This window comes from Narcine bancroftii, chromosome 10 (assembly GCF_036971445.1).
Source record: "Narcine bancroftii isolate sNarBan1 chromosome 10, sNarBan1.hap1, whole genome shotgun sequence".
In the NCBI taxonomy this organism is placed as follows: domain Eukaryota; kingdom Metazoa; phylum Chordata; class Chondrichthyes; order Torpediniformes; family Narcinidae; genus Narcine; species Narcine bancroftii.
The window spans coordinates 54,789,751-54,910,957 of record NC_091478.1 but is presented as its reverse complement, the minus strand read 5'-3'; the positions used below and the strand labels follow the sequence as shown (position 1 = coordinate 54,910,957).

The 121,207-nt window shown below is 46.3% G+C and overlaps 1 protein-coding gene across 2 annotated transcripts; it reads right to left on the bottom strand.

The window, feature by feature from the left end:
- Window positions 1–34,932: 34,932 nt before the first annotated feature.
- calb2a (calbindin 2a) lies at window positions 34,933–99,845 on the bottom strand. Of its 2 annotated transcripts, XM_069900943.1 has the most exons (12): window positions 99,698–99,845; window positions 99,170–99,246; window positions 73,470–73,538; window positions 72,151–72,231; window positions 66,841–66,897; window positions 64,888–64,965; window positions 64,163–64,218; window positions 62,804–62,843; window positions 55,549–55,566; window positions 42,825–42,878; window positions 41,942–42,013; window positions 34,933–40,263 (listed from the first exon to the last, which is right to left on the bottom strand). In XM_069900943.1, the coding sequence occupies exons 1-12, from the start codon at window positions 99,786–99,788 to the stop codon at window positions 40,150–40,152; spliced, it is 807 nt and encodes a 268-aa protein (XP_069757044.1). In that variant the 5' UTR covers window positions 99,789–99,845; the 3' UTR covers window positions 34,933–40,149. The 2 variants fall into 2 exon arrangements, with proteins under 2 accessions (XP_069757044.1, XP_069757045.1); XM_069900944.1 differs by lacking the exon at window positions 55,549–55,566.
- Window positions 99,846–121,207: the final 21,362 nt, after the last annotated feature.

The window sequence follows — 121,207 nt, the reverse complement described above, 5'->3', positions numbered from 1 at the left end:
TTTTAAATGAATTCAGTCATATGCATGGATGTACGTAAATTGCATAGGTTGCAAGTTGGCGAGTTCCTGTATATACAACATTTCTTATTATGGTTTGATCACTGACACTTTACTTATAAACTGTAATTTGCATCTACAAGTTGTAATTATGAATCTACAATTTGTAATTATGATTGTAGAAATTGTAACTTCAGTTCCCTGTATGTGCTTAGAGACATTATGTAGAATAGATACCACAGCTCAGAGTGCCATTAAAAAAAGTCCATCACAAAGGCTGTACTTGGAAGGTTTATAACAAAGGATGTGCCCATGATAACGCTTCGATGGCAACAGCTGTTCTCTTGCTGAGAATTATTTGCATGATAAGTGTCTTGCTGGTTACTGTAAAGATGCTGAAAAAAATCATAAGTGACAGGGCCAGATTAACGTAGTAGTGATGAAATATCTCTAGGCCTCTACCTAGAGACAAGCTACGGAGCGTATGGAAAATGGAAACATCTTTCAGACAGCAGCCCTAAAAGGCTGCTCCAGCATTGCCTTCATATCCAGAGGTGCCTTGTAGCACCACTTGTAATAAATATGTGGCAGAGCAATGGCCATCTTCCTGACCCATAATCCCCCACACAGCTGAAACCACTCTATGGTTCCCAGAACAATTCAAGCTGCATGAGGGTTATGGGTAGGGAAGGCGGCCATTGCTCTGCTACGTTTTGAGCCGCAGAGAGTGGCCCCGAAGGCCGAAGTGGCCCAGTGTGATGCTCCAGCCCACACCAGCTGCCCCCTGATGGCTCCTGCTGCCCTGCCGACCCCGCCGCCCCAGTCCTGGAGGGAGAGGGGTGAGCGGGGAGATGGGTCTCGGGCTAACGGCGTTATCAGCCTGCCCCTAAACAGCTGCTTAGTGCGGCTGTACATTGAGATTGATCGGCGGAGGGCAGTGCTGCAGAATGATCCCTCTCAGAGAGGGGTTGGAATATACGGCTTGGAGACAGCCTCAGCACATTCCGGAAGGTAGGTGATTATGCATTTTGGTGGAGTTTCTCTGCCTTTACATCTCAACTTTTGGGCTATTTGAAATGGCTTTCTGAGGTGAGATTTTTAATTTAATGAATTCTATTCACCAAAAAGTGTAAGAGGAAGAAAAATATACTGTACAGATATCCTAGAATAAAAATCATCATTGCAATAATAATTAACACACAGACAGAATTTAATATATCTTGTTCCCGCAGAAAAAAAAACAGAAAAAAGACTGTAACTAACGAATCCTAAATCTTTAACCCCTAAACAACAGAGAAAAAGCTGCTGGGTCGCCTTAAACCACCAAAAGGGTAACAGTAACGGTATGTTGGTGAATTGGCTTATATGTAAATAAGTAAATTCAGGAAGAGATTATAAACATTTTGTATTTATATGCAAAATAGTAAACCACTGTTGTAGTGCTGGACACAGCCAAGAAAGTCATTAATGACTTTTTATTCAAATTCAGCGTGTGCCCCTTTAAGGGCAGCATGAGCTCAGTCACCTCGTGCATTGTGACATCATAATTGCTGCCCCAGGCGCGTGCTGGGCAGGAGACTTGAGGCAGGGAGAAACCCTGACAGCGCCATCTTCCCATGGCTGCACCACCACGTGGTGTTACATGCGAGGCCAGTTTGCCATGAGAGAGTGCTCCGCTACACAACCCGACCCCCCAGAACCGGCTATGCATCCCACCGCTTGGGTGGGCGGCCCCGCCATTAGGGCATGGCCATCTACACCGCCCTTGATAGGTCTAAGTGCGCTGCCTTCAAACAGTCCACAGTGAAAAGTTGATCCTTACCCCCCATATTCCAAGTGAAATTCCTCCCAGACCACTGGAGGACATTGTATGGACCTTCATTCGGGCATTGTAAAGGTGCTGTATGTGGGCCGCGCTGAACAAATACGAATTCTGCTGAGTCCAGCTCTTTGGGACGATGTGTCAGCCGGATGCCATGATGCGAGGGAGGCGGCGGGGGGTGGGGAGGCGTCTAATGAGGATAGTTTCTTACGGAGATCTGCCAAAAGATTCGCATGCTCAGATGTAGCATTGGGCTCTGGGCCAAAGAACTCACTGGGAAGCAAGAGCAGCACGCCATAGACCAGTTCCACAGAAGACCTCCTTGGGTGCTGTTCTGATGCCGAGGAGGACTCAGGGCAGTTCGTCTGCCCAGCCTGGGCTGGTGAGGTGAGCCATGAGGGCGGATTTCATATGACGATGAAACCTCTCCACCAAACCATTTGCTTGTGGGTGTTAGGCTGTGGTGTGGTGGAGTTTACTCCCAGGAGGTTCGCCAGCTGAGTGCAGAGCATGGAGGTGAACTGGATGCCCCGTCACTGGTGATGTGTGCTGGGACTCCGAACCTAGCGATTCAATGAGTGGCACACGTCTCTGCAGAAGCCTCTTTGATGGGAATGGCCTCCAGCCATCTCATGGACTGATCGACTATTGTGAGAAGGTAGCGTGCTTCCCTGGACACTGGCAGGGGATCTACAACATCAATGTGGATATGCTGAAATCTCCGCACTGCCTGGTCGAATTGCTGGATTGGGGCCTGCGTATGCCGGTGGACCTTAGAGGCCTGGCACCTGCAGCAGTTCCTCCCCATCTCGGCCACCTCCTTTTTGAGCCCGTGCCACACAAACCACTCTGCCACCATTCGCACCAAAGTCTTCACCGAGGGATGGGCTAGGTTGTAGACTAAGCTGAAAACCCTTGACCTCCACTGCAGTGGGACGACCGGGCATGGCAAGTGGGTGGAGACGTCACAGACCATTGTGTCTGGGCTGTTGTGCAACTGAAAGTCCTGGATCTTGAGACCAGAGATGGCGGTCCGGAGAGCCTGCATCTCTATGTTCAGCTTCTGGGCCTGTGTCAAATGTGTGTAGTCAAGGCTGGGGGTGAGAGTGTTGATTGCCGGATGAGTAAGCGCATTCGCCATGACGTTGTCTTTGCCTGCCCTGTGCCGGATGTCGATGGTGAAATCTGACATGTAGGAGAGGTGGCATTGCTGGCGAGCCGACCACGGATCTTTGGCCATTGTGAGTGTCTGTGTGAGGGGCTTGTGGTCCGTGAACACCATGAAGGGCCGGATGGCCAGGTACAGCGCCAGGAGCTTCCGGTCAAAAGCGCTGAGCTCCGTCAGGTGCAGCTGTTTGCTAAAGAAGGCCAGCGGGCACTACTGTCCATTGAGCCACTGCTCAAGTACACCCCCTACCGCCGTGGCTGAGGCATCCACCAAGAGCGCCGTGTGTGCCTCCGGGTGTGGGTGCATCAATAGAGTTGTGTTGGCGACGGCCTCCTTTTTTGTGGCAAAAGCAGTCTCTGCCTCCTCTGACCAGGTCAGGACTTTCTCCTTAGTGGTGATCAATGCGAACAGCGGTCTCATGGTGTGGGCGGCACTGGGGATGAACCGATGATAAAAATTCACCATCCCCACAAACTCCTGCAGGCCCTTGAGGGTGGTTGGCTTGGGGAACCGCTGGACGGCCGCGACCTTCTCTGGCGCCGGAGCAGCACCAGCTTCTGCTTGCCGAACTGGCACTTGGCCAGCACCAGCTTCTGCTTGCCGAATTGGCACTTGGCCATGTTGACCATGAGGCCAAACTCTGCCATTTGGGCAAACAGGGTACGGAGGTGGGCCTTGTGCTCTTCGTGGTTGCGGCTGGCGATAAGGATATCATCCAGGTAGATAAACACAAAGTCCAAGTCCCTACCCACTGCATCCTTGAGGCACTGAAAAGTCTGGGTCGTATTCTTTAGGCTGAAAGACATACACAGGAATTCTAAGAGGTCAAAGGGGGTGATGATCACTGTCTTGCTTATGTTCTCAGGGTGGACCGGTATCTAATGATACCCCTGTACCAGATCGACCTTGGAAAAGACTTGCGCACTGTGGAGATTGGCGGAGAAGTCTTGAATGTGTGGAACTGGGTACCTGTCCGGTGTGGTTGCGTCATTCAAATGCCGGTAATCGCCGCAGAGTATCCAGTCCCCGGAGGATTTGGGGACCATGTGGAGAGGGGATGCCCAGGCGCTGTCTAAGCGATGGACAATCCCCAACTCCTGCAGCCAGGAAAACTACTCCTTTGTCAGCTGCAGCTTCTCAGGTGGAAGTCGACTGGGCTTGGCGTGGAGATATGGTGGTATACCCTGTGCTGAGGTAAGGTGGCGCTGAATTGTGGTTGAAGGATGATGGGGAGCTCATGGAGTATGTTCGAATACTCATCCCTGGAAGTGGTGATGGTGGTGATCTCGGCCTGCAGGTGTTCATGGTGTCCAGGTGCACCAAGTGGAAGGTCCGAGCGTTGAGCAGCCTCTTGCCCTTCATGTTGACCAACAGCCCGTGTGCCCTCAGGAAGTCGGCCCCTAACAATGCAGTACCCACTGAGGCTAACATGAACTTCCAGCGGAATTTCTCTTGCCCGATCTGGATCTGCACCCTGCGGATATCAAAGGTCTTGATGGTGGAACCGTTGGCTGCCCACAGGGTGGGACCATGAGATCAGGTGTGTGTCTCAAGGGCAATGGGGAGCAGGATAATCAGTTCCGCACCTGTGTCCACCAGGAAGCATCGGCAGGTGGACTTGTCACTAATGTGAAGGAGATTGTCCGCATGGCCAGCCATTGCAGCCATCAGTGATGGCTTGCACTCCCCAGTGCTGATGGTAAAAGCAGCTTGTACTTGGGGGAGTGTTGCGGCCAGCTGGCTCTTGATCACTCAACCTGACTGAGGGCTGCTTCATTCCCCCTCTTGGTGTGCCAGAGGGTGTCCGCTTGGGCTGCGACTCGGCATGGATCTGTGAAGTCCTCATCCGCTAGGAGTAGTTGGATGTCCCCAGGCATCTGCTCGAGGAAGATCTGATGGAATAGGAAACAAGGTTTGTGATCCTCCACCAGGGCCAACATTTCATCCCCCAAGCCCGTCGAGATGCAGGAGCCTGGAGGCACGCTGCTGAGGGGAGAGCCCGAAAGTGCCAAGGAGCAAGTTCTTGAGGGCAGGATATTTACCCTCGGCTGATGGGTTGTGTATTAGATCATCCACCCTGGCTGCCGTTTGTTCGTCCAGCATGCTCAATATGTGGAAGAACATCGTGGCGTCTGCTGAAATGTTCCTCAGTTGAAACTGCGCCTCCACCTGCCCAAACCACATATGTTGGCGATGGGTTCAGAAGGGGGGAAGTTTGATGGCAACGTCATTGATCTCTGTCGGATCCATGTTCTTGAGACCAGAGAGGCAACCTCATCCCATGACAGTTTTATTTATTGCCAAGGAGGCGGGGGGAGGGGGGGGTTGCTAGCAAGGATAGTTTCTTACGGAGATCTGCCAAAAGGTTTGCGAAACATGGCATTATACGTGGGGCCATTTCACCATGAGAGAGTGTGCCGCCACACTATTATTTATTAAACATTAAAATATTCCATAAAAGTATGCCACATTTTATCAAATTAAACTTCAGTTTTTCAAGACATTACAGCTAATTTCCTCAAGGTTCAAGCATGATAAGGTTTGGGTCATCCATTGGGAGGGATAAATCCTTTTTATCTGAGCAAAATACATTTTCTAGTCATTAAAGTCATTAAACATCGACATAGCCGCTCTCAGCGAAGTCCACCTTGCAGATGTAGGCAGCCTCCAAGAACACGGCGCGGGCTACACACTCTACTGGTCTGGCAAGCCTCAGGCTGAACGACGCCTATCTGGTGTTGGCTTCATGGTCAAGAACTCCATTGCCTCCAAACTCGAAAACCTCCCGACAGGCCACTGACCGGATCATGTCCATATGACTCCCCCTTCAAAACAAGCGATGCATCACTCTCATCAGTGTCTATGCTCCAACCCTTCAGGCGGAACCAGCAGAAAAGGACAAGTTCTACACTGATCTGTGCAACCTCATCCAACGCACCCCTACAGCCGACAAGGTTGTCATCCTTGGCAACTTCAACGCTCGCGTCGGCAAATACTCAGAAACTTGGCCAGGAATCCTTGGCAAGCATGGTTCGGCAAGTGCAATGACAACGGGCACCTCTTGTTGGAACTCTGCGCAGAACAGCGGCTTGTCATTACTAACACCCTTTTCCAGCAGAGAGACAGCCTGAAGACTACCTGGATGCATCCCCGATCCAAACACTGGCACCTCCTGGACTACATTCTGGTGGGAGGAAGAGACAAATGAGATGTGCTCCACACCAGGGTCATGCCCAGCGTGGAATGCCACACTGACCACCGGCTTGTTCGCTGCAAGCTCAACCTTCACTTCAAGCCAAAGTTCAAGAACAGTGGAGCCCCCAGAAAGAGGTTTCAATGTTGGAAACTTGCAGTCGGACGTAGTGAGAGGAAACTTCCAGGCAAACCTCCAAGCAAAGCTTGAGGATGCAAACTGCCTCATGGACACGTCTCCTGAAACCCTCTGAAATCAGCTGAAAATGGCCATACTGCAATCCACTGAAGAGGTACTGGGCTTCTCCTCCAGGAAAAACAAGGACTGGTTTGACGAAAACAACCAGGAAATCCAGGAGCTGCTGGCAAAGAAGTGATCTGCCCACCAGGCTCACCTTGCAAAGCCTTCCTGGCCAGATAAAAAAACGAGTCTTCCGTCTCGCATGCAGCCATCTTCAGCGCAAACTCTGGGAGATCCAAAATGAGTGGTGGACTAGCCTCGCCAAACCAACCCAGCTTAGCGCTGACATTGGCGACTTCAGGGGTTTTTATGAGACACTAAAGGCGGTGTACAGCCCCTCACCCAAGTCCAAAGCCCTCTGCGCAGCTCAGATGGCGAAGTCCTCCTCAGCGACAAGATCTCCATCCTCAATCGATGGTCAGAACACTTCCAATCCCTTTTCAGTGCCAATCGCTCAGTCCAAGAATCCGCCCTGCTCCAGCTCCCTCAACAACCCTTGAGTCTAGAGCTGGATGAGGTCCTTACCCGGGAAGAGACATATAAGGCAATTGAACAACTGAAAAATGGCAAAGCAGCAGATATGGATGGAATCCCCTCAGAGGTCTGGAAGGCTGGCGGCAAAGCTCTCCATACCAAACTGCATGAGTTTTTCATGCTTTGCTGGGACCAAGGAATGATGATGCCACCCTGTACAAAAACAAAGGCGAGAAATCAGACTGCTCAAACTACAAGGGAATCACGCTGCTCTCCATTGCAGGCAAAATCTTTGCTAGGATTCTCCTTAATAGACTAATACCTAGTGTTGCCGAAAATGTCCTCCCAGAATCACAGTGTGGCTTTCGCGCAAACAGAGGAACTACTGACATGGTCTTTGCCCTCAGACAGCTCCAAGAAAAGTGCAGAGAACAAAACAAAGGACTCTACATCACCTTTGTTGACCTCACCAAAGCCTTTGACACCGTGAGCAGGAAAGGGCTTTGGCAAATACTAGAGCAACTCAGATGCCCCCCCAAGTTCCTCAACATGGTTATCCAACTGTACGAAAACCAACAAGGTCGGGTCAGATACAGCAATGAGCTCTCCGAACCCATCTCCATTGACAACGGCGTGAAGCAAGGCTGCGGCCTCGCACCAACCCTCTTTACTATCTTCTTCAGCATGATGCTGAAACAAGCCAATAAAGACCTCAACAATGAAGACGGTGTTTACATCCGGTACCACACGGATGGCACACTCTTCAATCTGAGGCACCTGCAAGCTCACACCAAGACACAAGAGCAACTTTCATTTCTTTGGCTTGGCTTCGTGGACGAAGATTTATGGAGGAGTATGTCCATGTCTGCTGCAGGCTGGTTGGTGACTGACAAGTCCGATGCGGGATAGGCAGGCACAGTTGCAGTGATTGCAAGGGAAAATTGGTTGGTTGGGGTTGGGTGTTGGGTTTTTCCTCCTTTGTCTTTTGTCAGTGAGGTGGGCTCTGTGGACTTCTTCAAAGGAGGTTGCTGCCCGCCGAACTGTGAGGCGGCAAGATGCACGGTTTGAGGCGATATCAGCCCACTGGCGGTGGTCAATATGGCAGGCACCAAGAGATTTCTTCAAGTCCTTGTACCTCTTCTTTGGTGCATCTCTGTCTCGGTGGCCAGTGGAGAGCTCGCCATATAACACGATCTTGGGAAGGCGATGGTCCTCCATTCTGGAGACGTGACCCACCCAGCGCAGTTGGGTCTTCAGCAGCATGGATTCGATGCTTGCAGACTCAACAAGGCTACCATACCAGACAGATATCCTGTGCCCCATATCCAAAACTTCATCCCTAACCTGCAAGCGGCACAGATATTCTCAAAGGTGGACCTCATCAGGGGCTATCACCTGATCCCGGTACATCCCAAAGATGTCCCAAAAACCGCCAACATAACCCCCTTTGGACTGTTTGAATTTCTCTGCATGCCCTTCGGGTTAAAAAAACACAGCTCAGATTTTCCAGAGCCTGATGGATGCAGTGGGCTAGTGTAGCGCATCAAAGACGCTGACTCAAACCAAGGCTTTTATTACCAAAAGACTGGAGCGTAGTACATCGAGGTTGACCAGTCCAGACTGACCTGGATCTGGTTAGGTGCAGCCCTTTATGACCTGGCCAGTAGGTGTGGCTAGGGCTCTCAGCCAATCATTATCACTATATGAAAATATATACAAATATATACAGTGGTGATATAGGATCCCATGCTATCACAACCGGGATCTGCATTTTGTCTTCATCTACCTCGACGACATTTTAATCACCAGCCACACCCGCATCGAGCACGCCACCCACAATTATTCTCCAGGCTGAGCGATTTTGACCTAACCATCAACCCGGCCAGTTTGGCCAAGAGGCTATTGGTTTCCTGGGCCATCATATTGACCAACATGGAGCCAGACCATTACCTCCTAAGGTGGATGCTATTCGCTCTTTCCCCAAGCCATTGACGGTGAAGGGACTACAAGAGTTTGCAAGTCTGGTCAACTTTTATCAACATTACCTTCCTGCAGTGGCCCGTATCATGAGCCCACTCTTTCCCCTCATGACAGGGCCCAGTAAAAACCTACAATGGAGGACACCAGAAACACCCTAGCCGATGTCACCCTCCTCGTGCACCCGTGGATAGAAGCCCTGACTTCCCTCATGACAGATGCCGCCAGCACAGTGGTTGGGATTGTACTGGTAAATGGACGATGGCAACCGTTGGCCTTTTTCAGAAAACACCTCAGGCCATTAGAGCTCTTTGATAGAGAACTGTTACCTTTATACCTGGCAATTCGGCACAATTCGGGCAGGAAGTTCAAGATTTACACGGACCACAACCCCTTACCTTTGCCTTCAGTAAGGTGTCAGATCCGTGGTCAGCCAGGCAACAGCGGTACCTGTCCTACATTTCTGAATTTACAATGGAGATTGAACACGTAGCCGGCAAATCCAACATGGTGGCCGACACCCTGTCCTGTCCGGCAATCTTGGCGGTGTACAACCCTACCCCTGGCATTGACAACGTGCCCATGTCTGATGCACAGCAAGCAGACCCAGACATTCCGATATACCAGACAGCAGTCACCAGCTTACAACTGGAGGACATCCAGATCACCCCTGGCAATCGCACACTGCTCTGATGACACCCTGCCACCAGGACTACAGTCAGAATGGTGGTGAACAGGTGTGTCTGGCACGGCCTCCAGGGCTTGTACTCAGTGCCAGTCATCCAAAATTCAGATTCATATCAAAGCTCCACCACAGACATTTGAGCCAGCAGGTCGCCGCTTCAGCCACATGCAGATTGACATTGTGGGACCCCTACCCGTACCCAGAGTTGCATGTTACCTTCTCACAATGGTTGACCAGATGACCACAGGTGGTGCCACTATCAGAGGCTTCCACAGAAGCATGCATTCTCAACACTTGGGTAGCGCGCTTCAGTGTCCCCAAACATGGGTGTCCCCAGACATGGGAGCCCAATTCACTTCCAGTCTGTGGACCGCCTTAGCCCACAGGGTAAGTGTAATTCCAGGGGTAAGTGTAATTTTCAGTGTAACTAAGTGCTAAATCTGTAAATAAGTTTTAATGGGGGTGGCGAGGGTGCAATTTCAGTGCTTGCCATAGGCGCTATGTTCCCTAGATGCACTACTGAATATATAGTGATCTGAGAAAGCTAGTGTCATTCTGTTGAGAATAATTTAGACTATTTCAAACTTAACAAAACAGACATGCAGGGTCAGCTTCAGAAACACTGTCAGGGGAGTTGCAGTCATTGTGCATGTGCCAGCTGGCATTATTTCGGGCCACTTTAAAATACAGGGCCTGTAATACCTTAATCTGGCACTGATAAGCGACTCTGAGGAAAGTGTTGGCTGATGTCCCGGTATCGAATGGGTTGTATCAAGTGGTGACTCCAGGCAGTGATCTTGTCCTGAAGCCTTGCGAGGCTCTGCATTCTTGGATCTTCCACCAGAGGCTCCACTCAGCAACTGCCTCACTGGCTGAGATCTGTAATTTAAATGGAGCACCTGCCTGACTGGGAGCGAGTGGCAGTGCTTGTTCTACATCTGTCAAAAGCAATTTGTTGTTCAGGTCCCCATAATGGGAGGCCCTATAGGGTGATCTAAGGAGTAAGTGGTATATGCTGCTGCCAATAACCTAGGAGGCCCAGAAGCTCTGGGTAATGGTTTTATTTCAGGGGGTGACAAAATTCAAAATTTTATTCTTGGGATACCCGGGAATATTTCTTTGGCCTGAGTGCCATTGTAATCTGAGGAACTGGGCATTCTGGCTGGGGCCCTGCACTTTATCAATATTAATGGTGCAGCTCCATTAGTGTATGAAGGGCCTCTGAGACAATGGTCTCAGATGGGTCTTGTAGGAGTGCGACATCAATATAATGTGCAATTGACACCTCTGGACAAAGTTGTACGTATTGTAAATTGTGGGAGATTAAACCATGGCAGATAATGGGGCTATGTACGGCGGTAGACTTGTTGAGATGCCTACACTGTCATGCACCCGCCCCATTCTTTCTGTAGAAGGGCCAGATGGGACTGTTGAATGGAGAGGCTGCGGGTCTAATTAAACTTTTCTGCATTAGGGTTTGAACGGCCTTAGTGATATCTTGGTGTCCCCTCACCCACCCCCAGCACTCTGTTCTGTCGGCTACAGATGACCTAGGTGGGAGGGGGTAACTTGTTAGTTGTAAATAATTTTCTGTTTGCTAGTGGGCTATGCCTGCTAGAGATAGAAAGAGTTGATGGTATGTGTGTTCATGTTCCCTGTTGGGAGTTGAAAATATTTAGCAGTGATTTATTAACATCCAGTGAGTAGTTATTTGTGTATTATTGCTGTGTATGTTTTAATTAGTCATGACCATTGCTGAACTCCAGGCTCCAGACAGCTCTGGAGGCAGATTCTTGGACCATGAGCAGCAGTGAAAGTGGAGATCAGGTTCATGTGTATGTATTCATTAGTTACACGGTGCTGAACATGTTAAACTCTCACTTCTGGGTATACCGTGCCTGTGGGTGGTGTATGTTGGTCTGTGTGAGTGTGTGGCCATTTGTGAATTCCCTGTGGATAAATAAAGACCACTGTTTGTTGATAACATGTGGCCAACCTTGATTCTCTGCTTGCCTACACATCGAACCTATTCTATAACACAACATTTGGCGCTGCGAACAGGGTTCGAGAAGTTTCCCAGTCTACAATCGAGTTCTGGAAGCGTTCCAGAAAAAAGTATCCCGAACTGAAAAAAATCAGTATGTGACTCATCTCAGTTTTCAGCATGACATACTGCTGTGGATCATGGTACTCAGTCATGAAGTTTGTGAAGGCAAAGCATTGAGCAATCCTCACAAATCAACACCTGACAGAGCGAATTCGTACAGCCTTGACAACGTATCAGCCAGATTTTCACAATAATCAGTCAGGATTTTACAAATATTTGGTATGTATATGTGTACTCTTTGATTCTTGAAACTAATACAAATTAGCAATTTAAAAACTACATACATGTGTGGCCACTGGAATCCCAGTGACACAACAAAATAACCATACAAGGTGTTTTTAGAGTGAATCAAACGGATTTACTCTGCATCACCTGTGCAATATTTTAAAAGCCACAATCGCGCTCAACATGCACTGACGTCATCATGCACTGATGTCATATGGCTGGTTCGATGCCTTCTGGGAGTTGTGGTGCTGCCATAGCACCACTACACAGGAGTAAATATTATTACATACATGTATTTCTGAATATTTATGTAAATATTTTGTAATAAAATGTGTTCATAAGAGTAAAAATGTCATGTAATATTTTGGATGTCTTGTGGCTTTCTGAAGTTTATTGTATGCGGCTTTCACGTTAAGCAGTTTTGGCCACCCCTGCTCTATCAGGTTACCCCTCAGTCTCCTACATGCAGCAAGAACATAATGATCTGAGACCTGGGTGTATTTAAGGGAGGGATTGATCGATCCTTGATTAGCCAGGGCATCAAAGGTTATGGGGAGAAGGGTGGGCAGTGGGGCTAAGTGGGAAAATTGATCAGCTCATGATGGACTAGCAGGGCAAACTTGATGGGCTGAATATCCAATTTCTGCTCCTGTGTCATATGGTCTTATAAATCTACTTGTCATCATGTGCCAAGAACCACCCATGACTGGATGCTGTCAGTGTCACGTTCCAAGGTTCAGGCTGATGTACTGAGGAGTGCACTGAAGAAGGGTACAGCTTTCACAAAGGCCCATTGGGAAAGGAGAGTCCCCATCATTGCTGCCTGATTGACTGGAACCGGTTTATTTTTAGAAAATGCCACCAGTCAATTTGTTCAAGAGTACAGTTAGGGCTTTGCTATTACAGTGCCAGTGACCCCATAACTGTGTGCACTTTTCCTAGGTGCTCCAGTTTTCTCCCACGTTCCAAAGACATGACAGTGGGTGTATTTGGGCAGTGTGAGCCAAAAGGGCTTGTTACCCTGCAGTATCTCTAAATTAAAAAATAACAAAATTAAATGGAATGACAAGGCTTGCAATCAGATTATGTGGTGGTCCTGGAATCGTTTATGATTAGCATAGTTCAGAAAAATTCAAGAGCTTGATAGCTGTTGGGGAAAAAAAGTAACACTGGACTTCAGGCAGCGGGCAGCAGCAAGAGAAGAGTCAGCAGGTGATACGGGTTATTTCAAGGCCAGAAGCAACAAGCTGCTGGTGTTACACAAGTCAGGCTTGCATGTGGAAAGTGACATTCATCCCATATTTTGACATGTCCCAAAAATCAGTATTGGTGGGGGGGGGTGTGGTGGAATTACCATTGCCTGAAAAGTTTACTGTAAAAACAATGCTGGAGCAATTCAGCAGGTCAAATTGTGTGCTTTATGGAGCAAAGATAAAGATACAGAACTGACATTTTGGGCTTGAGCCCTTCATCAAGGCTGGACGCAAATATCTTTCCACTGCAAGTTCTGGGTGAGGAGAATGATAGAACATTCTCCATTTGCCTGGATGATCCCAGCCTAAGAAGCTTTACCCCAAAAGACAATGAATGTGAAAAGACCTTGCACTGTTTAAAAATAAAAAGGGACACAGTTGAGTGCTTGATAGGCCCGCCATCTACTGGCCCCAATGAGTAGTGCTGTGCAGTATTGAACAGGGGACCAACATGACCTTAAGACCAAGTTTATTGACAATTGACTGTACATATATAACCAGACAAAACAGCATTTCTCTGGACCATGTGCCCAGAAATACATACACAATACATTTATCACCCAGCACATAATAATCACATACATACACAAAAATCTAATATAAAGATGTATAAATATTCTGAAATAATATACTCCATTTCATTAAAAGAGACCCACAGTTACAGCCTGTGGGAAGAAGCTATTTCCCAGCCTCGCAGTCCACCCTCTGATTGACCTGTATTTCCTTCCTGATGGTAGTTGGTCAAAGATACTGTGCGCTGGATGGGAGGGGTCCTCAATAATTCTTTGGACTGTATTAAAGCATTCCCAGCGAATGTCGTCAATAGAGGAAAGGGACACCCCAGTGATCATTGCCGTTTTGATGATCCTCTCATTGACTTCTGGTCCGATGCTTTACAGCTATCATTCCACACAATGATGCAGCCGGACAGGACTCTCTCAATTGTGCAAAGTTGGGGGCTGGTAGTCTTGTCCTCTTCAACATCCTGAGGAAACTTTTTTTTATCATTCCTGATGAATGAAGAGGAAATTTTGGGTCCAGGTTGTTACATGCACACCAATGAATATTGTGCTCTCCACTCTCTCCATGACAGAGCCATTGCTCCTCCAGTGTCATCCATGGCTCATAACCTGGAGTGGATGGCTGCAAGGGGAGGAGAGAGTGAGCTAGCCCATGAGATTAGTTTTAAACTCAGCCAGACAAGGGTCAGCCCAGGTAGGCCTATGCGACCTTAGGTTATAAGCAGGACGTTTGGAAGGTCTCCTTACCTGTGGGTAGGTCTGACCTTGATTGATATGGTGAAATGACTTTCAACCTTCCTCCTGTGTGGGTGGTCAGATGACCCTCCAAGTGAAAGCACATGGAAACTCCTTTGTTCTGGAGGAGTCACGTGATGGAGTAGTGGCTGGTCGGGGAACTCCAGCCCTCTCCGGAAAAGTTTAAAAAAAACACAGAAAACACAAAGGCACAAACACAAAAATTAAAATAAAGTGAAAGTAAAGGTGGGAAGAAAATGGCAGCGAAGAAAGAAAAGTCGAAAGCAACGGGAAGAAGAGAAGAAGAAAAGACCGAAAGAAGAAGGTGAAGGCCTTACCTGTCCGAGGAGGCCCGCTGTGGAGAGAGAAGCCTGCTCCCTCAGGTCAGTCGAAGTCCCGAGCTCGGGACTACAAAAATGGCTCACGGAGCCGAGCAAAAGTGCGCAAGAGCGCATGCGCGATGAGTCGCACAAGCATGATGCGCAAGACAAAAAAACACTGATGGGAGAGGGGACCAGCTGAGGAGTCGATCTCCACAGCTGAGAATGACAGCTACAGCACAACAACAAGAAGAGAACATAGAAAACAACGAGAACAAGAAAGAAGAGTAAAAGGAAATCAAGGAAACAACAGATGACCAACCCAGAGGAAGAAGAAGAAGAAGAACATAGAGAAATGGAAGAAGAAGGGAAAGGCAGGACAATGGATATATTTTTTTTGAAGAATATATGGAATCAGTAAAAGAATGGCAATCACAAGCATTTAGTGAAATAAAAAAAAAATTAAAAGTACAGAAGAAAAAATGAATAGATTAGAGATGGTCATGTCAGATATAGGAAAAAGAGTGGACAAGGTGGAAGAACGAGAAACAGCCGTAGAAATGGAAGTAGAGGACTTAAAAAAGAAATTATAAGAATCTAATAAAAAAGTTAAAGAGACACAAGAACTGTTAACTCAGAAGATAGATATAATGGAAAATTATAATAGAAGAAATAATATAAATATAGTGGGCCTTAAGGAAGATGAAGAAGGCAAGAATATGAGAGAATTTATAAAAGATTGGATCCCCAGGGTCCTAGGAAGACCAGAATTACAGGAAGAAATAGAAATAGAAAAGACACATAGAACATTAGCCCCTAAACCACAGCCACAACAAAAACCAAGATCCATTTTAGTAAAATTCCTAAGATGTACAACAAGAGAAAATATATTGGAGAAAGCAATGAAGAAAATAAGAGAAGACAAAAAGCCACTGGAATACAAAGGTCAAAAATTTTTTTTCTATCCAGACATAAGTTTTGAACTGAAGAAGAGAAAGGAGTTTAATACAGCAAAAGCGATCCTATGGAAAAAAGGATATAAATTTATGCTAAAGTACCCAGCGGTACTTAAAATAGTTATTCCAGGGCAGCAAAACAGACTATTCTCGGATCTGGAGGAAGCACGAAAATTTGCAGAACAACTACAAAACAGACAGAGAGATGAAGACATGTAACGAGAGCAAAAATGACCACGAATACGTGTGTATATGGGTATATATATATATATATATATATATATATACTTGTCAGCCACAAACGAGCCTGCAGCTGACGTGGACTTTTTACCCCCTCCATAAATCTTCGTCCGCGAAGCCAAGCCAAAGAAAGAAGAAGAATATATATATATATATATATATATATATATATGTGTGTGTGTGTGTGTATCTATATATGTGTGCACATGAGTGTATGCGTATTTAAAAGAAAATATATAGAGTATAGATAAGAATTAAGAAGGGAAAGAAAGGGAAGAGAGGAAGTAGGGAGGGAATTAAGAGAGTGACCTTTGTTGTATATGAAAATTAAAATCTTTTCTGGGGGTGGCTGGGTGGGGAGAAGTTACGGTCACTGCGAAATCAGTTGACGCTTGCGAGTGAATTCACGAATCTAAATGGAGAGGGGAGATGTGGTTGCCCAACAAGGGATAAAGGGCAACTCAGGAAGGGGAGGGGATAGTGGAGTTAAAGAAATTTTAGATAGGAGAATAGGGAAATGTTTGATGTTTTAGAAATGTTGTCTTATAATGTGTTCAAAAAAAGAAAGCAGAAATGGATAAGAAGGAAAGGTGATGATGAGGAAATGGAAAGGAAAGATAAACAAAGTATGAAATGGCTATGTTGAACTATATGACTTTAAATATTAATGGAATACATAACCAAATCAAAAGGAAGAAACTGCTAAATTTACTGAAAAAAGAAAAAATTGATATAGCATTCGTGCAAGAAACACACTTAACTGAAATGGAGCACAAGAAATTAAAGAGAGATTGGATAGGACATGTAACAGCAGTGTCATATAATTCAAAAGCTAGAGGAGTAACTATATTAATCAGTAAAAATGTACCAATTAAAATAGAAGAGGAAATAATAGATCCAGAAGGGAGATATGTAATGATAAAATGTCAGATATATTCGGAGTTTTGGAATTTACTCAATGTATATTCACTTAACGAAGAAGATCAAAAATTTATGCAAGATATCTTTTTGAAGATAGCAGACACTCAAGGGAACATACTAATAGGAGGGGATTTCAACCTTAATTTGAATTCAAACATGGATAAAACTGAGAAAAAAATTAACAGAAAGAACAAAGTAACCAAATTTATAATTAAATCGATGCAAGAAATGCAACTTTTGGATATATGGAGGAAACAACACCCAAAGGAAAAAGAATATTCATATTATTCGGGTAGACATAAAACATACTCAAGAATAGACCTATTCCTGTTATCAGCTCGCATGCAAGACAGAGTAAGAAAAACAGAATATAAAGCTAGAATATTATCGGACCACTCGCCCCTTATATTGACAATAGAGTTAGAGGACATCCCTCCAATAATGTATAGATGGAGATTAAACTCCATGCTACTTAAAAGGCAGGATTTTAGAGAATTAATTGAAAGACAAATTAAAATGTATTTTGAAATAAATACGGAATCAGTGAAAGATAAGTTTATACTATGGGACGCAATGAAAGCGTTCATCAGAGGGCAAATAATAAGTTATGTAACCAAGATGAAGAAGGACTACAATCAGGAAAGAGAGCAGTTGGAAAGGGAAATAGCAAATATAGAAAAAGAATTAGCAATGAAGGAAGACACAACTAAAAGAAGTGAATTGGCAAATAAAAAAATAAAACATGAAACACTGCAAACATATAAGGTGGAGAAGAACATAATGAAGACAAAACAGAAATATTATGAACTAGGAGAAAAAAATGCATAAAATTCTAGCATGGCAGTTTAAGACAGAACAAACTAAGAGAATGGTATTGGCATCAAGGAAAAAAGACAAACAAATCACATATAATCCAACGGAGATTAATGAAAACTTCATAGAATTCTACGAACAATTATACCAAACTGAAAACGAAGGGAAAGAAGACAAAATAGATGAATTTTTAATTAAAATTGAACTACCGAAATTACAAATAGAGGAACAAAATAAATTAACAGAACCATTTGAAATAGTAGAAATACAAGAGATAATAAAAAAACCTACCGAATAATAAAACACCAGGAGAGGATGGATTCCCAATAGAATTCTATAAAACATTTAAAGATTTATTAATTCCTCCCCTTCTGGAAGTAATCAACCAGATTGATAAAACACAAAGCTTACCAGATTCATGCAAAACAGCAATAATTACAGTAATACCAAAGATAGGGAAAGATCCACTCGCACCAGCGTCATATAGACCAATATCTTTACTTAACACAGATTATAAGATAATAGCTAAACTATTAGCAAACAGATTAGCCGACTATGTACCAAAAATAGTAAATCTAGACCAAACTGGATTTATTAAAAAAAGACGAACAACAGACAATATTTGTAAATTTATTAACTTAATTCATGCAGTAGAAGGAAATAGAGCTCCAACAGTAGCAGTTGCTTTAGATGCAGAGAAGGCCTTTGACAAAGAAGAATGGAATTATTTATTCAAAGTACTACAAAAATTCAGTTTACCAGAGAAATATATTAATTGGATTAAAGCATTTTATAAAGGGCCATTGGCAAAAGTGACAGTAAATGGATATATATCAAAACAATTTAACTTAAGCAGATCAACAAGGCAGGGATGCCCACTATCGCCCTTATTGTTCGCGTTAGCCATAGAACCACTAGCAGAACTGATAAGAACTAAAAATAAAATAAAAGGGATAAAAATAAAAGACAAAGAATATAAAATCAGTTTATTTGTAGATGACGTTATAGTATACTTAACAGAACCAGAAATATCAATAAAAGAATTACATAAGAAATTGAAGGAATATGGAGAAGTGTCGGGATACAAGATTAACGCAAATAAAAGTGAAGCAATGCCAATGAATAATGCGGATTTCTCAAAATTTAAGAAAGAATCACCATTCAGATGTCAAACGCAAGCAATGCGGTACCTAGGTATACAAATAAATAAAAACCTCGGCCATCTATATAAACTCAATTATTATCCACTAATGAAAAAATTACAGGACGACTTAGAGCATTGGAAAGACTTACCACTAACACTAATAGGAAGGATAAACTGTATTAAAATGAACATTTCCCCAAGGATACAATACCTATTTCAGGCATTGCCAATACACTTGATGGAGAAATTCTTCAAGGAGTTAAAGAAAATAATAAAGAAATTTTTATGGAAAGGGGGGAAACCGAGGATAGCACTAGATAAATTAACAGAATGGTATAAACAAGGAGGCTTACAAGTGCCAAACTTTAAAAATTATTATAGAGCCGCACAATTAAGATACCTATCAGATTTTTATCAAACAAGGGAAAAGCCAGATTGGACTAGATTAGAACTAGATAAAATAGGGGAGAAGATACCCGAACATATAAATGGGATGAAAAATTGGTACAACATAGGAATTCTCCAGTATTACATCATCTGCTCAATATTTGGAGGAAGATTCATGTAGAAAGGAATAAAACAAATTACCAACTACCAAAACTAATACTGACGCAAAATCAGCTAATCCCTTTTACAATAGATAACCTTTCCTTTAGAGAATGGGAGAAAAAAGGGATCAATAGAATAGAAAATTGCTTTTCAGGAAATAAATTATTATCCTTTGAACAAATGAAGGATAAATATAATATAACTCATGATACAGTGTTGGCATACTACCAACTGAAATCCTACTTGAAGGACAAATTGGGAAGCAGTCTGAGGTTACCAGAGGGAAGTAATTTTGAATATGTGATTACAGACACAATGATAATCAAAAAATTTATAACAAACATGTATATTAAACTACAAGAAAAGGAGAATGAGGAAACAAATGGTAGAACTAAACAAAAATGGGAACAAGATCTAAACATAAAGATAAAGAAGGAAACATGGGAGAAGTTATGCTCAGGAACTATGAGAAATACAATAAATACGAGGTTACGTATGATACAATATAACTGGATACACAGGCTATATATTACACCTCAAAAGTTAAATAAATGGGACCCAACAGTATCTGACAGATGTTTTCGCTGTAAAAAGGAAACGGGAACAACAATTCATGCAATCTGGACATGTGAGAAAGTGAAAAAATTTTGGGAAGATCTAAACCAGATATTAAATAAAATCACAAAAAGCAATATACCAAAAAAGCCAGAGATCTTCCTCCTAAGTAACATAAAAAACAAAGAATTTGGACTTGATTTGGATGGTGCACAAAAAAGATTTGTTAGGATAGCCCTAGCTGTAGCAAAAAAATGTATTATGTCAGCCTGGAAATTAGAAGATAACTTTAGTATACAAAAATGGTATATAGAAATGAATAAATATATTCCATTAGAAAATATAACATATAATTTAAGAAATAATATTACAATATTTGAACAAATATGAGAGCCATACATGAAACATAATAGAGAAAACCTACCGTGTACATCTACCACCTAAAATGACAGAAGGAGAAGAGAATGAAAAGAACTGACTCAGTGGAATTTCTTGTTTGTTTTTATTGAGTGACAACATTGTTTGACGGGTTTAATGTATCTTAGATTCTGAACTTTAAATGAATGGGAGGGGAGGTAGGGAGTGTGGGATGGGAAGAGGGAGGGGTGGAGAAAACGACACTGTATATATTTGAAAAGGAAAACGTATGTATCTTGATCAATGTGGTTTATAGTGTGAAAATAAAAAAATTAAAAAAAAAAGAAACTCCTTTGTTCCGATCAGCTTTCTGTCTGACTGTTGGATAATCCTCTGCGTTATATGGTCAGCCAAGTGAGTGATACCTTCTGATTCTTCTGAAATAAAGGTGTAGCACTCTTTACCGACAATGACACAGGTACCACTTTCAATTGCAAGCAGGTAGTCCAAGGCCATTCAATTTTGCAAGACCACCATCTGATCGGCAGTATTGCAAGCCAGTGCATCCTCTGAATATTGATGAATATAAGATACAACTGTTTCATTAGGCAGCATCTCCATCATGGTGGTCATATGTTACCTCTCAGGATAATTGCACAGTGCCACATGGGGAAGGTCACCATCCAGAACATCTGTACCTCAGTCATCGCCCTTTTGCCTTGATACTCACTGTATGCTGGGTGCTCTCGCAGGGCAGTGAGGTGTTTTATATATATATAGAACTACATATCCCAGATAGCAGCAGGTGTACCATCCCGAGGGGAGCTATGGATAGGCCCGATGGCCACATATCCAGAGATACAGTCAGTGTCCAGGGAGCAGCCACCTTTGCTGGATTTTTGGCTGTGGGCCCCATTGTTCCTGGATATATTTCCTGCTCATACTTGCTGTGCCCCATCAATTGGTTGGACCATTGAAAATTTTACTGTCTGCATAAATATTTCTTGACCCTATTGGTATGAAATCACTGAGAGTCGGAAGTTTGGTGTTGATGAATCATATGCAGGGAAATAGCAGCCCTTGAAGTCCCCACCCCATGGAGTGGCAAAGTTAATTGGGGCCCACTACTTCCCAGCTTCCTCAGATCAGGATACCAAAACCTGGGGAGCTGGTCAATCTTTCTTGAGTGTTGAAAAGGATCAGGGTATGGGGCAGCCTGGCAGGAGTCCTCATATAAATTATAGGGATTGTTAAACCTCGCCACAGAATAAACAATGCTGTTAAGTTACTTTTATTGGTATTTAATACATAAACAATTGAACAATACAATATACAATACATATAAAAATACAGGAAAAAGATTTCAAATTTGAACATAATACAAAGGACCAACACTCATTGGTAATAGTGTAATAAAATATAACATCAAACAAAAAAAACTCAAAAGAAGGAGAAATGAAGGAAAGAAAGGAAAAAATAAAGTAAAAAGTTCTTTTTGAATGAATTATAATTAAAAAATAAAGGAAAAAGTATACAATAATCTTTCCATCTCTTTCTGTAAGAAATTTATCAAAAGTTGTATTATTCATGGTTGAGCAGCCTTTATCTGTTATATTATTCAATTAAAAAAAACTAACTAGAAAAAGTTTGAAAAAAACACCCCCCCCCCCCCCCCCCACCGGATAGCTCAAAACCCTACCACTGTTATGCTGTAAAGTTAAACGAGCCATGTTGTACCTTTGGTTATTAGGCCTGACTCTATTACAGAACTAACTGCTGAAACCCCACCCCTCATTTCCCATTGGGTACATCCCACACGTGACAGTGACCTATGCTCCCTGCAAGGTCGTCTGGATCCCCGAATGTCACCTCTGGTGAGTTACCAGCAGCGACAGGCCCTAAATAAAATCCGCATAGCCATGTGACAGCTCCCCCCCTCAGCCTTTGAGTCATGTGAGGGGGTGACTGTCTGTCTTTGTCCTGCCACATATTGGTCTGGCAGGTTGATTGTTCGACCTGGTCTCGTTTGGTACTGAAGTGTGGGTGGTTGCTGACAGGAATGGCTGGGCTCTTGCAACTTCGCCATTTCGGTGATCGGCTGGTTCTTGATGTGTGCTGGTTTTAACTGGCTGACAAATATGGTATCAGTCTTTCCAATATGATGGTTTCTGAACCTTTTGGATTGGCATTGGATGACTTGGTAAGGGCCATCATATGAACATAGAACATAGAACAATACAGCACAGTACAGGCCCTTTGACAATCGATGTTGTCCAAACCCATATATCGCTTCCTTTAAAAAAGTACTACACCTTTCCTACCCCATAACCTTCTATTTTTCTTTCATCCATGAGTCTGTTTAAAAGTCTGTTAAATGCCCCCATAATGTTTCAGATTCCACTACCATCCCCAGCAAGTCATTCCAGGCTCCTACAACTCTGTGTAAAAACACATCCCTAAACTTTCCTCCTTTAAATTTGTACATGTGTCATCTTGCATTTGCTATTCTTGCCCTAGGAAACAGATGCTGGCTGATAACCCTGTCTACGCCTCTCGTAATCTTGTATATCAAGTCTCCTCTCATCCTTCTTTGCTCCAAATTGAAAATTCCCAGTTCTGTTAACCTTGCTTCATAAGACTTGTTTCCCAATTCAGGCAGCATCCTTGTAAATGTCCTCTGCACCCTCTCCATAGCTTCCACATCCTTTCTATAATGAGGTGACCAGAACGGAGCACGATATTCTAAGCGTGGTCTGACCAGATATTTGTAGAGTTGTAACATGACCTCTCTGCTCCTGAATTCAATCCCCTATTAATGAATCCCAGTATCCCATAGATCTTCTTAACTATCCTATCAACCTGTGTGGCAACCTTGAGGGATGTATGGATCCCTCTTTTCATCCACACTCTTAAGTAACCAACCATTAACCCTGTACTCAGCCTCTGGTTAGTCTTTCCAAAATGCATCACCTCACACATCCAAATTGAACTCCATCTGTTTCTTTTCTGCCCAACTCTGCTTCCTGTCTATATCCTCCGCTAACATATAACAACTTTCAGCTCCATCCACAACTCCTCCACCCTTCGTGTCATCCGCAAACTTACCGACCCATCCTGCCACCTCTTCATTCAGTTCATGTATAAAAATCACAAAGAGCATGGGTCCTAGAAAAGATCCCTACGACCTCCAGGCAGAAAACTTTCCTTCCACTACTACTCTCTGCTTTTTTCCTGCAAGCCAATTTTTTATCCACATAGCTAATTTTCCACTGATCCCAAGCCTCATGACTTTCTGGATGAGTCTCTTGTGGGGGACCTTGTCAAATGCCTTGCTAAAATCCATGTAGACCACATCTACTGCCCTACTCTCATCAATTTCTTTTGTTAACTCCTCAAAAAACTCAATTAGGCTCATGAGGCATGACCTTCCCTTCACAAGCCATGCTGACTATACTTTTTAATATTTTATTTACAAATTTTAAACCACAATAATAATTACATTACATTCAATTCAAAAGTTATTTCAATAAGTTATACATATCGTATATAAACCCTCCTTCCCCTCCCCCACCCCCTTCCACCCAAATCCCTAGAAAGCAAAAAGAAAAGAAAGTAAAAAAGAAGATTAAAAAAAAGAACTGAGAAGGCCAAGGGAATAGAGCGTTTTTATCATAAACTAATATTGGAGTTTACCAAGAAGTGAGGTCTTCAGAGAGTCTATTAATCTGTTTTGCATTTCTGGAGTCAAATATAACTAATGCAAAAAATTATATTGAACTAACCTACATCTCAAATTTATGATTTTGTCCTATTACTCTTACATAATTCCATCCAATCATTTTTGTTTATTTGTCTGGTTAGATCCACTTCCCATCTTAAACTCGATTTATACACCCCTATTTTGGGGGCTTTCATTTGAAGTAAATTAGCCATTACAGAAATAAGTTTACTTACATTACTGTCCTGAATCAATAATTCCAATTCACTCCAGCTTGGTGACATCAAACTCAGACCTAGTTTAACAATCAAAAATACCTTTAGTTAAGGGTGACTATTTTCATTCAAATATTATAAATCTTCCAGCCTCAAAGCAATCCTCATCCTCACAGTACCCACGTCCAAGTCCTCAAAAATTGATTATATGCTTTGACAAAGGGGCATTTTTCAAGAAACTAAACCATTCAAACCTATTTCATTATCAATCTTATTCCATAATTCAATCGTGTTTCATAATAGGTGTTTCCCTACTTCCTACCAACAATTTATAGATAAAATCCTGTAAATTTGTTTCTCCTATTTTACTAAGTTCTATATTAACCCAAGCAGGAATTTTATCTAAATTAACAGTACATTAATAATTCTCAATTGAGCAGCTTTATAATAATTTTTAAAATGGGAAGTTGTAAGCCCCCCAATTCAAACTTCCAAGTCAATTTTTCCAAAGAAACCCTCTCCATGTTCCCTTTCCATAAAAACCTCCTAACAATCATATTTAAATCCTTAAAATATTTTGAGGAATTGAGATGGGGATCGACTGAAAAAGATATTGAACTCTCGGGAAAATATTCATCTTAACACAATCTACCCTACCTTCTAAAGTAATAGGTAGGGCATTCCACTTACTCAAATCCTCAGTAATTTTATTAAATAAAAGTAAATAATTTAATTTATATAATTTTAAAAATAACTATTAACAACCCGAATACCTAAATATTCCATTCTTACATTTGGCCAATTAAATTTAGTGGCCATTTTACATTGAGTATAGTCACCCTTAACTAAAGGTATTATTTTACTTTTCTCCTAATTAACTTTATATCCAGATATTTCCCCATATTTTTTTCAATCTTGTGTGTAATTGAGACAAAAGGTTTATAGGATCAGTCAAATAAACCAAAACATCATCAGCAAATAAATTAATTTTATATTTCTCTTGATTAACCTTTATAACTTTAATATTAAAATCTTGTTTTATAAGCTCTGCTAATGGTTCTATTACCAAATTCAACAAGGCTGGTGACAAAGGACAACCTGTCAACTTGATCTAGTAAATTGAAAAGAAGTAGCAACGTGTCCATTAGTCTCCACCCTTTTTATATAAGGCTTTAACCCAACTTATAAATGTCAACCCAAAACCAAATGCTTTAAACAAAAATTCCCATTCTAATCTATTGAAACCATTTTCTCCATCCAAGGCTTTCTTTGGCTTGGCTTCGCGGACGAAGATTTATGGAGGGGGTAAAAGTCCACGTCAGCTGCAGGCTCGTTTGTGGCTGACAAGTCCGATGCGGGACAGGCAGACACGGTTGCAGCGGCTGCAGGGGAAAATTGGTTGGTTGGGGTTGGGTGTTGGGTTTTTCCTCCTTTGCCTTTTGTCAGTGAGGTGGGCTCTGCGGTCTTCATCAAAGGAGGTTGCTGCCTGCCAAACTGTGAGGCGCCAAGATGCACGGTTTGAGGCAATATCAGCCCACTGGCGGTGGTCAATGTGGCAGGCACCAAGAGATTTCTTTAGGCAGTCCTTGTACCTTTTCTTTGGTGCACCTCTGTCACGGTGGCCAGTGGAGAGCTCGCCATATAACACGATCTTGGGAAGGCGATGGTCCTCCATTCTGGAGACGTGACCCATCCAGCGCAGCTGGATCTTCAGCAGCGTGGACTCGATGCTGTCGACCTCTGTCATCTCGAGTACTTCGACGTTAGGGATGAAAGCACTCCAATGGATGTTGAGGATGGAGCAGAGACAACGCTGGTGGAAGCGTTCTAGGAGCCGTAGGTGATGCCGGTAGAGGACCCATGATTCGGAGCCGAACAGGAGTGTGGGTATGACAACGGCTCTGTATACGCTTATCTTTGTGAGGTTTTTCAGTTGGTTGTTTTTCCAGACTCTTTTGTGTAGTCTTCCAAAGGCGCTATTTGCCTTGGCGAGTCTGTTGTCTATCTCATTGTTGATCCTTGCATCTGATGAAATGGTGCAGCCGAGATAGGTAAACTGGTTGACCGTTTTGAGTTTTGTGTGCCCGATGGAGATGTGGGGGGGCTGGTAGTCATGGTGGGGAGCTGGCTGATGGAGGACCTCAGTTTTCTTCAGGCTGACTTCCAGGCCAAACATTTTGGCAGTTTCCGCAAAGCAGGACGTCAAGCACTGAAGAGCTGGCTCTGAATGGGCAACTTAAGCGGCATCGTCTGCAAAGAGTAGTTCACGGACAAGTTTCTCTTGTGTCTTGGTGTGAGCTTGCAGGCGCCTCAGATTGAAGAGACTGCCATCCGTGCGGTACCGGATGTAAACAGCGTCTTCATTGTTCAGCATCATGCTGAAGAAGATCCAAGGCTACTGACACACTTAAATCACCACTTTTCAGTGCTAAATGAATAAGGCTAAACAATTTATCAACATTATCAGTAATGGGCAAAATGATGGAATCCATTATTAGGGATGTAATAGTGGACCTGGAGATCTACGACCGCTGTCCACAGTTATGGAGTGGTGCACCCTGGAATTGGCCTGCGTGCATTTACTCCTGGTGCGGCCGAGTAAAGGGGATGAGGTTGAGGATCAGAAAGAAAAGTTCTAGTAGAAATTTTTTTAAGACTGGAGAGGACTCTGCAATAGAGTTCACATTTGTTAGTGTTTAGACTAGAGTGGAAAGAGACTGGTCGTGTTATGTAGCCATAGTATTGTGCTTGTTCTCATTGATGGCTCCCGGCCCGGGGCTCGGCTGCCAACAGTCGGGCTGTGTGGGCTGCCGGGGTTTGCCTGGCCTCCGGCGGCGGCAGCAACAGGACCTCGGGCCTCCGGTGACGGCAGCAACAGGACCTTGGGCCTCTGGCGGTGGCAGCAACAGGAACTCAGGCCTCCGGCGGCGGCAGCAACAGGACCTTGGGCCTCCGGCGGCGGCAGCAACAGATCCTCGGGCCTCCGGCGGCGGCAGCAACAGGACCTCAGACCTCTGAGAGTAGGAAAGGGCTTTAGCAAATACTAGAGCGCCTCGGATGCCCCCCCCCCCCCCAAGTTCCTCAACATGGTTATTCAACTGCACGAAAACCAACAAGGTCGGGTCGGATACAGCAATGAGCTCTCCGAACACTTCTCCATTGACAATGGTGTGAAGCAAGGCTGCGTCCTCGCACCAACCCTCTTTACTATCTTCTTCAGCATGATGCTGAAACAACCCAATAAAGACCTCAACAATGAAGACGGTGTTTACATCTGGTACCGCACGGATGGCACACTCTTCAATCTGAGGCGCCTGCAAGCTCACACCAAGACACAAGAGCAACTTGTCCGTGAACTACTCTTTGCAGATGATGCCGCTTTAGTTGCCCATTCAGAGCCAGCTTTCCAGCGCATGACGTCCTGTTTTGCGGAAACTGCCAAAATGTTTGGCCTGGAAGTCAGCCTGAAGAAAACTGAGGTCCTCCATCAGCCAGCTCCCCACCATGACTACCAGGCCCCCCCCCCCCCCCCCACATCTCCATCGGGCACACAGAACTCAAAACAGTCAACCAGTTTACCTACCTCAGCTGCACCATTTCATCTGATGCAAGGATCGACAAAGAGATAGACAACAGACTCACCAAGGCAAATAGCGCCTTTGGAAGACTACACAAAAGAATCTGGAAAAACAACCACCTGAAGAAACACACAAAGATCAGCGTGTACAAAGCCATTGTCATACCCATGCTCCTGTTCGGCTCCGAATCATGGGTCCTCTACCGGCATCACCTACAGCTCCTAGAATGCTTCCATCAGTGCTGTCTCCGCTTCATCCTCAACATTCATTGGAATGACTTCATCACCAACATCGAAGTACTCGAGCTGGCTGAGTCTGCAAGCATCGAATCCATGCTGCTGAAGACCCAACTGCGCTGGGTGGGTCACGTCTCCAGAATGAAGGACAATCGCCTTCCCAAGATCGTGTTCTATGGTGAGCTCTCCACTGGCCACCGAGACAGAGGTGGACCAAATAAGCGGTACAAGGACTGCTTAAAGAAATCTCTTGGTGCCTGCCTCAATGACCACCGCCAGTGGGCTGATATCGCCTCCAACCGTGCATCTTGGTGCCTCACAGTTCGGCGGGCAGCAACCTCCTTTGAAGAAGACCACAGAGCCCACCTCACTGACAAAAGACAAAGGAGGACAAACCCAACACTCAACCCCAACCAACCAATTTTCCCTTGCAACCGCTGCAACTGTGCCTGCCTGTCCCGCATCGGACTTGTCAGTCACCAACGAGCCTGCAGCAGACGTGGACATACCCCTCCATAAATCTTCATCCGCGAAGCCAAGCCAAAGAATAGCGGATCATATGACTAGCAGAGAAGGGATCAGACAGAGTCAACATGGATTTACAAATCTATTGGAATTCTTTGAGATGGTGACAGATAAAATAGATGGGGGAGAGCCAGTGAATGTGGTGTACCTGGATTTCCAAAAGGCCTTCGATAAGGTTCCACATAAATGACTGGCATGCAAAATCAAGGCTCATGGGATTGGGGGGAAAGGTATTGATGTGGATTGAGAACTGGCTGGCAGATATAAGACTGAGAGTTGGGATAATGGCAGGTGGTGACCAGTGGGGTACCACAGGGATCTGTACTGGGACCCCAGCTGTTCACAAGTTCCATTAATGATCTAGATGAGGGGATTGGATGTATTATCTCCAAATTTGCAGGTGACACTAAGCTAGGAGGGGTTGTGTGCACTGAAGAGGGGGGTCAGGAATCTCCAGTGTGATTTGGATAAATTGGGGAACTGGGCAGATACATGGCAAATGCACTACAATGTGGATAAACGTGAGGTTATCCACTTTGGTAATACAAACCAGAGGGCAGATTACTATTTAAATGGCAATAGATTGGGAGATGGGGAAGTGCAGAGAGACCTAAGGGTTCTTGTGCACCAGTCACTGAAGGCGAGCATGCAGGTACACCAGACGGTTAAAAAGGCAAATGGTATGTTGGCCTTCATATCAAGAGGATTTGAGTCTAGGAATAAGGATACCTTATTGCAGTTGTACAGAGCCTTGGTGAGACCACACCTGGAGTATTGTGTGCAATTTTGGTCGCCTTATCTGAGGAAGGATGTTCTTGCAATGGAGGGAGTGCAGAGGCGATTCACCAGGCTGATACCTGGAATGGCAGGAATAACTTATGAGGAAAGATTGCGCAAATTGGGATTGTACTCGCTGGAGTTTAGAAGATTGAGAGGGGATCTCATAGAGACATATAAAATTCTGGCAGGACTGGACAGAATGGATGCGGAAGGGATGTTTCCAATGGTGGGGGAGTCCAGAACCTGGGGCCATGTTTCGAGGATAATAGGCAAACCATTTAGGACCGAGACGAGGAGGAATTTCTTTACCCAGAGGGTGGTGAATCTGTGGAGTTCATTGCCACAGTAGAGGCAGGTTCATTGAATATATTTAAGAGGGAATTAGATATATTTCTTCAGTATAAGGGAATTAGAGGTTACGGAGGGAAGGCGGGGACAGGGTACTGAACTTTAAGATCAGCCATGATCTCATTGAATGGCGGTGCAGGCTCGAAGGGCCGAATGACCTATTCCTGCTCCTATCTTCTATGTTTCTATCAGCAAATTTTCACTTTTTGACAAATCCTGTTTGGTCCATATGAATTATATTTGGTAAATATTTAGCTAATCTATTTGCTAACATTTTTGCAACAATTTTATAATCTGCATTCAATAATGATATTGGTCAATAATATGCTGGATTTAATGGATCCTTATCTTTCTTTGGTATAACTATAATTATTGCAGTTGAGAAAAATTCCATTAAGGAATAAAATTGATTTAACATCTCCATGGAAGGAGGCATTGAAAAGCCCTTAAAAACTTCAAGCAGAAAACCATCCTCCCCAGGTGACTTACCAATTTGTAATAAACTAAGTGCATCACTAGCTTAGGGTGCATCTAAATCTCTTTGATTTTGATATACCAAACTTAGTAAACTTATCTGAGATCAAAAAAAATAATTTTAACCATCTCTACTACACTCAGATTTATAGAAATTAGAATAAAAATCCAATGTCCTGGTAAATCTCTGCACCCTCTCTATAGCTTCCACATCCTTCCTTTTATGAGATGACTAGAACTGAACACAATACTCTATTTATGGTCTTACCAAAGATTTATAGAGTTGTAATATGACCTCTCTGCTCCTGAATTCAATCTCCCTATTCATGAATCCCAGTATCCCATAGGCCTTCTAAACTATCCTATCAACCTGTGCAGCAACCTTGAGGGATGTATGAATTTAGACCCCAGGGTTCAACTGTTCATCCACACTCTTAAGTAACCAACCATTAACCCTCTACTCAGCCTTCTGGTTAGTCCTTCCAAAATGCATCACCTCACACTTATCCGGATTTAACTCCATCTGTCTCTTTTCTGCCCAACTCTGCATCCTATCTATATCATTTTGTAATCTTCAACAACCTTCAGCTCCATTCACAACTCCTCCAATCTTCGTGGCATCCACAAACTAACAGACCCATCCAGGTCATTTATAAAAAAAATTACAAAGAGCAGGGGTCCCAGAACAGATCCCTGAGGCACTCCACTAGTCACCAACCCCAGGCAGAATACGTGCACTCCACTACCACTCTCTGCTTTCTTCCTGAAAGCCCATTTTTTATCCATACTGCCAAGTTCCACTGAACCTGTGCCTTATGATTTCCTGGATGAGTCTCACATGGGGAACCTTGTCAAATGCCTTGCTAAAATCCATGTAGACCACATTTACCACCCTACCCTCATCAATTTATTTTATTTCCTCCTCAAAAAACTCAATTAGATTCATGAGGCATGACCTTCCCTTCACAAAGCCATGTTAACTATCCTTGAGTAGATCATACTTCTCTAAATGCTCATAGATCCTATCCTTAAGAATCCTCTCCATTAGTTTACACAACCCTGATGTAAGAAATCCTCTCCATTGATCTACACACCACTGACGTATGCTTGCTGAAGAGATTGGCATATGGTGTTGTGTCAAACCAAGACATGTGTATAGTGTTTGGTAGGAAATGGTGGTAGAAATTTAATATCCTCAAAAATCATCATAATTGGGCAAACAATATTGGCACGGGTAGTTTCGAATTTCCTGATCCTTTGAATTCTGGCAAGATGGTGGTCTCCATCACTGAATGTCCCAAAAAAGTGAACTTGTTAGCACCAACAATGCATTTGCTTGGGTTAATCCATATTTTTCGAGCCACTGGAACATTAACATGAGATGGTTCCTGTGCTCTGCTTCATTGGCTCTTGCTACCAGAACATCATCGATGTTTGCATAGATGAAATCAAGGCCAGAGAAAACATGCTCCATGAATCGTTGGAATGAGTAGACTGCATTCCGCAAACCAAATGGAATAATCACAGCATAGTCGACCTTTGTGAACATACTGTGACAGAGTATATAGATATATATACACATATGTTTTTGGGAGATAAATTGGGAAAGGTTTGTTAGAGTAGGTAATATACAAACACTTTAAAACAGATCTTATTTAAAATCATGAGCTCTGCCCCATGGTAGACGTATCAGCTCCAGTGCTTTTGCAAGAGCTTTAAAGAGTGCTCAAGAGACTTTACTAATGGATTGCTGTTTGCAAAAGTCAACAGATGAAAGAACATGCCAGAGCCGCTGCTTTCTGAAGGAGAACTTGCTGTTGTAAGAGGGTCATGTGGTTTTGCAAGCAGAGATAGTTAAACGGGCTTTTCTCTCAGAGGGAGAGACAGAGATCACTTGCGCAGTATTACAGCCAGCAGAAGTAGCTGGGACAGCTTATGGAAAGCCCGTTTGGAAGACAGCCTGGTCAAAGCCCTTGTGGTTCATGCAAGAGGAGAGGACTGGCTCTCTAATGTTTCACTTGGAATAAGGGAAACAAAAATTAACTTTGTGGTGACCTGAAAGAAAGAGGTTATCATCTGGAGAACCCTGAAGGGGAAAGTTTTGTTAGCAAGACACTGAAGTGGCTGATTAAAAAGGAACAACAAATCTCTCTCTGAAAACTGACAAGAACTTTCCTGAATGGTAACCATTTACCTGTCAATCACCAAAGCCTGGTGAACTTTATAAATGTTAAATTCTGTGCACAGTATAAGAATTGCCTGCAACCAGTGAACTTGAAGGAATAAGAAGTGAGATTTGACTGTGAACCAAATAACTTTTCTAAACCTACACACATTACATACACATGCGCTTAGAATTAGAAGGAGGTTAAGTCAATAGAGATAAGTTAAAGGTTGATTCTCTTTTCATGTTTAAAGATAATTAAAAGCAACATTTGTTTAAGTAACCATTTGTCATGGTGAATATCTATTGCTGCTGGGTTTTGGGATTCTCTGAGCGCAACAACACACATGCCATGTCGGTTTGCTGAGAAGTCCTGCAAGTATGGGATGCTGTATCAATCTGGGGTGGTGGTATTATTCAGGGTAATCTCCCTTCCCAGAGACTTCTTCAGGACCATATGTAGCAACAATGCCCAGCAGCTGAGAGATTGTTGGACTTCTCCAAATGATTGAACTCAGCTTTTGTAATCTTCAGGTGATCTGAAGGTAGCCTGCATGTTTGTGCTTGATCAGGGGGACCATGGGCCTGGATGTGTTGGGTCACTGTATGTTTGATGTAATTGTGTCTGTACGAAGGAGTTACCAGGAGAGGGAATTGTCTGAGTATCTCGCAGTATGAGCAGGTGCTGGACTGGAGGCTGGTTAGGTGAGAGATGGTTGTTGTGGGGCGACGAATACAAGAGCAATTCATATTGAAGTAGCATCATTGCTTGAAACAGACTCTTTATTCAATGCTCTTCGATGTTTTATCACCACATGTGGTCAATGAAAGAATTACGTTCTGATAATGGATCTAACTTTACAGGAGCTCAACTAGAGTTCCAAAAAGCAATTCAAAATTTGAATCAACATCAAATGCATGATGCATTTCTTCAAAAGGAAATTAATTTGATGTTTAACCCACACACAGGATCACATAATAGTGTGTGGGAAAGAATGATTAGATCTATCAAGAAATTTTTAAATTCCATTTTGAATAGTCAAATACTGAATGACGACAATCTTGTGTGAGATTGAAGGTATTTTAAATAGTCGTCCAATAATGAAAATTTCTGTTGATTCAAATGACATCAAAGCACTTACATTGAATCATCTCTTACTTCTTAAATCAAAACCTTTAATGCCCCTGGGTCAATTTCAGAAAGAAGATATTTATGCAAGATGCAGTTTATTGCAGATTTATTTTGGAAAAGATGAATTAAAGAATATATTTCATTATTACAAGAACAAAAAGAATGGTCTAAAGCTAAATGCAGTTTTGTATGTGGAGACATTGTAATTATCATAGATGATTCTGCACCAAGAAATTCTTAGTTGCTGGGGAAAATTGTGGATACAGTTCTGGACAAGAAAGTTTCATTCAATAAGTGTGGATTAAAACCAAAACTGGTTACTTAAATCAATCTATTACTAAAATCTGTCTTTTACAAGAAGCAGGAAGTTTTGATTTCTAATTTTATATTTACCATATTTACCTTTGTATCAGTAATAGTAATTATTATGTATTAGTCATTAATGTCTATAATAATAATATGGGGCCAGAATGTAAAGATTAAAACCTTGTGTTTTACTAATTTTCTTCACTAATTTTATGACTATCCCTTTAAGTAAGATTGTTGTTTATAGTGTTACCATATGATGTTATATGTTTTAACAACATATGGTAACACTATAAACAACAATATAATTATCATTATTCAGTATGCTTTATTTACTCAAGTTATGAAATCTGGATGGGAAGTTATGCAAAATGTTTTATCAACCAATTAAAGCTACTTACAGCTGCAAATACAGTTTGATTTACTGGATTTTGAAGATGGTAATTTAGAATATTGCCGCTTACGTTTCTGTGAAGATGACACTTTGAAATTGGGAAATTCAAGCGATTGGAAAGTATCATGTACAAGTGAGGATGTAATGATAGAGTGCTAGTGATCCTCCTGACCACTAGAGGGAGTCAGAGACCACTTTATTGCAGCTTTGGTAGGATTCAAGATGAATGCCTCCACAGTCAACTATAATATACTCTTCACAGTCTTAGAAACAAATTAAGAAATGTAAACAAACTGACTGCAATATGGAGAAAAAAATCAATAAAGTGCACAAGAATCCTTAAATGAGTCCCTGATTGAGTCTGTTGTTGAGGAGTCTGACAGTGGAGGGGTAGTACCTGTTCCTGAGCCTAGTGGTGTGAGTCTTGTGGCACCTATACCTCTTTTCTGATGGCAGCAGTGAGAACAGAGCACGTGCTGGGTGGTGTGGATCCTTGATGATTGCTGCTGCTCTCTGACAGCAGTGTTCCCTGTAGATGTTCTCGATGGTGGGGAGGGTTTTACCTGTGATGTCCTGGACTGTGTCCACTACATTTTACAAGGGCTTTATTCTCAGGGGTATTGGTATTCCCATTCCAGACTGTGATACAGCCGGTCAGCACACTTTTCATCACGTGGAAAGTAAATGTGTACCAAAAAGTAAACATACCAAATAAATGTGGGTTTATTTGGAACTTTCGAACAGCAAACATTTTGAATTTAATTTCAATGTATGTAGAAGTAAACTCAGATACAGAACATGTTGTCCAATGAAAACATTTTTATTGATTTGGAGCAACTTAGCTTTATAGGCATGGAATTGAAAGGAAGGTTGGACCTCATTGGAAAAAGAGCATTGCAATAAATCATTGAAACAGGAGGCTTGGGCTTACACAGATGAACAATATATAAAATAGGAAAAGACTCTGTAAAAATAGAAACCAATTCACAGACAATGCCAATCAAACATTTTAATGGTCAGCAGAAGGTTAGTTGTCAGGCAGCTGTGTTGTGAAGAGACTGGAGGGATGCGGCAGGTTTGGCAGCAGCCGTGAAGGGAAGTGCTCAGTCAACGTTTTGGCTCAGGATCCTTTATTTAGTCATGACAAGCAGTCTGATCCAAAAGGTTGACTGACCATTTTTCCACATGATGCTGCCTGTTTGTGGAGTTCACTCAAGATTGCACCATCTGCCATTGTTGTGCTTCTTCAGCTAGACTATCATCTGGATTATTCATTTTTATTCTTATTATGTCTCCTCTTCACATAAAAGCACTGGCTATATAACCATACAATTACAGCACAGAAACAGGCCAGTTCAGCCCTTCTAGTCCCACCTCGTTCCATTGACCCACACTCAGCCCATACCCTTCTTGACAATATACCTATCCAATTTTTCCTTAAATATTAAAATTGACACCCACTTTGGCCAGAAGCTTATTCCACACTTCCACCACCCTCTGAAAATCCTCCTCATGTTTCCCCTAAACTTTTCCCCTTTTACTCTCAATTCCTCTTGTTGGAATCTCCCCCACTCTCAGTGGGAAAAGCCCATCCACATTGACTGTCTTTCCCCCTCATCATTTTAAATACCTCTATCAAATCACCCCTCAATCTTTTACAGTCCAGGGAATAACCTTTCCCTGTAACTCAAACCCTGAAACCCAGGCAACGTTCTTGTAAATCTCCTCCTCAGTCTCTCCATTTTGTTGATATCCTTCCCATAATTCAGCAACCAAAACTGCACACAATATTCCAAATGCTGATGTGTGTTTGTGGCCTGGCTCCTCATGTAAAAGTTGTGTCTGGACTATGAGTGTTGGTGGAACATTCATTCCATGACAAGCACAATGCTACTCTTGGTGGACCTCAAATACACATGCTTTCTCTTTTTTTTTTGAGCAATCAAAAGCAGGAGCCTGGCCTTGTTTCCTGAAACCTTGGAAAGTCACTGTGTAAACCAAGGTCTTTGATGGTCTAGCCTCAGGCCAGAATGGTACATTTTCCATCCTGCTGGATTTATTTCCATCAGCACCCACATACTTCTTGTTCGTTTGTTGCACAGAATTCTAACAATTTTTTACAGTGGATCTGATGATTTTCAAATGAGCACTGGAAACAAGGCTCTGATTGCAAATCTGGTCCACTCTCTGGATGCAAATTTACCCTAGGTGTTGCTGACTCCAGACACACATCCATCCCACACTCTGAAACCTACCAAACACTTCTTGCCTCCTAGTATTTCCAATCCTGGCTCCAACCAAACACAGTGGCCTTCCTAAGAGTACAGAGAGTTGGTCTGTAGTGAACAAGAATGCTAAATCCTGGGGTTTAGATCACAATTGGATCACGGATTATCAGAGTTTTACTGTGCAATCCTAGAGATGGTCATTGGGTAATAAAACAAACTGCTGGAAGAACTCAGTGGGTCAGGTTGGGGGGGGGGGGGGGGTGGGGGTGGGTGGTGGGAGCGGGGGAGATGGTTTCAGTTTGAGTCCTGCACTCCTCATTTGATAGTGGTGACCATAATGTAATCAGCACTGACTACAGGTCTCAATATTCCACCAGTTCCAGTCATCCATTTACACAATGTTCATTTTCCATCCCTAATCTCATGTCAGAAAGCCCAGATCAGCAGTCCTGGCAAATTCAGTGCAAGTTAAAAAAGTTATCATCCATGTCCAGACACCAACCATGAGCCACATGTCTAGTTCGAGTGACTAAGGAACCCCCAAGGTGACTTGTAAAAAAATTCTAATGATGTGGGCAACTGTGTGTTCAGCCTAGAAAGGATTGTGGGAGGTGAAAGTAGAGGTAGAATCCACAGAAGCATGCATGGATGCAGGCCATTCAGCCTATTGAGTACAGTCTGGCTCAATGTAGGGACAATCTCATTGGCCCTATTCTTCACCTTCCCCCTCCCTCTGGAAGATGACTTCCCCAGACCCATCCTCTCACTGCTTAAAGCAAGTTTTCCTCATGTCAACAATCTTAGGGCATATTGAGGTGATTTAATTTATACTTTTGTTTTGGTGTATCTGGTGAACTTGGTGACTGCAGTAAGTCAGAATGTTGGTGCATCTGTACATTGTACTAATGTGTACGATAATAAACTCTCTTACTACATTCTACATTCCCTTTATGCCTCTACCAGTAGGAAGTTCCTATCTCCTTAACCATAACCATATAACAATTACAGTACGGAAACAGGCCATATTGGCCCTCTAGTCCACTGATTTATGGGAGCAGTAGGCCATTCAGCCCATCAAGTCTTCACCATTCTATCATGAGCTGATCCATTCTCCCACACCCCTGCTTTCTCCTCAGAACATTTGATGCCCTGACTATTCAGATAGCTATCAATCTCTGCCTTAAAGACAACCAATGACCTGGTCTCCGCAGCCATTTGCGGTAGCAAAGTCCTAAGAAATTTCTCCCCATCTCGGTTTTAAATGTGTACCCTTCAATTCTGAATTGTGGCCTCTGGTCCTCGACTCCCCCACCATGTGAAACAACTTTGCCACCTCTACTCTGTCCAGGCCTTTCAACATTCAAAATGCTTCTATGAGGTCGCCCCTCATTCTTCTGAACTCCATGGAATCCAGTCCAAGAGCCATCCAACATTCCTAACCCTTCATTTCAAGAATCATTCTTGTGAATCTTCTCTGAACTCTCATCAATGCCAGTACATCCTTTCTTAAATAAGGAGCCCATAATTGTATCCCACACTTTTAAGATATTCACCAAAGATCTCACAACTTTATCTGTTTCAAAGAGAACAATCTCACCTTCTCCAGTTCATCCATAAAACCATTCTCACATTCCTGGAATAACATCAGGAAATCTCTTCTGTATCCTCTCCAGTCTTCACATCAGCCCTTGAGTGTAGCGCTGAAAACTCGACTCAGGCCTCCAGGTCTCACTTAACCAGTGTTTTATTAAGTTTTTTTTCATGATTTTCTTGCCTACTCTTTGCTAAATAAAGGCCGGGAACTTGTAAGCTTCTTTCAGCAACTCTCAACCTGCTTTGCTGCTTTCATACCACTTACAGAATTGTACTCCCCAGTTTATACTGCCAAACACAACCTATCCAACCATGTGCCCACTTTCTCAGCCTGCCCTATCCTCATCCCCTATCTCCTCGATGGCCATCACTATCTTCAACATTCACTACGTCCCCAATTTGGTGTCGAGATTTGGAAGCTAGGCACAGTTCATAGAAGTCCAAATCATTGTTATCTATTAAAAGGTTCCTTCATATCCCAATGTTATATGCCACCTGACACAAATGGATTGAAATATGGTTGAGCTTCAAAAAGGGAGGCTTCAAGGAATGCAAATTAGTAAAATTTCAGATCGAGAGCAGCAGATTACGTATACTTGCAACTTAGAACTAAGATCAGGGGTAGATTTTGGATGGAGATGTGGAGGATCTGCTTTGCCCAGCAATGAATCTCTTGATTTCTCTGCCAAAGGAAGCTGTAGAGGCAGTTTTCTTGATTTATACATAGTAAGAAGATTAAATGTTATGGGAAACTGGTAGGTACGTAGAGCCAAGTCCACTGCCAGAATGGCTCAAGGGCTGAGTGGCTGACTCCTCATCTTTTCTCAGGCCAAGCAGGATCCGTGCTGAGAGATAACCTGATGACAATTCAGATCAAAGACCATTGTGTGAGTTCCGGCACAAGTGTTGACTCTGGCACTCTCTCCATAGATGCTGAATGACCTTTTTTCCCCCTGCATTTCCTTTTGCATAGCAGATTTCTAGTATCTGCACTATTTGGTGTCTTTGATCACATTGCACTGCTGGAATATTTCCTTAACATTCCTAACTCAACTACTCCTCACTTTTGAACCTTACTATTTAATTTAATCTCAACATTTCACTTGAACAGCCCAAATAATTGAGGGTGGATTCCACCTTGACTGTTTCCCGTATAGAGACCTAGCAATTGGCGCAATGCCTTTACAGCATCAGTGATCAGGACCAGGGTTCAAATCCCGCACTGTCCGTAAAGAGTTTGTTTGTTTTCCGTGTGTCTGTGTGGGTTTTCCACGGGGGCCCAGGTTTTCTCCCACCATTCAAAACATATTAGAGGTGTAGCTTAATTGGGTGGCATGGATTTATGGGCCAAAATGGCCTGTTACCACAATGTATGTCCACATTAAAAAAAATAAATTTAGTATTGGGGTGGGGAAGGCAGTAGTTGAAGGGGCAGAGTCACAGCATTGTGCACCACGAAACAAGCCCTTCGTTCCAACTCGTTTATGCCTACCAAGTGCAGTTCCATTTGCCCACATGCAAGTCCAGGTCCTTCTAAGTCCTTCCTTCCATTAATCTATCCAAATGTCAGAATTGTGCCCACTTCTAGTTTCTTCTGGCAGCTTATTCCAGATGGAGACCACCCTTTGAGTGAAAACATTGTTGTAATCCCCCTGCCCCCTCCCCCCCCCCCATAAACCTCCCCACTCTCAGCTGCAAGAGACCAGGTTCTTCCTCATTGGAATGGAAACTATGGGAGTCCAGCCACCAACTTTCCCAGGTTTGCACCAACATACCATCATTGATGGGACCTTGGCTGGGGCCTTATGATCCACATCACCATTTATTCTGTGGATAACTTAAATTCCAGAGTCAATGCAAGGTCATGAAAACAGGAAACCAACGTATCAAAATTGAGAAAAATGAATCGCCTCTTGGAAAACTGACTTTCTGCTTTAAATCTCAGGTATATTTTTGGCAAACAAAAGCATTTACCAAAACACACTGTGTGTGTATGTATATACAGTTGTTTTAAAATGGTGGCGAAAAGGGAATACATAGAAAATCATAACTGCTGTTGGGGGCCTCACACTGGGGACCCATCCTTGCGGGCACATTATACTCTGTAATGCAAGCACTAGTGTGGTTTTCAGAATGCACTGCACGTTTTTGGGTGGGGGCTCTGTGGAGTGGCTTATGGCGTGGATGATCTGTTGGCAAATCATCCCTACACCAGTTCCGTGCACAGGATCATCTCCAGCTCTCGCCGATAGAGTTTGCCTCCACACGAAAGGGACAAGATATTTTTCTTGTACGCACTCAGCTTCTTAATATCCATCTCCTGGGGAGGGGGAAAGAATTGATAGGTTATTGATTATTGAGAAGGCAGAAGAATGAAAGGAAAAATTTATCAGCCAAGATTCAAATGGCGGAGCAGGCTCGATGGGCAGAATGGCTGCTTCTACGGTCTAAAAAATATTAAATAACCTCCTTTGATCACTTTGTTTTCTCTATTTCATGAAATAAGCAGTTTTCAGAGGCTGCATTCGAAGATGTTGCAGGTGAGGGAGAGGAACTACTTGTCAGCCAACGCCACACAAGACGGCGGCGCCGCTGTACCAGCAGCGTTGGTGTGAACCCACGGAGAGCTGAAACACAGTACTCCTCCGCAGAGGTTCATTGCCCGGCCCAACTACCGACAGGATTTAAACAGTTTGTTCAAGGCGTCAACTGCGCTTTATTTCTGCAAACATGGCGTCTGGGTCCAAGGTGGTGGCGCCTGTGTTTGGCAGGGACTCCGTGGAAATAATAGGACTGGTGAAGGGAGACCTCTCCCCCACCCCCGTGTGAGGAGAAGCAGAGGAGATGGCCCCACGGTGACTGACCAGTCAGGGGCTCTGTGGCTGAAGAACAGAGGCGGCAAGCTGTTGGCGAGGAAGACACACAGGTTGCAGGCAACTTGCGGTCAAAGGATGCACACCAGGCTGCAAGCAAACCAGCTCGAGACTGGCTGAATGGGCAGTAGGTGTCAGATACGAGAGGGGACCAAGGATACTGGAGGCTTCCTGATCACATTGGATGTTTGGATCTGGAGCTCAGGTTGATAATGGTTTGGACTGAAGTCTATGTGATTCCAGAGGCTGTGGAAGGGCTGGAGGCGAATCCATGGATACTCAGCGACTCTGAAGGGACCATCTTTCTCGGACTGTGAGGGCGCTAGGAATTTCTGCTGATGGTGAATGCAATTCTGTGTGATATGACATCCGTTTGTTACATGACAATAAAAGAACCTTGAGATGTGGCTTGTGTCATCGCTCTACTTCCTCACCAGTCATCCTGCAGCCTCCTCATGGCCTGTCCAGGCAGGGAGACCTTTCAGTAGGTGACCCAAGCAACTCCTACAGCATGAGATCTCTCAATCAGATCTCCATAGGGCACAGAAGCACAAGGATAACCACTGTTCTTTGGCATGCCCGACTGATATCCAAATCTCACTTGGATGCACCCTGGGAGTGTTTGTGTGACGCAGACAGTCCTATCTCTGTACCAAAGAGCTGCATTTCTCCTCGGAGTGCTTGAAGAGACTCTGTTGGATGATTTTATGCTGAATCTAACCTGGGATAGGGTGGTGAGGCCTTTGCTTCTAACTCATGAAATACCTGTTCTGTGAGACCTTAATGGGTGAATGTTGAGGGAGACCGTCTGCATATCTGCTATGTGTGGAGAGTGTCTGCTGAGCACAGAGGCAGGTAACTTGCTCTGTCCCTTCCCTGGGGTTGTTTCGTTAGACAGTAGAGGGAGAGCTTCAAACAAAGTATATCCATGGTTTACTCAGCATGGTACAGGCTGTCAGGATGTGGTGGGGGGCGGGGTCTTTCCTCTGCATCTAAGCCGTACTATGGCCACAGTGGGAATGTTGGTAGGGACACGAGAAAACTAATTGAAATGCTGGGACTGACCAAGGTAAAACGAGGACCCACACTCTTGGAACATTATTGCTACGTTCTCCGAAGACCCACCTTTTTATTTTTCTCACACAAATCTTTAAGTAATGCATCCAGCTCATGACTGTCGATGTAACCATTCCCATCCTGAGGAAACACAGAAACCATGATGTATAATTAGAAACTAACCAAAAGTTGGAGTACAACTAGCTCTGGCGACCCGGCGGTTGGGGCTCTGCCTTAGCGACCCGATGTCCCTCCCCTTTTCAGTGTGAGCAGGCCAAGGATCTATTTGATCCCACTCCTGGAGAGTCTTGTACCTTGTCCACTTTCCATCTTAACCCCCACCTTTTTTAACCTCCTTCCATTACTGACTGAACAGTTCTTGGGGGAGATTCATATCAGTTCCAATCTTCTCATAAGCTATTTCTCTTCAGTCCACTTTTTATAAAACTAAGTTCCTGCTTCTCACCCGCCTAATTTAGGAACAATCCTCCCAGGGTGCACCAGAGAGAGACACACAAGGTGGTCAGATTCTGGAATCATGATAAGCGAGTAAGGCAGCATCCATGTGGAAATATGGCCATTCAATATTTCGAGACAGGATCCTTTTCAAAACAAACGTGCCCCATGAAACACAGACTTTTCATCGGTCTCTGTGGATGCTGCCCGGCCTGCTGAGGCCCCCCTGCTTCTCTCTGACTGGGCCCACACTGTGTCCCGTCAATCCTCCTCAGGGACTTCTGGGATCACCTTGCATTCTTCTAAAGTCCAGTGTGTCGAGCCCTACCAATGATCACGGTCAGATGAGGGAGTCCTGAACCCAATGGACACAAAACTGAAAGTCTCGTCCTCGTCCACCTTGGCAGGTGAGACAGGGAAAGTGAAGAAAGTCAAATTCCCCCACGAAGATGAAAAACCTGCGACACAGGAACTCCAAGACGGAGGCGATAGTTACCCTGTCATAAAATGTGAATATTGCGTTGAACTCCTCTGCATTCAGCTTCATCCCCTGTGAGTGCAAGAAACAAAGTTAGAGAAAAGGTCAGTTTGTTCATATTAGGTTCAGTCTCCAGACCACAGTCTCCACGTACTCTCTCCTATTTCATCCAGACTGACAAATCCTCCTTTCACCGCTCAACGCTGCCAATTCTCCCATGGTGCACAGCTGGGCATGGCTGGAGCTAAGGGAATGGTCACTACTCCCAGGATGTGGATGAGGACGGTCCTGGGTGGAAGCAGCTGACAGGGAGGTGGGGCAACAACCACCTCTTCACCAAGTCTGACCTCCATGTGCATGGGGGAAGGTGAGGGAGAGAGGGATTGGGGGAGGGAGAGGGGGAGCGGGGGGAAGGGGGAGCAGAGGGGAAGGGGGACTGAAATAAAGGACAGGGTTCAGAAAGAACAATGGGACAGAGGGAAGGAAGACACTGATAGAGAATATATCAGAGAGCGAGATTAAAGGGAAACTGGACCACAGACCCAGCTTGTCCACACAGACAACACACCCTCCTCTCACGTGCCCACATTCTGCCTGAGTGCAGCCCACTTTGAAACACACCTACCTCCGTCCATATCGGCACCCACACACAATTCACACATGCAGTACGGTAACAGGTCTCCCAGCCCCCGTGCTGCCCAATTACCCTACAACCCTTGGATGTTTTGCAGGGTGGGAGTAAACCTGTGCAGGCACTGGGAGAACGTCCAAACTCCTGAGAGGAGGCGTGGGATTCGAACCCCGGTTGCTGGTGCTCTAAACCGCATTGAGCTAATGGTACAGCCCAATTGTCATGAAGCTCCCAATCCTGCAGCCCAATCTGTGCACCCAGAAATGAATAAGAGGGCCCTTGAATCTGTTCTGCCATTTCCTGTCCTGAGAATCTACTCTATTGCCCTGGGCTTTTGGTGATCGAGCTCTGGCTGGCTCTGCGCGAGACCTGGAGATCTCGGTCTCTTCAGGCAATGTCTCTCTGCCCTAAATAGAGGATCAAAAACCTGCAAAGAGAGAAACACACCATGTAGAGCCACAGCTCTAAATAAACTGTACAAAGGGCAGTAATTGTTTCATGTCACCTGGACACCATTGTATTGCGGTCTGGTTACAGCAGCGTTAACATGCTATGGTTTGATGTGGAGTTATGGGTTAGTTAGAGGTCAAGTTAGAAAGGTTGTGATATTTATTAAAACCACATAATACCATATCCCAGAAGGGAGGCAGGAAAGTGAGGTGAGGGGAATGTTGAAAACGTTCTTTGACTGAAGAGCTTCAAAGCCATCTTTTCAGCAGAGTGATGATCTGGGGTGGGTGTGTCCAGAAACATCACTCAGAGATGGAGCAGCCATACCATGCTGGCTGCAATGAACGCAAGGGGAAGTGAGAGCCTGGTGGAAGAGTTGGGTCAATGAATCAGAGAAGGCTTACCTGGAGTAGTCATCTGATCAAGCCATACCAAGGGCACCCGAGTAGGGTCGGAGAGAAGGAAGAGTCACAACTAGATTTCCTAATCAAGGAAGGGTTGGTTAGAGATCCATTTGCTTCCCAGTGATTGGTTCATGGGGTTAGGCGATGAAGTTAGTGATGGATATGGAGCAGTTATGAAGGATAAAAGTGGATGCTTCCAACTGAGATCCAGAAGGTGCAGATGGATGGGATCCACAGTGAACTGACAGCTTGGATTCAGAATTGGTTGACCCCTCAAGGTTGTGGAAAGATGACATTCTATCTGAAGGTCTGGGACCAGTTGCATTCCAGTTGGACCCAGTTGTTCATAATAAATTTAAATGACTTAGAAGAAAAGTAGATGGGTTGGTTGGCAAGTTTGCAGAATGATGTTTGGTATTCAATATCCTGTCCTGCTTTGCTGTGAGTTGAATGCCTCTCTCTATCAGTTCCACTTACCAACACACTTTCAACCTGAGATTTATCCAACACACAAGTCAATACAAATGTTGGCGATGATGTGGGTAGCAAGGAAGGTTCCCCAAGACCCCAAAAGAGTCTTGATCAGATGAAAAGTTAGGCTGACTGTTGGCAGATGAACTGTAATCCACACATGGACATCCAGGGTAGTGATCTCAAAATTGCTTCCCATGCCATGTGCTGGAGAGTTTAGGAGGATAAAGCAGCTTAACACATGGCTGGAGACATGGTGTAGGAGGGAGGGCTTCAAGTTTCTAGATCACTGGGCTCTGTTCCAGGGAAGACGGGATCTGTATGGACAGGACAGATTGCATCTGAGCTGGAAGGGGATTAATATCCTTGCGGGTAGGTTTGTTAGTCATGGGGAGGGAAGCAGTATGTTGGAGCAGTTAGTGAGGAGGAGGAGGGTAAAGGTCATAGGTCATGTGAGGACTGTGTGTACAGACAGAAATCAAAGGTTTGTTATGTGATAAAATTTTTCTCAGGTGTATTTATTGCAATGCAAGCAGCACTGTTAGAAAGGCTGACAAGCTTAGGGCACGGATTAACACCTGGGATTGTGATATTATTGCTATTAGTGAGACTTGGTGGCAGGAGGTGCAGGTATTAATGTTCCATACGTGATAGAGGGAGAGGGATGAAAGGGGGAGGAGTGGCATTGCTAGTCAGGGAAAATATCTCAGCTGTGCAGTCAGGACAGCTAGGGGGACTTGTCTACAGAAGTTATATGGGTGGAATTGAGGAACGGGAAAGGCCCCACACTGATAGGGTTGTATAATAGTCAGGGAGGAGCAAATCTGCAGAGAGATTGCAGTCCGATGCAAGCAGCAGAACATTGTGACAGTAGATTTTAACTTCCCAAATATTGACTGGGACTCCCATACAGTAAACAGGATGGATGGCTTGGAGTTTATCAAATGTGTTCAGGAAAGTTTGCTAAATCAATATACAGAGGTACCAACAAGAGAGGATGCAATACTTGATCTCCAACTATGGAACAAGGCAGGACAGGTCAGAGATGTATGTGTGGGTAAGTGACCATAATGTCATTAGCTTGAAGTTAATTATGGAAAAGGATAGGTCTGGTCCTCATGTTGAGATTCTAAATTGGAGTAAAGCAAATTTTGTGGAAATGAGAAAGGATCTAGGAAGAGTGGACTGGAATATTCTGGCAAGGGTGTGTTAAGTAAGTGGACAACGGCTTCAAGGGCAAGATCTTGAGAGTGTCGAGTCTGCATATTCCTGTCAGGATTAAAGTTACCAGGCAAAGGGAACCCTGGTTTTCAAGGGATATTGGTGATCTGGTTAAGAAGAAGGGGGAGAGGTACAGCAAATACAGGCAACAAGGAGCTAATGAGGTACTTGAAGAGTACAGAAAATGCAAGAAAATACTCAAGAAATCAGGAAGGTAAAAAGATACGAGGTTGCTCTGTTAGATAGTGTGAAGGTAAACATGAAGGGTATCTACAAGTATATTAAGAATAAAAGGATAGTAAGGGACGAAATTGGTCCCGAGAGAATCAGAGTGGTCAACTATGTCAGGAATCTGACATAGTGCACAAAGAAGGAAGGGAAACAAACAGAAGGGTCATGGAACATAAGGAGATAAAAGAGGAGGAGGTAATGAATAAAGATAGATAAATCCCTCATGCCAGATATGATATTCTCTCCAACCTTGAGAAGACTAATGCAGAAATTTCAGGGTCCCTGGCTGATGTACTCAAAATGTCCTTAGTCACGGGTGAGGTGCCAGAGGATTGGAGGGTAGCTCATGTTGTCCCGTTGTTTAAAGGTGGCTCCAAAAATAAACCAGGTGAGCCTGACCTCAGGCTCCTAAATTATTAGGAGTTCTGAGAGACAGGATATATAGGTATTTGGACAGTGATGGGCTGATTAAAGTCAGTCAGCATGGCTTTGTGCGTGGTAGGATGTGTTTAATGAAGGAGGTTATCAAGAAGGTAGATGAAGGAAAGGCTGTGGACTTTATTAAGGCATTCAACTAAGTCCCACACGGGAGGTTAGTTCAGAAGGTTCAGACACTGGGTATCTATGGAGAGAGTGTAAACTGGATTCATAATTGGTTGTGTGGGAGAAAACAGAGAGTGTTAGTGGATGGTTGCTTCTCAGACTGGAGACCTGTGATAGTGGTGTACCTCAGGGATTAGTGCTGTCTTGTTTGTTGTCTATATCAATGATTTGGATGATAATGTGGGAAATTGGATCAGCAGGTTTGCAGATGACACTAAGATTGGAGACAATGTGGAGAGAGAGGAAGATTTTCAAAGGTTACAGAGGGATCTGGACAAACTGGCCGAATGGGGCAAAAAATGGCAGCTGGAGTTTAATGCAGGTAAGTGTGAGGTGTTGCATTTTGGAAAGATAAACCAAGGTAGGATGTAGACAGTAAATGGTGGGGCACTGAGGAGTGTGGAAGAGTAGAGGCAGATACATTGTTCCCTGAAGGTGGCGTCGCATGTGGACAGGGTGGTGAAGAAAAAGTTTAGGTATCTTAGCCTTTATAAATCAACGTATTGACTACAGGAGTTGGGATGTTAAAAGTTGGACAAGATGTTGGTGAGACCAAATTTGGAGTATTATGTGTGGATTTTGGTTGCCAAACTACAAGAGGGATATCAGTAAGATTGAAAGAGTGCAGAGAAGGTTTACTAGGATGTTGCCAGGTCTTCAGGAGTTGAGTTACAGGGAAAGATTAAAAAGGTTAGGACTTTATTCCTTGGAGGGTATAAACAGAGAAAATGTGAGTAGGCTTTTTCCACTTAGATTGGGGGAGATAAATTCGAGAGTTCATAGTTTTAAGCTGAAATGGGAAAGGTTTAGGGGGAACCTTAGGGGAAAGTTTTTCACTCAAAGAGTGGTGGGCGTGTGAAATGAGCTGCTATCTGATGTGGTGAATGTGAGCTCAATCGTGTGCTTTAAGAGTAAGTTGGATAGATACCTGAATGTGAGAGGACTGGAGGGGTATAGAATGGGAGCAAGTCAGTGGCACTAGGAAGATGATGGGGCCAAATGGCCTGTTTTCCGTGATGTTGCGTTCTATGGTTCTAAGTGGGAGGTGGTGCATTTGGAAGTAAAATAGGAAGGACAAATAAAGTAAATGGCAAAGCGCTGAGGATTGACTGACAAAGAGCTTGGTGTCCAAGTCCATACTCCCCTGAAACTGACAACACAGAAGGGATGAGATAGGTTTGGAGGGTTTGGGGCCAAATGCAGGCAGGTGGGACATTTTGGGAAGGATATAGATCACTATTATATATGGGCCAAGTCATTGAAAATGGAGTTTTATCTGGAAAATGAGAGGATAAATGTAAGGGGAACATGTACAGTAAATGACAGAGGGTACTGGAGGCTCAGGTCCACAGTTCCTTGAAAGTGGTGGTCATGTAAGTAGATAGGATGGTGCAGGTGGCAGATTTACCTTCTTGGTGGGGACACTGAATATGGGAGGAAGGAAGTCATGTTGCAACTCCAGTATATAAAAAACCTTGGTTACGCCACAGTTGGAGTGTTCACACCCCATGACAAGAGGAGGTAAATGTTCCATTATTGTCACAGAATACTCTCTTGGCTTGGCTTCGTGGACGAAGATTTATGGAGGGGTAAATGTCCACGTCAGCTGCAGGCTCGTTTGTGGCTGACAAGTCCGATGCGGGACAGGAAGATACGGTTGCAGCGGAAAATTGGTTGGTTGGGGTTGGGTGTTGGCTTTTTCCTCCTTTGCCTTTTGTCAGTGAGGTGGGCTCTGCGGTCTTCTTCAAAGGAGGTTGCTGCCCGCCGAACTGTGAGGTGCCAAGATGCACGGTTTGAGGCGATATCAGCCAACTGGCGGTGGTCAATGTGGCAGGCATCAAGAGATTTCTTTAGACAGTCCTTGTACCTCTCCTTTGGTGCACCTCTGGCACGATGGCCAGTGGAGAGCATGCCATATAACACGATCTTGGGAAGGCGATAGTCCTCCATTCTGGAGACGTGACCTACCCAGCGCAGTTGGATCTTCAACAGCGTGGATTCGATGCTGTCGGCTTCTGCCATCTCGAGTACTTCGACGTTAGGGATGAAGTCGCTCCAATGAATGTTGAGGATGGAGCGGAGACAACGCTGGTGGAAACATTTTAGGAGCCATAGGAGATGCCGGTAGAGGACCCATGATTCGGAGCCGAACAGGAGTGTGGGTATGACAATGGCTCTGTATACGCTTATCTTTGTGAGGTTTTTCAGTTGGTTGTTTTTCCAGACTCTTTTGTGTAGTCTTCCAAAGGCGCTATTTGCCTTGGTGAGTCTGTTGTCTATCTCGTTGTCGATCCTTGCATCTGATGAAATGGTGCAGCCGAGATAGGTAAACTGGTTGACCGTTTTGAGTTTTGTGTGCCCGATGGAGATGTGGTGGGGGGGGGCTGGTAGTCATGGTGGGGAGCTGGCTGAGGGAGGACCTCAGTTTTCTTCAGGCTGACTTCCAGGCCAAACATTTTGGCAGTTTCCGCAAAACAGGATGTCAAGCACTGAAGAGCTGGCTCTGAATGGGCAACTAAAGTGGCATTGTCTGCAAAGAGTAGTTCACAGACAAGTTGCTCTTGTGTCTTGGTGTGAGCTTGCAGGCGCCTCAGATTGAAGAGACTGCCATCCGTGCGGTACCGGATGTAAACAGCGTCTTCATCGTTGAGGTCTTTCATGGCTTGGTTCAGCATCATGCTGAAGAAGATTGAAAAGAGGGTTGGTACGAGAATGCAGCCTTGCTTCACGCCATTGTTAATGGAGAAGGGTTCAGAGAGTTCATTGCTGTATCTGACCTGACCTTGTTGGTTTTCGTGCAGTTGGATAACCATGTTGAGGAACTTTGGGGGACATCCGAGGCGCTCTAGTATTTGCCAAAGCCCTTTCCTGCTCACGGTGTCAAAGGCTTTGGTGAGGTCAACAAAGGTAATGTAGAGTCCTTTGTTTTGTTCTCTGCACTTTTCTTGGAGCTGTCTGAGGGCAAAGACCATGTCAGTAGTTCCTCTGTTTACGCGAAAGCCACACTGTGATTCTGGGAGAACATTCTCGGCGACACTAGGTATTATTCTATTTAGGAGAATCCTAGCGAAGATTTTGCTTGCAGTGGAGAGCAGCGTGATTCCCCTGTAGTTTGAGCAGTCTGATTTCTCGCCTTTGTTTTTGTACAGGGTGATGATGATGGCATCACGAAGGTCCTGAGGCAGTTTTCCTTGGTCCCAGCAAAGCTTGAAAAACTCATGCAGTTTGGCATGCAATGCTTTGCTGCCAGCCTCCCAGACCTCTGGGGGGATTCCATCCATACCTGCTGCTTTGCCACTTTTCAGTTGTTCAATTGCCTTATATGTCTCTTCCCGGGTGAGCCTTAGGGGCCGTTGAGGGAGCTGGAGCAGGGCGGAATCTTGGACTGAGCGGTTGGCACTGAAAAGAGATTGGAAGTGTTCTGACCATCGGTTGAGGATGGAGATCTTGTCGCTGAGGAGGACTTTGCCGTCTGAGCTGGGAGCGGGGTGAGGGGCCGTACACAGCCTTTAGAGCCTTGTAAAAACCTCTGAAGTCGCCAATGTCCGCGCTGAGCTGGGTTCGTTTGGCAAGGCTAGTCCACCACTCATTTTGGATCTCCCGGAGTTTGCACTGAAGATGGCTGCATACGCGACGGAAGGCTTGTTTCTTCTCTAGCCAGGATGGCTTTGTAAGGTGAGCCTGGTGGGCAGCTTGCTTCTTTGCCAGCAGCTCCTGGATTTCCTGGTTGTTTTCGTCGAACCAGTCCTTGTTTTTCCTGGAGGAGAAGCCCAGTACCTCTTCAGTGGATTGCAGTATGGCAGTCTTCAGCTGATCCCAGAGGGTTTCAGGGGACGAGTCCGTGAGGCGGATTCCATCCTCGAGCTTTGCTTTGAGGTTTACCTGGAAGTTTCCTCTCACTTCGTCTGACTGCAGGTTTCCAACATTGAACCTTTTTCTGGGGGCTTTACTTTTCCTGGACTTTGGCTTGAAGTGAAGGTTGAGCTTGCAGCGAACCAGCCGGTGTTCAGTGTGGCATTCCGCGCTGGGCATGACCCTGGTGTGGATCACATCTCGTTTGTCTCTTTCTCGCACCAGGACGTAGTCCAGGAGGTGCCAGTGTTTCGATCGGGGATGCATCCAGGTAGTCTTCAGGCTGTCCCTCTGCTGAAAAAGGGTGTTTGTAATGACAAGCCGCTGTTCTGCGCAGAGCTCCAACAGGAGGCGCCCATTGTCGTTGCACTTGCCGACACCATGCTTGCCCAGGATTCCTTGCCAGGTTTCTGAGTCTTTGCCGACGCGAGCGTTGAAGTCGCCAAGGATGACAACCTTGTCGGCTGGAGGGGTGCGTTGAATGAGGTTGCGCAGATCAGTGTAGAACTTGTCCTTTTCTGCTTGTTCCGCCTGGAGGGTTGGGGCAAAGACATTGATGAGGGTGATGCGACGCTTGTTTTGATGGGGGAGTCGCATGGACATGATCCGGTCCGAGTGGCTTGTCAGGAGGTTTTCGAGTTTGGAGGCAATGGAGTTCTTGACCATGAAGCCTACACCAGATAGGCATTGTTCATCCATAGGCTTGCCAGACCAGTAGAGTGTGTAGCCCGCGCCGCATTCTTGGAGGCTGCCTACATCTGCAAGGCGGACTTCACTGAGAGCGGCTATGTCGATGTCAAGTCTGAGGAGTTCATGTGCGATGAGGGCAGACCGACGTTCAGGTCGGTGTCTGTCGGCCTTGTCTCGCATGGTTCTGATGTTCCAGCATGCTAGCTTGAGTTTGTGAGCATCTTTAGAGGGGGAGGACGTGGAAGGGGAGTACGTGGACATGTCCTCGGGCCTGCGCAAAGGAGCTTTTAGGTGGAGTGCAGTGTGCGCAGTACTGGCCCCACCCTTTACACCCATGGTTCGTGTGCTGTGGCCAAGCAAGCTGGGACGTGGCAGTGAGTGGCCTTCTCCTATGCAGGTTTCTTACCCGGGCTGGAGGGGCCTGCCTCCCCTCCTAGGTCGGACCATATTGCTTTCCCTGTGCCCGGACCGGGGCCGCCGCCTGCCTCACTCGACCGAGGCCGGGGCCACCGCCTCCCCTTCAGTCTTGCCTGGACCGGGGCCTCCGCCTGCCTCACTCGACCGAGGCCGCCACCTCCCCTTCGCTCTTGCCCAGATCGGGGCCGCCGCCTGCCTCACTCGACCGAGGCAGGGGCCACCGCCTCCCCTTCGCTCTTGCCCGGACCGGGGCCTCCACCTGCCTCACTCGACCGAGGCCGGGGCCGCTGCCTCCCCTTCGCATTTAGAATGTAACAAACATTAAATCCTTTATCTATCTTTTGTCTACAGAAAGTCACCACTTTGTCCAGCCTACAGTTTCTGGTGTTACTAGGCCATCTCCCCTCCAAGTACTGTCCAGGCCTGAGCCTGGTTAGCTTCCAAGATCAGACAATCCCAGGCGTATTCAGGCTATTAGGGAATGTGGAGGCTTCAGAAAGGGTTTGGGAGATAGTTACTTGAATGCTGGTTGAAGTAGAGTTTACGAGCGATAAGGAGAGGTTCGATAAACATTGGCCATTTTCTCTGCCATGTCAAAGGCTGAAGGGACACTTGATAGGCTTATAAAATTATGTGAGGCATTGATCAGGTAGATGGCCCAGGGTAATGAAGAAAGCATTTGGTATGTTTTCTTTCATAAATCAGAGTATTGTGCCAGCCCGCAATTGCGGAGATTGGGTCGGCACATCACGCGGCAGCAGACGCGGACAGAGATTGCTAAAATGACTCCCAGGACAACAAACCGGCGGGTTAGAAGCTGGGGCAGCATCAGACCAACAGCCCTAATATGGCATTGGTCAAACTGTTCAGGTAACTTGGCAGAAACAGGCGGGGGGGGGGGGGGGGGGGGGGGAAGAAAGGCATTCACATCCATGGATGTTCCCACCCACTATTGTTATTCATGTGTGGCTGACTCAAAAAAAAGGCAGGAAAAGCAGCCTTTCCAGCCCTAATAAAGGAGTGAGCTTAACCTGCCACAGTGTTTCTTTGTAGTGGTCAGATACAGTATCAAATACAGGAGTTGAGATGTCATGTTGAAATTGTATAATGCATCGGTGAGGCCAATATTGTGTGCAGTTTTGGTAGCCGAATTACAAGAAAGATATAAACAGTATAGAGAGTGGAGAGGAGGTTTACGAGAATGTTGCCAGGGCTTCAGGGTTTGAGTTACAGGGAATGGTAGACTGGGACTTTATTGGTTGAGGGATGATTTGATATTCAAAATTATAAGGGGGACAGATAGAGTAAATGTGGATGGGCTTTTTCCATTGAGACTGGGGGAGATTCAAACAAGAGGGCACGAATTGAGAGCAAAAGGTGGGGGGGGGGGGGAAGTTTAATGGAAACAAGAGTGAATTTCTTCATGCAGAGGATGAGGATGGGCGCATGGAATGAACTTCCAGAAGTGGTGGTAGAAGTGAGATCGATGTTAATATTTAGGAAAAGTTTGGATAGGTATGTGGACGGGAGAGTTATGGACCAAAAGTGGATTAGTTTGATTAGGTGAGAGGTGTTCTGCCTGGACTAGAAGGGCTGAACTGGCCTGTTTCTGTGCTGTAATTGTCATATGGTTATATCACATAATGGAGGGCGTGTACTTATGGTGTGGAGCATTGTGGCACAGAGCATGGTGGGTGTCTGGAACAGGCTGCTGGGAGTAGTGGTGGAGGCAGATATTATGGTAGTATTGAAGAGGCCTTGACATGGACACATGAATCTACAGGAATGGAGGGATATTAGACCAAGTACAAGCAGCAGAGTTTTAGTTTACTTTGGACATCATATCTGGCTCGTGGGACGAGGGGCTTGCCCCTGTGCTGTACATTCTCCGCAACACTACCACTCATCTTTATAATGTTCATAAACCTGGCCACAAAGCTATCAATTTGGTCCTTTCATTCATTTATACGCACCATGAGAAGTAGTGGGTCCAAAAACAACCCCTGCAGGGGACCACGTGTTGTGGCAGCCTTCCCGAAAAGGCCTCCTTTCTTACCAAACTTCACCTTCTAGTCACCCCCTCCTGAGTTCATGGGGTGACCTTTTCTGTAATACCACAGGTTCCCACTTTGTTTCACAGCCCCATGGTCAAAGGCCTTCTGAAAATCTCCTTTGTCAGCTGTGTCCTTTACACAGGTATACCCTGCTTTACGAAACCAGAGCATTCCTGCGGAACCTTTCATAAGCAGAAATGGTTTAAAGTGAAGAAGTGATGACCATTGGTTTCTAAGGGAAAAATTTTTGAGCATTCCCAGACCCAAAAAATAATCTACCAAATCACAAAACCGAACACTAACATTTATTAAAAGCAGGAATGATATGATAAATACACAGCCTGTAAAGTAGAAATTAATATTTTGAACCTTCTCATATGTTCCTGTCAGAGCCGCACCCCCCCCCCCCCCACACACATACATACATGTAACACACCTGTTTCTTCAGTGCTCAGTCACTCCATCCACTGCAGGGATGGTGGGAGGTACAGAGACCGGGATGTAGGGGAATAAGGAAGAGGATCATCTACTGACATCTCATGGTGGTTCCCGGGGAAGGAGCTGCTCGGGATGAGGGTGCAGCCTCTACAACGGCTTGCTGCTTTCGCAAAAGTGAAAATCCTTTTGTTAAAGCCAACACTGGTTTCTTTGCAAAGTGAATTTGTGTAAAGCAAGTATTGGTAAAGCGGGGTATACTGTAATAACGTTCTCTATCCCCCGACTCTCAAATTTCTGCCACATGGTGAAGACAGATGCAAAAAACCCTATCCAGTTCATCCACCATTTCTTTGTTCCTTGCAACTACTTCTCCAGTGCCACTTTCCGCCCTCACAACCACTTCTCTAGCGTCACTTTCTGCTGTTAAGTATCCACTCTTTCCTCTCTTTTATTTAATTTCTCACATTTAAAAACTATCTTCACAGCTAAGCACCCAGTTGAGTTCACGTTATCTAATAGTGTCAAAATGGAAGGAAGAGAGAAATGGCCGTGTGAAGAATTGAAAGGATGAGATAGATTAAAAAGATCAAACTTCATCAAGTTTGCCTCGGAGGCTAAGAAGGCAACTGGAGAGCGAGCGAGCACTGGAGACCAAGTGAGACCCTGTATCACTGGTCTAAGGCATTGAGGGTGAGCGAGGTGGTGGGGAAGGAGCCCTGAGAGAATGGAAAATAGGCCAGAGCCCTGAGAGAATGGAAAATAGGCCAAAGCTTCAAAGAGCAAGGAAACTTGCTCTTTGAGGATGGATTAAAGGCTATGAATGACTAGAAACTAGGTTAAAGTGTAAAGAAATACCTGGAAATCTTGGGGTGAAGTGCGACCGCTAGAGAAGGGGTTAGATTACAGAACCTGGAGTTCCCCAAGCATGGGGAGTGGCAGAAATTGGCTAGCAGTGTGAAGGGAATGGGATATGAGGAATGAAGGTAGGGAATGGGGAATGAAGAGAAAAGGGGCAGGGACTGAGAATGATGGGAAATGGGGCAGGAGGCGGGGGAGTGATGGGAGGCGGGGCCAAGGGAGAAAACCAGTCAGGCAGGGTTGGATGTGTAAGTTAGTAAATTATCAACAACTTTTCTTGGGTGCATGAACACATGAATACACACTACAACGGAGACATTCACAAAGCAATAGCTTCAACACAAACACAGCAACACAGTCATTATCTGAGTTAATATGGAATATTGTTAGGTGAAATTAAGATCTTAAGCTCTGCAACTTACCTTTGATCCTCTGTCATCCTGGGAGTAAAATAGAACTTTATCAATGTTTCATGCATCTAATTAAGTTTTACCTGTAAACAACTGTTTTCTGATGGAAACAAGTTCCTTATTTATTTTAAATATGGATGTTTATTCTGAAGGTTCTGGAAGTCAGCGCTGAGAAATGAACCACTTGTCATTTGGCTACCTCATGTGAACAGTGATACTGGGTCTGTTACAGAGAGCGGACGCAGAGAAACGCTCCCCCCAGCGCTGCCCTGCTTGGTGAACTTCAGCTCACTGCCCACTTGTCCCATCCTGCAACCTTCCCCATTCCCTCAGCAGCCACTCAGTGGTGTTCCTGAGACCACTTCGGCATGGCTTTTGCGGAGCCAGCAGTCGGAGGACTCGGCCATTCTCTGATGCCAGGAATTCTCGCCTCACGTCTATGTCCTACCCCACAGTCACCAGGCTTGAAGCTGGAGGCCACACAGCATCGATGGAGGGAAATGGGCAAGATCCTTCATCAAAATGTTGACTTTAGTGTTGCAAGCGTGCTTGTATCCAGCACTCCCGCAGGCATGTCGTTTCACATCCTGATTACTCAGGCAAAATTATCCTTCCGCTGATTACCTCCAAGCCTCACCCTACACCTCTGCTGTGTAATTTTATCCTATTCCCCCCCCCCCCCCCCCAACAATTCCACGCACCTCCACCTGGCTGCCCATCAGCCTTCTCCACTCTAAGGAGGCCAGACCCAGCCTCTCATCTGAATCTCTCCATCCCAGCTAACATCCTGGTGAATTTTCCTTCCTTTAGTGTGGTGACCAGAACCATGTACAGTGCTCCAGCTCTGTCCTTCCCAATGTTTGTGAGGTTGTCCATTACCTTCCCCCCTTGTGTTCAGTGCCCTGGTTAATGAGGCATGTTTCGTGTTTGCCTTCTTCATCTATCTAAATTACCAATATAAAGAAAAGCAATTTTCCCAGTACTTATCCAAGGTCACAGGATTCCAGTGACATAAACCATCCCCCTCTGCCTCCCATTATCGTTAACTCTGGATTCAATTCAAACAGGCCTTGAATCTCATGAACTCTGATCTTGTGGACCAACCTTCCAATCTGCCAACTTTGTTACAGCTCAGTTCAGGCCCTTCGGCTCTCAATGTTTTAAAAAAAAGTACAAAACCCTCCCCACGCCTTAACCCTCTATTTTTCTTTCATCCATATGTCGAAGAGTCTATTAAATGTCCCCAATATTTCAGCCTCTGACACCATCCCTGACAAGGCATTCCAGGCCTCAACTCTATGTGTAAAAAAACGTACTCCCTAAACCTCCCTCTCTTCACTTTGTACACATATCCTCTGGTGTTTATCAATCCTGCCCTGGGAAACAGGTGCTGGCTGTCCACTGGCTATCTATGCCTCTCAATCTTGGAGACCTCTATCAAGTCTCCTCTCATCCTTCTCTACTCCAAAGAGAAAAGTCCCAGCTCTGCTAACTTTGCCTCATAAAACCAAGCAACATCCTGGTGAATCTCCTCTACACTCTCTCCATAGCTTCCACATCCTTCCTATAATGAAATGACCATAACTGAACACAATACTCTAAGTGTGGTCTGACCAGAGATTTGTAATGTGACCTCTCTTCTCTTGAACTCAATCCCTCCTTAATGAATCCCAGCATTCCATAGGCCTTCTTATCTATCCTATCAACCTGTGCGGTGACCTTGAGGGATGTATGGATTTGGACCCCAAGGTCCCTGTCATACACTTAACCCTGTTCTCAGCCTTCTGGTTTGTCCTTCCAAAAAGCATCACCTCACACTTATCCAGATTGAACTCCATTTGCCTATTTTCTGCCCAACTCTGCAACTTGTCTATATCCTCTCGTAACCTTCGACAATCTTCAGCTCCATCCACAACTCCTCCAACCTTTGTGTCATCCGCAAAATTATTGACCCATCCTTCTGCCTCTTCATTCAGTTCATTTATAAAAATCACAAACAGCAGGGGTCCCTGAAGAGATCCCTGCGGCCCTCCACTAGTCATCAACCTCCAGGAAGAATACTTTCCTTCCACTACTACTCTGCTTTCTTCCTGCAAGCCACATAGCCAAGGTTCCACTGATCCCATGATTCTTGTGAGAGACCTTGTCAAAGCCTTGCTAAAATCCATGTAGACCACATCTACTGCCCTACCCTCATCAGTTAACTCCTCAAAAAAACTCAATTAGGCGTGTGAGGCATGACCTCCTCTTCACAAAGCCAATCCTGTCCTTGAGTAGATTGGACTGCTCCAAATGCTCATAGATCCTATCCTCTCCAATAGTTTACACACCACTGATGCAAGACTCACCAGTCTGTAATTCCCAGGATTCTCCCTGCTACCTTATTTTAAACAAGGGGACTACATTTGCCATTCTCCAATCCTCCAGCACCTCCCCTGCAGCCAAAGATGATTCAAAGATCATAAACTGTCCCAGCTCTCTCTTCCCTCACTTTCTACAGTAACCTGGGAATATCACATCCAGCCCCGGGGACTTATCAATCTTGATGTTTTTAAGAAGATCCAACACTTTCTCTTCCTTAATCTCCACACTGTCCATCCAGCATACAGGCCTGTTCAATTTCAACCTCACCTTGATCAAGGTCCTTTTCTCTTGTGAATACTGACGCAAAGTATTCATTCAGGACCTCCCCAACCTCCTCCGCCTCAAGGCATGTTGCCTCCTTTATCCTTTAGCAGCCCCTCCTTCATTCTCATCATTCTTCTGTTCTTTACATACGCATAGAACGCTGTGGGGTTCTCCTTAATCCTTCCTACATATCAAGGCCTTCTCATGTCTCCTTCAAGCTCTCCTAAGCCCTTTCCTAAGCTCCTTCCTGGCAACCATATATTTCTCATGGTTATTATAAATAATGAATATACAAAATATATATTACCTCTTCAAACATCTCAATCAAATTGGCCAGGCAGGATCTCCCAGCGACAACAGCACATAGATAAGTCCCCATCTCTCCAAGTCCACCCACGTCCTGCCCCAATGACTTCCCTCCCACTAAGCTCAGACTCAGTGTGGTCCTGGGGGGATGATGTACAAAGTACACAACCTGGATTGAGCACAGTTCAGCTTAGTGATCTATGCACATGGACTCCACAGCCTTCAGCCTGCACCATTTCCTTATTTTGACCATTTACAAAGTAGCCAAGCTAGGAAAATCACTTGAATAGAGCTACAATGACTGGCAAAGCAAGATCGGAAGGGTGAATGGTCCCAATCCCACACAGATGGCTTCAATTTGAGAAACTATGCTCTGTAGCTACTGATGGCCATACAATTTTTTTGCTCACCCCTAAACATATTTCATCTAGACAAAGGCTCCTTCATGGCCGATTTTCGTGGGAGCAGACATGAAGAAATGAAAATGTGATGGTGATTCATTTAAGTCACAGAGAGCACAAGGAAGTTCACCTGAGTAGTTAAACTGCCCACCAGTGCCTGAACAATCTGCCATCTCCTTAAGTTAATTAACATTCACAAGCATCCCCTATTAGCCATTCCTTCAATAACAATGGGTTTGTTTAGTCAGCACATCCCCTCCTCTACACGCCCCCACACCCTCTGATCAGTTGATCATGCTCACACTTCCTTATGGAGCAGCTCCAGTCATTTCCCCATAACGGGTGCCTGACAAACGAAAACACATGAGGCTGCAGGAGGTTGGAACCTGGAGCAAAAAGGAAAACTGCAGGAGGAACTTGGCAGGTTGGGCAGATTACGTGGAAGGAAAGGAATGGTTGACGTTGTGGGTCCATCAGGACCTGAATCGTTGACAACTCCTTTCACCTCCACAGATGCTACTCGACTCACTGTGCTCCTGGCAGCTTGGGCTTTTGTGCCAGACTAACGGTCTATAATTTCCTGGATCACATCTCCCATCTTTCTTGGTTTTCCAGTCTGATTTAGGGATGGGTTCTCAGGGGAATGTTGGCGGAGGATGGAAATCATAGAATGGAAGGTCTTTGAGCCTCCACTACCATTCCATATGACGATGGTTGATCCTATGACCTCAGTGTCTAATTTCTGCCCTCCCTCTCTCCACATCCCTTGATAATTGAGCCAAGACCCATTTCCAACTCCCTTTTGAACATATCTACTAAACAAGGTTCATCAATTTTCTGTGACAGAGAGTTCCACAAGTTCATAACTCCCTGAGCATCCATCCTAAATGGCTTTCCCTTTCTCTTGAGACTGTTCTGGACTTGCCCAATGTCGCAAACATCCAACCTGCTTAACACTGTAAGCCTTGATGAAATGTGGGCTGTGGGAGGTGGTGGAGGCAGGTAATATTGCAACGTTCAGCAAATGTTTGGCCAGAGACATGGGCGGGATGGGTTTGGAGGGATATTATCCAAACACAGGCAGGAGAGACTAGTGTGGATTAGGGAAGATTTTCTCATCTCAGTCCTAAATGGCTTCCCCTTTCTCCTTAGACAGGTGAGCCTATCGCTGACATAAACTTTAGCCAGGCTGATGTGAGGAAAGCCCTTGTCCAGACGAAATACTTTTGCTACACTGCCACTTGTCCAACAGAAATCTCCAGTCGTTGCCATGGGAGAACCTGATTGCCCTGGTCAATTCGAGTTGGAGAGAGCCGTGAGCAAGGCCAGCTTGGGGACAGGCCCTTCAGCTGTCTGGGTCTGCGCGGACCACTAGCCATTCCTTTTCACACTAATTTATTTCATTCTACCGGTGTTCCCATCAACTCCTCCCCGCTCCCCCCACCCCACCCCAAACCCATCTACATTCGAGAGACAAATTTACAATGGGTTAACCCACAAACCTTTGGGGCAAGGGAGGAAACCAGGTGAGCTGGCGAGAAACCCACACAGTCGTGGGGATCACGTGCAAACTCCACGCAGACAGGTTCAGGTCGAGCCGGGGTCTCCACTGGTAGGAGTCACTAATATAGCTAGTTGGCCCACGGCACTGCCCACTCCATAACCTGCAGAGGGCAGGGCTTTGAGGCACATGGACATTGGGGGCAAACTGAAACCTACACATGTCACCTGCTCAACGGTGGGAAGGGGTTCATTTTCCAGTGCAGACATCCAGACAGATGGAAAACTAACACAACTTGTTCAAATCACAGAAACGGAGTGCATTTGAGACATTGAACAGACAGAAGACAACATACACAGTTAAACCCCCCTGTATCTTCTCAATGACACCGACTAAAGCTTGACTTGAAAAACATCACAAAATTGAACTGAGTGACTAGAGGTTATGGAGCCAGCAGAAGTGAGATGAGAGTTTGTGGTCATAGACCCAAATACAATATACAGATGCAAAGAACTTGCTTTGAATGTAAAATACACCAACAACCAATAAGCATAAATTAAATCAATAGAATGCAGAAAAAAGATGGACAGATATTCGTGGTTGCAGCTGTGTAAAGGAAGGTTTTCAATAGAGAGGTTCAGTGGCAATGATAGTGGAGACAGTTGTGTGAGGCGTGACAGAGAGTGCAGCGATGGTAAATGGAGCTGGAGAAGGGTGCATAGGTTTAGATGCGCAGTCCACCAGGATCAGCTGTGTCTCAGAACAATGCTGGGAATATTGCATGAACGGCCCATGGAAATGAGCCGAGACGGAGAGATGCCGGCTGCGCCTTTTCCAGGGGCTGGCGGCTGCGCCTTTTCCAGGGGCTGGCGGCTGCGCCTTTTCCAGGGGCTGGCGGCTGCGCCTTTTCCAGGGGCTGGCGGCTGCGCCTTTTCCAGGGGCTGGCGGCTGCGCCTTTTCCAGGGGCTGGCGGCTGCGCCTTTTCCAGGGGCTGGCGGCTGCGCCTTTTCCAGGGGCTGGCGGCTGCGCCTTTTCCAGGGGCTGGCGGCTACATGGAGAGACAGTTGGGAAATGAGAGGAGGCGAAGAAAATTGACCAGTATGGAGGACAGGGTAGAAAGTGGTGAAGGTGGTGTGGCCCATGTTGTAGAAATAATAATTGGAGATGGCATCTGAGCCCAGGATTAAACAGGGAGCACCTCTGCCCACTGATGGCGTTGTCTCCAAGACGCAGATCGCCCAATATCCTGGTCAATATTTCATCTGAAAAAACTCTAGTAGATCCAATCTTGAACAGGAACCCTGACAACAGTGGTGGACCAACTGAATGGGCCAAGCAGCATCAGTGGGAGAGAGAAAATGGATCATCAAGACTGGGAGCACTGAGAGGGTGTTGTGACGGTAGAGTGGGAGGAGTCAGGCATGGGCAGGTGGGGGATTGGTGAACCAGGGAGGGTTGAAGGATGAGCAGGTGCCAGACAAATGGAGATAGAGGTAGGAGAAACAAAAGGCTCAAAACCTGACTGGAGCAGAAGGTGACAACAGTGGTGTAATGAGCAATGTGAGGGGAGAGGTGGAGGACAGATGGGGCCAGATGGAACCAAAGGGGAGGAGGGAGGGAAGAATTGAGTGGGGGAAATGTGGGTGGAAGAGGACAAAAAGGGTCTCAGAAGAGAGAGAGAATCTTTGCACTGTATTGGAATCAAGAGAGCTCCACACGGCCTCTTGCTTAGTGTTGGTAAGAGGGAATAAATGGGACAGTGGCCAACCCAAAAGGAGAACCTGTTGGAGAAGACATCCCAACTGTTGTTTGGACATTGAATGTGAAGGGCTGGTGGTGTAGGTAGAAGGTTGATGCATCAAAACCCATGAAGAGCTCCACTTTGCAGTGAAAGGAGGGAGTTTCAGTCAGAGTGGAGGGAGCAGTTGTCTGTACTGCAGAGAGGATGGTAGCAGAAATGTGTTCATTACCATACAAATTGTTGTGGAGTTCATTACCATAGTCCTTTAAAACCTGGTCAGAAATTTCCCGGGGGGGATGATGCACAAAGTACACAACACCATGGCCATTGCTTCTGCCTGTGCAAAACATGGGACAGTTCTTGGTCCCTGACAATCCACTGAGTACATGGGACACAGAGTTTATCTAAATTGTACCAAGGCCCCAAACCAAATCCCCAACTTGGGTTCAGCTGGGAGACCTCAGCAAGGTGCTGCCAACACTGGGCTACAGAGGAGGGTTTGTTTCCAGCCACTTTCCACTGTTGGAGGATGGACACGGGAAAGGAGCAGGCAAGTGCTGGCTTCGAGGCCCTGCATTGGGCAGGCACGTGAACTCATATGGGAGCGACTGTACATTCAGCCAGACCCTGCTTCAGGACAAGGGAGGGGCCTTGGAATAAAGTCAGGGGAAAAGAGCTCAGCACACTCACCTGGAACTTCAGTAAAAAGTTTTCCTGAACAGGTAATAAACTAAAGGAAGTAAAAAGAAAGAATTCGTCTTAAAGACAAATAATAGTGATTTACACATCATCTACATTTATTTAGATTAGAAATGGGAGCAGGAGCGGGCCATCTGGCCCGTCAAGCCTGCTCTGCTAGTCAACAACATCACAGCTGATCTGGCTGTGGACTAAGCTCCACTTACCTACCTGTCCCCCATAACCGTTAATTTGCCTGTTCTCAAAAATCTATCTGTGTCTTAAATGCATTCAATGAGGCAGCCTCTACCATTTCCTTGGGCAGAAGGAAGACCAGCACTTCTAGGTCCAAGACCAGTTTCTTTCCAAAGGCGATCAGGACCTTGTTCCACCAATCAGGGACTGCTCCAACACCACTAAAGGACTGTCTGCACTATGGCCAACTCCATTTTTTTGCACGAAGAATAACAAAATAGATTTATTATCTTTTGTTTGTACTTGTTATCTCATTTTAATTAAGTACACTATTGTGGTTGTTTATTTTAAAAGTACCTGTTGAGTTGCAGCAAGTAAGAATTTTAGTGCACAGGTACGTTGGACCAGGTGTGGAGGACGGACCAGGTGTGGAGGACCATGTATTTTCATGCCCCCTGGTTCAATAAAATATGCTTTAGAATTAAAGAAAAGCCCTACATTAATATTAACAAGTCCTTGGCCACATTGTTTAAAAAAGGCTCCAAAAGTAAACCAGGAAATTACAGGCCAGTGAGCCTGACGTCGATGGTGGGTAAATTATTGGAGGGTGTTCTGAGAGACCGGACATATAGGTATTTAGATGGACAGTGAAGGGCTGATTAAGGACAGTCAGTGTGGCTTTGTGGTAGGAGGGTCACGTTTAACAAATCTTGTAGAGTTTTTTGAGGAGGTTACCAAGAAAGTAGATGAAGGAAAGGCTGTGGGTGTTGTCTGCATGGACTCACACACCATCTTAAGCAACCCCTTACTAATCACAGAGCACTTATGGAATGTGAGTTTTAAATAAAAGGTTGCCTACCCCTGCCTTAAACTTGTTATCGATTCCCTTAAAAGACTGTGCTCACCCCATCTATTACATGTGTGATTTTTGTACACCTCTGGGATCAGCCCCAGGTTAAATCTCATTAGCTACACGTCTGTCCGCCTGTGCTACATCCTTTTATACAACGGGTCTCTGCACCTACCACATCTCCCATCTCCTCAAGGTCATGTCAAAAAAGTAACCAAGAGGGTGGGCCAGCCCTTCAAACATCACCTTCAGCTTGAAGGCTACGACACTAATCTGGATGCTGCTTCCACTCCCACCGCCAGTGCACTCAACACTCCCCAACTCACCGCGCCATTTCTGAGAGGCCCAGTTTCCCGTCACCATTCGCATCAAACATCTTCAGCTGCAAGGAAAAGAGTGGAAGGCCAGGTGATCGATCCCTTCACTCCCTCACGGTGGCGGTAACTGGAGACGTGCACTGCCTTCTCAGCAGGGAGTGAGGGTCTTCAATCGGGGTGGGAGGGGGAGAAGGAGCAAGGGGCTCTGGCTGGGGGTGAGGGAGGGAGCGAAGGGTTCTGTCTTGAGGGAGGGAATGAGGATCTCTGGCTAGGGGGTGAGGGAGGAAGTGAGGGGCTCTGGCTGGGGATGAGGGAGGAAGTGAGGGGCTCTGGCTGGGGATGAGGGAGGAAGTGAGGGGCTCTGGCTGGGGATGAGGGAGGAAGTGAGGGGCTCTGGCTGGGGATGAAGGAGGAAGTGAGGGGTTCTGGCTGGGGGTGAAGGTGGGAAAAAGGGCTCCGGCTTGGCTGAGTGAGGGAAGGATGGGTTGGGAGGGGCAGGAGGCAGGATTGGGATTGTTACTGGGGTTTGGAAGAGAGGTTGGGCCATAGCGGGCTGGTTTTGAGAGAGGAGGCAGAGGGTGGGCTGTGTTGGGAGGCAGGGGGGGAAAAAGTCCAGGTGGCATGGGATTAGGTTCTTGAGCAACTGCCTCCGTATGAGGGGCCCTTGCCTCTCCAGCGGACCGAGGCAGTATGGGGAGGAGGAGGGGTGGGCCCACACAAGCCCCATCACTCACAATTGTTTGCGTGTACTCCTGCAGCTTCTTATCATCATAGTGTCTATTTGCTTTCTTCAGCAGGTCCATCAGGAAGCTCTGCGGGGAGACACGGGGCCATGTCAGTGACCACTCGAGAGGAAGGAGGTTGCCCCAGTTCTTCCAACCCTGTATTTTCCTCTCAACATCGGTCCATCCAAAGCCCTCAGTACACTGTTGTGGAAATTTCACAAGCTATTGCATTTGCTTTGGAGGTGCTGGGAGATAGATAGCAGGTAGCTTTAAATCCCTAAACATCTCTAACAACCTGTTTGGCTCCAGTCGTGGAGATGTAACAAAGGGCACAGGCCCATCTACTTGTCCAGAAGGAATTCGGCACATCACCTGCAACCCTCAACGACTTGTACCGAGGCTCCACTGAAAGCATCGTGTCAGGGTACATCCCTGCTTGGGATGGGAACTGATCTGCCGAAGCCTGCGACAAACTGCAGAGGTTTGTGAATGAGGCTCGCGCATGCACCACCTCACCTTCCCACCCCATCTATCGATTCTATCCACATCTCCCACTGCTTTGGAAAAGCAGCCAACTTTCCAAAGGACTCATCCTACCCTAGCCAGACTCTCCTCACCTCCTTCCCATCGAGAAGGAGATTCAAGAGTGTGAAATCACACCACCAGATTAAAGTAGGATACCCTGCTATTATCAGACTCCTAAATGAACCCCATTTCACTCTGTAACTCTGGTGAGCAGTCTAAAATAAAGAAGTTCAATGAACTTTCCCAGCCTCAGTAAATGTGACAATAAGAGTGGGTCCCAGCTCCATGACAGGATATTGATTTGGACTGTTGTGGGAAGCCAGCAGCCTGAGGTCCAAGCTGAGCTGCCAAGTGGACACAAAGTGTTGCCACCAAATAGATCCCAATGAGCAGAGTAAAATGTCCCTTCCCCAATCCATCCCCGAACCAACTGCGCAGAACCTGTCCATTGTGTAATACATGAGACCTCGTCCACGCAGAACCTGTCCGTTGGGTTATTACGAGTCCTCGCCTGCACAGAACCTGCCCGTCGTGTAATTATATGAGTCCTTGCCTGCGCAGAACCTGCCAGTGTTGTAATTATACGAGTCCTCGCCTGCGCAGAACCTGCCAGTGTTGTAATTATACGAGTCCTCGCCTGCGCAGAACCTGCCTGTCGTGTAATTATATGAGTCCTTGCCTGCACAGAACCTGCCCGTCGTGTAATTATATGAGTCCTTGCCTGTGCAGAACCTGCCCATTGTTTGATTATACAAGACCTCACCCATGGAGGACCTATCTGTCGTGTAATTATGAGACCTTGCCTGTGCAGAACCTGCCCGTCGTATGATTACACAAGATCTCATCTGTGCAGAACCTGCCCTTGATGTGATTACGTGAGAACTTGCCTGTGCAAAACCTGCCTGACATGTAATTACACGAGTCTTTGTCTGTGCAGAACCTGCCCGTTATGTAATAATGAGATCTCACCTGCACAGAACCCGCCCATCGAATGATTACACAAGACCTCACCTGTGCAGACCTTGCCCATGATGTGATTACACGAGTCCTCGCTTGTGTAGCACCTGTCCATTGTGACTACACAAGACTTTGCCCGTGCAGAACCTGCTCATTGAGTGATTGCGCAAGACCTTGCCCACACAGGACGTGCACTTCAGGGGTGCATTCTTGATTTTGTAGTTTCCCAGCTGCCCACCTGCTGCATCTGTGCCAGGTGAGTTGGTTATGTGGGTGCATTTGGACACCATGGGCTGGTAGGGTCTATTACCAGACTGTATCTCTAAATTAAATAGATCAAGTCCACTCGCAAGCCAGATCAGCACTGTCCCTGCCTGGTCCCTGCCTGGGACCAACTCAAGAGAAATCCAATCCGAGTCAGCCTCAGCTGTTATCGGTACACAGCTCATTATGAATGGAATGAAATGAATGTACAGGCACCTTCAGCTCATTTGCTTCGATGTACCCGCTGCAGTCTGCATCGTACTTCCTCCAGGTCTGTAAAACAAGACGACACGAGTTGAGATCAAGGGGCACTGAGCTGCTGCGAGCATGCAGTGGTGGAATGTTCTGGAAATAACTTTATTGTCATACACACTGCACAGTGTAGATGCACCAAAAAACCCACTTCCTGTAGCTGAACAGGTATTTTCTTTAAAAATAATACTAGATTGGATTCAATTAAAAAGAGATCATAAATGTTCCCAAAGTGGGAGAGAAAACCCAATGCAGGCCTTGGGTGGTGTCAGAGGAATCCCAGATTAGTTCAAGAGCGTGACACAAGCAGGGAACTTTCACCCTTCAGTCCAGGAGTTGAGATTCCCCTCCTCCCCACCCCAATATCCATTTTAATCCCACTCACCTTTAGCAATGAGCTTTTGGGAGCAAAGTGCCAACTCTGGTTCATTCCAAGCCGCTGGTTTCCTTAAAGGGAGGTTGCCGTCATAAATGAGAATTAAAGCCTGGACCAGATAAAGGCCTTGTCCGTGTGGAGGACAAGGCCAAAGGCAAAAAAAAAATCACCAGAAGAAGTTACAGCAACAACGCTTTTGGAGAGAAACAGTCAAATATAAAGACTGCAGCAGAGATGATGAGCAACTTGGAAGACAAATTCACTTTGTTGGAGGAGCACATAATGGAAATGGGCAGAGAGCAGGCTCTTTCTGAACTCGTTTAACCTCACAAGAAAGGGATCCCACTGTGATAATGAGTGGCACATTTGGGTAGCAGTTAGTACCACCCCTTTACAGCGCTACAGCGCTAGTGATCAGGACCAGGGTTCAAATCCCACACTGCCCGTAAGGAGTTTGTACATTCTCCCCATGTCATGGGTTTTCCCCGGGGGTGGAGAATTCAGGTTTCTTCCCACCAATTGGTGTAGGTTAATGGGGTATAAATTGGGCAGCGCAGACTTGAGGGCCGAAATGGCCTGTTACTGTACTGTAGGTCTACATTTAAGATGACAAAAAATGTTAAGAAGTGAGCAGAATATGATGCATGGTAAAGGGGGCAGGGAACATTCACTTGGGGCGGAGCCTTCTGGTGGTGAGGAGAGAACGAAAAAGCTGGGTCTGGTCTCCCCAGGACAGAGGAGGAACATGATTGTGTAAGATGATGAGGGTACAGATAGACTGCAGGAAACTTTCCCCCTTATAAAGCCATTGTTGAGAACTGACAGGTTTAATAAAAGTCAGAATAATTACTATTAGCAATTAAAGTAGCAGGATAACATTGGGATTAAAATTCAACCAATCCTTGAATAAATTAACTTGGAAATATGAGTTAGGGGGATTACGTTTACCACATTTTCAAAATTATTATGAAGCAGCCCAACTTAAATTTATTAGTTCATTGATGGATTTGGTACGGCCTCCTAGTTGGGCCAAAATTGAGATGGCAAATATTTCTGAATTTGAAATACATCAATTTTTGTTTAGATGGAATATAAATTTGTTACAACAATATAATGTGCCTATACTAAAACATTTAATGAAGTTATGGATAAAGAAAAATAAAATGACAGGCTCTAGGGGTAAATTATCGGCTTTGACTCCGTTGTATAATAATCAACTTATTCCTTTTTCAATACATAATCGAAGTTTATTGCATTGGAGATTTAAAGGTGTGAAAAATTTGGGAGATTGTTTTAAAGAGGGTAAATTTTTATCTTTTAATCAGACGAGGGAAGGTTTTGGTATTGATAAGAAATCTTTGTTTCTTTATTATGAAATTCGATCTTTGGTAAGATGTATGTTTGGTAGAGATATGATTTTACCTGAAATGACTAAATTTGAGATTTTTCTTATGAAGGTACCAGAGAAGGGTTATATTTCATCTATGTATCAAATATTACAGGATGGTATGGATAAAAAGGGTTGGGATAGATCTAGAAGTAAATGGGAAGCGGATACTGGTTTTATTTTTTTTGAAGATGATTGGTTAGATATTTGTTATGATAGTATAACTAGATTGATAAATGCTCATTATGCAATGATTAACTACAATTTTTTACATCAATTATACTTAACACATGAAAAATTAAGAAAGTATGGTTTTCATGAATCAGAGTTGTGTTTTAGATGTCGTGATACGGTTGGAACTTTTTTTCATGCCGTTTGGTCATGTATACAATCTTTTTGGAAGAAAATTCAATCGTTTTTAGAATATCTCTATAAAATTAAAATAGTTTTAGATCCAACAGTATTTTTATTGGGTAGTTTGCAACTTTTGAAAGGCTTGGGATTAGATAAGTTTCAGCTTGCTTTTGTATATTTAGCTTTATCCGTAGCGAAAAAATGTATTTCTAGTACATGGAAAGATACAAAAATGATAGATGGCATAATGAGATGAAATATTGTTTAATAATGGAAAAAATTACGTATGTTTCGCATGATAATTATAATTTTTTTATTAATGTGGTTGTTATATTCAGAATATTTACATTTCAATTTACATTGATTAGATATTAATATGTATATTTAATTTTTCTTTAATTTTTTTTTCTTTCTTTATGGCTCTCCTTAGGAGAGTTGGCTGTGGGGGGGGGGCCATTTTTTTCTTTTATTATATATAAAAAATAACATTCATGTTTATGGTTAATTGTTGTATATGTCATATATTATTTGTTTTTTTGAACGAATAAATAAAGTTTAAAAAAAAATTCAACCAATCCCATGGATTGGTTCAGCTAAAACATAGGACATTGGCTTATGATTCAAGATTATTTTATTGTCATGTAATAAAGCAGAAAATGTAATTCTCAAAATTTCCTATAGTCTAAGATTCATTGAAGATTCACCATTAGCAGAAATTGCCCAGCATTCCTTTCAGCCAGAAGAAGAGAAACCCCCCCCCCTCCCATCTCTGAATGTCCATGGCAGCTGAGTAGCCTTCAGTCCAACACATTGGCGACCCAAGTTCCACGTGCAAACCTCTGACGTGATCAGGAAGCCTTCAGCATCCTCATGCATTCCGGTTCCGATACCTGGTACCCCTTCAGCCAGCCTTGAGCCAGTCTCCAGCAGTCCACAGCCTGGTATGAGACCTCTGACCTGCAGCCTGCATGGGTTCCTCTCCTCGAGTCACCAACAGCCCGCCGACCACAGAGCCCCTCATTGGTCCACCACCGTGGTTACCAGCTCTGGCAGAGCCGCCATTTAAGGTGAGCGGAGGATGGTTGAGGGGAGATGTCAGAGGCAGGATTCTTTTACTCAGAGAGTGGAGGGTGCATTGCTGGGGGTAGCAATGGAGGGTGGTACAACAGGAACATTCAAAAGACAGATGCAAGAAAAATTGAGGGTTATGTGCGTGAGGGAGGGAAGGATTAGATTGTTGTGGAGTCAGCACAACATTGTGGGCCGAAGGGCTTGAACTGTGCTGTCATGTTCTCTGTTCATTCAGAAGAGATATCTGCAGAAAGATTAGTGACATGAAGGACAATTATCCAGAGTTCAAACTGGAACCCTCCAAATATTACAATGCTATTTGTGGAAACAAGGGAGGTAACAAGGGACCACTTGCTTAACCGGACACCACAGAGTAGTGTTGGAATAAAGAAAATCATCGTTGCTGGGCAATGAAAGGAGAGCTGCATTTGACAAATCAAATGGAGCCTTTTGGTAATGTGATCATCAGGGGAGTCAAGTGTGACGATTGCTGTAATACATCTCGTTCAAAAAACCTTTAACGTACCACACACAAGTTTGATCCAGGAAACAAGGGCACTCGGGCCAAATATATTGACAAGGGCGGGCAACAGATTATTTGGCAGAAAATGGAAATAAATTATTGAGTTTTTAGCAGAAGGCGCATCACAATGACCAGCAAACAATGTGCTGGAGGATGTTTTGGGCTGGAACTCTTCATCATGTCTCGATGGAGGGTTCCGATCAGAAACGTTGACTGTTCTTTCTCTCCCACTGACGGCTCCAAACTCCAAACTCCAGGCTCTGCTGTTACAAGGGTCAGAACTGACAATCTATATTGACAAATACAGGGTAAAACAGGATAAGGTAGTGAGCAGCGTGATGGAAATCAGGGCCTGCCTAGGAGATACATTGAATAAAGAAGGTAGATGGGGATAGAGTCTAACACAGGAGGGCAAAGGATGAAGATAACAAGGGGGAAGATGGGAAGATTTAAAAAGGATGGGGGGGATGATTTAAAAAGGATGGGGGGGATGATTTAAAAGGGATGGGGGGGTGGGCGTCAGGAGGATTCCTTCTTTACACATACATGGATTGGGCTCCCAGAGATAGAGGTGGGTACAATTCTGTCCTTTAAAAGGTATTTGGACAGTCATGTGGATTGGAAAGGCTGAGAGGGATATGGGCTGCAGCAGGTAGATCAGACTAGATAGAATCAAAGAAACAGGTTCTGTGGTCTAGCTTGGCCACACCGACCAAACTGTCCCACCCATGCTCATTACCACCTGCCTGTGTTTGCCCACATCTCTCCATGCTTCTCTCCAAATTCTTTCTTTAATATTTCAATAGTGCCAGCCTCAACGACCTCCTCTCGCAGCCCATCCCCTACACCTACTACCCTGGGTGTAAACAAGTTACCCCATCAGGTTCCTGTTAAATCTACCCCACCACCCCCCCCAACCTGTGTCCTCTGGTTATCAATTCCCTTCCTCTGGGCAAAGATTCTCTGCGTTCGCCTGATCTCTTCCTCTCGTGATTCTGTCCACATCTCAGAGATCACCCCCATCCTCCTGCGCTCCAAGGGGTAAGGTAGGCAACTGGTGGGCATGGACAAGATGGGCCCCTGATGTCAAACTCTGAGTGTGAGTGCGTGTGCGTGCGTGTGTATTAAGATGGGATTATTGAGTTTGATGGGAAAAAACACGCATAGTTTAGATACAGCACAGTATCAGGCCCGAGCCTGCGCTGCCCAATCACACCCATGTAATCAAGAAACCTACTAACTCCATACGTCTCTGGAACTTGAAGCATCCTGAGGACACCCACGCAGACATGGGGAAAATGTACAAACCCCTTAGTGGTGGATTTGAACCCAGGTTTGCGTTGCCATAAGAGCACTGCACCAACCATTCTTTTTAAACTGGTGAAAAATGACTAAGTGTTTAGAGCGGCTCGTGCCTGCAGTATTTAACTGACTCTGCAACACTGCGCCCTGCACTACCTGCTGTACTCCAGTATGGGTTGACTTGCCTGGATAGCATGTAAAAGAAAGCTTTCCACTGTATACCAGGACACGAGCAGAAAAACCATTCAACTCTGTTCCTACCTCCATAAACTCTCCGCTGGACCGCACACACTGACGGAAGCAGAGTAGGAAGTTCTCTTCTGTTGGGAGTATCTGGGCGAGCTGGAAAGGAATGCAGAGATATCGCTGTTCCCATCAGACACACTGAACTGTCCCCACCCCCACATCAGTACTCCTCATCCCCACCCGTGACTGTCGGACATATGGAGCTGTTCACACCCCACTTCCCCCACCTCCACCCCCCACCCCATGACCATCGGGCACATGGAGCCAATCCCTTCACATTCCCACCCAGTGATCGTCAGACCCACCCACAGCCCCATCCTGTGAACAGAGCCACTCCCTTCCCACCCAGCGCCTATCACCAAATGTCCTGCCACGGTGCCATTGGTCGGGTGGTGAGGGAAGGACTCTGGCTACGATGCTGGGTGGAAGAAGGCAGCTGTGCCTGGGTGGCACATTCAGGACCAAGTGAATTGCAACCTTGGGGCTGGAGGGGCCCTTTTAGTGGGGCACTGTACCAGGGTGGGAAGGGTCCGAGGGGGGGGAATAGGAAGAGGGGTGAATGAGAGGGGGTTTGCACAATGAGAGGGGACCAAGGGGGGGGGGGGGCGAGGTGCACTTTCAGGGGCCAAGGTAGGGCACTGAAATGGGGTTGTGGAGAGACGGGGAGGGGGGTGCGGGAAGATGGGTCAAGGGGGTTGCATGATGAGAAGGGACAAAAAGTGGGGTGCTGAATGGGGGGGAAGGGGGAGAGGTTGGGGTGTCAAGAAAAGAAGGGACAAGGGGAGGAGGGGTTGCATGATGAGAAGGGACTGGGGGAAGGCACTGAATAGAGGGGGAGAGGTCTTGGGGGGGCATGCTGCACTGAGGGGATGAGGGTGTAGGGTGGGGTTGTGCCAAGGTGGGTGGGGGGGGGAGGAGAGAAGGCAGAGGGTGGGGGCAAGGTGTGCTGTTGGATTGGGTGAGGGCAGCTCCTTAAGAGGGGTGGAGGGCCGTAGCATTCTCTGACTGGGGCGGGGGGAGATGGGTTAAAGATGGCTGTCTTGTTTAATTCTGATATTCAGGTTCTGTTGACAGCAGTGAAATGCCCCTACAGGTTCACCCTGCTGCCCACTCGGGTACCAAGGCCAGCAGCTGAATTATTCTGCAGCCCCTGGCTAAGGATTGGGATGGGGACGGTGTGTCTTCCAGCTGATCTGTTTTAGCATTCTCTGACCCGCGCGAGTTAACGCAAGGTAAGGGGGTACCTTAGCCCACTCCCCAGTTACACATGGCCTCAAAGGAAGAGCAAGCTGTCGGGCCACAGGGATCCCTGATACAGGAACAGGAACACTAACCTCAGCAATCTCAATCCGCCCATCTGCATTCTGGTCATATTTTTCCATAAACTCCTTCATCTGGATTGCCTACACAGAAGAAATGATCCAGTGAGGCCTTTACCTTATCAATTCTGCATCTCTGTGAGGGGGGGGGGATGAGAGAGAGGGAGGAGGGGAGAGGGGAAGGGGGAAAGGCCTGCTAGAGACTGGCTGAAGGGGTACCAGGAAACAGACATAGGACGTGAGATAGTGATGAGGGCAGAAAGGAGTCCCGAGGGGATTCAGGCACTGAGACTTCCTGATGGTGTCAGAGACTGGAATCTGGACCCTGGGCTGCTGATGGTTCAGACTGGACTGTGTGTGGCTGTAGGGGCTGAGGAAGTGTTGGAGGGAAATCTGCGGACACTCAGTGGCTCTGGGTGGGTGGCGGGGGGGGGGGGGGGGGGAAACGACTCGATTTTACTTCTCTTTCTCTGACTGTAAGAGTCACTTCCTGTAGACAAATGGTTCCCAAACGTTTTTTGGGTTGCCGCCCCCTTGGTCCAAGGCCAAATCTCTAGCGTCCCCCAACCCCCCCTCACCCACTCACACATACAACGAACACACATCTCTTCCTTGGTATTAGGTCCACCACAAATTTCAAATAGCAACTAATCTAACACTAAATATAGGCATATGTATTTCACAAATACAATTTTTGTCAACTAGTTTATTTAGCAATATGAAAGGGTACATTTCCATCTCAACTGTAACTACATTGTCTTTGGGCTGAAAGGAGCTCAATGGGCAGCAGGCCAGAGGGAGGATCAGCTGTCAGATGTTGGATGGGCAGGTGATCGGGACGAGGATCAGCCGTCTGGGGCTAGCAGGGCAGGCGGCTGGGGGTGAGGATCTGTGATCGGGGCCAAAAATACAGGGGGGGGGGCAGTGTATTTACACGTAATTTACATGTACATTACACCCTGAAGATAATGGAAATTCTTACAAACCTGGAGTCTTGACCCCTGCAGACATGAATGTGGTGTGTGTCCAGTCCAGAGCATGTCATTATGAAACAAACATTAATTGCCCTCTTTTTCCTCACCACCTCTGACCTCCCCCTTTCTCTTCACCACTGCCTGGGATCTTTCCACCGCCCCCAGGAGGGTGCAGTGCCCACTTTGGGAATCACTACTGTAGACTAAAGGAAACAGTGTTATATTACATGACGATGAAAGAATCTTGAATCTCTTGTAGAAGTCCTTCCAAAATGCATCACCTCACACTTAGCTGGCAGATGGAATTCAATCCGGATAAGTGTGAGGTGATGCTTTTTGGAAGGACTAACCAGAAGGCTGAGTACAGGGTTTATGCATGGATGAACAGAGGGATCTTGGGGTTTAAATCCATTCATCCCTTAAGGGGTCCACCCAGGTTGATAGGATAGTTAAGAAAGCCTATGGGATGCTGGAATTAATTAATGGGGGATTGAGTTCAGAAGTAGAGAGGTCACGTTATAACTCTTCAAATCTCTGGTAAGACCACACTTGGGGTATTGTGTTCAGTTCTGGTCACCTCATTATAGGAAGGATGTGGAAGCTATGGAGAGAGTGCAGAGGAGATTCACCAGGATGTTGCTTGGTTTTATGGGGAAAGGTTGGTGGAGCTGGGACTTTTCTCTTTGGAATGTAGAAGGATGAGACGAGACTTGATAGAGGTCTACAAGATTATGAGAGGCATAGATAGCCAGTGGACAGCCAGCACCTGTTTCCCAGGGCAGGAATAGCAAACAGCAGGTGAAGGGAGGGAAGTTTAGGGGAGACATCAGGGTTAAGTTTTTTCCTGTCTCTCTCTTTCTTATTTATTTTTTCACCCAGTGTTGTGGGTGCCTGGAATGCCTTGCCAGGGATGGTGGTGGAGGCTGAAAAAGTGGGGGCATTTAAGAGAATCTAGACAGATATGTGGATGAAGGAAAATGGAGTAGGGAGGATTTAATACTTTTTTTTTGGAAGGTAAAGGTAAAGGTCAGCCCAACATTGAGGGCCGAAGGGCCTGTACTGTACTGTATTGTTCTATATTCTCGATTAAGTGAAGATCACAAAGCCCATGATGGTGCTGGCTGAGTTCACAACTCCCTGGAGGTTTTCCTGTCCTGTACATTGGCACTTCCACTCTAACCAGTCCGAATTCTCTCCACAGTCCACCTGCACGCATTTCTGTTGTCTCGGTGATCCAGGACTGAGTGGAGACCCAATGAGATTGGATCTGCTGGGGAGCAATTGTGGCAGTAGGTGAATTACAGTGGGTCCAGATCTTTACTTGGGTGTGTTAATTCTGGCCATGACCAACCTCTCAATCTATTTCATCACAGTAGAAGTTAGTGCTACTGGGCGGTCGTCATTGAGGCAGCTCCCACAGCTCTTCTTGGGTACCGGGATGATTGATGCCCTTTTGAAGCAGATGGGAACTTCTGCCGAGGCAATGAGAATTTGAAAATATCCATGAACACTCCAGCTCGTTGGTTGTCCTGCCAGGTACCATGAGGGCCTGATGCCTTCCGAGGGTTAACCCTCTTGAACAATGTTCTGATGTTGACCTCAGGGGACAGGTATCAGAGGGTCGTCAGCTTCTGCAGGGATTCTCATTGGTATCATTGAATTCTCCTCTTCAGAAGCTGAAGCATCACAGCTATTTATTGAATTTGGCTTTTCCTGGTAGGATGCAATGGCCTGCACTCCTGCCACACCTGGTGAGTATCTGACTCTATCTCTAGCTTCCCTTGGAATTGCCTCTGCTGCTGAGATGGCCTTTCGTGGGTCGTACCTGGACTTTCTGCAGAGATCTGGATCACAGGTCTGAAACACTATCGACTTTGCGCTCAGCGGGTTGAAAATCTTTTGATTCATCCACAGCTTCTGGTTGGCATAATCACAGTACGTGTGCCTGGGAACACACTCATCCACACAGGTCTTGATGAAATAGGTGACAGCCATGGTATAGTCAATCAAGTTTGAGTACAAGTCCTTGAATATGCTTCAGTCCACTGATTCAAAGCAGCCCTGCAGATGCTTCTTCACCTCCCTCGACCACACCTTCGCCGTCTTCACCTCTGCTGCTGTGGTCTTCAGTGTCTGTTTGTACACCGGGAGTAGGAGTACAGTCAGACGATCAGACTTGCCAAAGTGTGGTTGTGGTATGCCTCAGTAGGCGTGGTTGAGGGGGTTGGCTTCATGGGACATGTTGCTGGCCTGGTTGAAGACCCTCACAATGATCAGGAAGGCATCAGGATGTCCTGTCTCATGGCTGTTGATCGCAGCCCCTCCAGTGCCAGCCTGACATTAGCCTGGGGCGGAATGTACACTGTGACCAGGATGATGGCCGTGAACTCTCTCGGCAGGTAGAATGGGTGGCATTTGATCGCCAGATGTTCCCAATGTACCATGATGAATTGATGATGACACAAATGCCCCTCCCCTGGTTTTTTCTGAAATCTGGTCCGGTGCAGGTGGTGGAGGGTGAAAGTCCACAAGCTGTAGCGCTGTGTTCAGCATGCTCTCATTGAGCGATGCCACAGTGAGCACAGCAATCCCTGATGTCCCTCTGTTGCTGTAATCTGGTTCTGAGTTAATCCAGCCAGGAGGATGATTGGAAGCAGAGGCCTCAGGGCCCAGTGTTTTAGTTTGACCTGTGCTCCACCCCGGCACGTCAGTTGCTTGAATCGTCCACGGTCCATCGGAGTTTGCTGTTCCCAACAATCGTTAGATCCACTAACGTCCTTAGTACACTGTTACATCCTGATAAGTTGGTTAATGTGACTGTAGGATTGTGTTGTAATAATTCTGAATGGGAAACTGTATATGATGATTCCTGTCAGCCAATGAAGAAGCCCAGATGTCCCACCCGGACGGAGCCATGATTGTTGCTGGCGACTTCAATCATGCCAACCGGAAAACTATTTTACCATGGTTTCAATAGCATGTGAAATTCACCACCAGAGGAGAGAACACCCAGGAACAGGTGTGCACCAACATCCCTGATGTGTACAAGGCTGCACCTCAACCCCAGCTTGGTTACTCGGATCACATATCCATCCAGTTAACTCCAACATACAGACCACTGGAAAAACAAACCAGGTCAGTTTGGAGGTAAATCAGGACATGGCAGGTGGGGGTGGGTGTCACAGCAGTGTTGCAAGACTACTTTGAGACCACGGACTGGAGTTATTTCAGGGAGGCAGCCATCTACAACAGTCATGTAAACATCGAGGAGTACATGAGCTCAAAGACTGGCATTGAGGATTTCACCAAGATTAAATGCTTCACTACCAGGACTAACCAGAAACCCTGGTCCGGGCCCTTCTCAGAGCTCGTGATGCTGTTCTCAAGACAGGGGATAGGATGGCACGAAGATCAGCCAGGACTGAACTCTCCCATGCAATCCGGAAGGCAAACCGAGGGTATGCATAGTGGATCCACAGACAACTGTATGACCCCGGCAACACAAGGCGCATGTGGCAAGGGATCAAGAATATAACAGATCACAAGTCAACCTTGCGAATTAAGGACAATGTCACCTCCTTTCCGGACAGACTGAACATCATCTATTCACGGTTTGATGAGAAGAACAGGATGATGCCAAAGAAAGCTCCATGTCCCCCTGATAAAGGGATCCCCAGCATAGCCATGCCAAGGTGAGGAGAACCCTATCCAAGGTGAACCCACACAAGGTGGTGGGACCAGAACATACCGGGCCAGATATGGAAGGACGGCACAGACCAATAGATGGAAGTCTTCACCGACATCTTCAACACCTCGCTGCAGCAGTCCATCACTCCCACATGGTTCAAGACATCCATCATCATCCTGGCACCCAAGAGGGTGACAATAACAGGCCTCAATGACTCTTGCCCTGTGGCACTGACCTCCACCGTTATGGAATGCTTCAAGCATCTGGTGATGGAACATATGAAAGGACACCTCCCAGAGACACTGGACCCTTTTCAATGTACCTAACAAAGAAACAATTCCACAACTGATGCTGTAGCCTTGTCCATTCACTCCATCCTGAGCCACCTAGAGAGAACGATGCCTCATACTCCAGCCTGCTCTGTTTATTGACTTCAGCTTGGTGTTTAATATGATAATTCCCCAGAGACTATCCTCACTGGGCCTCAACAGCCCTCTCTGTAACTGGATCCTGGCCGTGTTGGTAGCAGAACATCGAGCACCATCACACTGAGCACTGGCACACCTCAGGGCTGTGTGCTCAGTCCAAGCCTGTTCATGCTACTGACCCATGACTGCATCACCAGATCCAGCTCCAACAGGGTCATCAAGTTTGCAGATGACACAACAGTCGTTGGCCTCATCAGTAACAATGAGTCGCACTACAGAGAAGATGGAAAATCTTGTGAAATGGTGCGAGAATAACCACCTGAGTCTTAATGTGGACAAGACGAAGGAGATGATCATGGACTTCAGGAGAACCAGGGATGACCACCCTCCACTACACATCAGTAACTCTGTAGTGGAGAGCACCAAGTTCCTTGGAGTTCACTTAACTAGTGACCTATTGTGGACATTCAACATCTCCTCACTTGTCAGGAAGGCGCAACAGTGACAGCAGTTCCTCAGAAGACTGAAGCGGACAAAGCTACAGCCACCATTATGTCAACCTTCTACAGGAGCTCTATCAAAAGTGTCCTAGCCGGCTGCATCACAGTGTGGTACAATTACTGCAAAGAAATGGATCAGAGGACAATCCACAGGACCATGAGTGGCAGAGAAGATCACTGGAGTCTCCCTCTCCCCCCAATGATGCGATCTAACAGAATTGTTGTCTAAGAGCATGTGCAAAATCATTGAGGACCCCCTTCCACCCTGTACACAGCACCTTTCAGTTACTCCTGTTGGGGAAGAGATACAGGAGTATCAGAGCCAGAACCACCAGGCTGAGAAACAGCTTCCTCCCACAGGCAGTGAGAATGGTGAATGATCAAAGACACACTAACCATCCAAGACTCTCATATGCACAAAACATTATTTATTTATTTGTATTAATGAAATACTTAACTCACATACAGACAGACGAAACATATGTAGGACATGTCTGGTTGTGTGCCTGCATGATTTTGAATCGAGGACTGGAGAACGTTTCGTTGGGTTGTACTTGTACAATCAGAAAACAATCTTGATTTGAGCTGCATGTAAAGAATCGCCATTGGAAGGCACCATCTTTTTAAAAACAAAATCATATTTACTTGTCAGCCCCTAACTGCTGCATTAGCAACCCATCCCCTCAGCTGCCCTGGTCTCACTCTAGCAGAGATCTTTCCTTTGTTCTCCCCATTCTACCCCCCCCCCCCACCCCACCCTCACCACCCTCTTTCTCTGTCCACAGTTGCCGCCTGATCTGTTGACTTGATGGTCTGTTCCATTTTTATTTCAGATTGTCAGCGTCTGCAGTTTTTCCAAATACATTTGGACCATTCACTAAGTAACTGTCCACACACAAACTACACACAAACAGACAGCTCAGACATATACTCCATACACACATTGTCCAGCATCTCATCTGCAAAAGCCTCACACCTATGCTGTGTATTGGATACACCAATCAGAAACACAAATGCATGGCGACCAGATACATCCAACACACTCACACCATGCACAGCCAGGCCTCTCTCCTCACACAAATGTGTACACCCACACACAACACAAACACATACATGTAGACATGTGCACACAAACATGGACGTGCAAACACATTAAATCATTTCCTTGAGCAATGGACAGTGTCAGAAGCATTCTAATGTGGAAGAATGATGAGCATTTGTATGGATAATTGACACACGATAGAGGAAAAGACATCTCTTTGCAGATATGGTTTAAAACTGACTAAATCCCACACAATTTATGGTCACTTTAATGGATAAATAGTTTGCTGAAACACTACTTTGAAAGAGTAATTAGATCTGGTGTGCAGAATCTACAGGAAATGAAAGGAAACCAACATTTCAGGCCTGGGCCCTTCGACGTACAGCTGACAAAGGGCCCAGGACCAAATCATTGAGTACCCTTCACTTCCCATGGATGCTGCATGACCTGCTGAGTTTCTCCAGCACGTTTGGGTATTGTACTCGACCCCAGCATCTGCAGACATTCTTGTTTAATATTGTGTTATTGAATTTTCAGAAGGCTTTTGATAAGATTAATCATCGGATTAGGATGCATGGAATTGGGAACAATGCATTAGCATGGATAGAGTTGGTCAACTGACAGCAAACAGGGATGAACGGAGCATCACAGGGGTTGGTGCTGGGCCCACAACTGTTAATGATCTGGAAGAGGAGACCAAGTGTAGCACATCGCAGTTTGCTGATGTCAAATTGAGTGAAAAAGCAAATTGTGCAAAGGATGCAGAGTGTCTGCAGAGAGCTAATAACAGGTTAAGTGTGTGGACTTGGCAGATAGAGTACAATGTGAGGTCATCCACTTTGGAAGGAAATCGCAGATCAGATTCGTTATCTAAATGGGAAAGGTTGTAGCACCATGTTGTTGTGCAGAAAGACTTGGGAGTGCTTGTGCATAAGGTTGGTTTGCAGGTGATCAGGAAGGCAAATGGAATGTGGCCTGCATTGCTGGAGGGATTGAAGCAGGGAGGTTCTGCTGACACTGCACCTGGAGAACTACATGCAGTTCCAGTCTCCTTACTTAAGGAAGGATACAGTGGCTTTGAAGGTGATGCGGAGGAGGTTCACCAGGTTGATTCAGGAGATGAGGGAGGGGGTTAGCCTGGGAGGAGTGATTGGGTTGCCAGGTGGAGTGATTGGGGGAGGGGGGGTGGTAAGCTGCTGTGACCTGAATGGTGTCAAGTTTCTTGAGTGTTGTTGAGGCTGCACTCATCGAGGCAAGTGGGGAGTGTCCCATCACACTCCCGATGATCTTTGTAGATGGTGGACAGACTGTTGGAAGTTGGGAGTGAGTTCCTAACTGCAGGATCTCTAACATCTAACTTGTTCCCGTAGTCACGTGGTGTATTTGTCTTCCCCAGCTTCTGGTCAATGGTAACCCCAGGACATTGACAGGGAGGGATTCCATGAGAATGTCATTGATCGTCAGGGGATGCGGCTGGGTTTTCTTTTACTGGAGTTGGTCTTTACCCAGCACTTGTGTGGCGTGAATTTGATGTCACCATCAGGCCAGGCTTGGATAGGTCAGAGTCTTGCTGTATTTGGACATGGATGGCCTCATTAGCTGAGGAGTCAAGCATGGTGCTGGGCTTTGTGTAATCCTCAGTGAACATCTTCACTTCCGCAGGAAGTCCTTTGACAAAGGTGGTTGGGTATTGGAATTTACCCTGCAGAACAATTCCTATCCCATCCCATTAACCAGATCTACTACTCAGCTCAGGGATGTGATGATCTCCTGGGTCAAGGTGTTCCCCACCCCACCACCCTTCTTGATATGAGCCACCCCCGATTCCAGCTGGAAAGCTCCAAGATGAGCATCCTACAGACGCAGCTTCACTGCTGGAAACACCCAAACACTGTCGTCACACAAATCAGCTGCTCGGCCAAACCTCGATCGCCTCGACCCACTGCATCTCAGGTAACAATCAAATTGCAGAGATGGCAGCAAACTAAGTTCTGGGTAAATGAAGCTCACTTAACAAATAATAAAAACATGATTAAATTGGTTTTCAACTTCCCAGCTCTACTTAAACCACATGCTTGTAGGAACTTGTTTATGATACCCCTCCCCCTAACTCCATCTACACTTCCTGCTGCCTCTGAAGGGAGGCCAACATACAAGAAGCTCATTCCACTCTTCACCAGGAAGATCAATGAGTGTGAGGTCACATGCCACCAGATTCAAGGGCAGTTTCTTTCGTACTGTTATCAGACTCTTAAATGAACCCCTTTGCTCTGTTACAACTGATCTCTGTGAAAATCTGCACTGTGCCTGCTTGCTGTACTGAGTATGGATTGACTAGATGCATTGCTCCCAAAAACATTTTCACTGTGCTTCACGTGAATCTGAACTTGTGTCCAGCCTCAGGGAGATCATTCCCTCCCAAAAAGACATGGTCATAGTTATACAACACAGTAACAGCTCATTCAACCCAGCTCATCCATACTGGTCAATTGGAGCTGTTTGCCTTGGTGTTCATTTGGTCCATATTCCTCCAACCTACATTCCTTCAAATATCTTTTGAAGGTGGTAACTGTTTCTGCCTCTACCAGTTTCCTCTGGCAGATGGTTCCACACCCATCACCGTGTGGGTGAAGAAGAAGCCCCTCAGATCCAATCGGGAGAATGCTGGTGTGGTGTGGAATGGCCTTGCTTGTACCATTTTCATGAGTGCCGAGTTGGTCTCACTGATGTGCAGGTGGGAGGTTGTGACAGGGTTGGCACCAAGCGAGGGCATCCACAGGCATTGCCCGTTATGAACCCCACGTAATGAGCAGCAATAGGCAATGAACCAGAAAATGTAATTTTAAAACACTAATTTAATTTCTAACTTTTAAACTATACTTAACACTAAATCTATCCTGGGGAGGGTGTGTCTGTCTGTCTGTGTGTGTCTGTATCTGATACCCAGACCATTACCGTCCACTTTCTAGAAAGTTCTTTTAAATTCAGTGTTGAAGCGTAGGCCTTTGAAAATCGATGTCCGGATTTAATGTTGAACTGATGGGAAGATGGGAGTCGTGGCTGCTACAGACTCACTAATTCTCCTTGCGTTGCCTTTGAAGAAATGTCCATCCACACGAGTTCCTGGTCCTTCTGTAGGCAAGACTCAAACTGGGCAGCCTCCACGAAGCTTCCAAGACCTTGGCATTGGTCTCTCCAAGTAACTTCACTGTTAGTACCAATCAAAATTAAGCACTTTGCTTCCCAAAAAGACCTTCTTGGCTCAGGTCAATCCACCAAAAAGGTCCAGTCATTCAAAGAACATGCTTTGCTCTGAATTCCACAAAAACATCTGGCTACACGAGCTGCTTCAAACAGATGTTTTCTCTCCAACAGTCAGCATCAAAGATGCAAAATCACAGCATCTGTTATGTATTGAATCTGGGACAGATTGTGCAAACCTTCCCTCAGTTCTTCCAATGTATCAAATTATCGCTGGGCTGGGACTTGTGTGAAATGTTAACTGTGACCATTCAGTCCCTCCTGTCTGTATCAAGTGATTACGGTGATAATCCCATTTTACCAAAATGAGAATTCTTTGCTCCCCCATACAATCACTCACCGTTAGACCTGCCCCCTCCCCCTTGGGCATCACTAGCATCTCGTTTGACTCACACTAGTGAATCTCCTCCAGCCCCTGGCTGTGTCACTAATGTGCGTCAAGCATCAGTAGCAATAAAAGTAGCACCATCATCATCTGCATCGGAGGTGTTAACAGCATTTCTCTCCCCACCCCCAACACTGAGCGTGTTTATGAGCATTGCACTGTGCCCTCTCCCCCCCCCCCACATGCTAATACCCCCCCCCCCTAACATTTGTTTGGGCACCAACCCTGGGTTGGCAAGTGATGGATGGTTGGCAAGTGATGGATGGTTGGCAAGTGATGGACGGTTGGCAAGTGATGGATGGTTGGCAGAGCAAGTGTCCCTCTCCTGCACCCTTTGGTGCTGTTCATAGGCAGGGAAAAACAAAAAATGGCAAAGAAATGGGCCAATCCAACCAAGACAATACACAATCTCCAGAAACAACTCTATCTTGTCTGGGCATGCTGCAGCCCCCAATATTTACTCTACTTCTGTTCATTTTGCTGCCACTCCTCTCATCCTTCATCTCCCTCTGAATATTCCATTCCAGAATACATCACAGCAGCGATACACTGATCATCTATGCCCTATCACCTATCGGGCTGATGCTGCTCAGAGGGCAACAGAGTCGGTGTTTCCCAAGGCGACCATTGGAGGAGGGGTGAGGAGAGACTGCTAGAGCAGTAAGTATTTAAATTCTTGATTTAGCTTCTCGGGCCTAGTTGGATTGGGCTGTGTAGAGCTCGTCGAAAGAACCAAAGACTTGTTGATCCAAACCAAGGCTTTTATTAGCAAAAGACAGGAGCTCTTCACAGGTGGCCGACCAGTCCGGAATGATCCGACCTGGCTAGGGACACAACCCTTTAAGGCCCAGACAATAGGTGTGGCTTAGCTCTCAGCCAATCGCTGTAAGCACAGTCTAGATACAGTAACTATATACACTATGTACATTGGTGATAGATCTGTACTATCACATTCACCCCTTCTTGGAGAACTGACCCTGGAAAAAAAAACTAAAACGAGGGAGAGAATGAAAGGAAGAGGTAGGTCAAGGACTGTAGCGGTCAGGGGGTCTGACCAACCGGTGTGATCGCCGTGGTGCCGGGATTGGGGTCGCTGGAGCGGGCTAGTCGGGTGCGACTGCTCCGTCACTCAATTCCCCAGTCGTGTTGTCGGCAGGGTGGCCCGGGTCGTTGGGGTGTTGTTGGTCCTTCTGTTGCGGCACGGGGCCTGGGGAATAAAGAGTTGGGGAAGGTTGGGTTGGGGGGTTTGCTGGGTCTACCGCGTCCTGAGCTAGGTCCCGCACTGAAACAGTGTCCTCCCGCCCGTCTGGGAACTCAACGTAGGCGTAATGTGGGTTCGCGTGGAGTAGAGTCACTCAGTCGACCAAGGGGTCGTTCTTTGAGTGCCGGACATGGCGTCACAAAAGGACGGGGCCAGGGACGGTGAGCTATGCCGGTACAGTGGTTCCTGATTCGGATTTCCTCGGGAAAAGGAACATCCTTTCGTGGGGGGTGGCATTTGTTGCAGTACATAGGAGGGAGCGGATGGAGTGTAAGGCACTAGTGAGAACCTCCTGCCAGTGAGAGGTGGGGAGACCTTTAGACCGGAGAGCCAGTGTAACCGCTCTCCATATGGTGGCATTCTCCCTCTCGACCTGGCCGTTACCGCTTTGGTTATAGCTCGTGGTCCAGCTTGAAGCAATACCACACTCCAGAAGGTACTGTCGCAGCTCTGCGCTCATGAATGAGGACCCCCTATCACTGTGGATGGAATTGGGGTACCCGAAGATGGCGAAAATACTGTGAAGGGCTTGTATCACTGAGGTGGCAGTGGTGTCTGGGCAGGCCACAGCGAATGGGAAGCGGGAGTACTCGTCGATGGCTGTAAAAATGTAGGTATTACGGTTGGTCGACTGTAGGGGCCCCCTAAAGTCTTCGCTAAGACGCTCGAAGGGGCGGGTGGCTTTGATAACGTGGGAGTTATCCGGACGGAAGAAGTGGGGCTTGCATTCAGCGCACACCGAACAGGCTCGGGTCATGGAGCGGATCTCCTCGACTGTGTAGGGTAGGTTGCGCGCCTTGACAAAGTGAGCAAACCTAGTGACCCCTGGATGACAGAGCGCCTCATGGAGTTTCCGTAGTCTGTCCATCTGTATGCTGGCGCACGTCCCCCTGGAGAGCTTACCAGGCCGGTACAGGATGTCATAGTTAAAGGTGGAGAGTTCGATTCTCCATCTGGCGATTTTGTCGTTTTTTATCTTACCACGCTGAGTGTTGCTGAACATGAAGGAGACCGCGTGTTGATCAGTCAACAGTGTAAGCGCCTCCCAGCGAGGTAATGTCTCCAACGACGCACCACTTCAACTATGGCCTGGGCCTCCTTCTCGATCGAGGAGTGTCTACTCTCTGGACCCTGGAGGGTTCTGGAGAAGAAGGCTACAGGCCGACCGGCCTGGTTCAAGGTGGCTGCCAGGGCGAAGTCGGATGCATCGCTCTCGACTTGAAACGGGACAGACTCATCGATCGCGTGCAGCGTCGCAGCAGTGATGTCGGATTTGATTCGATCGAAAGCCGCTGTGGCTTCGGTCGAGATGGGAAAGGAGGTGGTCTTGATAAGAGGACGCGCCTTGTCGGCGTAGTGTGGAACCCATTGGGCGTAATACGAGAAAAGGCCCAGGCAGCGTTTGAGAGCTTTCTGGGTATGGGGGGGCGGGGGGGGTAAGTCCATTAGGGGACGCATGCGGTCAGGATCTGGCATGACTATCCCGTTCTCCACCACGCAACCTAGAATAGCGAGTCGTGTGGTCCGGAAGACACACTTGTCCAAATTGTAAGTCAGGTTCAGCCGACGGGCAGTTTGAAGAAATTTGTCTAGGTTGGCGTCGTGGTCCTGCATGTTGTGGCCGCAGATGGTCATATTGTCCAGATACGGGAAGGTAGCGGTTAGCCCGTTCTGGTCCACCATCCTGTCCCATTTCCCGCTGGAAGACCGCGACACCATTCGTGACCCCGAATGGTACCCTGAGAAATTGATATAGCCGCCCATTTGCTTCAAAGGCCGTGAATGGTCAGTCCTCGCAACGGATCGGGAGCTGGTGGTAGGCCGAACGTAGGTCAATAGTGGAGAAAATGCGGTATTGGGCGATCTGGTTCACCACATCCGTGATGCGTGGCAGGGGGTACGCATCCAGGAGCGTGAAGCGGTTAATGGTCTGGCTATAGTCGACCACCATCCGTAGTTTTTCCCCGTTCTTGACAACCACCACCTGGGCTCTCCAGGGGCTTGAACTGGGTTCGATGATGCCCTCATCCAGCAATCTACGCACCTCACTCCTAATGAATTGCCTGTTTTCGTAACTATATTGCCGACTTTTGGTGGCCACAGGCTTCCAGCCAGGGGTGAGGTTTGCGAAGAGTGCTGGCGGGGCAATCCGGAGTGTGGAAAGGCCGCAGGATTGGCCCTGGGGCACGGGGGCGGGTTGCTCGGGTGCTTCGGGGGTGGGGCGATGGCAGACCAAGAGGGGGGCGAGGGGTCCCCCAAAGTGTAGGGACACCGTTTGGAATTGACACTGGAAGTCTAATCCCAGCGACACTGGGGCGCACAATTGGGGAAGGACGAATAATTTGAAGTGGGTGACCGTTACGCCTTGTACTTCCAGCGTGGCGATGCAATACCCCTTTATCCCAGTCGAGTGCGACCTCGTTGCTAATGAGATCCTCTGGGTAGTGGGGATAATGTCAAGTCCCCAACGGAGAGCCAGATCTGGCTGGATAAAACTGTCAGTTGACCCAGAGTCAAATAAGCAATTGGTGTGGTGTCCATGCACTTTAATCAGTTCCATTGCTCTGGTGAGGGGATGAGAGCATTGCTGGTTTAGTGTTATTGAAGCAGTTGACAGGGGAGTTTTGCGCGATGACGTCACGCAACGGGATGACGTCGTCAACGCTCGACGAGCAGGTTGGAGGACCTCCCGGAAGTGGTGTTGTGGCGGCGTAGGCGGGTGAATGGTAAGTAGTTGCTCGCGATTGGCGGTGGGTAGGTCGTTGGTCGCGGCGGTCAGGCCCTGGCGGTCGTTGGTGATGGATGCTAGGGTGAGTACCTGGTTGGCCGCGGGGGTGGCTGTGGCGGCGGTAGCAGCAGCGGTAGCGTCGGCCCCAGGGGTGTCTGTGGCGGCAGCAGCAGCAGCGGTAGCGTCGGCCCCGGGGGTGTCGGTGGCGGCGACCCTGGGGGTGTCTGTGGCGGCAGCAGCAGCGGCGGTAGCGTCGGCCCCGGGGGTGTCTGTGGCGGCGGCAGCAGCGGCGGTAGCGTCGGCCCCAGGGGTGTCTGTGGCGGCAGCAGCAGCAGCGGTAGCGTCGGCCCCGGGGGTGTCTGTGGCGGCGGCAGCAGCGGCGGTAGCGTCGGCCCCAGGGGTGTCTGTGGCGGCAGCAGCAGCAGCGGTAGCGTCGGCCCTGGGGGTGTCGGTGGCGGCGGCCCCGGGGGTGTCTGTGGCGGCGGCAGCAGCGGCGATAGCGTCGGCCCCGGGGGTGTCTGTGGCGGCGGTAGCAGCAGCGGTAGCGTCGGCCCCAGGGGTGTCCGTGACGGCGGCAGCAGCAGCGGTAGCGTCGAGTGTTCCGCACGGGGGCGAGAGGCGGGCCAACACCGTGGTTGCGAGGGTAGGCTGCCCCTTCCGGGTTCGGCGTCTCCGTGACGTCAGGCCCTCGCTCTCATTGGACGAGAGCTCTGGGGAAGAAGAGTTTGAATGGGATAGTGGCGGTTGGGCTTCACACGAGGCACTGTGTTTGCTGGCGGCCATTTTAGACCTACAGACTGCAGCAAAGTGGTCCTTTTTAAGGCACTTCTGGCACCTGGCTTTTCTTGCTGGGCGCTGGGACCTGCTGTGTTTGTCCCTACCGCAGAAATAACATTTTGGGTTCGCAGGGGGCAGGGTAGCAGCAGCCGACAGGCCGTCAGGCGTCGGGTAGAAGGGCACTCTACTCACATCAGAACGTGGGGTCCAGTCCCTAGAGAACTCGGTGGACTTTAAGGCTGCATCCTCCATTGTGATTGCAATCCGGGCCATGTCCTCTAGTTTTTCTACCCCTTGCTCTAGCAAGCGCAGCCTCACTTCGTTCGATCAGAGCCCGGCCACATAGGCATCCCGGATGAGATCATTTGTGATCTCGGCAGCAGTTTTGTCCACACAGTTATAGTCCTTGCCCAATGCCTTTAATACTTGTAAATATGCCCTGCTGGACTCGCCGGGCTGTTGCTTCCTCGAAGCAAGCAGGAGCCGGGCATGAACTCTGTTCAGCGGTTGATTATACAGTTCTTTCAGTACCTTTATGGCTGCGGTGTAAGTGGTCTCATCCTGGATGTTTTTGTAGACTCTCAAGGACACCATAGACAGCAATGCTGTTAGACGCTGGTTATCCTCCTCCACCTCAATGAATCTCAGGAAGTTTTCAAAGTTCAGCAGCCAGAACTTAAAGGTTTTGAAGGCTGTAGCTGACTGTGGGTCGATATCAAGTTTTTCTGGCCGAGTTAAACGCTCCATCCCTTTCAAAAAAAATTCTTTTTTGCTAATAAAATTGTAGAGCTCGTCGAAAGAACCAAAGACTTGTTGATCCAAACCAAGGCTTTTATTTGCAAAAGACAGGAGCTCTTCACAGGTAGCCGACCAGTCCGGAATGATCCGACCTGGCTAGGGACACAACTCTTTTAAGGCCCAGACAATAGGTGTGGCTTAGCTCTCAGCCAATCGCTGTAAGCACAGTCTAGATACAGTAACTATATACACTATGTACATTGGTGATAGATCTGTACTATCACAGGCAGAGTTGGTGTTTCCCAAGGCGACCGATGGAGGAGGGGCGAGGAGAAACTGCTAGAGCAGTAAGTAAATTGCCTGAGGGCCAATAAAATAAAAGGAGTGAAAGGTGAGGGAGCAGCTCAGTGAGTGAGTGGAGCAGTGAAGGAGTGGAGATTTGAGACTGGCTCGAGAGACTTAGGCGCAGAGAGGCTGAGGCACAGGTAAAGGGGTAAGTCTCTTTTTTTCTTTTTTCATTTAACTCACTCGTAGGCAGTCATTTTAGACATGGCAGGTGAGCTCACTCCCGTGCCATGCTCCTCTTGTATTATGTGGGAACTCAGGGTGACTGACAGTGTCCCTGGGAACTATGTGTGCAGGAAGTGTGTTCAGCTACAGCTCCTGATTGACCGCATGACGGCACTGACGCTGCACATGGACTTGCTCTGGAGCATCCAGGATGCTGAGGATTTGGTGGATAGCACCTTTAGCGAGTTGGTCACACCACAGCTTCATAGAGTTGAGGGAGACAGGGACTGGGTGACCAAGGGTAAGAGTAAGAACAGGAAGGTAGTGCAGGAGTCTCCTGTGGTCATCTCCCTGAAAAACAGATATTCCGCTTTGGATGTTGTTGGGGGGCGGGGGGGGGGGGGAGAAGGCAGCAGTAACCAGGGTCAGGGCACCGTGAGTGCAATCTGGATGGGGAGGGTGAACAGCCAACTGTCGTGGTCCATGTTGGTACCAACGACATAGGAAAAAAGCGGGATGAGGTCCTACAAGCAGAATTCAAGGAGCTTGGAAGGAAGTTAAGGAGTAGGACCTCTAGGGTAATAATCTCTGTATTATTGCCAGTGCCACAAGCTAGTTAGAGTATGAATTGCAGGATAGATAGAATGAATATGTGGCTTGAACAGTGGTGTAGGAGGGAAGGGTTCAGATTCTTGGGGCATTGGAATCAGTTCTGGGGCAGATGGGATCAGTTCAAATAGGACGGTCTCCATCTGGGCAGAGCTGGGATCAATGCCCCCGGGAGAGTGTTTGGTAGTGCTGCTGGGGAAGGTTTAAACTAATGTGGCAGGGGGATGGGATCAGGAGTAGAGAGACGGAGGGGTCTAGCATGAGGGAAGAAGTCAGAGATAGGAGGGTGAAAAGCAAAAGAGGCAGGCAGGTAAGCTCAGGGCAAAAATGTTAAAGGGCCACTTTATAGCATAATGGTGATAAGAGTTAAGGCTCATGCACATGGTTAATGGCAAGATTCTTAGTAGTGTGGAAGAAAGCAGGACCTTGGGGTCCAAATCCACACATCTCTCAAGGTTGCTCTGTAGGTCACTAGGATAGATAAAAAGGCTTGTGGTATGTTGGCCTTCGTTAGTCGGGGATTGAGTTCATGTGCAGCCCTATAAAACTCTGGTTTTTAGATCACATTGTGTTCAGTTCTGGTTGCCTAATTACAGGAAGGATGTTGAAGCATTGGAAAGGGTGCAGAGAACATTTACCAAGATGCTACCTACATTAGAGGATGTGATGACAGAGGCAAGGTTGGCTCAGCTAGGGGTTTTCTCTTAATAGAGGACTACAAGAATAGTCGGGGCTTTGGTAGGGTGGACAGCCAGTGCCTTCTTCCCGGTGCAAAACTAGCAAACAGAAGAGGACATCTGTACAAGATGAGGGGAGGAAAGTTTATGGGTAATGTTGGGGTGCTTGGAATGCACTGCCAGGGTGGTGGTGGAGGCTAGTACAATAGAGACATTTAAAAGACTTTTAGACACACACATGGATGGAAGCAAAACAGGTTATAGGTAGGGAAGGTTTTGTTATAGGTTTACCTGGGTCAGCTCAGTATCATGGGTCAAAGGGTCTGTGGTGTGGTGTAAAGTTCAATGTTCTTAGAGCAAGCGCTATTACCAAGGATAGTATTACTTGGAAAAAACAGTACATTAGAGCACTGATGTGGGGTTCATTCAAGAGCCTGATGGCTGCAGGGAAGAAACTCTTTAAATTTAATGGTGAGCATCTTCACACTTTGAGCCCTCTCCCCCATGGGAAGGGGGGAAGAAGAGTGTTTCCTGGATGTGATGGATCCATCATTCTGCGGCCCACCTTTCCTAGCCAGTGGGAGGTGTGGATGGGAGTCCGTGGTGGGGAGGAAAGGTTGTGTGAGCTACATTCACCGCCCTCTGCAGCTTCTTGAGCAGAGCAGCTCCTGTCCCACGCGGTAATACTTTCAATGGTGCACATGAATGCTCTGTCCTTGCTGCTGCCATCAGGAAATAGGTATTGGTGCCACAAGACTTGGACCACCAGGTTCAGGAACAGCTGCTCCCCCTCCACCATCAGACTCCTCAACAACAAACTCAATCAGGGGCTCATTTAGTTTTCCATTTTATTGATTTTTTTCTTTCCTCTCTTTTCCTCAGTTTGTTTACAGTTTTTGTTTACATGTGTACAGTTTTTAAGTGACCAATAAGGCCCACAGCAAAAGGAATCTCAGGGTTGTATGTGATGTCACGTATGTGCCCTGACAATAAATTGGAATCTGAGAACTTGTCGAGGAACAAGGGGGAATATGTCAAGCTTCCTTTATCTCCGAGAATAGTGAGGAGGGGGTTGATATTGGGAGGGCAGTGATAGAAAACATAGAAAATAGGTGTAGGAGTAGGCTATTTGGCCCTTCAAGCCTACACCGCCATTCATTTTGATCATGGCTAATCATCCACTCAGTACCCTGTTCCAGCTCTCTCTCCATACCCCCTGATCCCCCTAGTCACAAGTGCTAAATCTAACTCTCTTAAATATAGCTATGGAACCGGTCTACCTTTGGGGACTTTGTCAAATGCCACACTAAAATCCATATACATTTACTTCTCTACCTTCATAAATTCCTTTTGTTACTTCCCCAAAAAAAAGGCTCATGATGTACAGCATTCCCTTCACAAACTCAATTAGGCTCATGATATACAACCTGCTCCTTACAAAACCTTGTTGACTATTCCTGATAAGACTATTCACCTTGAAATCTTGTAAACTTTGTCCCTAAGAATCTTCTCCAATAGCTTGCCCTCTACTGACATAAGACTCACTGGTCTACAATTTCCAGGATTCTTCCCATTACCTTTTATCAACAAGGGTATCTGCCATTTTACAATCTTCCAGCACCTCCCATGTGGCAAGGGATTCTGCAAAGATCTTTGCTAATGCCCCAGCAATCTCTTCCCTCATTTCCTGTCATTACCTGGGGTATATCTCATCTGGTTCCAGGAACTTAACAATACAAACATTTTTAAGAAGATCCACCACTTCTTCCTTAACCTCAACATGCTCCAACACAAAAGCTTGTTCTATAATGTGCTCACATTGACCATGGTCCCTTTATCTGGAGAACAACAAAGCAAAATTTTCATTGAGGACCTTCCCTACCTCCACATACATGTTCCCTCCTTTATCCTAAAGTGCCCATACCTTGATTCTCACAAATACATAGAAGTCATGTCAGAAATCATACTCTTCTGTAAAGATCTGGAATTTTCTATAACATGGTCCATTGTCACTGTAGATAATTTGAGGAATTCCACTTCTTGCAAAGATTGATTTTACATATTTGATCACACAGGCAGCAGACATGCTAGGAAGCAGCGCAATCTCCGGATAGTTTCATAGATGAAAATCAATAACAGGCAAGTAATTTTTTTCATCCATGTAGAACAGATCAGTCCCAACTCTCTGCCATGATCCTGCTAGTAAATCAGTTATGATCATGGGTTCCTTAGTCTGCTTTGTGTGATGTTTCAAACAGGTCTCACAGGCTGTCAGTGTCAGCATTTATCCCTGGGCAATAAACAGCCATTCTGCCCCTCCTTCTGCATTTTTCCCATTCCCATGTGCCCCTCATGCACCTTTTTCAGCATCTCTTGTCTCAGTGATTGAGGAATGATAATTCTGCTCTGTCTGAGTTGAAGCCCATTAACAACACTCAGCTCAGCTCTGATGTTGTAGTATGGCTGACATTCACCTCTAAACCATCTTTCATTCAGATTCTTGATGACCTGTAGAACTGTGTCCTTTTCTGTTTCAGTTGCCATCTGCTTGGATTTCATGTCAGATACAGGAAGAAACTTAGTGACCAGATTCAAGTGGAGATTCACATCTGTCCCTGTGAAACTCTCATTGCTTCACTCTGCGTCATTACCCTGGATAACGCATTAGCTAACACAGTAAATTTCCCTTTTGTGTTCACCAATTCAAAGTCATAATTTTGTCATCAATCTTTGGATTCTCGACGACATTTCACTGAGATTTTTCTTGATCATCACTATTAATGGTTTGTGGTCTGTCTCTGCCATGAATGTTGGTGGATCATACACATAACTGTGGAATTTCTTGAGTCTGTAGGCCAGACCCAGACACTCTTTCTCGATCTGTGCATATCGACGTTCAGATGTTGTCATTGTCCTTGATGTGTATGCTACTGGCCTCCAATCTACTCCCACGGCCTGAAGTAGTACGGCACCTATTCCATCTTTGAAGCATCCATAGATATTTTTGTCCTTCTCGATGAGTCAAAGAACATCAAAAGCACTGGTTCTGTAGTTAGAATGATCTTCAGTTGTCCCCATTCTTCCTCGTGGTTGTCTGTCCACTTGAACTTACATTAGTCCTGTAACAACTTCCTCAGGTACATTGTTTTGGAAGACAGGTTTGGTATGAATTTACCAATGAAATTTTGATCATTCCCAGCCCTCTCAACGTGCCTCTTGTATCAGTGGGTCAGGCATCTCTAAAATAACTTTCACCTTGCTCTTGTCTGGCTCCACACCAGCCTCTGACAGTTTATCTCCCAGAAAGGTGATTTCCTTCTCATCAAACTGACATTTTTCTGTTTAACTTTAATCTGTACATCTGGTTCAAACCTGGCACAAACCAGGCCTTGTCCCATTGACCTGCACGCAGACCAAAGATAGCCCTCCACACCCCTCCTACCATTGAGAGATATGTGGATCTATGAAGGGGTTGAAGCTGTGCAGATATTATGGGGGAAACTGGCCTCAGCTCCCAAAACATATCCACATTTTTATGGAACATTCCAGCACAGTACAGACCCTTCAGCCCACAATGTTGTGCCAACCTATACAAACCTACTCAAAAATCAAAACCTTCCCTACCTCATAACCCTGGTATGTTATTTCATCCCTGTGCCCAAGAGACTTTTAAATGTTGCTATTGTTCCAGCCACCAGCCCCAACAATGTATTCTGTGTGTAAAAAATGTACCCGACATCTCCCCTAAACTTTCCTCCTCTCACTTTGTTCAATAATCTCTGGTGTTTGCTACACTCTTGCCCGGAAGAAAGGTACTGGCTGTCCACCCTATCCAAGCTTCTCATGATCTTGTAGACCTCGATTAAGTCATCTCACATCCTTTTTCACTCCCAAGAGAAAAGCCACAGCTTTGCTATCCTTGCCTCAATGTCGGAATTGGGCAGCACTGTTGGCACCACGCCTTTACAGCACCAGTGATTGGGACTGGGGTTCAAATTCCACACTCTACGTTCGCCCCGCGTCTGCATGGGTTTTCCCCAGAGGCTCCGGTTTCTTCCCACCATTTGAAATGTACCAGGGATTGTAGATTAATTGGGTGTAAATTGGGCAGCATGGACTCGTGGGCCAAAATGGCCTATTACCGTGCTGTAGGTCTCCACCTCAGCTGGCTCTGCACTCTCAACACTCTCACAATGTTCCCTTCTTGCATTTCACCTGTCACCCAGTCCTCTTGTTCTTGTCTCACTCAACCTCAGTGGGAAAAACGTGCTTGCATTTACTTACAAATTCCCCTCATAATTTTGTACACCCTTCTCATGTTACCAGGTGACAATGAATTTGAACTTGCCCCAAATCTACTACTCATCCAAGCACTAGAGCCAATTAGGGTCCACACGTGCTTGGAGCATTTGAATGAAACTCATGTGGTCACAGTAAGAATGAGCCAGCTCCACACAGACAGCGGCAAAGATCAGGATTGAACCTGGATCTCTGGCTCTGTGAGGCAACATCGCTGAGTTAGTGTGAACTGTCAGATGGATGACAAGGAGAATTTGACAAGGTCCGTTCACTGATTGGATAGAGTTGTGGCTCGTCTGTAACTCGTTGTCTGACAGATTAACAAAGGTGCCACGAGAGGGTTGTGGGAATGACCTGGGTGTTGTCTGACTATGGGGGATACCGGGCCTGAGGAAGGCAAGGGTGGTGGGAGTCAGAGTTGACCATTGGCATAGCAGAGAGCTGTAGCAAGAGAGGAGTGGAGTGCAGCCAGGGGAACGACATTGCAGGGAGGCAGACCGTGAAGACATGAACTGCCCAAACCTCACTTCCCTGCATTAACCCCACTCCACCTTTCCCTTCACACCTTAAGCCTCTGCGATCTCTGCTCCAATACACACTGAGTGCCCAGAAGCCAGAGAGCCCACATTCTCACCTCCCCTGCTGAAGACATTTCTCCTTGTCAGACAGTCATTATGAGGCAATCGATCTTGTTGAGTGACGTGGTGACATTATGAATATGACCCACATTAGCATGCAGGAAATCGAAAGGAACACTGGTTTTTAAAATTAATTCCCCACCCCTTGCTGCTGACTACAGAAAAGATTTTTTCTCTCCCCTGCAAGCTGCGGAGATATTCTGGTGATTGCACCATTCCAAGGTCACTGCACCCCTGCAGATTTCAGCCACAATCAAGGCTCAGTAAAAGTACAATGCTCTCCTCTGATTGGTAGACCCCCCCACCTAGCACTGTGTAGACACAAAGCATGACACCGACCCCCTCCCCAGGTCAGTGAGGAGCTGCGAGATGGTGGAATACAGTGAGGGGTGGTAGAGTGGGGAGGTGTGAGGTGGTGATGTAGTTGGGGGGGGGGGTTATGGGACAGTGAAGGGATGACCCAGTTGGGGGCAGAGGTTTGGGACAGCCGAGGGGTGACCCGCAGGAGGGGGGTAGTGGAACAGCGAGGGGGTGACCCACAGGGGAAGTACGAGGTGGTGGGATGCAGTGAGGGGTGAAGCTGTGCGGATATTATGGGGGAAACTGGCCTCAGCTCCAAAAATAAACATCATCCATCAGATCACGTCTACTTCAGAAGATGTGGAAGCTTCCAGAATATCAGAGGGAGTGCCGAAGCAACTCAAGCAAAGGCTGGAGCCCATTACAATGGATGCTGGAGAGGAATCTGAGAGCTACGGTGTCTTACGATGCCCCCATTTACTTGGCCGGAGCTCGTTGCACCCAATCCTGGCAACAGATCTCCTTTCTGCCATTACCCAGCGAGCGAGATCACCAGCCACTTTGGGTGGCCACACGCCTCACATTTTGATCAGATTGGTTTGGATCGGATCAGATACAATTTATTGTCATGTAATACAACAGAAATGTAACATTACACAAAGTTGTTGAAGTGGACCTGAAGTTGTTTGAAAACTAACACGGTACAGCTGCAAAAACAAGCTTTTAATCACTTTGCAAAGCACGAGAACTCCATAACAGCAAGAAGCACTACCATGAGCAGCTAGTCTCACCCCAAGGGAGTCTCTTCGTGGCTTTTAAACCTTCAGACGCCCAGGTTTCTTGAACATTTGAGCAAACTGCTCCATATAAGTACATATTCCTTTCAATTTTACTTGGGATTTATCAGTCAGGGTCGTGTTCCTTACCCAATGGTCTTTTACTACTTGACCAAATAGGGAGTGGTTCAGTGGTTGCTGAATTATCAAAACATTCCATGGAATGTTCTCGCTACGACATTATTTTGGTTACATTCACATAGTCTGCAATAAGGCAAAGATTCACCATTTGTCCCGTTTTGAGCTCATATCCCGCAAGCACAAATGTATTGGAGGAACTCAGCAGGACGTACAGCATCCATAGGAAGCAAAACCCTGCACCCTTCCCAAAACATGGTCAGCCGTTACTTCCTGTGGATGCTACGTGATCTGCTGAGTTTCTCCAGCATTGCACTCAGCTCCAGCGTCTGCAGATGTTCTTGTTTAAGTCCTTGCAGCCACTGTTTTATGATTGGAATATTCTGTGTCTTCCACTCACACCCAATCTCAATGGAGGGCTTCATGCGGTTCTTGTCCCCTTGCTACCCTCTCACTTTATCATCCTCCCCCACCCCCCAGCTGAGACCTTGCCTCGAGACTTCTCAAGTCCTCTCAGCTGCCACTGGATCTGGGGAGGGTGTTGAGGGGAGGGTCTTTGGGCTGATTTGGGCAGATATCTGGGAGAGAAACGTGCATGTAATGGGAGCGGCTGGCTTTCAGGTCAATCTGTGCATTTCAGGTGAGGAGTTGGCTGCTGGCTGCTATTCCCACCTCTCCGAGTAGTGGGCTTAATGTCCTCCTAAACAGGACTGAGGTATGAAGAATCGCCGGAATTTAGAACAAGAAGGGACCACATGGAGCCATGCAGCAAGGAAACAGGCCCTTCCGCCCATTTCCATTAAAACATTCCACCCACAATGTACCAGCTTCCTGCATCTGGCCCAATTCCCTCCAAGCCTATCCTGTCCATGTATCCGTCCTCATGTTTTTTGGAAGTTGCAATAGTACCTGACTCAACCACCATCTCCAGCAGCCCACATCTCATTGAGACATACACAATTCTGACAGGACTAGGTTAGAGACAGGAAGAATGTTCCTGATGTTGGGGAAGTCCAGAACAAGGGGTCACAGTCTAAGAAGGAGGGGGAAGCCATTTAGGACTGAGATGAGAAGAAACGTCTTCCCAAGCTGGCCACAGAGCATTAAGGCTATTTCACCAGGAAAAATTGGATGTGACCTTGTCGCTGAGGGCTCCAAGGGGATGGAGAGAGTAGCAACAGGACAGAGGTCACATGATCAGCCATGGTGGCACAGTTCAAAGGACAGAATGGTCTTCCACTGCCCTTATTTTTACCATTCTCTGAACAGATTCCCACTCTGGGAAATTGGGACACAGATCCGCTTCCATCAGTCCCCCCAGCCCTGACTCTCCCCCAACCAGCACCCCTCCCACCACCCCCCCGCTTCCCCGCCCAGTCTCTCTCCTCCCCCCGCCCAGTCTCTCTTCTTACCCCTCACCGCCCTGTGTTGAGGGGGAAGTAACGATTCATCACCGCGTCTCGGGCCCGAACCCTTCCCTTTATACTCGCCACCGTCTCCCCACAGTGATCCTCACCCGGCCAATCCCGCCCCCTCGGGTGATGACACCTCCAACTCCCTTCGTTATTCACAGCCACTTCTCTGCGTCCAGTTCCTCCTTCCCGTCTCTGACAACCCCCCCCACCCCCAAACCTGCCCCCCACCCCCAAACCTGCCCCCCAACCCCAAACCTGCCCCCCACCCCCAAACCTGCCCCCCCCCCCGTGTCCTCGCCCACCGTCTCCCATCTCTGTGGTCACTCGCCCTTCTCCCCTCATTCCCCCCCCCCCCCTCCCTTCAGCCGGGAGGGTCGAACCATGGAAGCACAGCCAAGGCACATTCCGCCTTCTCTCTGGGAGCAGAGGTCTCGCGGGGCTACCTGTGGCCATTGGCCCGGGGGACCCAGCACCGCCGCGCCCCACCCCGGGGGGACCCGCCCATCATCGCCCCGCCCCACCCATCACCGCCCCGCCCCACCCATCACCGCGTTGCCCCGCCGTTACTCACCACACCAGCCCTTCTCCTCACTCGCTGCAGCTCTCGGATGAAATTCTCCAGCTCCTTTCCTTCTATGTAACCGTTCCCTGCAAAGGCCACGAGGCACCGTCAGCCGCCAGCCCGGGACACGCCGACAGCGAGGGGCCGAGAGAGCCTCCCTCCCGCTCCAGCGCGGCCGGAGCCCCTGGGCGCAAGGCGAGGCCGGGGGCAGTGGGGAGGAGATACCGGGCGCCAAGGCAGAGCCCGGCCGGGGCAGAGGAAGGTGTGCGGGTTCCCCCTGACCCTGCCCCTGGATTCTGAGAAACTTGGCCGAAAGTTGCGTTATTTAAGTCCCGGCCTCGCATTTGCATTCTTCCCCGAGGAGGCGAGTGGGCAAACGTGAAAGCCCCGGGTCTGAGTCCAGGGCGCAGCGCCCGGTTCCCAGCACCAGCTCCGTCCCTTCTATTCACCCTGCGGGCGCCAGGGAGACCAGCACAATATTGGTCGAAGTTATTATTATTTGATCAGTAAGACAAAGTCGGAGGAAAACAGACTCACCATCCGCATCGTAATGTTTCCAGACCTCCAGGAACTGCGAGGCTGTGAGTTCGGCCAGGTTGAGGTATGGCGGCAGCTCCCTTTCAGCCATGGTTCCACCGCGTTCCACCGCTGACTGACGAGAGCGGCGACCGAGCGCAGCCTTTTTAATTCCTTCGATGCCGTAGTTCCACGGCTGGCATGCAGGCGCCGCTGCACCCTGGCACTTGGCGGCCACAACTTGTCCCGCTCTGCTGCAGGGCTCCCGGCGTGACAGTTGCGGGAGGGTGGCAAGGCACATGGGCGGCTGTGGGCGGGCGTCTGGGCCTTCAACCCGGGTCTGTACACTCCTTTCTGGGACTATCCCAGGTCTAGTCAGTCTGCCCCGATTCTGGACAGTTTAACCCGGGTCTGGATACTTGCCCCCAGGTGGAGAGACTCAAACCAGCAGTTGGATTTTTTCCCCAGGTCTGGACACTCTACCCCAGGTCTGGACACTCTACCCCAGGTCTGGACACTCTACCCCAGGTCTGGACACTCTACCCCAGGTCTGGACACTCTACCCCAGGTCTGGACACTCTACCCCAGGTCTGGACACTCTACCCCAGGTCTGGACACTCTACCCCAGGTCTGGACACTCTACCCCAGGTCTGGACACTCTACCCCAGGTCTGGACACTCTACCCCAGGTCTGGACACTCTACCCCAGGTCTGGACACTCTACCCCAGGTCTGGACACTCTACCCCAGGTCTGGACACTCTACCCCAGGTCTGGACACTCTACCCCAGGTCTGGACACTCTACCCCAGGTCTGGACACTCTACCCCAGGTCTGGACACTCTACCCCAGGTCTGGACACTCTACCCCAGGTCTGGACACTCTACCCCAGGTCTGGACACTCTACCCCAGGTCTGGACACTCTACCCCAGGTCTGGACACTCTACCCCAGGTCTGGACACTCTACCCCAGGTCTGGACACTCTACCCCAGGTCTGGACACTCTACCCCAGGTCTGGACACTCTACCCCAGGTCTGGACACTCTACCCCAGGTCTGGACACTCTACCCCAGGTCTGGACACTCTACCCCAGGTCTGGACACTCTACCCCAGGTCTGGACACTCTACCCCAGGTCTGGACACTCTACCCCAGGTCTGGACACTCTACCCCAGGTCTGGACACTCTACCCCAGGTCTGGCTCTGTTGCATGATTGGACCCTCTATTCCCCAGGTCTGGACCTTCCGTTCCCCAGGTCTGGACCTTCCGTTCCCCAGGTCTGGACCTTCCGTTCCCCAGGTCTGGACCCTCCGTTCCCCAGGTCTGGACCCTCCGTTCCCCAGGTCTGGACCCTCCGTTCCCCAGGTCTGGACCCTCCGTTCCCCAGGTCTGGACCCTCCGTTCCCCAGGTCTGGACCCTCCGTTCCCCAGGTCTGGACCCTCCGTTCCCCAGGTCTGGACCCTCCGTTCCCCAGGTCTGGACCCTCCGTTCCCCAGGTCTGGACCCTCCGTTCCCCAGGTCTGGACCCTCCGTTCCCCAGGTCTGGACCCTCCGTTCCCCAGGTCTGGACCCTCCGTTCCCCAGGTCTGGACCCTCCGTTCCCCAGGTCTGGACCCTCCGTTCCCCAGGTCTGGACCCTCCGTTCCCCAGGTCTGGACCCTCCGTTCCCCAGGTCTGGACCCTCCGTTCCCCAGGTCTGGACCCTCCGTTCCCCAGGTCTGGACCCTCCGTTCCCCAGGTCTGGACCCTCCGTTCCCCAGGTCTGGACCCTCCGTTCCCCAGGTCTGGACCCTCCGTTCCCCAGGTCTGGACCCTCCGTTCCCCAGGTCTGGACCCTCCGTTCCCCAGGTCTGGACCCTCCGTTCCCCAGGTCTGGACCCTCCGTTCCCCAGGTCTGGACCCTCCGTTCCCCAGGTCTGGACCCTCCGTTCCCCAGGTCTGGACCCTCCGTTCCCCAGGTCTGGACCCTCCGTTCCCCAGGTCTGGACCCTCCGTTCCCCAGGTCTGGACCCTCCGTTCCCCAGGTCTGGACCCTCCGTTCCCCAGGTCTGGACCCTCCGTTCCCCAGGTCTGGACCCTCCGTTCCCCAGGTCTGGACCCTCCGTTCCCCAGGTCTGGACCCTCCGTTCCCCAGGTCTGGACCCTCCGTTCCCCAGGTCTGGACCCTCCGTTCCCCAGGTCTGGACCCTCCGTTCCCCAGGTCTGGACCCTCCGTTCCCCAGGTCTGGACCCTCCGTTCCCCAGGTCTGTACACGCTATCCACGTCTGAACACTCTCCCCCAGGTCAGATCTGGACACTCTCTCCTAGGTCTGGACTCTCTGTTCCCCAGGTCTGGACACGCTACCCATGTCTGGATACTCTCCCAGGTCTGAACACTTTCTCTTGGGTCTGGCCACCTTCTTCCAGATCTGGATACTTTACCTTGAGTCTGGACATGTTATGCTGGATCTGGACACTTTGCACAGGTCTGGACAGGTTCTCCTAGGTCTGGACAATGTACCCCAGGACTGAGAACTCTACCATAGGTGTGGGTGCTAGGCAACTTGATAGACAGGGGAATGGATAGGAGATTCTGTGGCTGGAATAGAGACTCCAGGACAGGTGCTCAGGTCCAGGATGTCTGAGCAGGTGCAGAATATTCTTCAGATGATTAGCCAGAGGTCGTGGTATATATTGGTACCAATGACCTAGGCATGAGTGGGGAAGAGGCCCTGGAAAGTAAGTTTAGGGAATTTGACTGAAAAGCAGGACTTCCAAGGTGGTGATCTCCAGATTACTTCCGGTGCCATGACCAAGGGAAGGTCAGGCAGGACACATGCAGACAAAGAAGTGGCTGAAGAGATGGTGTAGGGGGCAGGGTTTCATGTTCTTGGATCATTGGAAGCTTTTCTGGGGAAGGGCTGAGCTGTACAAGTGGGATGGGTTGCACCTGAACTTTAGTGGAACCAAGATTCTGGCAAGGAGGTATGCAAGTATTGTGGGGGTGGGGTGGATTTTGCAGGGGGGTGGGAACCAGAGTGAAGAGGCAGAGGGAGAGGCGGTTGGTGCAAAAGTAGAGACAGCTGGTAGGGAGTTCGGGTGGAAAAATAGACAGATAGGGCAAAGTTGCAGCCGTGGAGAGGCATTCCAATGCAACTGGGACCCAGAGTCAAATGTAACAAATAGGGATTTGTATTTAAATACTAACAGCACAAGAAATAAATCGATGACCTTGTGGTGGAGTTATAGGTAGATGTGGCGGCTATCATGGAGTTGTGGCTAAAGGATGTGTGTCATTGAGGGCTGAATGTTGAAAGATACACAGAGTATCGAAAGAACAGGCATGTGAGCAGAGCGGGTGGCTCTCTTGGCAAGGAATAACATCAACTCATAAGAAATATATTGAATCATTGTGGGCTGAGTTAAAAATGGCAAGGGTAAAAGACCCTGATGAGTGTTGTAATGGAATATATATTTGGGAGAAAAATTTGTTAAAATTAGAGTAGGTTACATACATACACACATTTTTAAAACATATTATTTGAAATATTGAAGAATTCATATTCAGTGAACTTTACAGAAACTATGGAGAATGCTATGCACATTTCACAAGTATGTGCTAATTCTTCTTCTTTGGCTTGGCTTCGCGGACGAAGATTTATGGAGGGGGTAAATGTCCACGTCAGCTGCAGGCTCGTTTGTGGCTGACAAGTCCGATGCGGGACAGGCAGACACGGTTGCAGCGGTTGCAGGGGAAAATTGGTTGGTTGGGGTTGGGTGTTGGGTTTGGTCACTCCTGGGTTTTGTTTACCTAAAGGCAATAGCTTGACCAAGAAGGATAACTCCTGTGGTTTGCTGAAGAAGGTGTTTTTTTTTGCAAGTGAGAGAGTCACATGGGCTTTCTAGCAGTCTAAGTGGCGGGGGGGGGGGGGGGGGTGGAGAGAGAGAGACAGAGAGATGAAACAAGCTCACTCAGCCAGTGTGTATGTGACACTGAAAGACAGCTGAAACAATCAGGAGAAGCTTATTGGAAACAGAAAGCTCCAGAGTGGCAGATGGATGGAAATGCTATCTGTCTGATATTTCTCTTGGAATAAGCGAAACAGAAAGGAACTCTGGTAGCCTGAAAGAAAGAGGTTATCATCTGGAGAACCCTGATGGGGGCAAGTTTAATCAGCAAGACACTGAGGTGACTAATGGTGGTACTTCAGTTGTGGAAATCCTGGAACAATAAATCTCTCTCTCTGCAAACCCTACAAGAACCTTCCTGAATGGTAAACATTTACCTTTCGAGCACCAAAGCCTGGTGAACTTTATACATGTTAAATTTTGTGCACAGTATAAGAATTGCCTGCAACCAGTGAACTTGGAAGAATGAGAAGTGAGATTGAACTGTGAACCAAAGAACTTTTCTTAAATTTACACACACACATTACATACACGTGCGTTTAGAATTAGAAGGGGGTTAAGGTTAGTTAAGTTAATAGAGATAAGTTAAAGTTTGATTCTTTTTTCATGTTTAAAGATAATTAAAAACAATTTTTGTTTAAGTGACTACTTGTCTTGGTGAGTATTTTCTGCTGCTGGGTTTTGGGGTCCTTTGGACTCGTAACACTATTACGAGCTCCTGTTTCATATAGAATGAGTATCACTTTAAGGGCTAGTACAGGGTTCAACCGTTCACAGCTGTTGAGAGACTAGGTGGCACCAACTAGTACAGGCTGTACCCAAATTCACTACTTTGGAGAGGACATTGGGTACTTTTTCCAGGGATACAGATGGTGAGAGAGTTGTGTGTGTGGAACCCTGAAGGAATATCGAACACAGAGCAAGAATTACTCTGTGTGATGGATAATTCAGTTGATTCTCCCTTTCAGGGAAAGGAGAATTGCTGCATTGGATTGTGACCAAGGTAACGGTAATTATGATTGACCCATGTTTTGGAAGCATCATGGAAGTCACGCATTTCATTTCCTCTGCACAAGGAAAAGGGAAGTTGTGACAACCGTTTGTATGAAAGACTATTTCTCTGGAAGAAACTCAAGGATTTGTGAATTTTTGGCAGTCTGGTCACTCAGTCCCTCTCATTTTCATGTTTGGGTAAAGCACGCATGCACACATACACACGCATATACATTTGCACGTAGTTGGTTTTGTTTGACCAATGTGCTATGGTATTAGTAGTTACTAATAAATATAGTGTTGTAATGAGTTGTGAGCAATCGCAGAGACAAGACAGACAACGGGCTGTGAGCTCTGGTATCACAACTGCTTTCAATTGAATCTCGCCTTTAAGCCTTACTCCATTCAACCCCTACGTCCCAACATTTGCGTCCCAAGTTCAATCGTGCTTGACAAATCTATTGGAATTCTTTGAGATGGTGACAGGTAAAATAAATGGGGGAGAGCCAGTGGATGTGGTGTATCTGGACTTCCAAAAGGCCTTCGATAAGGTCCTGCATAAACGACTGGCTTCCAAAATCAAGGCTCATGGGATTGGGGGAAAAGTATTGATGTGGATTGAGAACTGGCTGGCAGGTAGAGAATTGGGATAAATGGCTCGTTTTCTGAGTGGCAGGCGGTGACCAGTGGGGTACCACAGGGATCTGTACTGGGACCCCAGCTGTTCACAATTTACATTAATGATCTGGATGAGGGGATTTGATGTAATATCTCCAAATTTGCAGATGACACTAAGCTAGGAGTGGTTGTGTGCACGGAAGAGGGGGTCAGGAAGCTCCAGTGTGATTTGGATAAATTGAGGGACTGGGCAGATACATGGCAAATGCACTACAATGTGGATAAATGTGAGGTTATCCATTTTGGTAATACAAACCGGAGGGCAGATTACTATTTGAATGGCAATAGATTAAGAGATGGGGAAGTGCAGAGAGACCTAGGGGTACTTGTACATCAGTCTCTGAAGGCGAGCATGCAGGTACAGCAGGCGGTTAAAAAGGCAAATGGTATGTTGGCCTTCATATCAAGAGGGTTTGAGTATAGGAACAAGGATACCTTACTGCAGCTGTACAGGGCCTTGGTGAGACCACACCTGGAGTATTGTGTGCAGTTTTGGTCACCTTATCTAAGGAAGGATGTTCTTGCAATGGAGGGAGTGCAGAGGCGATTCACCAGGCTGATACCTGGAATGGCAGGAATGACTTATGAGGAAAGATTGCGCAAATTGGGATTGTACTCGCTGGAGTTTAGAAGATTGAGAGGGGATCTCATAGAGACATATAAAATTCTGGCAGGACTGGACAGAATGGATGAAGATGGGATGTTTCCAATGATGGGAAAATCCAGAAGCCACCGAGATGAGGAGGAATTTCTTTACCCAGAGGGTGGTGAATCTGTGGAATTCATTGCCACAGAGGGCAGTAGAGGCAGGTTCATTAAATATATTTAAGAGGGAATTAGATATATTTCTTCAGTATAAGGGTATTAAAGGTTACGGAAAGAAGGCGGGGATGGGGTACTGAACTTTAAGATCAGCCATGATCTCGTTGAATGGCGGAGCAGGCTTGAAGGGTCAAATGACCTACTCCTGCTCCTATCTTCTATGTTTTCTATGTTTTAGTCAACATGCGCGTACACAACCTCCCGGTCTTGGCCGGAAAAGACAGTCCTGTGACACTATCCTTGCCACGGATGCCCTACTGACTACACGTAACAAGTGGGGCCGGTTCACCACTACCAGAATGTTCATCGCCACAACCCCACCCCCCCCAGAACTGGCACCAATGACTTTGGAATGCATCATGGGGGAGGTATGCTGTTTTGGCAGCCTACCTTTAAAAGCTGGTGGGGAGACTGTACTGGCTGGGACAAGTCCACGTGTGCTGGTTTTAAACAGTCCAGCGTGAATATCTCCTCTTTGCTCCCAATGGGTAAATGATGAAGCATTTCTGGGCAGTACCTTGTATGGGCCCTCATAAAGTCGTTGAAGGGGAGTTCTGTGTGCGCCCCTGCACACGAACACAGATTCACAGGAAGACAAGTCCGGTGGGGTAGTTACAAGGTGATTAACTGTGTCACGATGGTGGGGGTGGTGCATTGAAGACCAGTTTGTCATACAGCTGCTCAAGGATGACTGCAGTGTTGGCATCATGCTTGATGCTGGGGGAAGGAATTGTCCAGGCACTGCAATGGTCTCTATGTAGACTAGTTCAGCCGAGGAGGTCATGAGGTCATCCTTGGGCGCTGTGCGAATGCCCAGGACAGCTCATCCATGCAGTTGGGCTAATCAAGGCATGCTATCAGCGCTGATTTGAGGTGGCAGTGGAAATGCTCGATTAGTTCACTGGCTTGAGGGAGGTAGGCTGTGGTACGGTGCAGCTGGGTGCCCAGGAGTCTGGAGAGTTCTGTCCACAGGGCAGAGGTGAATTGTGCTGCCCGGTCAGTCATAACTTCTGCCAGAACACCAAAACATGAGACCCAGGTGGAGAGGAAAGCCCTGGTGCATGCTTCTCTGGAGGTGTCTGGGATGGGTATAGCCTCTGGCCAGTGAGAGAATCTGTCCATCACTGTGAGTAGATAGTGGGATCCAGGTAGGGGTCCAACTATGTCCAGTTGGACATGTTTGAACCTTCAGGTTGGACTGTCAAAGTGTTGGAGTTGGTGTTTGATGTGTTGCTGGACCTTGGATGTCTGGCAGTCTTTGTCCACTCAGTGACCTGTTTGCGCAGGCCATGCCAAACAAATTTTGCGGATACTAGCCACACTGTTGTGCAGATGGAGGGGTGCGATAAGCCGTGGATTAAGTTGAAAACTGTTACCCTCCACTGTGTGGGGATGAGAGGGTGGGGCTGGCTTGTGGAAACACCACAGAGGACCATGGTGCCATCGGTATCAAGTGGGAGGTCTTGGAGCTGCAGCCCCATGATTGCTGTTCTGAAGCTGAGTGTCTCGGGGTCATTCTTTTGTGCCTGAGCCAGATCATGGTATTCGATGCCCTGTGACAGAGCGTTGACTGTAGGCCTGGAAAGCGCATCAGCAACGACATTTTGTTTTCTGGAGAGGTGTCGGATGGCAGCGGTGAATTCAGAGACATAGGACAAGTGACTCTGTTGTCAGGCAGACCACGGGTCAGAGGGCTTCGCGAAGGCAAAAGTAAGCGGCTTGTAGTCGATGTAGACTGTGAACAGGCACCCTTCCAGGAAGTAACAGAAGTGGCGGACAGCCAGGTAGAGGGCAAATAGTCCTCTGTCGAATGCACTGTACTTCAATTTGGGCATTTACAGGTGTCGACTGAAGAAAGCAAAGGATTGACACGAGTCATCAATGAACTGTTCCAGGACAGCGCCCACAGCCGTGTTAGATGCAGCAACAGTGAGGGCTATCAGTATATCCATCTATGGGTGTAACGGCATCGTAGTGTGGGCCAGAGCTTCTTTTTGAATGCACTGTATGCTTCCTCTGTCCATTCAAGTTCCTTCGACGAGCCTGACATTAATGTGAAGAGAGGGTGCATGATCTTGGGTGCTTCAGGGATGAATCTGTTGTAGAAATTCACCATACCTGAAGGCCCTTCAGCGTTGTTGGTCTGGCAAACTGTCAGATGGCATTGACTTTGTCTGATAAAGGGGTGGTGCTGGCTGGGGTGATCTTGTGGCCCAGAAAGTCTCCTTCCTTGAAGCCAAACTGGAACTTCTGTAGATTAACGGTGAGGCTGAACCGTGCAAGGCAAGTGAACAGCTGACAGAGGGGCGTCATGTGTTCTGTAGGCGAACTGATGCCTACCAGGATGTCATCGAAGTAGATGAAAATAAAAAGCAAGTCTCTGCCGACCGTGTCTATGAGGCGCTGAAAGGCCTGTGCCACGTTTTAAAAAAATATTTATAATTTTCAAGACTAGGACTCAAAGAGCTTTCAACAATATTATTGTCAGTGAGTACAATCAATACCAATCACAAAGGGGGTGTGGCGTGATGGCATAGGTGGGAAACATGAGGAAGACACCTCTCCCAACAGAATTAATTAAAACCTGATTTTCAGAGACTTTTTTTATGAAACAACAGTATTAAATCCTTTTTAAATGTATTGTAACTGCAACAATGAAAAAAATTAGGACACAGACAATGAAGAAAACAACTCTGAAAGAAACAAGTACAGAGGAAATGGACCCTGGAGACTTGCTTCCTCTTCCTCTGAGATCAACTCGGCAAGTCCTGATGAAGATTCAAGTAACTCCAGCGCCACCTCCCCAGGGAAACCAAGGAAGATGGTGCTGGAGCCAGAAAACAACAGCTTCAGCTCTTGGAACTACAAGATCAACCACACGTGCACATGACACAGGACACGACTTTGCCTGCGGAGAGGGCTGATCCCTTGCAACCCGGTACTCCTGGATTGCTGAAGGAAAAAAGGCCCTGTTAATGGGTTGAACAAATGGTGACATCGACTAAAGAAGAAGAGGAAAATGTTGGGACCAAAGAAGAGGACATTTCACTAGGAACGGAGGAGACATGATGCAACAGGGAAGGCCCTTATCTCAATATGTGGCTCAAGAAGGTAAAGTTGGAGCTTCTAAAGTTTCTTATCATGTGGATCCATCAAGTCAAATAGATTTATTATCAAAAATATATGATGAAGATTTGAGTCAAACTATTATTATTAAACGCTGTCAGGAATTTAACACTGCCAAGGCTGTGTTCTGGAAAAAGGGTTATAAATTCACTTTTAGTTTTTTTTAATGGAGAATTTCAATTGCAATTCTTCGCTGATGAAGATGGTGCTCTTTTATTTATTTGCTAATTCATTGCCTGACAACAAACAGAAGGGGAATCAAGACCAGTTCTCTCAATGGGTGAAGTTGGCTCAAGAAAAGAGAAAAAATTGTTCACAGAAGGTGGAATGTCATGAATTAATTGAAATTGAAATTGATGATGACCAGTTTAACAAAGGTTATCACACTTGAACTATCTATGTTTATTGTTTTTTTAATTATTTTGTTTGAGTGAGGTGATTTTGTTTGTTTCTCCTTCCAAAGTTATTGGCCACTTGGTGGCGTTGGTCACTTCCCGTACAATAGAGGGGAACATTGATGGAGATGTATTTAATTGTGAAAACAGCCATGGATTGGAGTCCCATCATTGCAGGCAGTGGGAATTTGGTGCTTTTAGTATTAAATATTGTTGACAGGTAATTTGAATTTTGCAACAATTAATGTGAACAGGCTCAACAATCCAATTAAGAGAAAAATAGTCTTGGCTTATACAAAGAAAATGAAAATAGATATTGCTTTTTGTTTACAAGAGACTCATTTGACTGAGTTAAAAAGAGATTGGGTTGTTTTAATTTGAAAGTGAGAGGTGTTGCTATTTTGGTTAATAAGGAATCTTTAAATTAGAATGAGCTATTAATGATTCAGCTGGTAAATTGCCAAAATTTATTTGGAGTTTTGGACACTTATGAATATTTATGCTCCAAATGTTGATGATGATAAATTTATTCAAGATTCCTTTATTAATTTATCACAAGCATATGAAAATATAATGATTGGTGGAAATTTTAATTGTTGTTTAGATCCATTACTCGATAAATCTCCAAAAACATTGATTAAAACTAAAATGGGAAGATGAATTTTATCATTGATGAAGAAAATTAATTTAGTTGATATTTGGAGAAGATTAAATCCTAAGGAGAAGGATTATTCTTTCTATTCTTTATGATAGGATTCTTTTTCTATAATAGACTTTTTCTTATTATTGGCTCAACTGCAAGGACGTAAAGTATCTGCAGAATATAAAGGAATATTGTCAGATCATTCTCTTTTGATAATAACATATAGGTTCTAAAAAGATAGATATGACATAGATGGAGATTTAATTCTTTATTGTCAAGAAATGTTTAGTTTTGTAACTTTACAAAAGACCAAATATAGCAGTATTTGAAAATAAATGTAGATTCAGCTGATAGTACATTTATTTTGTGGGATGCTTTAAAAGCATATTTAAAAGGACAAATTATTAGTTTTTCAACTAAAATTGTGTTCTAGAGAAGGAGATAGAGAATTTAGAGAAAGATATACAGAAGGATTCAACAGAGAAGATAAAGATGCAATCAATAAATTAAAAATTGCATTATAATTCATTACAGACATAAAATGGAGAAATTATTACAAAGAATTAGACAAAAATATTATGAATTAGGAGAGAGCTCATAAAGTATTGGTGTGGCAACTAAAGATGGAACAGGTTTCTAGAACAATTAATGGTATTAAAAAAATATTTAAAAATTACATATAAACCTCAGGACATAAATGATGCTTTTAAATAATTTTATATGAAATTGTATACTTCTGAGTCTGAAATGATTGTTAAAATTAATAATTTTTTAGCTCAACTTCAGCTACATTTTTTTCTCAAGAATGTGATGAATTGGATTCCCCTTTTACACTTAAAGAAATTATTGATGCACTTAAATCTATGCCGAATAGTAAGTCTCCTGGTAAATAAATAAATTTATTTATTGGAATTTTATTAAAGATTCCACGATTTATTAATGCCTCTTTTAATGGATGTGTTGAAACAAGCATTCTTCACCAGATTCCTTTGCTAATGCAATTATAACAGTTATTCTTAATGGATAAAGATCCGTCAAAAACTCAATCTTATAGACCTATTTCCTTATAAAATGTTGATTATAAAATTGTAGCTAAGGTCTTAGCAAATAGATTGTCAAATTATTTACCAAGTTTAATTCATTTAGATCAGGCTGGATTTATTAAAAATCATTATTCTGCAGATAATATTGCAAAATTAATTAGTTTGATTCATATTTCTTAAAAGAAATCCAACTTATCAACGGTCTTATCATTGGATGTTGAAAAGGCATTTGATAGGTAAGAATGGAGTTTTTTATTTAAAGAATTGGAAACATTTAGATTTGGACCAATCTTTATTAGTTGGATTAAATCTTTATATAAAAACCTTCTGCCAGAGTGGTGGCAAATAGCCAAGTATCATAATCATTTTTATTAGAGATCTACTAGATAAGGATGCCCTTTGTCCCCAGCACTGTTTGCATTATTGAACCTTTAGCACAATTGATAAGACAGGATGGTAATATTAAGGGTATTAGAGTTAATTCTGAAAAATTTAAGATTGCTTTATTTGCTGATGATGTTTTGATTTATTTACTAGAACCACAAAATTCATATGAGAGATTTGGACAATATGGACAAATATCAGGTCATTAAATTAATTAGCATAGAAGTGAGATTATGCCATTAATTCTTGGTGATTACACTTAATGTAAGAAAATTGCTCAATTTAAATGGTCAGATCAAATTAAATATTTAGATATTAGAATCAATAAGCATTTATATCATTTAAATAAGTTAAATTATTTGCCTTTATTTCATAAAATTAAAGATAACTTAAATAGGCATGTTATAACTTGCCTATAACATTAATAGGTAATTAATTGTATTAAGATGAATATTTTTCCTAGAATTCAGTATCTTTTTCAATCTATTCCTTGTAAAGTTTCTCAAAAATTTTAAAGATTTGAATTCTATAATTGGGAAATTTTGTGGAAAGGTAAAATGGTTAGAGTATCCTTACAAAAATTAACTTGGAAATATGAATTGGGAGGTTTAAACTCCTGAATTTTCAAAATAATTATAAAGGTGCATAATTGACGTGTATTAATAGAATGTTTGATTTGGATAACCTGTTAATATGGGCTAATATTGAGTTAACTAATATTGGCGAGAAGAATATGGCACAATTTATTTATAAATGGAATACTGTTATTAGTTATTAATAATAATCCACTATTTTGAGACATTTACCCGGTAATTGAATTATGGAATTGGATAAATTATGAGATTGGTACTCAGGAAAATTTCAGGTAAAACACCTTTATATCAGAATAAACCTTTTCCCATTACTCTTAATAATCAGTTTTTGAAAATATGGAATCAGAAAGGAGTTAAAACTATACTCGATTGTTATGAAGCTGGTTATTTTATTTATTTTCAAAGAATCAAAGAAAAATATGAAATATCAAATAATATATTTTTTTGTTATTGTCAAGTTAAGGTTTTATTATTGAATAATTTTGGACATATTTTAAGATTACCAAGACAGTCAAAATTTGAAATTTTGCTTCCAGAAGGTGGTACAAAAAAATTATTTCTGAAATGAACAAATTATTACAAAGTAAGATGCCTAAATTAAATATTTGTAGCGACTGCTACACAGAATGAAACACACTACTATCACGTTGGAAGTTTCAAATTAACTGTTTATTCAAACTTTGCGTGAACCCTTTTAAGGGCGGCGTGAACTCTGCCCTGTGTCAGTGGTGACATCATCATGCTCACCCGAGACGCACACCTTGTCCTAAACCACAAGGCACGGAGGTCCCCCGACGGCGCCATTTTCTCACGGCTGCCCCACCGGCGCGGTGTTACAAGCGGGGCTGGTTCACCACGAGGATGTGCACTGCCACACAACCCCCCCCCTCCCCAGAACTGGGTGGCTGACCTCGTCGTTTCAGCCAGGCTGTCACTACCAGCTGGCTAAGGTCCAGGTGTGCCGCCTTGAGTTGGTTGACTGTGAATAACTCCTCCTTGCCCCCAATGGCCAGGGTGAATGTCTTGTCTGAGCATTGCAGAAATTTGTAGGGGTGCTGCAGGGGTGCAGTGTGTGGGCCTCGCCGGACAAAAATGAAATCAGCCATGGCCAGCTTTTTGGGGATGCAGGATGGACAGCTGCCATGGTGGGGGTGCTAGTGAGGCGAGCTTACCCTGCAAGTCTGCCAGCAAGGTCCCACTCGTTCGTGGAACTGATGCTCAGGCCAAAGAACTCCCCAGGTAGCGACAGCGGTGGGCCGTAGACCAACTCCGTGGACGATACCCATAGGTCTTCTTTCGGAGCCGTTCTGATGCCAAGCAGGACTCAGGACAATTCATCCATCCAGTTGGGACCGGTGAGGTAAGCCATGAGGGCTGACTTTAGGTGCCGGTGGAAGCACTCCACTAGGCTATTGGGTTGGGGATAGTATGTGGTGGTGTGATGGAGCTTGATCCCCAAGAGATTTGCCAGCTGTGACCAGAAGGTGGATGTGTACTGGGTGCCCCTGTTGCTCGTCTTGTTCACCGGGACCCCAACCTTGGTGATCCAGTGGGCGAGTAGGTTCCTGGCGCAGGTCTTGGCGGAAGTGTCTCTCAGCGGGATGGCTTCTGGCCATCTCGTCGCGTGGTCAACCACTGTCAACACCCCTCTTGACCATGCTGAAGGCCTGTGGCCTCCTTTGCGGTGGGACTACCGGGCGCGGCGAGCTGGTGGAGATGTCGCAGAGCAATGTGTCAGGGCTATCCGGCAGTTTGAGGTCCTGGAGCCGAAGGCCTGTGATGGCGGTGCAGATAGCTTGTGTGTCTGTATCCTCCTTCTGTGCCTGTGCTAGCTGGACACAGTCCAGGCTGGGGGAAAAGGCTGTGGATGGTGGGCCTTGAGAGTGCATCTGCCTCAACATTGTCCTTACATGCTCAGTGTCGGATGTCGGTGGTGAACTCCGATAGGTAGCACCGACCAGGGGTCCTTTGACATTGTGAGGGCCTGAGTGAGCGATTTTTGGTTGGTGAAAATGGTGAATGGTCTGCCCTCTAGGAAGTACCGGCAGTGTCTGATAGCTAGGTACAGCACCAGGAGTTCCCTGTCAAAGGCACTGTATTTCAGTCCTGGGGACAGAGGTGCCTGCTGAAGAAGTCAAACTGGTGCCACTGGCCATTGACTGATTGCTCCAAGATGTCCCCGATGGCCATGGCTGATGCGTCCACTGAGAGGGTGGTGTGGGCATCTGGCTGTGGGTAGTAGGGTGATGCTCACCAGGGCATCTTTTGTCGCAATGAAAGCATTCTCGGCCTCTTCCGTCCATTCCAGAGTTTTGTTCTTGGTGGCGATCAGTGCAAACAACAGCCACATGATGCAAGCTGCCCCCAGGATGAACTGGTGGTAAAAGTTGACAATGCTGGTGAACTCCTGTAGATCTTTGAGGGTGTCGGTCTTTGGGAACTGGTGTACGGCTGCAACCTTCTCAGGTGCTGGATGACTCCGTCTGCGGAGACGGTATGGCCCAGGAACTGCAGGGATTTCTTGCCGAACTGGCACGGCCATGTTGACCGTAAGGACGAACTCTACCAGGCAGGCAAATAGCGCATGGAGATGGATCTTGTGTTCATTGTGGTCCCAACTGGCGATGAGGATGTCATTGAGATAGATAAACACGGTCCAAGTCTCTGCCCACTGCGTCAATTAGGTGTTGAAATGTCTGCGCCATGTTTTTAAGGCCGAAGGGCATCCGCAGAAACTCGAATAGGCCGAACAGGGTGATGATCACGGTCTTGCCAATGTTGTTGGTGTGGATCAGGATCTGGTGGAAACCCCATACCAGGTCGATCTTTGAGAAAACCTGGGCACTGTGCAAGTTGGCCATAAAGTCCTGATTGTACGGGATGGTGTATCGGTGTGGCGCGGTCGCATCTTTGAGGTGATGGTAATTCCTGCATGGGCACCAACGCCTGGAAGCCTTTGGGACCATGTGGAAAGGGGGAGGGCCAAGAGCTATCCAATCTGCGGACGATCCCCAGCTCCTGCAGTTGGGAGAACACCTCCTTTGCCAGTTGCAGCTTCTCGGGGGCAACCACCTGGCTTTGGCGTGGGGGGGGCCTGGGTCAAGATGTGGTGGTGGACTCCTTGTTGGGTCATGGCTGAAGTAAACTGCGGCTGCACGATGGTGTGGATCTCATTGAGCATGTGAAAATACTCGTCCTTGGGGGCGCTGATGGAAGCTATTCCCAGGCCGCATGCATCTGTGGAGTCGAGGCGGATGGATTGGAAGGTACGGGCATGTACCAACTACTTGCCTTTGATGTCCACCAACAGGCTGTGTGCCCAGAGGAAATCGGCTCCCAACAGCGGTGTGCCTACAGAGGCCAGTCTGAACTTCCAGCGGAACTTGTCGTTGCCGATCTGGATCTGTGCACTGTGTGTGCCGAAAGTCCTGATGAGGAACCCATTGGCCACCCATAGGGTTGGGCCCCGTGCGTGGGTGTGAGTCTCGAGGGCGGTCGGGGGGGTGGGTGCCCGGTCAGTTCTGCTCTGGTGTCTACCAGGAAACATCGGCCACTTATCAACCACATGCAGGGGGCAGTTCGCATGGCCAATTGACACAGCCATTAATGGTGGCTGGCCAGATCATTTCCCTGGAACGAACAGGGTTGTCTGTACTTGCGGGCTTGGGCCCGCCAGCATTGATGGTGGAAACAACAGGTTGGGTGGTGTCCATCCAATCTGTGCTTGGGGGCACGCGGCTGATTGGGTCCTGGGTGGGTGACCTGGCTGAGTGTGGCCTCGTTTCCTTGCTTGCTCCACCAGAGGACGTCTGCGCAGGCTGCCACTCTGCATGGATCTGAGAAACCATCATGTGCCAGCAGGAGTTGGATGTCCTAAGGTATCTGTTCGAGGAAAGCCTGTTCAAATATCAAACAGGGTCTGTGGCCCTCTGCTAGTGCCAGCATTTCATCCACTAGGGCAAATGGGGTTCTGTCGCCTACACCATCCAGGTGTAGGAGCCTGGTGGCGCGCTGCCACCAGGAGAGGCTGAAGGTGCCGAGGAGGAGCCTTTTGAGAGCGAGGTATTTGCCTTCCTCTGGTGGGTTGTGGATGAGGTCATCCACCCTGGCTGTGGTTTCTTCATCGAGTGCACTCACGACATGGTAGAACATCATGACGTCTGATATGATGTGTCGGAGGCGAAACTGTGCTTCCGCCTGCCCGAACCAAGTGCATGGGTGATGTGTCCAGAAGGGGGAGGGGGGGGAACAGTTCCACCGCGACCACATTGATTGCTGCGGAATCCATATCAGGAGGCCAGAAAACTATCTGGGCTCGCTGGGTTCACCAATGTAGCGACTGCTACACAGAATGAAACATATCACAACCACATTGGAGGTTTCAAACGAACAGTTAATTCAAACTTCGTGTGTGCCCCTTTAAGGGTGACGTGAGCTGCACGCCCCCCCCCCGTCGGCAGTGACATCACCACATTCGCCCAAGACACGTGCTTTGGCCTAAGCCATGAGGCATGGAGGTCTCCTGATGACACAATTTTCTTGCCGCTGCCCTGCAGCTGGTTCACCACGAGGATGTGTGCCGCCACATATTCATAAATTGAGATTAAACTGGGAAAAAGATTTGAGAATAATAATTGATCAAGGTGATTGGAGAACTATATGTAAGGATAGTATGACTAAGATCATTAATGTTCAATATAGATTATAATTTCATTATAATTTTTTGCTTCAATTGTATTTAACTCCTCAGAAATTAAATAAATATAATTTCATTTCATTTTTTAAGATTAATGTTTTAGATGTTAGATGTTCTTTCTTACATTAAACGGTTTAGATCTATTGATCTTTTGCAGTGTAAGGCATAAATGGTGCAAAAAATTGTACTGCACCAGCCTGTACCGCGCATTGATGATTGCAGTCATACTAGACTGACACATCGATTGTTACTCCTAGGTCCAACCCCCATTTCTGCTTTGATTTAAGGAGGTTTCATTTAGGTCCTTCTGTTCGGAGGAGGAAATACTGTTATGAGCCCAGAGGACCCCAAAACCCAGCAGTAATAGACGTTCACCAAGACAAGTAGTTTTTGAAACAAAAGTTATTTTTAATCAACTTTAAGCATAAAAATAGAATCAAATTTTAACTTAACTCTATACTTAACTAACCCAAATCAACCCCCTTCTAATTCCAAGCGCACGTGTATGTAATGTGTGTGTAAATTTAAAAGTTCTTTGGTTCACAGTTCAATCTCACTTCTCCTTCTTCCAAGTTCTCTGGATGCAGGAAATTCTTATATTGTGCATAGAATTCAAAATGTATAAAGTTTACCAGGCTTCGGTGGTTGAAAGGTAAATATTTACTGTTCAGGAAGGTTCTTGTAGGATTTGCAGAGAGAGATTTGTTGCTCCAGGATTTCCACAACTGAGGTACCACCACTAGTCACCTCAGGGTTTCACTGATGAAACTTGCCCCATCAGGGTTCTCCAGATGGTAACCTCTTACTTTCAAGTTACGACAGAGTTCCTCTTATTCCAAGAGAAACATCAGACAGATAGCACTTCTGGAACTTTCTTTCATCAGTTCTTCCTGGATTTCTCTGTTCTGTGTCCCACACACATTGACTGAGAGAGCTTGTGACCTTTCTCTCTCTCTCTCTCTCTCTCTCTCTCTCTCCAACTGAGACTCCAGTAAAAAGCATATGACTCATGTGACCTGCAGAACCCCCAACTTCTCCAGCAAATAACAGGAGTTTTTCCTTCTGCTCAAGTTGTTATCTTAAGTATAAACCCAGATGTGACCTTTCTGTGAGCACTTGGCAGAAAGGGTACTTCTTTTGACAGCCTGACTCAAGCAAGACAATGGTCAAGCTGCGGAAACTGCCAAAATGTTTGGCCTGGAAGTCAGCCTGAAGAAAACAGGTCCTCCATCAGCCAGCTCCCCACCATGACTGCCAGCCCCCCCACATCTCCATCGGGCACACAAAACTCAAAACGGTCAACCAGTTTACCTATCTCGGCTGCACCATTTCATCAGATGCAAGGATCGACAACGAGATAGACAACAGACTCTCCAAGGCAAATAGCTCCTTTGGAAGACTACACAAAAGAGTCTGGAAAAACAACCAACTGAAAAACCTCACAAAGATAAGTGTATACAGAGCCGTTGTCATACCAACACTCCTGTTTGGCTCCGAATCATGGGTCCTCTACCGGCATCACCTACGGCTCCTAGAACGCTTCCACCAGCGTTGTCTCCGCTCCATCCTCAACATTCATTGGAGCGCTTTCATCCCTAACGTCGAAGTACTCGAGATGGCAGAGGTCGACAGCATCGAGTCCACGCTGCTGAAGATCCAGCTGCGCTGGGTGGGTCACGTCTCCAGAATGGAGGACCATCGCCTTCCCAAGATTGTGTTATATGGCGAGCTCTCCACTGGCCACCGTGACAGAGGTGCACCAAAGAAAAGGTACAAGGACTGCCTAAAGAAATCTCTTGGTGCCTGCCACATTGACCACCGCCAGTGGGCTGATATCGCCTCAAACCGTGCATCTTGGCGCCTCACAGTTTGGCGGGCAGCAACCTCCTTTGAAGAAGACCGCAGAGCCCACCTCACTGACAAAAGGCAAAGGAGGAAAAACCCAACACCCAACCCCAACCAACCAATTTTCCGCTGCAACCGTGTCTGCCTGTCCCGCATTGGACTTGTCAGCCACAAACGAGCCTGCAGCTGACGTGGACATTTACCCCCTCCATAAGTCTTCGTCCGCGAAGCTAAGCCAAAGAAGAGCACCTTCTGGTGAAATAACAGAGATCCTGCAATGTGAATTCTTCAGTCTTTCAAATAAGATCTGCTTAAAAATGTGTGTATGTATGTAACATATTCTAAATTTTACCAAATTCTCCCAAATTATTTATACTATTACAATACATTACTGAAATTAATTTCCATGTGTTCCCCCTTTGAATAATGGTCTCTGTGTCACTGCACTTTGGTAGGGCCATGGTTGGACCTAATTTGTCCTGTAGAAAAGATCTTATCTAAAGGTAGCAGTCGAATGTCCTATTTGATTTGATTAATCATGTTTCTGTCTAAGTTGTTCAAATGACATTAGATGCCCCTTTTTGTAACAGTCCTCTATACACCTGATGTCATTCTGGTGCCAGATGTCCAGGATCTTGATATCTACCATCAAAGGTATGAATCGATTTGGAGTCGGGGGTGTTTTTGGGGACAGCCTCACTTTTATTCCTAAATATTGGTTAATTTTATTCCAAATGCAAATAATTTGTTTCAATATGGGGCTGTCAGTTTTTCCGGATAGCAATTTGGCATCCCATTTATAAATGAAATCCTCTGCCACTTCCTCGCCCATCAAGTGCAGACAAATTTGTACGCAGGATGGCACCTCCCCTCCCTCAAAGTGTGTGGAGATGTATCTTCACTGGGCTGCCCAGTAATACTTTTTGAAGTCCAGCATCTGTAAACCACTCAGACTGTAATCCCAGGTCAATTTTTCCAAAGAGACCCTAGCTACTTCCCTGTTCCATAAAAATGTTCCTAACCATGAAAACAGATTTGGGAAAAAAATCCCGGGGCAATGCTACGGGCAGTGCCTGGAAGAAATACTAAAGTCTTGGCAGCACATTCATTTAATACAGTTGACCCTGCCCACTAGCCTTATGGGCAGGGACATCCATCTGTTCAGATTCTCCTCAATTTTTCCTAGCAAGGGGGCATAATTTAACTTGCAAAAATTATTTAAATTATTATCTATTCTAACTCCTAGATATTTGATCCCATTTAGTGGCCATGTTAATTAACAGTTCTCTTGATATTGACTATAGTCTCCTCCCATGAGTGGCATAATTTTGCTCTTGACCCAATTGATCTTATACCCAGAAACCTTCCCATAGTCCTCCAGGGTAGAGCACAATTTGGACAGTGATTTCATTGGGTCTGTCTGATATACCAACACATCATCAGCAAATAGGTTGATCTTGTGTTCTTCCTGGCCAACTTTGCAGCCCTTAATGTCTGGATCTTGACAAATGGCCTCAGCCAATGGTTCCGTGGCCAGTATAAACAGAACTGGAGATAATGGACACCCTTGTCTACTAGACCTTGTCAGTGGGAAGGCTGAGGAAATTTGCTCATTGGTCACAATTTTTGCCTTGGATATGTGATATAGTGCCCGTATCCAATTAATAAAAGTTGACCCTAGCCCTAATTTCTCCAGCACTTTAAATAAAAATCTCACTCCAGTCTGTCAAATGCCTTCTCTGCATCTAGGGCCATGGCCAGACCCCTCTCATTTCTATTTTGTGCCAGGTGTAATACACTCAACATTCTACCAACATCTGCTGCCTGTCTTTTTATACAAAGCCCGCTTAATCTTTATTAACAATTTTGCAAATACGTCACCAATCAATTTGCCAGGGCTTTGGCTATTATCTTACAGCCCATGTTTAAGAACAAGATTGACCTATAAGAAGATGGCAACAATGAATTTTTGTCTTTATTTAGGTTTTATGTAATAATTGCAGCTGAAAAAAGAATCTGGGACTGTATGAGTCTCCATTGCCTGACCTACCATCTACATATAAAGAGGCATCAGTAAATCTTTGAATTCCATATGGAACTCAGATGGAAACACATCTTCCCCTGGAAACTTGTTAGTTTGTAATGATTTTAGTGCTTTCTCTATCTCGAATTCTGTGAAGGGACCATCTAAGTCTTCTAAGTCCTAATTTGGCAGCTCTATTTTGGACAAGAACTCACCAATTTTGTCCATCCTCCCCACCAATTCTGATTTATATAATCCTTCATAATATTCTTGGAAGGTATCATTGTTACAAAGTTCTGTGTTGTGTGGTTTTATGTTAAAAAGTGACAGTTTGCCTTAGAGAGCCAAGGTGAAGGTGGACTGCTGAGAGACTGGGAGATGGACTGAGCATGTGCAGAAAATGATC

Coding starts and splice junctions, on each gene's coding strand:
- calb2a (XM_069900943.1), bottom strand. CDS start 99,788: ATGGCTGAAAGGGAGCTGCCGCCATACCTCAACCTGGCCGAACTCACA. Junction 64,966..66,840: donor TCGAAGCAAATGAGCTGAAG/GTGCCTGTACAT, acceptor GTCTCCCCGCAG/AGCTTCCTGATGGACCTGCT. Junction 64,219..64,887: donor AGGAGTACACGCAAACAATT/GTGAGTGATGGG, acceptor TTTTCCTTGCAG/CTGAAGATGTTTGATGCGAA.